The sequence below is a fragment of the Arvicola amphibius genome, chromosome 7, assembly GCF_903992535.2.
Source record: "Arvicola amphibius chromosome 7, mArvAmp1.2, whole genome shotgun sequence".
NCBI lineage: Eukaryota > Metazoa > Chordata > Mammalia > Rodentia > Cricetidae > Arvicola > Arvicola amphibius.
In genome coordinates, this window is record NC_052053.1 from 62,458,777 (window position 1) to 62,602,955 (window position 144,179).

General features: G+C 40.1%; 1 protein-coding gene across 2 annotated transcripts; it reads right to left on the bottom strand.

Moving 5' to 3' along the window:
• Positions 1 to 8,980: 8,980 nt before the first annotated feature.
• Esyt2 (extended synaptotagmin 2) lies at positions 8,981 to 119,640 on the bottom strand. 2 transcript variants are annotated; one of them, XM_038336074.2, is made up of 23 exons: positions 119,225 to 119,640; positions 65,720 to 65,761; positions 64,466 to 64,600; positions 61,141 to 61,217; positions 54,678 to 54,750; positions 54,382 to 54,471; positions 47,004 to 47,059; positions 43,774 to 43,894; positions 40,818 to 40,994; positions 39,560 to 39,642; positions 37,328 to 37,376; positions 35,723 to 35,812; positions 35,222 to 35,317; positions 29,866 to 29,928; positions 26,533 to 26,607; positions 25,741 to 25,827; positions 20,889 to 21,038; positions 19,004 to 19,377; positions 17,876 to 17,974; positions 17,003 to 17,134; positions 15,893 to 15,998; positions 14,244 to 14,293; positions 8,981 to 14,128 (listed from the first exon to the last, which is right to left on the bottom strand). In XM_038336074.2, exons 1-23 carry the CDS (start codon positions 119,552 to 119,554, stop codon positions 14,083 to 14,085), a joined length of 2,601 nt encoding a protein of 866 aa, XP_038192002.1. In that variant the 5' UTR covers positions 119,555 to 119,640; the 3' UTR covers positions 8,981 to 14,082. The 2 variants fall into 2 exon arrangements, with proteins under 2 accessions (XP_038192002.1, XP_038192003.1); XM_038336075.2 differs by lacking the exon at positions 29,866 to 29,928 and having other exon boundaries at positions 119,225 to 119,638.
• Between the last annotated feature and the right edge of the window lie 24,539 nt (positions 119,641 to 144,179).

The following is a 144,179-nucleotide window of genomic DNA, read 5'->3' on the forward strand; positions in this document are numbered from 1 at the left end:
GTGTTTACATTAGTAACAGTCCAATTTCTGGACTGTGGTGGTTTGAATAGGTATGGCCCCATAGACTTATGTGTTTGAATGCTTGGTACATAGGGAGTGGCACTGTTAGGAGGTGTGGCCTTGTTGGAGGAAGTGTGTCACTGTGGGGGTGGGCTGGGCTTGAGATCTTATATATGCTCAAGATATGCCAAATGTGGGAGAGTTCACTTCTTATTCCCTGCGGATGAAGGTGTAGGACTCTTAGCTCCTTCTCCAGGATCATGTCTGCTTGCATGCCACCATGTCCTGCCATGATGATAATGGACTAAAATTCTGAATTATAAGCCAGCTCCAATGAAATGTTTTCCTTTAGAAGAGTTGCTGTGGTCATGGTGTCTCTTTACAGAAATAGAGAACCAAACTAGGGCATGGACCATCAAGGAAAGTGGCCTAGGCAGAAAATACTCTAGGGTTACTTACAATGTATTAAGGTTTCTGATAGCAACATGTCTGGTTGTGCTTTCAGGTGCCAGAGTTGTACTTTGGCAACAAGCAGATGTGGTAGCAGTGTAGCTTCCTCTAGGTGTCAAAGAAACCTGGTACTAGGTATACCCCCAGGAATCCACAAGGATGACGCCAGCCAAGACTCCTAGCAATGGTGAAGAGGGTGCCTGAACTGGACTTCCCCTGTAATCAAATTTGTGAATATCTCAATTATCATCATAGAGCCTTCATCCAGATGGAACCAGATGCAGAGATCCACAACCAAGCATCAAGCCTAGCTCCAGGAAACCAATCAAAGTGAGGGAGGAGGGAATATATGACCAAGGGATATCAAGATCATAATGGAGAAATCTACAGAGACAGCTGAACCAAGCTCACGGAAACTCATGAACTCTAGACTGTGGAGTCTCCATGGAACTCAACAAGGCCCTCCATATGTGGGAGACAGTGGTGAAACTTGAACTATCTGTGAGCATCTGGCAGTGGGACCAGAATCTAATTCTGGGGCATGAGCTAGCTTGCTGGAACCCATTCCCTGGGGTGGGATGCAATGCTCAACCTTAATGTAGGGGAGAGGGGCTTGGTCCTGCCCTAAATCAACGTGCCAGACTTTGTTGACTCCCCATTATCTGTTAGGAAGAGTAGATGAGGGGTGGACTGGGGGGGGGGAGGCAAGGGGAGGCAGGAGGAGGAATGGGAGGGTAAACAGTGGTTGGAATGTAAAATGAAATAAAAATAAATAAATAAAAATAAAGTGTTAAAAGCAATTAGTATTTACAAGAGAGTAGTGTATCTAGTTTCTTGGCTAGGCAGCCAGGGCACCAAGGGTGGATGTAACAGCTGTTAACTAGGGAGTCAGACTATTCTGCCACCAACATCTTAGGTTATTTAGAGGAAAACAAATATCAAAAGGGATAATGAGGTTTACTGCTAACATTAACAGTGATGCAACAGTATTTGACAATGTTTGACTCCTATCTTACCCACAGGTTCCAGGGAGAGGTAGGACCTTCTAATCACAAGTAACAGAAAATGATCTTAGAAAATGTGGAAGGGAGGAACTTTAAAGTTGTTCTACTGATGCACCAATGTCACCTGAACCTGTATGGGGAATGGAACTGTCTGGTGTGGTGTTATACCAGCATCTGTCCAATACACACTTGATTATGAGCCTTTCAGGTCCAGTATAGTGCTATGTTGTTTGTGTTTTAATAAATAAACCTTGCCTGAAGATCAAAGAGCAAAGCCATACTAGCCAGTCATACAGAACGAGTGGTGGCACACACCTTTAATCCCAGGACTCAGGAGACAGAGGCAGAAGGATCTGTTAGTTCAAGGCCACCCTGGGCTACACAAGATTGAATCTATCTAAAAGAGAAACAGGTCGCTCACACAAAGGTAATCCCAGAATTTGGGATCATAGGAATCATTAATCCCAGCACTAGGAAGGTGGAGACTGTAATGATATGGCTGGGCAGAGAAAGGAATATAAGGGGGAAGAGACAGGAACTCAGTGGAGTGTGGAGTGTGGGTTGGGGAGTTTGAGGGTTTGTGGACACAGGATCTTGCCCCAATTTGGTCTGAGGTAGAAGTAAGAGCCAGTGGTTGGCTGCTTTGCTTCACTGAGTTTCAGGTTGAACCCCAGTATCTGTCTCTGGGTTTTTATTGTTCATGCCATAGTCCACCACATGTCCAAAAACGGGAAGTAACCCAAATGTCTATCAATTGGCAAATGCGCAAACAGAAGCATTCTGTCTATTCAGTGGAATGGTGTTCAGCCATAACAAAATACATGCTGACAAGTGCTTTACCAGTAATAAACTTGAAGCATGACGCTCAGTGAAAGAAGCCAGGCGCTAATAGCTATAGGGAGCAATGTTCTTGTAGAAAAGTTCCAACTATTCTACAGTCTGCAGAGACAGAAAGTCAGGATTTGCTGTAGTGGAAGGTGATGAATGGAGACTGCTAATGTTGGTGAGTTTTGGGGTAATGAACATTATTAGAAGTTTGGCACATCACTTGCATACTTTAAGAGAGAAAATTTCGTGGTCGAAATTATATCTCAGAGATCTTTTTAAAAAATATTTATTTATTCATTATGTATACAATATTCTGTGTGTATGTCTGCAGGCCAGAAGAGGGCACCAGACCCCATTACAGATGTTTGTGAGTCACCATGTGGTTGCTGTGAATTGAACTCAGGACCTTTGGAAGAGCAGGCAATGCTCTTAACCTCTGAGCCATCTCTCCAGCCCCTCTCAGAGATCTTATAAAGTATGAACATTAATACAGATGCTTAGAGCTGGGTTGACATCACAGTTTCTCTGAGCTGGCATTAGAAGCTTATCATAGGTCAGCAAAATAGCTATGATCACAACATCAAAATGCTACACCGGTGGAGGCTTGATTCACCAAAGTCCACCCAATCAGGAACCAAAGAATAACACAAAGTCACAGAACACAATAAATTTCAAACAAGGGTTATTAGGGCTGCCTCAGCTTGGGCAAGAAGCAGCAGGGAACTGAGCAGGAGGCAGGCTTTATAAAGGATTTCTTGGGGGAGAAGTTTTCCAGGGTGATTTCCAAGGTGGGCCGTGGTGAGATTTTCAAGGCAAGTTCAGGGATTGGTGGGTTTTGGTAGGTTTTCAAACCTGGAAGTGGACTTTAACTTTTTACCCTATAAACATAACTAGATAGCTCTTTCCAGCACTGAATGTCCTTTGTTTTTTAAATGGGTTTTTCTTTTTCTGCTTTGGTATAGATTCACTGAACATAGATTTCATTCATTCTGATATTTTCATACTTGTCTATTATATACTTTGATAATATTTACCTACCAATTTTGCTGTCTTGTCCCCCATTCCATCCTCTCTGGTTCTGTCTTCCTAAATAGTTCCCCTTCTATTTTATTTAAAAAAGATTTATTATTTATTATGTATACAGTATTCTGCCTGCATGTATTCCTAAATGCCAGAAAAGGACATCAGATCTCATTCTAGATGATTGTGAACCACCGTATGAATGCTTGGAATTGAACTCAGGCCCTCTGGAAGAGCAATCAATGTTCTTCACGTCTGAGCCATCTCTCCAGCCCTATCCACTTCTATTTTTATGTCTTACTTTTTAAAACTATAGCTTCTGCATATGAAAGAAAACATACTACTTTGTATGTACTTTGTATGTATTTCTAAGTCTGGCTTATTATACTTAACAGGACGATCTACTTTCCTGGGAAAGGCCTATTTCCATTCTTCTTTATAGTTGAATGATGACACTGTATTACTCTATGTACAGGGAAGTGAGTGAATTTAAGTTTGCTCTGGCTCCTGGTGCTGCCAACTCTAAGTGACCTGGCAGTAATTACAACACTTCCTGGGACATCAGGTCTTCTCAGAGAAGAAAAGGTTTCAGCTACCTACCTCAGAGGAGTGTGTCCAGGTAAGCACTTGGTCCTTATATGCATCATGTGTCAACATGTATGACAGGATGCTGGTCACCATGAGTGATGGAGATGTGCTTCCACTCATTTCTTTGTTTCCAAACAGCAAGAAAGATGAGACAGACAGAGAACCAGAAATGTATGGCTGGGCCCTATGGAGCACCAGTCGAACAGGGACATGGAGAGTAAGTTGGAGTCCTGTTCCATTTGGATAGAAATTTTGAGTAGGCAAAGGAGTATTGTGGTATTGGCAGTACCATGTCCTGATAAACTAAGGCATGTGGACTGGACTGAAAACCCCACAGGCATATGTATCGAAGTCTAAATGACCAAGAGTCCATTGTTCCAGGCTTTAGAACTAGAAACTTTAGGTCCTTGGGTTGGAGGCTTATTGCACTTTAACTACCAGTAGGCCGTAGCACTTTGCAGCAATTATATGCAGCAGATGGTGTTTGGTAGTGTTACAACCCAGAATAGGTCTTGGGGGATGTGATCTCTGGGCATGAACTACTGTCACAGTTGAGGGGCTTGGGTGAGGCCCTTGATGTTTTTCTGGTACTCAGCCAGAGACTAGGGCATGCAAATTTTCTTTTGTGGCTCTTCACCTCCTTCTATCTTTTGTCAGCTTTGGGTCTCCATCCCCTCTCACCTTCTCTACTTTATCCCTTATTGTGTCTATTGCTTCCGCTCCACTTTATCTGTCCTACGTCCTCTCTGGAACTCTTCAGGCATTTTGTGGCTAACATCTATTGACCCCACCACTGCTACTTCTTCACTTCAGACATCTCTTTGTGTTACTAGCTCAGCCCACACTACTGATAAAGAAGCTTAAATGTAGGCAAGAAAAGACAGTTCAAGAGAAGCCTGTTAATAGGCCTAAGTTATAACAATGAGAGATGGCATTAGAGGGTGTCTCCCCGCTGACTCAGAGAACCAAGTGAGCAGCCTGATTATAAAACCAGGAAAAAAGGTGTGGCAAATTCTCATAGAAAAGAACTGAGCCGGGCGGTGGTGGTGCATGCCTTTAATCCTAGCACTCAGGAGGCAGATGCAGGCAGATCACTGAGTTTGAGGCCAGCCTGGTCTACAAGAGCTAGTTCCATAACAGGCTCCAACACTACAAAGAAATCCTGTCCAAAAAAAAAAAAAAAAAAAAAAAAAAAAAGAAAAGAAAAGAAAACTGTGTATCACTCACAGAATTTCTGGGTGGGCATCTTTCTCCTTTGGTGGCTACATGGTGTCTCTCTGACTCCACCTTCTTTTTTCCTCTATCTGCTTGAAATTCTGCCCTGCCATAAGTGAAAGCAGCTTTATTCATTAACCAATAAAAGCAACACATATACAGAAGGACTTCTCACACCATCTCTGACCTGAGTTTCACTGAGACTTTTGATGGCCATAAAGTTGGTCCAGCAGAAGCCACAGACATGGCTGGGATAGTGTCTTCTAGAGCTGGAGTTGTACTTTGGCAGAAACAAGAGTTTCTTCATGGCATCTGATGAGTGAGACTGCTGGGCTGGCAGTCTCCTGCTCCAGAGAAGTGGAGTCCAGTAAAGGGTCTACCAGCTATCAAGAATTCAAGTCACCTTGACTCTCCAACATCTTAACTTATTTAAGTGAAAAATGAACATTAAAACTGGTGCTTAAAATAAAGGTCTATCATTAACATTCACAGTGATCTAAGAGTATTTTATATTACTTAACAGGACCTTACTTTTAATAAACATTGTTGGGGAGACTTGGGCCATTTTATCTATCTCATGGGTTCTAATGTCAAATGTGTGAAAAAATACCATTTGAATACTAAGTAAAAGTCAGGCACTATGGTTACAGTGGCACAAAACTAATACAGCCATTTACACCTAAGCATTAACACATACTAGAAGAACAGACAAGTGGACAGTTGTCACTGCACTTTCTTTTTTAACATACTTTAACCAGAAACTAAATGATGAAGTCATAAAAGATTGGTAAAATAAGCAAAAAAAATCAAGCAAAAGAATTATCTTGGTCTAGAAAAAAATTATAGACTTTATCCAGAATTACTGAGGAAAAGGCTAAGCATTACAAATATCAGAAGGAAAAAAGGAAAGAAATATCATTACTGATCTTAGGAACCTGAAAAAAAAAAACCCTCACGAAATATTGTGAGTACCTTTAGGTCTGTCAATGATAACCACATGACAATGACACAATAAGCCAAGTTCTTTAATGACACCACCCATCAAAAGTTTATATAGGAAGAGATATAAAATCTTAGTCAGTCTATAAGTACACCAAACTAACAATTCATAGGCCAGGTGTCAATGATATCTTACCATATGTTCAAAGAAGGACTTAGACCTATTTTTTTAGATACTCTTTTTTTTAAAAGAGTTATTTATTATGTATATACAGCATTCTGCTTCCATGTATGCCCACATACCAGAAGAGGGTGCCAGATCTTATTACAGATGGTTGTGACTTAACCTCTGAGCCATATCTCCAACCCTAGACCTATTCTTTAGTTTATTCCAGATGGCAGAAACAGACCATATATTTCCCAACTTATCCTATGACATATGCCAGAATACTAAAACAAGGTAACCATACAATTACACAATATCTCAAAAGAATACAGAAGCAAAATTTCCACCAAGATATCACCAGTTTGAATCCAACAAAATATGAAATTGGATCCAACAATAAAGAAAAAGAATTATACCTTTATAAAGGCAAGATCTTGACACCAAGCCTGATGACCTGAAGTTGATCCCAGGACCCAACAAAAGAGAAGTAGTGTTTCTAACACTGAGATGGAGTCACTCACAGAGAACAAAAAGCCAAGTGTGAAGCACATTTCACAAAAGTCGCCATAGTTGCTAGCCTTTGGCCAGCCTGTTATAGGACTTATGTCAAATTCACACAGAGCAAATAACACCTTTGCTGTTCTTGGATAAACAGCAAAATCACAAAAAAGCAAGAATCCTCTCTTGCACTTAGCATAATTGGTTTAGAAATCAGGAAGTGTGTTGTGTATCCATTTTAGGTGATGTGCATAATGTATTCTGCATGCTGTGTTGTCCACATGTGAATTATATTGTCATATATTACACATCTGTGGTACATACATGTCCTGTTGTATGCTGTATATACTGTTATATATGCTGTGTATATTGTGTTGTATTCCCATTAATGTGAGGCATACAGTATTTGTATTGTATGCTATGAATACTATACTTTTATATTTGTGTTGTGTGTGCCCAGTGTTGTCTATATGCTATGTATTATATTTATGGTATGCTGTGCATATGCTGAGTTGTAGTTATAGTGTTTCAAATATGCTGTGTGTTGTATTGTTTCTGGTGTGTACTAGCTATGCGTCATGCACAGTATGTGTTGTGTCTTGTGCATGTGTTTGACTAAAATGTATCTAGGCATGGTTCTCTCTTAAAATTTATCCCACTTACAGTTCAGTTAATATATATATTTTCTTCATTATACTTCGTTTTGCCAAATTTCCTTTTTTTTTGAGACAAGTTTCTATGTAGCCCAGGTTGCCCTGGAATTACATACCTGAGTTTAGCACTGAACTCCTCATCTTTCTGCCTCTATACCGCAAGTGCTAGAATTACAGGTGCACGCCATCACACCAACCTTATATTGCTCTTTTAAAAACATTTAAAAATAAAATTTACTTTTTATTGTGCGTGCATGTACTTGCCAACATACATGTGGAGTTCAGAGGACAACTTGGAGGAGTCAGTTCTCTCCTACAATATGGATTCTGGGTATGGAACATAAGTTATTTGGCTTAGTGGGAGGGGCCTTTATCTGCTGAGTCATCTCATTAGCCTACAGTGGTTCTTAAAACGTTTTTTAGGTGCTCCTCTCCATCCTTACAGTTCTTTATGTATCCATTCATTTCTCTTTATTCTGTATTACCTTTGTTCCTTGGATTGGGTAGTCCTTATTAACCCATCTTCATATGCCGATTCTTTTTCCATCTGCTCAAATCTGCTGAACTCTAGTGAACCTTGGGTTCCTTATATTCAATTCAAGAGTTTCTACTTGTTCTCCTGTCTCCCTAGTCTTTAGACATGTAGTCTCTCTTGTTTGTTTCAACATATGACAGTAGCTAACTTAAGGCCATCTGGACTTCCTTAGAGACAGTTTCTACTAGTTTGGTCCCTGCCTTTGGCATATGACCTACATTTCATTTCTTTGTGTACCTCATGATTTTGGGGTTAAAAACTTAATATAGTATGACAGTTATGCAAACAATCTTCTTCCTCTTTTCAGGCTTTGTTGCTGATTTCCTGGATTAACTATAATACCTAAAAGGCATATTCTTTGAAGTCTCTGCCTGGCTAGTGTATGCGATTACTTAGTAAGTGAATCAAGATTTTTTTTAGTACTTTGGATCAATTAATCCCCACTCTTTATGGCACCCAGAAACAAGACTAGGACTTTTGTAGATTATTTCCAGAAACGCATATGCCCCCTCCTCACACACACTTTTCTACATCCCCCAAACATTCTACAACCCTCCTTTTATTATTCCTGGCTTTCTTGTGTTGTTTTGTCAACTTCTGTCTCTAGAGGTAATAAAGGCTCAGGCAGCAACAATATTCTGTTTGACAAACACAATGGACAGATTTCCTAGGATCCAGACAAGTCACACAGTAGCAGTTTTCTGGGATAAGACATTTTCTAAATCCATTCTTTCCCCTTTGGAGATTGTAGGTTTTCACTGCTATTATAGTCCTAAGCCTGTTGTATGATTTTTTTAAAAAATATTTATTTATTTTATTATTATGTATACAACATTCTGTCTGTATGTCTGCAGGCCAGAAGAGGGCACCAGACCTCATTACAGATGGTTGTGAGCCACCATGTGGTTGCTGGGAATTGAACTCAGGGCCTTTGGAAGAGCAGGCAATGCTCTTAACCACTGAGCCATCTCTCCAGCCCTGTTGTATGATTTTTTAAAGACATTCATATTTTCTAATTGTTATTACTATTAGAATGTAAGAAATGGAGATTTATAGTCTCATGGTTAAACTCATCAAACATCTGTTTAATCCAAGGTATTTATTTATTAAGGCTATTCTTTTGTAGTTTCCAAGTAGACAACCATTTCTGAAGATACCTTTCCCTCTCAGTATATACATTAAAGACAATTTCTTTTTACAGTGAGATGTCCAGGAATTTCAGAATAAATCAAATAAATTAAGACTTCCTAAATTTCTCATTTTTGTGATGTTTTTAACTGAACATAAATTTATGTTCAGCCTATAATAAAACCGTCCAGAGGTAACTAAAATTCTTTGAGTGAGAACTCATCAAAACAGGAGTCTTATATGGTCAGTCAATGTTTATAGATCATTTATTCAACAGATTTGGATTATCATTTGCATGCTAAGGACAGCTATCAAAAATTAACACTCACACAGTCTCTACTTTTTGTGGTTTATAGTTCAGAGAGAAAAATTATAAGTAGTGCTCAAGCAAAACTTCCTAAGTAAGATGAAGAGGAGCAATACAGTGCCAAGGGTCTGTGCTGGGGAGGCTATTTATGGTTAGACTACTGATAACAGATACTGAGGCAGTCAACCTTAAATTGATGTGAAGGGAAGTGGACACTGTTCAGGTCAGTGTCCTGGGAAGAATGTCATGGTATGCAGAGGTGGGAAGAACCATGGTAATTAAACGAGTACAAGCAGACCCTGGAGGAAATTTGTGGCTGGCGAAGTCTCAGGGCATGGGAGCTATAGGCTCTTAGTGTTAAGTGCAAGGGCAAAGGAAAACAGTAGTGTTTGTTTTTTTGTAGCATGATTAATAAAAAAGCAAAGCAGCCAAGTCACTGGAGAGCTCTTACTTCTAAGAAACCCTCAGACTGAAAGCACAAGTTCCTGTCTCATCGTGGTTTATAGTCCCCTCTAGTGCTGGGATTAAAGGCGTGCACCACTACGCCTGGTTTCTATGGCGAACTAGTGTGGCTACTGGGATTAAAGTGTGTGCCACCACTGCCTGGTCTGGATGGCTGATCAGTGTAGATATTTTACTCTGTGATCTTTAGGCAAGTTTATTTATTAAAATACAAATGAAATAGCACTACGTTTTTTAAAAGATCCCTCTGGATGTTAATAAAAAACAAAGATGGGGGCAGCTGAAACCTGGGAGTTGACCAAGGCCAGCTTAAGGCTGTATCAAGTCAGGACTGAATGAAGATCAGTATATGTGTGTACAAGGGAGGCAGCCAGGGCATGATGCTGTTCAAAGCCCTAGCTCAGGTAACTAGACAGAGACAAAAAAGAGGGAACCCTACTAAGACCTCCTAGAACAGATGCTTTAGAGGGAACATGACACACTGGCCTTCAGTGCTGAAGGAAAGTCTGTTTGTGACACAGATGGTCAGTGGTATTAAGAATACAAATAAAAATGAAAAAGAGAAGGAAAAACGTGCACTTCAATACTTAGATCCTAGGTAAGAGAAACAAGAAAAAGGTCTTTTACAAATACCAACAGTGACGAGTGATACCCAAAGGGTCAAGTGTGACGCAGTGATAGAGTGCTTGTCCAGCATGCATGGTGTTCTGATTTTTTTTTTAATGGAGGGATGTAAAGTAAGGCATTATGAAGGACAAAGAAACTAAATTTGGAGCACACAGTTATAATCTCAGCATTTAGGAAGCTAAGGCAAGAGGACTGCTGGTTGGAAGCCAGTTTTGGCTACCCTGTCAACAAACAAACAAGGCCAAGCAAAGCTGGCATTTCGGCATATAAGCAAAGAAACTGATAGTGTTAGATGGGAAGATGCCTAAGAAAGACCACAGAGTGTTTCCTTAGGCCTGCTGAGACACTAGATACACAACTATTTCCTCATTGTTCAAACAGCACCTATCTCTGCAGGTTGTTTAAGGACTTACAAGTGTTTTAGTCTTATTTAGTCTGCTTTTACTATTCAACCACTGCCCTTCAAAGAGCTGCTTGCAAAACCCAGTCAGACTCTGGGAGCTACGCAGAGAAGAGTCAAATTGAGATGGGAATGAGTAATCTCAAACCTCTTGAACAATGAGAGAATGCACAAACAGCAAATATGCATGATGTAGCATGTGGACTTTCCAAATTATCTGTTTCTACACTAAAACTTTCATTTCAAGAGGCAAACAAAAAAACTTATTACAAGTGAGCTAACAAAAGTTTTATTGAATAAATACGTGTGCTGTTATGTAAAATTAATTAAGCAAAAGCACATTCTGTGATTAAAAAACAAAAACCAAAAACCAACCCTCTATGTTTCTCTTCTACAGTGGACAATCCAGGTGGGACCAGTCATTGCAGCAACCAGAGAATACATAGCCAGCACCTATGCTCTCTGCATCTGCCTGAGGATTTTGAAATAATTCTAAAATCTCTTAAGGCCTGGCCTGTGCATAGGGACTGTCTGTGGAGAAAAATCTAGAGCACAGGATACAAATGGTGGCACACAGAGTTTCAGGGCTGCTTCTGTTGTCATCTAAACTTGACAATCCCTTGGTACTTAAGGCACAAGATAAGCCACCACGTGAATAAGTTAGTGAGCTGCACTTCAAATCACCAATTTTCTCTCGTTGGTTTGGCTCAGAGTAGAAAACTTAAAAGTTCTTCTTTCCTAGATAAGTCATTAAAAACTAAAAGTTAATATTCTGAGAACCCAAAGTGTCTTCCATCTTCAGGACAGCGGAACGTGCCCTGAGGGGAACTCAGTTCCCCCCAGGCAGGACACAGGACGGCCTTCAGGCAGTGGGCTGGTATTACCAGAATCTCTCTCCTTTCCAAAGAGTGTGGAGACAGCTACTAGAGGATTCAGATGACGCAGGCAGGGAGACTGCACCTGAGCTCAGTGGTGCCAGCTTTTGTGACTGCAGCAGAGGGCATCATAGTGAGGTGTTACATTTACTTATTAGAGTATCGTATCCTTAATAATACTCAATTTGCCTAGTTGTTAAGAAAAGTATTATATTAAATAAAATCACACTGAACAGATTAAGCATATGGGCACAAAACCAAGATGTTTAGGTTGTTGGTGAAAAACCACTGACATGATAAAATTTCATCAAGAAAATCTCCTTATAGATTATGACAGTAGCCCTTCAGTGAACTTAATTAAAAAGATACTTTAAAAAATCTAATAGCATGGTCAAGCAACAAGTTTAATAAGTTATCACTTGTCTTTCTCCTGTGACTAAATGCCACCCTTAATGTTTAATGTGATATATGTTCATGTGACATACACATCAACTTTCTCCCACAAAAACCAATCCTGCACACTAATAGAAAAAGATTTATTAACAAGATTCAAAGGAAGGTGTCAACAGACAAGAGAGTGAGGTTACTCTGGCCCTATGACTACCTGGGATGTGCTGTGAAAAGCCACAGACTGTTACAAATGCACCCATGGTACATTACAAACTGAGGCACACTTTCATCTGCTAGACAGGAGGAGAGTGTAAAAGGAACACTCGGCATTCATCATAGGCACTTTGGTATGTTTGGTCACATAAGCTTCCCATAAGTTGTTTAGTTCCAGGAAGAATGTGAAAGGAATTATTCGAATTTTGATTACAAAGCTGTATTTTCCTGCTATAAGTGTACATAGTTTCAAAGGATTTCATAGCTGAGAAGCCCTTCTCATCCCACAGCTTAAAATGCATACTGAGAAAGTCTTCCTACATTTGTGTGTACTTTGTTTAGACATGCATAGCTTATAATACTGTGATATAGCCTCACCTTACAAGGGGTGCTAGGGGTCTCTTACGTATGTAAAACATGCTTTATATAATCTAAAAAGAAAAAAAAGATTCTAAATTAAAAATTGTATAATACTATCTCTATATTATGATCTGACATGGTACAAACTGAGGACATCCAGAAAATGGCAAGACTGACAGCTTCTGTTGCTGGCGCTGGGCAGGATCTCTCCTTTTGTCACATAATGTATCAGGGGAAGTACAGAAAACTCCGTTCAGAGGTGTGCATCCTGTATGATGGATATAGAGCCGGGTTCTCCCACCAAGAGCAGGTGCAGTGCCAGTCTTTAGCACAACACCCCTTGAACTCACCCAATCTGTTTTACCACTTTACACTAACAATGGGCCTATTTTTATAGGGCTAGAGACGTGGACAAAGAAACCAGGCTTGCATCCAATCTGGACAACACCTTATCTCCTAATATTGGCGGTTAGTTCCTATGCTTTGGGCAAAATATAAAGTATGAATTTCTTTTTTTCAAGATAGGGTCTTGCTGTGTAGCCCAGGCTGGTCCTCTAACTCTTGGTCTTCCTGCCTTGGCCTCCCATATCCTGGTATTACGGGTATGAGGTACTACACCTGGCATGTGTGTATCTCTGTACTATTTCATGAATCAGTTATAACAAACAATTATAAATAAACAGTGCACATTTCTTTCTCATGTAATAAATTTCAGATGAATATACTGTGATTCCTGAGCTTTGACAATAGTCTTGGTATTGTCTATTACTCAGTTATAAAACTTTTTAAATAAGTCATTTACTGTCTTCTCACTATATCTCCCTTCCTATTTACAATAATGTTAATTTGAACACTTTTTATCATTAATACTAGATATAAATATCCAATATTTAATAATCTTTCCATTTTTCCCTTAAAAAAGTTGTATCATACAACAGAGTTATGAGAACTTTTTGCTGTAAAGATGAAAATGATTATCTGTCCCAGAATCTAATAAATTTTAGAAGAAATATGTATTTCCTTGATACATTTTTTTCTTCTTCCAAACCAGCATGTAGATAGTATAAAAAAACAGAGTCTATTTACATGGTGTAGTGCACCTCTGGGATGCAAGACAAGGCAGAAATCAGGAATACAGGTGCCTGCTTTCCAGCAGCTGTGGCCGACAGAGCCCCACACAGCAGGAACACACTGCTGTTTACCACTGTACTCTGCAGTGCCCGGTGAAATACTGGAGGGAACTCAATGGGAAATTTATCAATAATATTGGCCAAATTTTTCTTACAACACCAACAGTTTTATAAAATTATTAAGGTATGTATAACTCAATACTTATAAAAATAGCATTGGTACATCTGCAAGAAGTTGAGTTCCATGTTGAGGTGGTGCGACACGTTGAGAAAAAGGCCTTATGTCCAGCATGGCTACGTTATCACCTGAGGCCTTGTTCCATCTTCTGTGAGGTCATACCTGAGAAACACAGAAAAAGTACAATAGGTTTGGGTCAGGCTTCAGAGTGCTGCTGGATGGACACACGGCTAAGTTTCTTTGAGAACTACCTGCTACCTAGGATAGGGGCACTCACCACTGGGTCCAGCCCTTGGCGAGTTCTTCAGATGCCATAGCAACCAGCACCTGTGGGTTAAAAGAAGGTATCGTGAAAATTGTTGAGACTAGCTACCACTCCTTCCGACCTCTCTAGCTACTGAATTTAACGATATGGAACTCTCCCATTCCTCAAAAATTAGGTTCTCATTTTCAAAAATCTTTTCAACCTTTCCATGGCTCAGTATGTCCAATAATTGATTCTTCTTGTATCTAATAGTATTAGGATTATTAGGAAACACAGGTGGAGGCAATTTATGAAGATACTGTCAAGTATGTCGTTAACAGAAGTGTGTAGTTTGGATGTGAAGTAACTCTAAAGGTTCACTGTTTTAAAAGCTTGGTTACCAAAAAACTGATTGGCTTCTGGAAGTGACTGGAACCTGAAGTCTCTGACCTAATCAATGGGTTAATCCCCTGGTGGATTCATACTATAATGGCAATTGGAAATGGTGGGTAGGTGTGGGGGTCCAGTTGAAGGAAATGGGATGTGTTTTGGAAATTTATACCGTCTCTTTGATATCCTCACATCGCTCTCTGCTTTCTGGCCGCTGTGAGGTGGGCAGTTTGGTTCTGCCTCATGTTCCTCACCATGATGTTTTCTGCCTTACAACTGGCCCAGAAATAATAGAGCCAAGTGCCCATGCACTGAAACTTCTGAGATCACGAGGCAAAAATGAACCTTCCCTCTTTTACACTGTCTCTCTTAGGCATCTATCATAGCCTAGCTGATATAGATTGGTCACTCCTGCTGCTGACCATGTGGCACCTCTACAATTCAAAGCCCCTTTCCCCATCTAAACCTCTGGATACTGTAAAAGAATATATACACCTACACCAAAGTTAAATGTGATGTGGAAAAGACAAAAGAAGATTTGGAGGAAGAAAATCAATGACATGCTAGAGGAAGAACTGATTAGTTAAGAGGTGGACTGGCAGGCCCTTTGAGAATATGTTCCTTCATGTTTTCTTCCAATGTAGTGGTGCGGGACAATTGTCTATATTCTGTCAGTTATGTTTTAAATAAACACTGATTGGCCAGTGGCCAGGCAGGAAGTATAGGCAGGATAACCAGACAAGAAGTAGAGGTGGGTCAATGAGAACAGGAGAATTCTGGGAAGAGGGAAGCTCCCTCTGCAGTCCTGTCCAGACACAGAAGAAGCAAGATGTGACTACATCACTGGAAAAGGTACTGAGCCATGTGGCTAACACAGGTAAGAATAATGAGCTAATGTAAGTTACAAGAGTTAATAAGAAGCCTGAGCTAATGGGCCAATCAGTTTATAACTAATGTAGACCTCTGTGTGATTTCTTTAGGACTTAACAACTGTGGGAACTGGGTAGGACAGAAACCCCGACAACAATGTAGTACTGAGTAGTTTTTAAAGCTTCAAAAAACATCAACTTTTTTTCAACTCTAAGTTCCTGATATCAGTAACAGTAATAAGCCAATAGTATGAATGTATGAAAACAGTTATGTAGTAATGTCTTAGCATAATTTGAGAAACAAGCATTCATCACAGGATGAGCTGCCCTCCTTTCCACTTATGCAAGCTATAATCTAAACTGCACTATAGGGAAATGTTTCATTTTACCATGTGTAGGATATAAGAACTTCTAAAAAATTACTTTGCCAAGAAGCCCTTTATCTTTGGACAGGAAGCCACCACTGTTCTTCACTGCTACGTCCAGTGTTCTCCTTTGTACCTCAGGCAGGGAAACACTGAAATCAAAGCTGCAATGGAAACAGATATCTTATGTCAATTCTCTATGATCCTGTTGTATTTTAACTAAAATAACTTTTTTTTTTGAGATCATTCCAACCACTGTCTGCTTTTTCTTGTAAAATTGAGTTTCCTTTTTGGTGCTCATCTAGCTGACCTTAGTTCAAAATAAAGTTATAGCACGAAAACAGTGAGGGAGAGGTACGTTTAAAGAAGAAACAGAACTGAGCCAACAAATACTGATGCTATTCAGCTGTATTAGTTTCTCAAAACTAGCAGATGCTAAATTGTCAGAGAACTATGAGGTGGGGCATATTTTACAGACTGGTAATGCACGGATCCAAGTATCCACCAGCAACTTGGTCCATTAGACTGGCTACTAACCACACAAAGGCAGCTTCTATTAAGGTGACCACTTATGATTTGCAAAATTATATTGTTTTAGAAAAACAGAGCTTTTCTCAAAAATGTGTATTTTATGTTATTATACTATAAAATAAAAATTTTAAATGTAAATTTAAATTGTTTGATTTGAAATTTAGTATCAATATATATTACCCACTAAATCAAAGTGCTTCAGAGTCGTCAATAATTTGACCTTTAGCTGGGAGGTGGTGGTGCATGCCTTTAACCCTAATACTCAGGAGACAGAGGCAGAGGCAGGAGGATCTCTGTGAGTTCTAGGCCTGCTTAGTCTACAGAGTGAGTTCCAGAACAGTCAGGGCCACACAGAGACACCCTGTCTAAAAAAGCAAAAAAATACCAAAAAAAAAAAAAAAACCCAAAAATTTGACGTTTAACCATCCATCTCCCTGTGCACCTTTATAACTCGGATATATTATGTTTAACACCTCTGCTTGAAGGTCAAAGGATTATTTAACAAGGACCATGTGCTTGGCTGTGCTAGAGTACCCTGTTTCTCAACAGTGCACTAGGTTCACAGGCCTTGTCACTCAGGACTGCCCTAACCGCCTGGCATTTCATCCAGGTAGCCTAAAAGAAGTATCTACTGTACCTCTGATCGAACACAGGGTTAAGTGTCTTCTTTGACACATGTGTTTTTCTTCTTCCTGATCTCCTCTTGTCTGGCAGTAAATACATACGGACATATGGATCAGAGCCATCTTCTGAGAAGGCAATGAGGTTTCTTAGAACACAAATCAGAGAAGACTAAATATTAGAATTTTTTAGAAAAAATTCTATAATATCTGAATTACTTTATCAAGCTTTTATTTCATATGATCTCAACTCCATGGAGCAACACACATCAGACTTCCCCTATGTGTGGTTCTATACCATCACTTTTAAATGTCTCTTTTAGCAGTTTTGCCAGAGTGACTTTTGGCTTGACTACCTAAGCCTAGAGTGTGGGAGGGCATTCACCGCCCTTGCTCTGCGCTTCTCACATACCTACCGTCTCACCTTCTCCCAGACTTCTCCGGTGTTACCCACAGGAAACATGAACAAAGGCCCTGTGGGGCAAACTTGGCCTCTGTCAATATGACCTTCAGTGGCCACACTGGTTACTTCTTTAGTACCTCCAACCAATAGCTTCTGCACAGGGTCAGCCTTCTCCATGATACTGTCCCCTACTCTTTCTATAGGATGATGAGCATGAGCCAAACATTCGTTCACTCACAGTTGCAGGCCCTCTGCAGTCATTATCTTGGGAGCCAGAAAACAGAAGGTTCCTAATAATCCTCTCTGAACTAAACTCTACCTTTCCAGAATCTTGTTTGTCAACGTCACCAATGCTATTTACCTATGTTTTAAAAAGACTTTTTATAAGCTAAAAATATTTATATTTTAAACTCCTATTGATACGGGGAGGGGGAAAATCACATAAGACAGAACATAACCAACCAGTGGCAGTAGCGGTCAGCCTCACCTGCAGGAGTGCACAACCACAATGAGCTTATTCCTCTGGGAGCTGTGCCGGATGGTCAGCTGGATCTGCCCCAGGGGAGATTGTCCCAGTGTTGTCCCGCTGTGGAAACAACAGAATGTCACCAGTTCTGCCCCAACACAAAAGAGGTTTGGTGTATTGATACCATCTATACAGGAATGTAATGTCCATTCATCTAGACAAAATGGGAATTAATTACCCAGGAATTTAAACATGATTTGAAACTTCTGAATATATACCAAATTTAAATTATTTCACTTGACGGTTCGGGATTCCTTAATTATTCAAAACTGACAGTTTTCCAGTGAGCACTCAAGGAACAAAGGAGACAGAGCTCTCCCCAGGACAAACTTCAATCCCGTAGCTAAAACTCAGCCTGCTGCTAGGCAAGTGTCCTATTACTGCACGACACCCCAACCTGAAGCTGACTCCCTGTATAAAAACAAAAGATGAGCACAGGTCAGAGGAGCCTCAGAGACACGGCAGATGCTGCGTCCTTCTGTACTTTTCTCACCACAGCCTCCTCTGCTTTGATTATTTCCTTCTAAGTGGATACACCTCTTAGGACACAAGAAAAGCAATAGTTTCAAAGGTTGATTTTTATGTTTACCACAGCAGACAGTAATGTCTGATGCTTATAGTAACTTTTTCTTCCTTATTTCTTCCTTATTCCTTTTTCTTCCTTATCCTTAATAAGGAAGTGCTACCTATAAATGGCAAACATCTAAAGAAGCCAGTGGGGACTTGGTGGCAATGAGGACCATATTTTGCAATGAAGAGAAGACAAGACTATGCCAAACCTTTGCAGGTGATACAATGTTTAGCACATTAGTGACTATCCATGCAGGAGTCTGTCCCTGGAGTGAACTGAGTAGATGGTGGCCACACAGCATAAGTCTCTTGCCTCTCCTACCTGCAAAACCTCTTATTCCACTTCTATTCTCCTAATGTATCCAACATCCTAAGCAGCAAGTTTTATTGTGAAAGTCAAAGACTAGTGAGCAAAATAGCACAATCAAATTTCTCCCAGATAACTTAAGACCCGATCTCCCTCCCTGTGGTGTGTGGGATGCAAATTCTACGATAAACAATGATGTGAGCATTAGTTACTTTTCAAGTTGACGTAGCCTCTGCCTCAGTTCCTGGGTGGCAATGGGCAATGATATGTCTGAGGCAATGCTTGGGGTGGGCTCCTTGGCTGAGATGTGGCTTGGAGAGGCCAAGAGGCTGGAGGAGCTCCTGCCTAGGTCACGCTGCCCTAGAGGGCTGGCCTCAGGGGGCTGGGGCTTCTCCTCCCTGACAGGCTTATCATCGATTCCCAGGACTGGTGTTGATGGAGCAGTGTTGCTTCCACCAGTGCTTGGAGACACAGACTTCTGAGATTTCACAGGCATTTTTCTCCCTTCTTTGGAGACAGAGGGCCGTTTCACTTGAGCTGAATGCTGGTAGTCTGGAGGCCTTTCTTGCTTCTCAAGATGGAGGACCTAGGGGGAAACCAGTGACGGTGGTGACATCTGGATACATGAGTGGCTTTAGATGTATTCATTTGCAAATGTTTAAGATTCAGCTAATCTATTCAGCTAGGCAGTTATTAAAATAGTGTATTATAGAGAATTACAAAAGCAAATTTTATGAGGCATGGTGGCACATGCCTTTAATCCCAGCACTTGCAAGGCAGAGGCAGAAGAGCTCTGACAGTTTGAAGCTATCCTGGTCTACACAGAGAATTCAAGGACAACCAGTGTTAACCTGTCTCCAAAATACAAAACAAACAATTTTTAAAATGATACATTTTGAGCAATTAAAACTACTCTACTTTTGCAATAAAAATACCTTTTCTGTATCTTCCAATCTCTTCCATTTGAACATATTCTAATTATAGCACAAGGCTTCCACTAGATCACCCAGCAAGCCATGTATCCTTGGCAAAAGATGAAATATCCCATTGTTTCAGGTGGTTTACACCAGACTCCCAGACAAAGAAAAAAATGCCAAGATACTGTGCTATCCAGAAGGATCTCTCAAGCAACCAAGCATAATACCATAGTAAAAGGACAGCCACATCATCCTGCACACTGGGAATGTAAAATGTGTAAGCCAGGGCTATACTCTACAGGACACTCTGGAGTTACTGACTTTCTCTGGTTGTATTAACCAAAGCTATCCAAACACTTTCATTTCACAGACTCCCCACAGTTTACACAGGAACCAGGAGCGCTAGAGGTGGCAGGCAGGTGATGCTGCAACTACTCTGCCACTATATGGTTGTGCTGTATCTTGATATGAGCGACACTGGGCCCTGAGCAGACTATTTTAATTAAAAAAAAAGCAAAAACTCATTCTTAGGGCTGGAGTATAGTTGAGTAAACGTTGGTCTAGAATATGTAAAACTATGGATTCAAACCCCAGCACTGAAACAGAAAGTTGGCTCTTTATTGTAATGTCTATATAATTTTGTTTGTTTTCCTGGCACGTACACCAAGGTCAGAGGACATTCCTGTGGATTCAGTGACTGCATTCAGGCTCTCAGGCTTGAGCAGCTCAGCTTTACCTGCTGAGATATCTCCTTGGCTCAGCTTGAATACTTTAATGACATTTCTTGTATGTTTAAGCATTTATTAGCAATATTTACTCAGATATTTTTATTTTGGACAAACCAGGCTTTTATTCTTGTAAATTCTACCTTTTATAGGAGTTTATCAAGCTGCCTTCTGAGCAACTTTGAATATTCAAGGTTAAGGAGCAAACTCCATTGGCATAAACATATTTTCTGGACTACCGTGGCCTGTCAATGAATCTGGAAATAAAGGTTTTTTTCGGAATGGATCTAGATTGGACTCCCATAACTCTATGACAGCTTCTGTCCCCCTCAAACTGTCAGCATGCTCTATCATGCCACCTGACCTATGCCTGTGGTAGCACTGCCACAATGGAACTGAGCTGAAGCTGCTGTCGCCCCTCCCACTATGGAGTCCTACTAAAAAGTACGCAGTACCCGGAGGGCAATCTTCATTTTTAAGGTGCTGTTTGGCCCCGAGTTGCTGAGCTGGAACCGCTGGTTTATGGTCATGTTGTCACTCATAAGCAGTTGACTGAGAGGGATCCTCAGGCTCCCCAGAGAACACTGATGCTGCTCATCTTTGACCTGAAAGATGCAGAGCAGAAAACACAGAGCTCCAAGGAAAACGACAGGAATCACAGGAGATATAGCAAGGTCCAAAGATTGACTTTAAAAACAAACCAGCACAAAACAAAATATAACACATTTCATCTATATTTTTAAAGCACTGTGTCTCAGGAAAATACAGGTATTTCTGTCAGATGTACCTGCCCGTTTTCATTACAAAACCATGAGCACAATAAAGGACATCTTATTTTATAAATCTACTGTGAGAGCTGGATGGTGGTGGCCCATACCTTTAATTCCAGCACTCAGGAAGGAGAGAAGCAGGTGGGTCTCTGCTGAGTTCTAGGCCACCCTGGTCTATATAGAGAGAGTTCTAGAACAGCCAGTGCTAAACAGAGAAACTCTATCTCAAAAAACAAAAACAAAAAACGAATCTACTGTGAGAAGCTATTCGGGATCAACCTACCCCAGGACCCAGCAATTCCACTCTTGGGAATATACCCAAGAGATGCCCAATCATATTACAAAAGCATTTGTTCAACTATGTTTATAGCAGCATTATTTGTAATAGCCAGAACCGGGAAACAACCTAGATGCCCTTCAGTGGAAGAATGGATGAAGAAACTGTGGAATATATACATATTAGAGTACTACTCAGCGGTAAAAAACAATGACATCTTGAATTTTGCATACAAATGGATGGAAATAGAAAACACCATCCTGAGTGAGGTAACCCAGGCCCAAAAAGATGAACATGGGATGTACTCACTCATAATTGGTTTCTAGCCATAAATAAAGGACATCGAGCCTATAATTTGTGATCCTAGAGAAGCTAAATAAGAAGGTGAATCCAAAGAAAAACATATAGTTATCCTCCTGGATATTGGAAGTAGACAAGATTGCCGGGAAAAAATTGGGAACTTGGGGGTGGGGTGGGGTGGGGGTAAGGGGAGATGGGGAGAGACAAGTGTGAGGTGGAGGATGGGGAGAGCTTGGGGGAATGGGATGGTTGGGATATAGGAAGGGTGGATGTGGGAACAGGGAATTATATATCTTAATTAAGGGAGCCATTCTAGGGTTGGCAGAGACTTGACTCTAGAGGGGTTCCCAGGTGTCCAGGAAGATGTCCCCAGCTAGTTCCTTGGGCAGCTGAGGAGAGGGAGCCAGAAATGGCCAGATCCTATTGCCATACTGATGAATATCTTGCATATCACCATAGAACCTTCATCTGGCGATGGATGGAGATGGAGACAGAGCCCCACATTGGAGCACCGGACTAAGTTCCCAAGGTCCAAATGAGGAACAAAAGGAGGGAGATCATGAGCAAGGAAGTCAGGACCATGATGGGTGCACCCACCCACTGAGATGATGGGGCTGATCTAATCGGAGCTCACCAAGGCCAGCTGGACTGGGACTGAAAAAACACGGGATATAACCGGACTCCCTGAATATGGAGGACATTGAGGGCAGCTGAGAAGCCAAAGACAATGGCACAGGATTTTGATACATATACTGGCTTTGGGGAGGCCTAGCCTGTTTGGATGCTCACCTTCCTAGACCTGGATGGAGGTGGGAGGACCTTGGACTTCCCACAGGGGAAGGGAACCCTTACTGCTCTTCGGACAGGAGAGGGAGGGGGAGTAGAGGTAGGGAGGGGGAGGTAAATGGGAGGCGGGGAAGAGGCAGAAATTAAAAAAAATAAAATTAAAAAAAAGAATTAGCAGTCTAGGGATGGAGAGATAGTCCAGCAGCTGAGCACTTGTTTTTGCAAAGGGCCCACATTTGATTCCCAGCACATCTATAATTCAGTTCCTGGGAAGTCAATGACCAGTTCTAACCTCCACAGGCACAAAGTACATAGACATTCATGCAAGCAAAACACTCATATACATAATAAGTCTCTTAAAAATACAAAAAGTAATACTCTATACAAGCCAGGCAGTGGAGACATATGACTTTAGTCCCAGCCCTTGGATCTCTGTGAGTTCGAGGCCAGCCTGGTCTAAAAGAGCTAGTTCCAGGACAGGCTCCAAAGCTACAGAGAAACCCTGTCTCGAAAAAAACCAACCCCCCCCCCCAAAAAAAAACAACAAACAAAAAATCAAAACCAAACAAAACCAAAGGAAGAACAAAATACAAATCTAAAGGTCAGAAGGAAATATCTTTTAAATACTGAAATCATACAGTATACACTGACAGAAAGGTGCAGTTTCTATGGGAAACACTTATTCATGGAGAAAATGCATTTTAAGTGTCTTTAACGCCTTCTCTGTTCAAAGTCTACGTGGCTGCTTTGAAAGCTTACAGCATCTCCTTTAAGTGCATGGTACTTCTTCCTCATGAATAATTAATCTTCAGCATCGCCTCTGTTATAAGAACTATTCCTATCATGTTGCTGTTCAAAATAGTTTGATCCAAGAAAGAACAAACTCTGGACAAAATGAACAAACTCCTTGAAAGACATCAATACCACAGTTTATAAAGAAGAAATAGCCGACCTAGACAGAACAACAGCTATTGACAGAATGAAGTTTGCGTGTAAATACCTTCTCCAAATGAAAACCCCAAACATTCTGTACAGACTCTTCCAGAATATTCCAGAGGAACACATGCTCCCTAACTTACTTAGGAGGCTATCATTATCTTGACATCAAAATAGGGAAAAAATATTAAAAGGAAGCAAAATTACAGATCAGAAACCTTTATGAGTAAGAATGCTTTTCTTTTTTTCTTACTTATTTACTTAATTTTTATGTGTGTGTACTTGAGTAAGTTTGTGTGCATTATGTGTGTGCAAGAGCTCTCAGAGTCCAAACGAGGGCTTCAGATCCCCTGGAACTCATATTACAGGCAGTTGTGAGCTGCCATGAGAGTGCTAGGAACAGAATTCACGTCTGCTACGAGAGATTCCAGCCAAATCTCCAGGCCCAAGAAGCAAGAATTAATACATGTAAAAATGATCATGACTAAGAGGGACTTATCCCCAGATAAAATATTGTGTTCAAGGTATCCAAGTATTACATGTGGAAAAACAAAAGTTTGCAATATTTAACATCTGAAAATCAACAATGTATCTCACTGTATTTCCAGTTGAAAAACTATGTTATCTCAACATATGTAGAAAAGCCTTCAGTGAAAGCCAACACCTACTCATGATGACGAAGCAAACTAGGAGGAGAAAAATCTCTGTATGGGAGACCAGACTCAGAGGATACTTCGGCAGAGTAAAGATGGCTGAACAGGGAGGCCAGCCAAAAAAAAAAAAAAGGCATCAGGATTGTTATGAAAAGTATCATTACTAGAAGATAACATGACTTCCATCCCACACATAAAATCCTAAGATATCTAGTGGAACAAGTAAGTCTGACATGGTGGCATACACCTATAATCTTAGCAATAAACTGGCCAAGTAGTAGAATCATAAATTCAAGGCCTTGTGATAAAATTCACTACAAATACAACAAAAAAGAGCAAGCCATTTTTAGTGGAGTCGTATGAGATCATATCCATATATAACAATCAACTATGCACTCTCATTCTCTGTCTTCCTCTGGAATGTGTCTCTCGGCCAGCTGGTCTTAAACTTGCCAAGGAGACCAGGCTAGCTGGCAGTGAGTTCCCAGGATCTACTGGTCTCCATCCTCCTAGAGCTGGGATTATAAATTAGTGTCAACATGCCTGGTTTTTATACATAGCTTCTGAGGATCAAATTCATATCCCAACCTTTCCCAACAAGCACTTTAATGATTGTTTTATTTCATTTATCTCCTACGGGTTGTCTTGTTTGTTTTGTTTTGAGGCAGGATCTTGCTACTAGGTAAGCCAGGCTAGTCTTGAATTTATGAATCTCCTGCCTTGGCTTCCTAAATGCTGGGATTACAGGAAGACACTACAATGTCTAGACACCTTTATATACATTAGTAAAAAAGTCAAAAATACAAGATTAGGAACCAAGGCTCTGTTTTCAATTACAAGTAGGGAAATAAAGTAAGATCACTTACAACACCATAAAGAATTACTAAATGTTTAGGGAAATGTCTGACATACATAAAAGAACTACACAAACACACAAAACTATAAAGCACTGCTGAGAGAAATTAAAGACTACCCAAGGGAAAAGAAAAAGCAATGCAGTGTTTCTATGGATTGGAACATTTCCTGTTGTGAAGACATCAGTGGAGTTCTTATCAAAATTAAAGGTTCTCTGTGTAAAGCTATGGTTGGTACTAAAATTCATGTGAAATGTAGATTCAGAATTAGTCAAAACAATTGTGAAAAATAGATTTGAGGGCTTACACAAGTTGTTTTTTACAATAGCAGTAACAGAGACAGCGAGGCTAGCATATTGTTAGAACAGAACCTAGGGTCAAAAGCACTCCATAAGCAGACTGCATACTGGCTCTGAAGTTTGAAAGTCACTGACCTCAATACATAGGAAAGAGTAATTTTTTCAACAATGTGCTGAACAGTTATATAGCTAAATATTAAGAAAAAAAGATTCATAACCTTTTCCTGATAGTACAGATGAAGATTAACGTGACATCGACGTAAACATAAAGACAGGTTTGGGAGAGTTGTGAGTCAGGGAGAACCAAAGAATTTCTTTATCTTGACTTTAGTGGTGGGTCCCAGGATACTATGTACTCAACTGGAAACTGTAAATAAGCATAATTTGTATCAATCATATTTCAAACTATAGGCAGAAAATGCAGTAAAATACCTCAACTTCAAGGTCCTGGCGCTTGGGGTTGTGAATGAAGAAAGTGAAGTTTTCCTCCCACACTGGCTCACTGGTTTTGTATCGAATCTGTAAGAAATGGTCTCACATCAACTCTTCAGTGTTTGCTATGGAGGACTACTGACTCACTGCTTACTTATTTAGTGTGTATACAAGCACAGGCTGATGGACTTAGGAAGCGTGGAAATGTTCAGAAACTAAAACAAGCTGTTTGCGGTGCACCGGAACAGGAGTTGACGCAGAACCCATGCCTGCTGTCCAGAGACCAAAGCCTCTTTTGCTCTACTGTCCTCAACTTCTGCATTCCTGGTGCCTGCCACTGTAACACAGAGCCCTACTTCTTAAAGGGTCAACAATTAAAATTTAACAGTGGCCTAAAACTGTAATTTCTGAACTTTTATTCCTGATCAGAAAAGAAGAACATACAATACCTACTTTGAACTCTTGAGCATCTGTTTGCTGAATCTGAAGTACAACGTGCTAACTAAATAATTACTAAGTACTTAAAAGAAGCTTGGGAAGTAATTTCTTAATTCTCCCCATAAACAAACATAATCAAACAAAAGCATATCTCTAGGGTGTTTTTTTACGTTATTTAAAAATAAACAATGTATCTGTCAATAACTTAAGCAGCTAGTATTTATGAAATGGCTATTTCATATGAAACAATGGTCTCATTTCGTACGCATCACACACCTGGACACCACCTCCCGGGGAGAATGACCAGTACAGCAGGCTATTTAGAGGCTCTCAGAGCCGTCAGACTCTTCTTACCTTACTCTCTTGAGCCTTGTGACCGACCGACATCTGGACAAGAGGATTTGGGTTGCTGTTTATTTTCTTCCCTGACTATCCAAAAAAAAAAAAAAAAAAAAGCAAAATAAAAAAAAAAACAGGTAAATTAAGTAAAATATTGGTCCCTTTAAGAATGAATTTACGCTTGATATGAGGAGTCATTTCTATTTTACCACTGATACTTTAGACACAGGAACATCGAAGAACAATTAAAGTAGAAAACAACTGCTAAGCAAACCTTGAGCCATCATTATTCATTGTTTCCACCATGAAACAAATTGAGAAAACTTCCATTCATATACGTTTTCCTGAGAGACAGGGTCTGGCAATACTGCTTGGCTAATATGGAACTCTGTGGCATGCGTGATTTTCCCACCGAAATCTTCAAAGTAGCTGTGACTATAGTATAAGTCCCTGTTTCGGACTGCACACAAGTTTGAAATGTCTAACTTTTTACTTTAAAAGTAAGTTACTTTGGGTAATGCAATCTTTTAAAATATAAAATTTTATTATTAACTACAGTTCTCAAAATTGACTTATTAGGATAATAAAATCTAAGTGCAATGAATATAAGTAAACAATAAAGAAAACAAATGTAAAGGCATATTCACTCAGAACACTTCTTCAGCTATAGTATAAAGCATTGGCTTCAGATGCATAGCTGCACACCTAGAACCTACCACCATCCTCTGTTAAAGTAAACACAGTTATCAGATATTGGACATTGCTTACCAGCTGTTAAGTAATTATCACCAGAAGAATAAATGTCAGTTTAGAATTGCATGGAATTAAGCAAATATAAATATGATTTAAATAATTCATAAGAAAAATGACAAAAAGCAAACTTTAGCAGACAGCTGATAGAAGAAAACACAGTAAAACACAACAGATCTGTGACATGAGGTTTATTTATAACTTAGCCCCACAAAAAGATGCATTAAATGTGTTAATGTAAATTAATTAGAGGGTCACAAAAAAGTATTTTAGTTAATAATTTTAGAGTCAATCCTCAATACTACAGCAATGACAGAAATAGGTGTCAAATCATTTGAGTATTCAAAAAATATGACTAACTCAAACCTACTGTGATAATTTATTTTCTGGTTCATCATTTTGATGTAAATGAATTCTGCAAAATGAAATAAATACCGTTAAAAATATCAAAGCCAAAAGATTTTTTCCTAAACTCATTTCCTTCTTAGATATTGGGATTCCTAAATCTGAGCTGAGCATAAACCCTCTGGGAATAGGATGCCACCTCCACCTCTCCCTCTGGCTAGCTAAGACACTGATGTTCAAGGAATGCATGTCTAGTTGTAGGTTAGTGCTAGTTGTAGGTCATGAAATCACACTGATTTAAGCCACATCTACTTTGAGGCTTTGATATAGGAGCTGAGTTTATTTCTGACTAATATTAAGTATGTATCTGTGAAAATAAAGCCATTGAGTTTTAAGGATTTAATGCATCTGTATTTTTAAGGTGTCTTCTTTCTTTCTTTCTTTTTTGGTTTTTTGAGACAGAGTTTCTCTGTGTCACTTTGTTGCCTGCCCTGGAACTGGCTCTTGTAGATCATGTTGGCCTTGAACTCAGAGATGCTCCTGCCTCTGCCTCCTGAGTGCTGGGATTAAAGGTGTGCACCATCACTGCCTGGCTTTTCTAATATTTTTAAAAATAGAGTGAAGTTTATAACTGATAACACTATAAGCATGCTTCTGAACAATTTCAGTTGTCACTGCCTTAATTAATTTATGCATTTATGTATGTATGTATGTGAATCACACCTAAAATCTATTTATTCTAAGTCTAAAATTTCAATAAATATAAAATAAAGCTTAGCTGGCACTTTTATAATTTTTTAGTGGTTTATAAAATAAGGGTGTGCCTTACACAGATATTTTAGATTACATAAATAAGGTTTTAAAATCATTCACTAAGTTTTCTATCATGACAGACATTTAAATTATAGCACCACACATCAAGGGTACAAACTATGATAAAATATAGTCTTTTAGGTCACACTATTGTGTGATAAAATATATGATAAAAAAATAGTCTTTTAGGTCACACTATTGAATTTAATGAACTATAGAAATGATGCCTAAAACATAATCTTACACTGATGAATTTAAATTTCATTCTCCTTAACTCTTGACTACTGAGACCATCAATATGAGCCTCAGGTTCCATGTCTATAAAAGAGGCACAATACCATTTTTAAAATTTGTTGTTAGGTTTAAATGAGCTAATGTGTTAATCAGATAATTATAGCAATCTATTTATCTATTGTGTATTTTTATATGTAATATTTTAACTTATTTACTACTCCAATGGAGAAGATATTACTTCCACCCTGTAAGCAGGATGGGTTAAACATCATCTTTGAATCACAATGATGAGCAACATGACCTCTGGCCACCAGGACAGCAGTAGATGGTGAGCAAAGAGTGTAGCTAGAGATCCTTTCATAAGCTGTTATGGCCCAGCTATGCTAGAAGGCAGAGTTGTTCCAGAGTGTCATGACCAGCATTCTCAGGGTGTGATGTCCTACTAACACTACACCACATCTCTTTAGTACAAGTCAGAGTAAAGTTTACAAATATGATATTAGACAAGTCACTGTCAATCTCCTCCATTTTCGAATTAACTTATTTTGCTAGATAAAACTGATTAAAATATCCCTATTTCTTTGGAATTTTCTTAATACTATTATATTTAAAAAGCCCCTGCTTCTCAATGTAATAAAAATTAGTTAAGAAACAAAATATAACAATTTAGCCACAAAACACAAGCTATTGTCATGGATAAGAAGTGGAGCTTAGTTTTCAATAGACCTCATTGATAAAATTTGAACCTTTTGGAAAGATCTGTCACCCAAACCCACAGCACCAAAGCCATGAGGTTGATTCAGTGAGGCCCTACTCAACATATTGGAAGAGGCAATTCCTTAAGTGTGCACTCATCAGTTTGCAAGGCACATCTTTAAATCACAATATGAAGTTCTGGCCAAGATTTTAAATAAAACTTTTAGATTGCCATTCACAAGTTCAAACAAAACACAATATTTCAATGACTGTTAAGAGAAAGAATGAAAATCTAAAACTTCATATTGGAACTTTTAAATTTAAGTTTGGTTGATGCAATTTCTTCTAAAAACAAATTCTTGGATAACAAAAGTCAGATCTCTTCTACTCGACAGTTAATTATTAACTAGGGTGGGAAGTAACCTGCCCACACACTTAGGAAAACCAAAGTGCCATCTCTTTCAATATGTCTTGATTAGCACTGCAGCCTCAAGGAGACACTTTGTTTACCTTTAAAGCTCTCTGAACTGCAGACTTCTTCAAAACACCGGGGTTAAAGTGTAATGGGTTATTCTTTCAGGTCAGAAGAAAATGAATACACCAAGGGTTAATAAAACATGCAATGAGGAATTTATGTAAGGTTAATGACACAAAAGTTCATGAGAATAAACAAATACTTAAATCAGACCAAAAATCATACAAACTGCCAAATTTGCCTTTATGCTCAAGATTTTACCTCAAAGTGACAGGTAATCTAAAATATCATGACACATTTCCTCATCTTTGGTAACCCTTCACTTCTTCACCTCTGACTTTCAGTGTTTGCAGAAATCAAGAGTGTGACTTAGGAAAGGCTCTGCTTACTACCCTTTGCCTGAAACCCTAGTGTCACCCCAAATCAGAGGTTTAATCTGAAGCACAGCAGTGACCATGGTCTTTCCGCATTGCTGGAGCTAGTCCCACCAGCAGCGGCCCACACCACTGCTATGCCTGCTGAGACATGCTTTCTTGCTATAGCATCATCCAGAGATGGAGCCTATTTCTTTACAAACTCCCTGGACTCCCCATCTTTCCAAGCTATAGAAGTACAGGCCAATAGGGCCATCTTAAGAGTTTCTCCTGGATTTAAATACATATTCTACTATTATAGGGTACGTGTCTTTCTGACTGAATTTTTTCAGTTAGTTGTTTGCTCATTCTCAAATAGACAATTTGTTTTTGGAAGCTCCCAGAATAAACACTTGAGGTTAAAAATTTTTGTCTTTTTAGTTTTAACTATTTTAAAATGGCATACTAAATTTGATTCTCAATTAAAAATTTTTCTTAATGTCTTATTAAACAGAAAATGTATGAAAGAAGGTGGAGAAATAGCTTCCAGGTCTCCTACAGTAGGAAGCAGATGAGATGGTAAAAGCTTCAACCCAGGCTCTTGCCAAACTACGTGGGTCTAAATTTAGACTATTCAAACAGCCTACAGGGCTCTCCAAAGACTCAGACCCTACTTCCTCTATCTTTGGAAGCATTCCCTAAGGAGTTCCAACAATGCATTTTGGTTCAGAGGGAGCCTGAATGACACTCTCTAGATGTAACAAGGGCCTTTCCTGAAGTGCACATTGGATGAACAGCTGAACCAATGCACTTGTTATTCTAACATCAATTATTGAGAAACAAAGAGAACAGTGGTAGTGTGAATCAGGAATGCAAGAACAGCGGTGTGATCACAAGCCTGCATAGCATGCAGGTGAGAAGACGAGTCACTGAAGTTCACGGGGCAGGTGTCCAGGTGTAAGGTTCCGCAGTCAAGCACCACATGCCATCTACTCCTGGGCCTCTCAACCACTGGAGACAGTGGCACCTGCCCTTTTTTCCTCTCACGACGAACCATGCACTAGGGATATAGGTCACTTGAGAGTGTTTGCCTAGCACTTAGGAAGCTCTGGGTTCAGACCCCAGCACCTCATAAACTTGGAACTGTGGTCCCTACCTATGATCCCAGCACTTGCAAGGGGAGGTGGGATGATCATAAATTCAGTGGTTATAATATAAAGTGTTTCAGGATAGACTGGAATATATGAGACCCTGTCTCAAACAAACAAAACTTAAAATTACCCGTAGAAAAGTACCTTTGTCCCTAAAGATCTGCACAGTGGTAGCTATTATATGGCTATGTTCACACATGTAAGGTAAGCACCATGGAATCACCACTCATCCCATATCATCTCTAGTTACCGAATTAACAGTCTGAGCAGTGAACACTGTACAGTGACGAGGTCTCAGATCTCTAGTCTTATGTCCTTTGTGCTACTTTTCTTTTCCAATCTGTGAAATGCATATATGGCTGCTGCAAAGTTCTCAACACACACGAGTTACCAAGTAAGGCTAACATTCTAATGCTGGGTGCGAAAGTCAGAGGACACAGCCACGCCAGAGAGGGTGAATTCTGGGTCTACTTTTAAAATAAATCATCTGCAATACAGAGGACAACAATGGAGTGGAAACTGAAGGTGCTCTGAACAGGTTAGAAGTGAAAAAGCTATAGGCTGCAGCCACTTATGAAAAAGCTTTTCCTGTAGGAAAAGACTGAGAAAGTGATTTCATTTTATACTGGAAATCAGTAAGTAAAAAGTAAGTGCATACATGTTCTGTAAAGAACATTTTCTGTGGTGTGCATATCCTAATCATAAAGCTCAACGTCACTTGGACAATGAAGAGAATGAATTCTGAGTCTGACCACTGATGTCAGAACTACAAGGCAACTCAAGAATCCGACTCCAAAATATTTTCTATGAAAGGAAGCAGTTGTAGATTGAGAAAAAAGACCTAGAAAAGTTACAGGAGATAGATTGACAGAATTATCCAGAAGGGTGGCCTTGTCACTTATGAGTTGGTGAGGACATTTTACCTAAGAAACAAATGCATAAAGCATTTTTCTAAACTGATAGTATACACCGGCATTGTCAATTCTAACTGCCTTCCTTTTGACTTCTGTTTTTGAGGTGGCACAGTACTAAAATAAGAAATGTTCCCGTCTTAACCTCTACAATGCAAGGGTGAAAGGGGACACCCCTCCACACTACAGGCTGAGTGCACAGTTGGGGGCATCAAGGTGCTGCTTATTTACTAGTGTATTAATTTTTCTTGTCTATCAAATAGGGCTAAACACCTATTTTAAAAGTATGGTACCCTAGAGTCCCTTCTTAGAAGTAAGAATAACTGGGCACACACGTGGAAAGCCTTTGTAAACAACCAGAAACTCAAAAGAGCAAAGACCGGTCACTATCAGATCAAAGGATAAGTGATCTTCAGAAATCTAACTAATTATAGAACAAACCAGAAAGGTGATTTTCTAACTAATTAGCAGACTAGAAGGTCTTAAGTGTAGTTTTCTATGACCCCAGAGGAGATGAACCCAACAGCCACCAGATTACCCTGAATAGCACTAGAAGTAGAAGCACCAGACAGGCTATAGGAGCAAATGTGATGAGATTAAAATAAAATCCTCAATTATGTACTCTTTTCAAATTCCTAGAAAGAAATAAACCATGAACCCACTCTCATTTTCTTCTTCTCCTCCAGAGGCTCTGGCTAGGCCATGTGGCAGAAGCAGGCTTTCACAGAGATGGGTGGACTTCTGACTTCATGTGACCATGAGCAGTAACAGAGAGAACTGGATGGAATGGACTGGAAGACAGCCCAAGCTCTAATGCTGCTCCCCTTGGTTGGAACGAAAAAAGCAGATTTAGGAGTGTTTTGTGAAAGTTAGAGCATGAACCCCAAAATCAACGTTAGCTTTTAGCGTTGTTTTTCCCTCAGGGGACTTATTCTAACACTTTATGGAGCATCAGCAGTAGAGTTAGTTCAGGTTAGTTCATCTCATGTCAGATGTACTCCCAACATCACAGCAGAGTCACATTTGACAAAACCAACATAAAATGAAGACACAGTAACTGAAGTCATGCAAAAAAATGAAAAGAGCATGCACATCATTCCAATGAGCAGACTGCACAGAAATTCCAGGCCACACTTGGGCAGTCTTCACTGAACACAGAAGAAGGAGCTGGAGGACTCACAAATAGTGTTCTATAGACTGAGGTAGTATTCTCACAAAACACTAGTCCCGACGCTCGCCTCTCTTTTAAGTAGCCACACCCAAAGTTTCCCTCGTAGATACTCTTAGGAAAGTGGAGACAGGAAGAGAAAGCAAAGAATGGTGGGTTGTGGTCAGTGGGTACACACCAGAAGCACAAAAAAACAGGGTGCAGAGAGTCAAAGGGCCCCAGGACAAACAGGGATGGCCAACAAAGCCTCCTGATTAACACAACAAAAAGCAGGGATGGCTCTGTGGACCCTTTGCCTCTGAGGAGCCACAGCACACTGTGAGTAAAGTACCCTTGGGATAGAAGAGCAGTGCGTTCCCTGTCTCTTGAGCTTATGACATCCGACATAGCTCTACAGAAAAGCCCAGGCCCTTCCCACTTAATCCACCACTATTTTCTATATCTAAACTTTGCAACAAACTCACTTTTTAATTTTTTTTTTTTACATTTATTTGGGGTATGGGAACTCCCAGGGCATACAAGTGGAAGTCAAATGACAACCCAAAGTTCTTGCCTCCCATCATGTGTGTTTTGGATATTGAACATAGGTGGCCAGGTTTGACAGCAAGTACCTTTTATACACTGAGTCATCTTGCCAGCCTGACAATCAGGCATTTTATAACAAACTTTATTGTGGTCAAAAGCAGAAACCTCTACTGTGTAAGGAATTCTATTGAAAGGCTAAATAATAATGAAGTAAATATTCCCAAACTGAAATAAAACTAGGTAAACTCACAGACTTTAGGTGGAAAGACTGGTCAAAAGATTAAGTTCTTCAATAGAAATGTAAGAACTTAAGTAGTAAAAATTAGACCAGGAAACTTCATTAAAAGAAAGGGTATGGTACTGGCAAAGAGACAGCTATATATTCCTATTACAAAATGCTCAAAACTACTTCAGTTGTTAGGCTGAAATAAAATATATTAATGTACAAAGAACATTTATTTCATTTTTGTTCTCAAGGCTCAAGAAAATATACAATTTTCAAAATATAAAAGGTGCTAAATTATGCAAATTCATAAGCCATCAAGATGAAAGTTCAGAGAAACTGCAGATGAGGGCAGCAAAGGGCTTCTTGGCTTTCGTTTGGAGTTTATTCACAAATGCACTCATGTGACCGAGCATCTGCTAGGAAGGGAGGATTATGCAATGGACAATCTCGGTGGGTAAAGCCCCTGTAACTGTTGACAATGAACATTCTTTCAACAACACTGGATATTGACACAATGACAAAGAGAATGCCCCAGTATGCAAGCACACTGGCACCCAAAAAGTTTTCTAACAATGTACCATTTATATGAGAACATTACTTTAACTAGTGGGGTTTACAGCAGGACAGTGTAAGATTTAGGACTATCCCTAAATGATCAGATTACTTTATACGTTCCCCCATGAAACCCAAACAAGCAAATAAATAGGTTTTTAGGCTAAACATTATTACTTGACACTGTGTCTTTGTTCAGTACCTACCTGGTAGCATCAGTCATGCTCCACCTTAAAGCCTGAGGACAGTCACAATTCAGCAGCTCATGACCTGCTGTTCTACAGCTAAAACACATTGTGGGTTTGTGAACAGAGCTGCTTCATTTAGTCACCTTGTGGTAACTAGGCAGTAATAATTAGATATAAATATACACATGTGCAAAGTAAATGCTACCTTGTGCCTCTCTGCTGCTGCCACACAAGATTAGGTGATATATCATGTCTGAACAAAGTAGTAGTTTCCAAGTAAGGAAAGCACTCACAGATGTTAGCTCTATACTACCTACCGGAAGGTTCCTTGCAGAATCCAAATACAAGATCAGCAGTGCAGATGAAAGACCATCATTGGCTTGATCCTTATCAGCTCTGATGTCTGCCAGCACCTGCAAGGTGAAAAAAAAGTATCAGTGGGTGTGTGTCTATAGGAATGCACACTGTTTTTGACTGTATTCAAGAAAATAAAAGAAATAATCTAATACACACAGAACAAGAATTGAACTGATGTCTTCCAAATGACAAGACTATCATTCCACATGATCAATTAAAATGAAGTACTAGGATGACATGTAGCCCCCAAATCCCTGTGCTACAGCAAGCACAAAATTTTAAGGTCTCAGAACAGGAATAATAACCTATAAATTACATATTCCTGTCCACTATTGTGATAACTTGTGGCATAATGATTAAAATTACTGGGAAAGAATTTTTAAACAAGTACCAACACAACCAAAGATACTGGTGCTAATAATCAAGAATAGGTGGTCATGAAGGAAGACACTGCACAGCACCTTATCCAGGTTTGCCGCATCTGACTTCAGTGTGAGCCACTCTAACTTCAAATGCAGCTTTCCTTTGGGAACCTCGTCCAGAGTGAACCACTGAAGAGAAAGTGATTAAGTTTAGCAAAAGTGTTCTGAATAAAAAATTCCAATTAAACCCAGTCTAAAAATGTTTCAAGGTGCTCACTGACATTGTGGCACTAACCAAGAGCCAGAGCTGGCTGGAGACCATGCTCAAAATATTCACCTGCTCTAACAAAACCCTTAAAATGTAATGAGTGTTATCATCATATACAAGTTCAAGTGTTCCAGTACTGCCCATCACTAACAAGGCTTCTGTATATGGACTCACATAGAATATACAGGCCAACAGAGTATAACACTAATTCCCAAATACTCAACAGCAGAATTGAACAAGTCAAGATATCTTGTTTTTAATCATTGCTATATATCAATCAACAAAACAGTGCATAGTTGTTTCAGCATAAAAGTCATAAAACAAAGACCACAAAACACTCAGTGTTAAAAAGGAACTGCCACATGTTCTATCCTGTCTATCCTCTTCACCACTGTGCTCAGTGACTAGCACCCAATAGCTGTACAAGAAACACTTAGGAGTGGAGAACAAGCACTCCTGGAGAGAAGAGTACTGCCGTGGAGCAGCAAGGTCCCAACACTGATTTGATTAGTTAGGCTTTTCTTACCAAAGTCTCACCCATCTCTGGATCTTTTGGAAGTTACTGTATGTTTCCCTTTTGATGGAGGAGTGTTTATGTGTTACTTTCATTATTAATAAAGAAAACTGCCTTGGCCCTTTAAGAGAAAATTAGGTAGGTGGAGTAGACAGAACAGAATTGTGGGAACAAGGAAGTAGAGTTGGGGAGACGCTTCAGCAATTCGCGATAGGAGGCTCCATGCTGCTCCTCTCCGAGATGGACGCAGGTTAAGATCTCTCCTGGTAAGGCACACCTCATGGTGCTACCCAGATTACTAAATATGGGTTAAAGGAAGATGTGAGAATTAACCAATAAGAGGCTGAAACTATGGGCCAGGCAGTGTTTTAAAAGAATACAGCTTCCGTGTAATTATTTTGGGTAAAGCTAGCCGGGTGGCGGGACACAGCCCGCCGCTTCACACTACACCCTTTATGTATTCATTTTATTTTACTTTTATGGCATTATGGATCACTCTTCTTGTTGGAAGCAATGCTTTCTTGCTGCAAATTATTAGTTCATTTACAGGTGCCTTTACATATTAACAGCACCATGCATCTCTGCTATTCACTCCACTACAGTGAAAATTCCCATACTGTGAGTTTCTTGCACAGCTCTGCCCTAATGCCTACAAGCTATCACAGTCTGTCTACAATAAAGCCAGTTTTACATTTTGTGCTTACCCATACTTCTTGACCCAGGGCTTTGAGCATGCTAAGCAAGCATACTACTACTAAGCAATACCCTATGTCAGATGTTTATGAAGCAAATATTGTCCCTATAGCAGTAGCTAGGATTCTCAGACTGGGTAGGTGGGCAATAGCAGTGGGTCACAGTGACTCTGGCACACAAGAGGTACCTACAGTGTTCACTAAGTGGGCCAAAATCAGAGAAAACTTACTTCATCTAAAAGGCGCTCCTTCTCAACTTCAATAAGATCAATCATAAGACTATAGGAATGAAACAACAAAAACATTTTAGAACACAGAAACATATTTCTTCCAGTTGAAATAACTTGAGTATCTATGGCAAAGAGCTCTAGAAATGCAAACTATGCTATACAATTTTCCAGGAAACAAGCTGCTTTCCTCAAAGCTTTCTATAATCTATGCCCAAAGAAATCAAAAGAAGGGTAAGAAAGAGAAAAGTCAAATTTTTGTGGTCAAAATATTGAGCACACACAAGAAGGCCAGAACTGACTATGTACGTGTGTGCATGTGTTTAGGCCTGAGGCTGACATCAGGGGTCTTCCTCAGTTACTCTTCACCCTATGCATCAAGAAAGTATCTCTCAAATGAACTCAGAGCCTGATATGACTGGTCAGTTTGTTCTGGGCACACCCAGTCTTCCAAGTGCTAGAAGGACAGACAGCTGCCATGCTTTTCTGGCATTTTTGTGGATTCTGGGTCTGAACTGATTCTCATGCTTACATGGCAAATGCTTTGCAGTAAACTCCCAGCTCTAGCTGATTTTTTTTATGTTTTTGAGAGACAGTCTCACTATTTAGACCAGGCTGGCTTTGAATTCACAAAGATCTACCTGCCTTTGCTTCCCAAGTACGGGGATTAAAGGTGTGCACCACCATACCTGGCTAGCTAATAGGTTTTTACATGTCATCCCTTGGTGCTACCAGTCATCACTGGGGATTCAGCTATTTGCATAATGAATTTTAAGTCCACACTATATCAAGTCCACTAGTAGGTCAGAGAGTAGGTTCTATTATCACCAAACAATCCTACTCTAATTCAACCATGGCACTATTTCCACAGGAATGGGGAAGAAGGGATTAATCTACACATACTTCTGTACATATCTCCTAATCTGTCCGCTCAGCCCTAGTCAATGACAGCATGCTCCTAGTTGCTTTAATGACCTCTCATCTACATGCTTACATAGCATATTTGATTTGATCATGGTCCAGGTCCTACTTAAGCTGTGTACACAGTCACAGACTCTGAATTTATAGCACAACACATGGGTCTTAGAGACACAACACACAAGGCAATACTTGGTAAGGCATAAACTTCTCCAATGTAATCTAATCCTCTACCATCCCCTCCCCCCAAATAAACTCATTTAAATAACCTTAAATAGACATGTATAGATGTTTGTATGCATATCCATTCATTATGTGTGCAGATGCAAATGCACAGATGTGAAGGCCAGGGGACAACCTCATTTATTTTTCTTACAGTAAAATGTATGGCCTTTTTTTTCTTTGTGGTTTTTTTGAGACAGGGTTTCTCTTATGCTTTGGAGCCTGTCCTGGAACTAGCTCTTGTAGACCAAGCTGGCCTCAAACTCACAGAGATCCACCTGCGTCTGCCTCCCAAGTGCTGGGATTAAAGGCATGTGCCACCACTGCCCGGCTTGGTATTGTGTTCTTGAGACCAGGTATCTCACAACCCATGGATGGAACTCATTAAGCAATTTTAGACTGGGCCTAATAATCCCCAAGGATACATTTGTCTTTGTTTCCTCTGTGCTTGAATTATAGGCATTATCAAGGCTCTTGAAGCTAGAGTTTTAGGCAGCTGTGAACCATCTGATGTGAGTCCCAAGCACTAAGTTTGGATCCTCTGGAAAAACAGCAAGTTGCATTCTTAACCACTAAGCCACCTCTCAGCCTCAGAAATGTATTTTGAAAGCTATATTAATTCTTCAACCGAAGCAAATAAATCAGTATTTACTATTCCAATATGTGGGTACAATGTAAATGACTATACCCTAGAAAACTGAAACAGCTTAAAATTAAGACCACATTTACAGCTTAGAAGGACGTATTTATAGACCTCCCTGCACAAAGAGGGGCTCTGCACAGTTGCTGGGGCCTCTAGTTTGCATGGTCTAATTGGCTGGTGGAATCAGGCCTAGTGCTATTGTTGCTATAATGGATTTTTTAGAAGTAAAATTGTTTTAGAAAAATATCTGGTAAAATAAATGCTACACATAAAAGCCATGGAAAACGTATATGTGTAAATAAATGGATTTTAGAGCTTGCATCAGTGAGAGAAAGAGAGAGAGAGAGAGAGGAGAGAGAGAGAGAGAGAGAGAGAGAGAGAGAGAGAGAGAGAGAGAGAGAGAGAGAGAGAGAGACTGCATCAGTGAGGATGTTGCCAAATTCTTTCTTCACCTTCCTAAGAAGTCATCCTTATCTGGATCTTCATCAAAGAGTTCAATCTCCAGTTCTTGTCCAGGGTGTTCATAGACTAAAGCCTGAAAATCAAGGGTTTGTCGTTACTGCAGGTTTACTGCCACAGTCAAGTACCAAGTATGCTGATTATAACGAATATCACCATGTACTTTCCTCTAGCAGTCAGCAGTTCTAAAGGTGTACTTTCTTACTGTCAGACCACACACACTTCTTGATGACTGGGCCATTCTAAAATACCTGCCCACAGCAAGTCGGCTGGGCATGTTTCTTGGTTACCTGAATTCCCTATCAATGGGCCCTGAAACAGGGTGGCAGTATGCAATTACTGCAGGCCTATCTAAGGCCTAAGGTCAAGTGAAGATGCAGGAAATAGCTCTAATATCTGAAGTAGCTCCATCCAAATGCTTACCTTGAAAAACCACTAGCCACTTAGCCACTCAAAGAATATGGAACTGACAAGGGGACAGAAAGCACAGCGTGACAAAAAAGGAACATATGCACTACTATTCTCAAGAACAACTCTGTTCTTTAAAACCTCAATTTTGGATCCAGCAATTTAAGGCTACATTTGACGCTGCACTTGAAGAACATTGACCACAGTACTGTACTTAGTAGCCCAGGCCTCTGCAGGTAAAGAAATTCAGTGGAATGGGTATGAAAAGTAAGGCCGAACCTGGCTGGGTGTGGTGGTACACGCCTCTAATCATAGCTCTTGGGAGGCAGAAGCAGGAGGATCATGAGTTGCAGGACATCCTGAAATACATGCATATAACATCTCAAGGAAAGGAAATAAAATGTAGAGAAAAAAAATGAACATAAAATAAAACAAAGCAAAAGGAAACTAATTAACAAAAACAAAAAGCCAATAACCATGAAGTTATCTATCCACTGAGATGTAAAAATGTCTAGATATTTAATGAAAAAATGTATAAAACAGCATATTTTAATGCTTGTATTTTAGCCATATGTAATATTCTATAGCCAGAAAAATGTATTTATATTAAGAAAATATATTGCCATTAATCATTGTGGCAGCCTTACATTACTAATGCTTAAAAATCCCTTGTGTTCACATTACATGTTTTTTTTATAATTAAAAAAGTACAAAATTTACTCAAAATGGGAAATTAAAAAAACTTAAAACAATGGTCCAAGTTAGCTACACTTCTGTGTGACAGATCTGGAATCAGACTTCTAGTGCCCTCACTCAGTTACTATATATGGCCCCACTGCTTACCTCATATACCTCATTCCACTTTGGATTAAGGTTCTCTTTGATAATCTTACTCTGGAAGATTTGGTTGCCCACTCGGATAATTCCGTAGGGGTCTGATTTTCCTTTGACGAGGCCTTTAAGGTAGGTGTCTTTTCCCTGAAGATCCTGAGCTTCAATAAAATGAATTCTTAGGACACCCTGAAAAGAGCAGCAAACTACTTAGACTATTTGCTATGAAGAATGGAAGACACACAGTGCATACCCAAGCAGGGACTGTGACGGTTCAATGGGAGACACACAGTGCATACCCCAGCAGGGACTGTGACGGTTCAATGGGAGACACACAGTGCATACCCCAGCAGGGACTGTGACGGTTCAATGGGAGACACACAGTGCATACCCCAGCAGGGACTGTGACGGTTCAATGGGAGACACACAGTGCATACCCCAGCAGGGACTGTGACAGTTCAGCTGGGACAAGTACTCAGAAAAAGTATTAAGGGAAAACAGTATATCATCCCACTAGAAAGTAGAAGTGTTTATGGGTGAGGACTCCCCAGTAGGAATGCAGTGAGCCACACAGCTGCTTTCAGAGAGCCTTGAGCATTCTTGGTCAAGGGAACACTGACTGCAGAGGTCCCAGTGCAGCAAAATACTTATGCCCAGGAAGTCAATAACAACAGGGCCCCAAGGCTCACCAAAAATCCTTACATTCTGGGACTAAGTAGGTACTAACTAACATGTAGGGTATATCAGACCTGCTACTAAGCACTTCTTTTTAGCAACCATGCCATTCAATTTTTAGACCAATTCTATGAAACACTATCATTAGGCCTACTTTGTAGAGAAGACACGGAAACTTTGAAAATATGCAGTACTCATCAAAAATAAAAAGTTCTTCTCAAAAGTTGTCTTATTTGTAGGAGAAAAATATATACTCATTTCATTTATGACAAATAAAAGTTTGGTGGGGTAATAATAATAATACTCTTTCTCCAAATGCTTAAAAAATTACAGGCTAACATTTCTGGTTTGTCAGGACAAGACAAACTTCTCTGAAGATGAATATACTTCAGAAAGCACTAAAAGATTCTTGTCTGTAGTTTCATATGGCTATAGCTAAGATGATGTGGCCACATCTTTTCCCAACATTGGTTTTAAGTTCAGAAAACAAAGGGAGTTGGATCTAAGCTGGCTCGAGTGCTTACTATACTTAATACACAAAAGAGACTCCTGTATCTTAGAAGAGTTCCCCTTTTTATATGTAGAGTATCAAATCTGTTAAATGTGAACAATATAAGCTTATCATCAAATTAAATGAAGTGTGCTTTCTTAAAAAAATAAAAGGAATAGGCTAGGACATAGGTTTAAGCCTCAACATCAAAGAAAGGTTCAAAAAAAGAGAACATATATATATATATATATATATATATATATACACACACAGTGTGTGTGTATGTGTGTGTGTCTATATGCATGTATGGTCATGCGTGTTTGCCAATTTTTGTATTATTGAAATCTAAGTGAGAAAAAATGGCACTGAGGCAACGCTATTTCCATTTCAGAAATAAAAATGGAAACAACACAGCCATTAAAATGGCACCACCTTACTTCCTGTTTTAGTACAACTAGAATGTATACATTCTAGGATAGAGTGTATTGTCAGAAAGCATAGAGTGTATCAGTACTATTCTTTATTGTAGACAATCCACAATACTACTACTTTCTTGACCTCTGTGGATCCACAACAAACGGCTGACAGTTAGAACTGAATCTCTAATGACAGGAGACAGGTCTCACTTTTGCCTACAGTGGTTCTGTCTACTCAAGGTGACTCCATAGACATATGACCCAGTTCTATGCTCTACATTTCATAGAAGCTGAAACTGAGGTCCAGCCATAAATACCTTCAAGTTCAAGAGTTCTGCTCTTTCTTTTTCGTTCAGTACAGTTGTTACACAAGTGCCTCTTCTGTCACTGTGTAATCACACTTATTTGTCACTTATTTGAATAAGAATGGCTCCCATAGGTTGGCACTATTTGAGAATTAAGAGGTGTGGCCTTGTTGGAGGAAATGTGTCACTAGGGGTGGGCTGTGGGGTTTTAGAAGTCCAAACTAGCCTCAGTGGTTCTCTCTTCCTGCTGCCTACTGACCCAGATGTAGAACTCTTGGCTCCTCCTCCAGCACCATGTCTGTCTGTGTGCCACCAAGCTCCCTGACATGCTGATAATGGACTAAACCTCTGACCTTAAGCAAGCCCCAAATGAAGTGCTCTCCTTTATAACAGTTGCTATGGTCACAGTGTCTCTATAGAGCAGTACTAACTTCAATGACTAAGACAGTCACCTTATACACTAAGAATTCTAGAAATAATCACATTCCAATGTCATATCAGAATTTTTATTGCATCAGCACTCTCATTTCACTTGTTGAGAATGATTATATCTCCATAAAGACACATATAGCATATACCTTTTGAGATGATTTTTGCCAGCTGTTCACTGCTATCCTTATGACTTGTGATTACATTTGTAGAACTGAGCCCCAGTGATACCCTGAACTGAAGGGGGTGACTGAAGCATAAGAACTCCTGAAGTCTCTGGATGGCCTTAGGGTCAGAGGCTCCCTAATACATCTCTGAGGGAATGCAGGGCAGCTACCAATGTATTAACACAAATGGCAACACAGGTGTTCAGAAAGACAAAAAGAGTCTAAAGATTAACACACTGACTGTGGTTAGGCCAGGCGGTGGTGGAACACTTTCAACCCCAGAACTTCGGAGGCAGAGGCAAGAGGATCTCTGTGAGTTTGAGGCTAACTGGTCTACAAAGTGAGTTCCAGGATACCCAGGGCGACACAGAGAAACCCTGTCTAAAAACAAAACAAAAAAATAAAAAATAACCAAACAAAAACTCCTTGTGCTTAAAAGGTCCGTGGTAAGTATTAAATTACTAGTGAATACAAATGCATGCTTACCTTTGGTATGGGAAACCGCAACTGCGCTATTTGAACTTCACTGACAAGAGGAACAGTGATTCGATTGGGAAGCACCAGATAGTTTGATATTATATCCAAAATGATAGTATCAGATAAACCACTGTTAGTTGAGAGACAAAGAACAATCATATATATGTATTTAAATATGTACAACCTTGATCCTACAGCCATGTAGGGGCTGGGAGTTCCCTAACTTTCCCAGAATAGTACTTAGAGGCAATATTTTAATATTTCAGCTACACTACTGTTGTAATTATGAAGCAGAATTTTTTTTTGTAATACAACATAAAATTGTAGCTCCATTTCAAAATTTAATGAACAATCTTTCAAATATCCCTATATGACTTAAACATAGTTATGTTTCTTTACATTTGTTTTTTAACATAAACATTTCAAATACCTGTAAAAGCATAGAGAATAACACAGTGAACATTCACAAACCCATTTCATGTTTATGCATATATTATTTTACTGTTGTATACTGTTTCAAATGAAGTAAAATAATTTAGTTATTTTTCTTCATTCTGATACTTCAATAATTCTGATCTACTATAACAGTGCATAACAAACTCAGTAATACAATTAAAAGACTACAGGAAAGCATTGTATATCTATCTTTACCTGTTTTTAAGGTAGGTGTGAGAATTAAACAATGCATATACGACAATACTTTTGGAGACATATCCATGCAAACTTCCTTACTCTAAAAATTTTTACTAGAACCCTGAGTTTTAAAAAGAATGATGATTATTGCCAGTACTGTCTGGTGTTAAGTTACTAGCAAATATATACAATTACATATGCAAACATGTCCTTTGTGTGATTTCCTCTTACACAGTCCAATTTTATATTTTATTACATAAAATATGCATCATAAATACTATATTCATAAAATATATACAATTACACATAAATTACATATAGAATATCTAAATGTCATCTTATTTTAGAAGGATATTTCTATATATTGCCACTATGCCATAGATAGCTTACTTTTAACAATGTTTGCATATTATCTCTGTATGTGTCATATATATATGTATTTGTGTGTGTGTGTGTGCGCGCGCATCAAGGTATGTGTGCATATTTGTGCATATGCCTTCATGTGGTGAAAAGAGGTCAACATCTGGTACTGTTTTTCAGATGCCTTCTATCTTGTTTTCTAAAGTGAGCCCAATCACTAGGACCTAGGGTTGGAAGATTTAGACTAAGATAGTTGGCTAGAGAGCCCCAGTAATTCACCAGCATCATATCCCTGTGCTAAAATTATAAGTACATGCGATCACACCTAGCTTTTTATACAGATGCTGGAGATCAAACTAAGGTTCTAATGCACAGCATGCACTTTGTCAACTCAACTATTTTCCCAAGTCCTTTAAGTATGTATTTTCATGATATAATTCGATATATACTATAATATAGTTTATACTTACATATAAGATTTACACATTAATAGAAGATATTATAAAAAAGAAATCTGCTTATATTACAACTAAGATGAAACTAGTTATGTGTGCAAATGGAATGTGCATATCCATGTGCACTGAATGTGTCTACTGTGATTGTGTATAGACCCTTGGTAAATAAAGTGGTTTCAGACTGGCTGCAGTCTTGTGAGGGGCAGGGCATATCCTACTATGCCACATTGCCATTTACAGAGGTCATACTATGTTATATGCAGAGCAGAGAGATGATCAATTAGCCTTCTTATTTAAGTTCTCCTATGACGCTGAAGAAAGACAAGGTACAAGAAGTGTTCCTACATTAACCTCTGCAGATACCTGTTGCTTATAGCGACCTAACAAAATCCAGCAGGCACTACTATTTCCAGATAAAGTTCTCCCTTTATGTGGGATACAGCTACACCACTCATGAATTGGGGGCCATGGTATCCACGTAATTGAACATTCCTTGGCTTCTTCTGGCTGTTAAAATCACAGGGCCCACCCCGTCCAATCTGTCTGAAGACAAGGTCAAGGACGCACCTGCAGACTGTATGAACAGTGTGCATTATTTGGCATCAACACCTACCTGAGCCTAACATCCCACAAAGAATGCTCTGGGAGCTGCAAAGGCAGCTGCAGGTTAAGCCTTCTGAGAAAACCTGTGGGACAGCTATTCCCATCTGTGTCCAAGTGCTAAGAACAGTGGTCGGGTTAGAATAGGAGTGTAGTACCCACATCTCAGTTGAGTGACAGCACTGAATTTTAAAGGTGTATTTACAGACTGAATTATTATTATTTTGAAAATTATCATTTGGAGATCTGGGTATATAGATAGAGGTATAATGTAGTTTAGCAAATACAAAATCCTGAGTTTCAGCTGGGTAGTGGTGGCACATGCCTTTAATCCCAGCACTCAGGAAACAGAGGTAGGTGGATCTCTGTGAGTTTGAGGCTAGCCTGGTCCACAAGAGCTAGTTTCAGTTACAGAGCTAGGGCAGTTACAGAGAAACCCTGTCTCAAAACCAGTCCCAGCCTCGAAAAAAAGTCCTGAGTTTAATCCCCAGCAAAAGATTTAAAAGTGCCAACTTAAATCATTATTTTGTTTGTAATCAAGATTCTAATGAACTTATCAAGAAACCTTTCAAGGTTGCACTTTCTTATCCATAGAGAACAGTACTTTTATTAACCTGGCAAACCATGGACATTTTACTTGTGACTTGTCTCAGATTATTAAAGCTGCTGTCTTTTTTAACTGAGAATGAAACAAAACTTGGTTTTAGCAGTCATTTCAGAGGCATAAACAAGTATACGAAAATAGAAAAAAGTAGTCTCAAATCAAAGTTTTGGAATTGAATTTGTAAGCTATTTAAGGATAAAAACCCACAGATTAGCAAAATAGCCACTAGAAATAAATGTAACTAATATGTCATGCATTTTAAACTTCAAACAAAATAATCAAAAGAACAAAAAGGAAGCTTTGTAGGACAGATTGCACTCTGTCCTAATCTACCATTTCAGGCACATGGACAGTGACTCATCTAACCCTCCCACAGGGGAATGTACACTTGGTGACTCAGGTGCCTGTTACAGGACAATTTCCTTGTTTATTATTCATTAAGTTGTTACTGAATAGAAAAGAGCTTCCACTGCTTTGGTTTAGAAACTTCACATCTAGGTTCCAATGTGACCCACTCTCTCAAGAACAAACGTGAGGAGAGGCAGACTTTCCTCAGCAGCTACTGCAGTCAAACCGACAAGACTTACTTCAGTCCAGGGATGTCCAGGAGATTAGTCAATCCTGTCCAGTTAATCTCTAAAAGCTGTTTTTTAAAAAGGAGGAAAAGAATTAAACATCTGAAATATTTCCAGGCATCACAGCAAATACAAATAGGTTTGTGTAAATGAAGTAAGTATGATACACATCATTTCCCAAGGTAATACATCAAAGACAGCTTTCTTTCACTGTACATGAAGACCTGCCTCAGTTTTTACTTTCTGATAATGCCATAATTTTCTCTACTAAAACATATATAATTTGTTTGCCCTTCCCCCTATGGATGGATCCCGAAAATATTTTCCAATTTCTTCTTTATGATAAGTTAACATTCAGTGAATATCCTATGTTTTGCTAGTTTGTCTTTGTTATTTGTTGGTTTGTTTGAGACAGAATTCACTACATAGCCTTGGCTGACTTAGAACTTACCATGAAAACCAGGCTGGCCTTAGACTCACAGAGACTGGCTTGTCTCTGTGACATGCACCACCAAGCCCAGCATGAATACATATGCTCACTTAAAGGGAGAAAGATCTCCCTACCCCAGCAAAATATTCTGATCTTACTAGAAAACCTAGAACACTAGGCATGGTGGCACATGCCTTTAATCCCGGCACTGGGATGATGGGAGGCAGGTGGGTCTTTGATTCAAGGCCAACCTGGTCTACAGAGTGAGTTCCAGGAGTCAGGACTCTCCATCCAGTTCTGATCTTCAAACCCCTTCCTTACATTACACATTATTCCATGCAGTAATCTGAAAACCACTCCCATTATCAGCTTTGACATCCTACTTATTTTACCAAAATAATAACTCAAAACAAAAAATGTCCCTGCCTAGTTGCAATGATTCATCAATTCTTCAGCTTTTCCCCTCAAGCACTGCTATTCCTCAGCAAGATTGGCAAGAGTATAAGACATGTCCACGGCTTGTTCAAGAGATCTATTATAAGCCGGGCGGTGGTGGCGCACACCTTTAATTCCAGCACTCGGGAGGCAGAGGCAGGTAGATATTTGTGAGTGCAAGGCCAGCTTGGTCTACAGATCAAGTTTCAGGGAAGGCTCCAAAGCTGTTACACAGAGAAACCTTGTCTTGAAAAACAAACAAAACAAAACAAAAAAGAAATCTATTACAACATACATGTGCTATATAAAAACACTTTCAGTGCAATGTGCTTCGAATCTCAGTTACTTGTGAGGTTGAAGCAGGAGACTTGCTTGAGACTAAAAGTTCAGAACCAGTCTAGGCAACAAAGGAACACTGTCTCTCTCTTACTAGTTTTATAAATAAAATATCATTATAAATTATCTAATAGATGACTTGTTTAGAAGTGAAGCTCAATGGTAGAGCATGCATGAAGACCTAGATGGGATCCCTAGCACCTGGAAGCTAAGGACTGTCAACTTAAGACAAGCCTGGCCTACAGAGTGAGTTTGATTCCAGTTTCAACTACACAGAGACCCTGTCTTCCCCTCCAAAAATGTATGCTTCTGTTTGAACAAACATATGTGAATGTTACCAGCTTATATTAGGCAGCTATGACTTAAGACTGTAAAGGCCCTAACATGGCACTAAAACACCAACCTGTTGTTAGTACTTAAGTGATATAAACATAAATAGAAAATACATCTCCACAAAAGAACATTTTAAATGCTATGTTTATCAAAACAACTCTGAGATTCCATCTTACACCTGTAAGAATGGCCAAGATCAAAAACACTGATGACAACTTATGCTGGAGAGGTTGTGGGGAAAAGGGAACACTCTTGCATAGCTTGTAGGAGTGCAAGCTGGTACATCCCCTTTGGATGTCAGCGTGGTGATTTCTCAGAAAATTAGGAAACAACCTTCCTCAAGACCCAGTAATACCACTTTTGGGTATATATCCAAAGGATGCCCAATCGTGCCACAAGGCCATGTGCTCAACTATGTTCATAGCAGCATTGTTTGTCATAGCCAGAACCTGGAAACAACCTAAATGCCCTTCAACCGAAGAATGGATAAGGAAAATGTGGTAGATTTACACAATGGAGTACTACACAGCCGAAAAAATAACGACATCTTGAATTTTGCAGGCAAATGGATGGAGCTAGAAAACATCATTTTGAGTGAGGTAACCCACACACAGAAAGACAATTATCACATGTACTCACTCATAAGAGGTTTTTAAACATAAAGCAAAGAAAAGCAGCCCACAAATCACAATCCCAGAGAACCTAGACCACAATGAGGACCCTAAGAGAGACATACATAGATCTAATCTACATGGGTAGTAGAAAAAGACAAGATCTCCTGAGTAAATTGGGAGCATGGGGACCTTGGGAGAGGCTTGAATGAGAGGGGAGGAGAGAAAAATGTAGAGCTCAATAAAAATAAAAAAAGAGAAGTCAAATAAGGAATGGCTAAACAGATATCACAATTTGAGTCATAGCACCATGAAAGCTATGCTATAGATCTGCCAATCCATTTATTTCTTGCTACTCACAATACAAAATGTATATACATTGAAGTAATAAGTGCATCTGCAAAACTTTCTACTAAACCAAGAGCCCATAGCAAATCTTGTATTACTCATATACTTCTTATTACAATATTAAGTTTAGTGACAGGAGCAGTTAGAGTCAAGGGGCAGTTATTGTGAAGAAATTTTAATACCTATACCACACATCTACAAGGAACAGAAAGTCAAACCCTGAGAATTCAATGTGGAAATCTTTTATTTGTTATTCTTCCTTTACTATGTATACCACATATTATTCTTGATACAAGCCTATGAGCATAGAAATATGGGAAAATGCAGCATACCTATCTCTAAGAACAACTAGAAAATAAGCAGTAGTCTCCATGTTGAGTATACTTGATTATATTTGCTTAAACTATATAAATAACTGGTTTTCTACCATCACTGTTAATACATAAACAAACTCACACTGCAAAAAAGCCACACAATTTCTAGAACTATGCAAATACTTCTCATTGTCCTAGTTCACTTAGCAAATGTATGATTCACAATATAGGAAAATTTACGAATGCAATAAAGTTGGTAATGTTCTGAGTTTAAACCAAAAAATAAATTTAAAAAATGCTATGCTTATAGGCACCTAGAGAAAAGGAAATCTCTGAAGACAAACTACTAATCGTCTTAAAGAAGCCTTCCTACTTCCAAAAGATTAGCTGGCATCAAAAGTCTCTGTCTTGCACAGTTCAGGACCGTCATGGCAGGTAGCATGCAGCAGGCAGACAGGCATGGAGCACGCTCGAGTAGTAGCTCAGAGTTCACCCTGAACTACAGAGAAAGCTAAATGGGAATGGTGCGAGCTTTTGGAACCTCAAAGTCCATCCTCAAATGGCACACCTCCTCCAACAAAGTCACACCTCCTAATCCTTCCTAAACAGTTCTACCAATCTGAGGAATCATTCAAATATATGAGCCTATGAGGGTCATTCTCACTCAAATTACCAAAGTATGTAATAACGATCAGTTGTGAAAGTGCCAGTGTTTGTGGGGATGAGTGAGACAAGTGTGAAATAAACAGGTCTAAATAACAGTGTGAGTAAGTATGTGAGAACATGAGTGCATAAGGACACAGGGAAAACTGCAGGAGGAATGCAGTTATGGAAGCCCCCTGGAAAGCATTCTTGGAAAGGCAACTAAAATGATTTGGTCCCTCCTGACCCCCCTAAAGACTGGTGTTAGGATAAGAGAACCAGGGCCTCTGGATGACCAAGACCTCAATTTCAGGAGACTAAGGCGTAATGGAATGTTTCTAAACACAGGAAGCCATCTCTGAGCTGTGGCAGAAGCACAACAGACAATGTGGTTCATGGTTATGAAAGAAAGACATATTTTACCTGGAACAACAAAATGTGCACAATTTTATTAAAGCCATAGAGATGAGTCATCAAGGTGGCTCAGAGTGTAAAGGCACTAGCTGCCAAGCACCATGGCCTTAGTTCAATTCTTGGAACCTATGCAGGAGACAATAAGTTGCCCTCTGATTTTGACATGTGTGCCATTGTGTACTCATGTGCAGGGCACACACACAGAAACACACACACACCAAATACCTGAAAAGTGCTTTGATTTAGTATTTTGTTATCATTTTGTTTTCAAACTGCTACCACATGTGGAACATGGACTCTGGGGTAAACTAAATCTGTGTTCCCAGGCCAAGGCCATTCACAGCTGACTCCAAAACAGAACTAGCTTTTATCCCCTTTGATTTAAGAGTTGTATTTTTTTGCATTGGCACAAACCGTACAGGATGTATGCTTTCAACATATCCAAAAACTACCTAGTGTGATTGAGTGCCCTGTACACGTCCAATAACAGAAAGGAGTCCTCTGGTTCCTCTAAATTATTATTTGGGATGCACTTTTATAAATGCATGAGCACATGTGCCTATGTGTGTAGGAGAGAGGTCAACATTATGTGCATTCCTGTATTGCTCTTCACTTTTAAGACAAGGTCTCTAACTAACACAGAGGTTACCAACTTTCTAGACCAGCTGGCCAGTAAGCTCTGGAAAAATTCCTGTCAGTGCCCCCCCCCCCAACTCCCAGCCCTGGGTTTTTAACACTGGTTCTGGGCATCTGGGATCAGGTCCTTACCTCAGTGAAGTACACAGCAAGCCCTACTAAGCCATCTTCCTAGCCCTTCCTTTGGTTATCAGAACTTTTTTATTTTTTCACTCCGAGAGATTCAAATCTATGGCCTGACACATGGTAGGCAAGGAACTGTAGCCCTGAGCTTCATCCCTACTGGTTATCAGAACACTTATCCACACTTTCCTCCTTACTCTAGCATCACTGTAGTGTCAGAACTTCACTAAAATGCTAGGCCTATATTTAACATTTTACTGCGCGCCAGGCATTGTAATACATTTTATTTATTTATTTATTTATTTATTTATTTATTTATTTATTTATTTTTAAGGATTTCTTTATTTATTATGTATACAGTATTCTCAGTGCTCTGCCTGCAGGCCAGAAGAGGGCACAAGATCTCATTACAGATGGTTGTGAGCCACCATGTGGTTGCTGGGAATTGAACTCAGGACCTTTGGAAGAGCAGCCAGTGCTCTTAACCTCTGAGCCATCTCTCCAGCCCCTTGTAATACGTTTTTAACAGCATGGATATCGTGACCTAGACTTTAGTGTCACTCACGTTACAGACAAGGAACTGGGACTCAGAGAAATGGAATGGGCTGCTGTCATGGCAAGAAGTCAAGGACACCAGGCAAAGCCACCAACTGGCGCCCACACTGCACTGTTCCCTGTCCCCACAGCATCCCACCACTATTCCACATGGACTGTTCCCTTGACTTCAAACTTCATCGTGTCAAGGATGTTTAGGGTTCCCTCCTCAGTAAGAACCACATTATCAAAACGAATTAAACAGTCAGCAAGCAGAAAAACATGTAAGTGTTTTATACGAATCTTTGGCATTAGTCTCTGAATCATTAGGGCAGTTAAAAAAAAAGTAAAACAAAAAAGCCCTTTCGGTTATATTTTCACCAGGCTCACGGAGAATGATTTGGCAGCAAACAGTAGTAAGTTCTCATATTTTCCAGTTGAAAGTAACTGAAAAAATTCCCTTCCCTCTAAAGCATGTTCAGTGGTTTTATTCACCATATATGGAAAAGGGTGATTCTGATATTTCATCCTTCTGTTCTAGGCATTCAAATGCTCTGGGAGTTAATACTGTAAGCTTTTTAAAAAAGTGATTTCACTGGTGGAAGAACTATGAGAGACCACTGCTACGCTGTGAGGAAGACATAGACCTTGGTTTTGTTACTCTAGGGGAGAGGATCTTTATATTAAGAATATTTCCAAAGACAGAAATATTAAACTTTTTAGCAGTTTATTAAAGAACTTTAAAAATAGCCATAAATGAAATCAGTTCTTACATAAACTGGCTTTTAAAAAAAACTGGTAGGAGAAAAAAGGATGTATTTTAAATCTGTGAACTTATTTCTCAAAAATTCAATAAAGTAAAAATGAACAGATTCCTTGATAGCTTTTTGAATTTTAATGCAAATGGCCTACTTAAACACATGAAAAATCAGAAATTGAGAACAACAGTGTTAGGGGCAACAGAAGCATTTCCATGCAGAAGAAGCAGTGTCCATGTTACACTTGATTTGATCTAGCTAAACCCACGTTTTCAAAATCAAGTAATAATTTTCATTAAGTCTTTTTAGCCAAATTATACACAATGACCCTTCCATCTTAAATTATGCATGATGGCCAGAAGACTTGCCAAGGATCATAGGCAGTGTCCCTCTTAGGAGGCAGCTCACTGAGCCTCCCTGAACTGTGCAGACACATGTGCCCTTCATGTAGCACTAACTGCTCCTGCCATACAATTTTCAATACTACAGTGGCAACTTGTCTTGGAAGATAGACAGAAATCTTCTCGAAATAAATTAAGTAAAGCAGCTTAAGATAGCCAGAGAAAAGGATAAGAATTAAAAAGTAAAAGACATGGTTAATATTTTCCCTCATTAGACATTCCATCTCCATAGTTGGTGCAGAGTGGGCAGTAGTGAGAAATGTGGTTAGGATTGGGGAGTTTGGGCTTCAAATGCAGGCCGAATGCTTACTCAGCACACATAAAGCTCTGGGTTCAATTCCTAGCATTAAAAAAAAAAAGCACTAAATACAGCACTAATCATAGGCTGCAGGAGCTTGGGTAAGGAGAAAGAAGCCTGTCTGATAAAAGTAAGAAATAGCATCTTTTTTGTTTTAGAGCATTTACAATAATAACAAAAGAAATACAATTTAAAAATATGAAGTGACAGCATCATCCTTAGGCAAGGGCTAGAAGACCAATCAAAATTCCATTTGCAAGCAGAACATACAAAGCTGCACCTCTAGTTCATCAAATACAGCCCACCAAAAGAAGAAAACACATTTGAAAGAAGGAACACTTATCTCAGGAGGGGAGTCAGAGAGAGAAGCCTGTTTGGACTAACTGGGGTCTAAGTCAGAGCTCCAGTACCTAATCTCTGGGTGACTCATACAGATAGACCTCTTAAGTTCAGTTCCAGGTCAGTAAAAGGAAACAGTATCTAGCTTTACAAGTAGGAGGATTAAATAAGCAAATGCTATAAAATTGTCCTTAGTGACAGGTCAAAGGTAGCTTCAACTTATTTAGTTAAAAATTTCTTTCCTCAACTCCACAAACAGACATTTCTATATTCAGGGAAGACTATAAAGAGATCACACCCTTACTTAAGGCACAAAGAAGTGAAACACTCAGGGAAGAGTTAAGGACAGAATCTTGTTCTTTCACTTTATCCTTCTGTATATGCATGTTACTGCCAAGAGAGGGGAGAGAAACATGACATCATGAAATAACTACTTACTGGTTTCCTAAGGAAGAAGATGGACAAAGCTCCAACTAGAGGCATGTCTCCAATCAGGGGCTCCAGGATCACCCGCATGGTCCCATGAATCTGAACTCACATAGGAAATCACAAGTCAGGAAACATAATTCATCAAGGGCACTTGGTGACCGTTTAGCACATGGCTTGACACTTTACTCAGCTATAAGCACAAATACAAACTTACTTCAAAAACTTTGTACTTAATAACAAACTCCATAGCTTTTTTTCTGAATATATCCTTAGAAACTCTAAAAATGAAAATTTGAAAAACTTACCTGAATACTTTTCACACCAGCTCTACAGAAGTATCGTTTAATCTCCAAGTCAATCTCACAATTCCCTACAAAACTAGCACAGAAAAATCCTTCATTACACACAGTGAGTGAAATTAATTATCCTCTTTGCTATCTATTAAGATTAGGCATTGCAAAGCACATAACCAAACAGAATGGGTAAAGTAGCCATACTCATACTGTAGGCAAAACTGATTGAAAGATGTAGCCTGTACTACAAGACTACTCCGGCTCTCCAGGTTGAATGGATATATTGCTGTCAGGTTTCAACACTGCTATATCACCTGAGAGGAATACTGTCCATATGCTCTTGGTTTTGCTACACATAAAAATCTTAGTTAAATTTAGATATCCAACAAATGGGAGGCTGAAGCTGGAAGACTACTGTGTAAGACCCTGTCTCAAAAAAAACCACACAAAACAAGGTAGATAAGGATATGCTTCAGTTGGTAGACTGATTGTCTAGCATGCAAAAGGCTGTGGCTTTTAATATCCAGCCTTACATAAATCAGGTATAAATATATGTTGGATTCTTAGCACTCAAGGTATAAGCAGAATGACATCATTCTCAGCTATACAGAGAGCTCAAATCCTATCTCAGAAAACAAAAATTTTAAAAGCATGCAAACATCCAGTTTCAAAGGAAAACATAAATAACAATGTGCAATCTCTGGAGTGCTCCTCCCCCCCATAATTTTTGTATTGATTCTTTGTGAATTTCACACCATGTACCCCAACCCCATTCATTTCCCAGTCCTTCCATATCCGCGCTCCACCCTTGAAACCTCCTCCCAAAAGAAGATAATAAATGTTGAAGCTGTGGTATGTCAGGGTGTGTCACACCATATATCCTTCTGTCCAAACAGCTTTACTTGTAGCATTCACTGTCTGCTTCAAAGCCTCTGGCTTCTGCTATACTATCAATATTGGATCCTTGCTGGGCCTCCTCTCAGATAGCCTGCTGTTGTTCTGAGTTATGGAGATCCTGCAACTTTGGTTCCTAAGGACTGACCCCTTCAGGAGCTCCAGCAGCACACAGATGGTACGTGGCCAGTTCAAAGCCCTAGATGTGGGCCTGGGTGGCAGCTGTCCTGGTCAGCCTGCCAGTTCTCCCGCCCTGCCCAGGCTAGGACAGGACCAGTTCTCCAGCCCCCACTCCACCAAGGTCAGCTCTCCTGAAACTGCCCACGTGCGGGGTGGGGCCGGTAGAGCACTCCTTTGATGGAAGATGTTTTTATTTGTATAATAATATCTCCATTTAATGATGAAGGACTCTCATTGGCTAACAAAGAAACTGCCTGATCCATTTGATTGGCCGGCCCTTAGGTGGGTGGAGTAGACAGAACAGTAAGAAGGAAGTGAGGTAGATGGCTCAGGCAGACTGCCGTGCCTCTCCTCAGGGAGACAGACGCGATGGAGCCAGCTACCAGGTCAGACATGCTGAATTTTTCCCGGTAAGACACCATTCGTGAAGTTACACAGATTATTAGATATGGGTTAGTCAAGATGCTAGTAAGAGGCTGAAAATAATGGGCCAGGCAGTGTTTAAAAGAATACAGTTTCCGTGTAATTATTTCAGATAAAGCTAGCCGGTGGCTGGGAGCCGGGTGGCGGGAAGCCGGCCCACAGCTAATCACTACAATTTAAAACCCAAAAAAGGTTAGACTTTATTTTGCCAGCAGTAGATCTCACCAGCTTTCTTCTTGGTCACAAAAATCCTCACTCAGATGCTAAACGGGCTTTATGACGTTAAAGGTTAGAAACAGCTTGTTAACATTTCGCTTTTCTCGGTGATTAGTTTCAAACATAAATATAAAACAAATGGTTCTATACAATGACAGTGCAAAGCAGGCATTTATTGCCAACATAAGCATGAAATATTGAATATATTCCACACGGGATGGTGTGGGATTTGATCTGTCTTAGCTGGGGATACTATTGTTATGATGAAACACGATGACCAAAAGCAAGTTGGGGAGGAAAGGATTTAGTTCACTCACAATTTTATATAACAGTTCATTCAAGGAATTGAGGGCAGGAACCTGGGGGCAGGAGCCAATGCAGAGGCCATGGAGCGGTGCTGCTTACCAGCAGGCTTGCTTATAATGTTTTCTTATAGAACCCAGAACCACCAGTCCAGGAATGGTCCCACCCATAATGGGCCCTCCCAGACTAATTAAGAAAATTACCTACAGGTTGCCTACAGCCTGATCTTATGGCGGTGGTTTCTCAATTGCAGTTCTCTCCTTACACATTACCCTAGCCTGTGTCAAGTTGACATAAAACCATCCAGGACAACCTGTATCCTTGGTTCTTAAAAGTGCAGTTGGTGTTAGCTGGGTGTTGGTGTAGCATACCTTTTATCCCAGCATTCAGGAGGCAGAGGCAGGAGGATCTCTGTGAGTTCTAGGTTAGTCTGATCTACAGAGTGGGATCCAGGACAGCCAAGGCTACACAACACAGTGTAGCCCTGTCTCAAAAAACCAAACAAACAAACAAATAAAATAAGAAGTATGGTATCACAAACCTGGGGAATTTGATGAATCAAATCAGGAAGGGTCTTAGCCCGTAGTCTCAGCCTTCCTAATGCTGTGACAACACACTTCCAACCATAAAATTATTTTTGTTGCTATTTTATAACTTAATGTTGCTACTCAGCAGTATCTCTCAGTTCCTAAGTCCATGGGACACATGTTTTCCACTGGCAGCACACCAGAGGTTGAGAACCACTGCTCTAATCACTTGAGCAAAATCCTTCCAATATACATTGTATACAGATTCCTCACTCCAAGGAATAGTCTCTACTTGTTGCCAAATTTACGGGTAACCTGCCTTAAAACTATCAAATTTCCCTTTTAAACCAACAGAAAAAAAAATAAATAAACCAACAGAAAACCTAGCACATGTTCTCTTTATTTCCCGATTCTTTTCAGCTTCCCCTCTCTCCTGCTGCCAATGTAGCTAAGGTCTTTACCTAGAACATACAAAATGGCAGAGTACATAAGCTGCTAAAGCTGTATTTCATTCAAAGAACCACTAAAATAATCTGTTTAATGCTAGAACAACGAATGAGCAAAAGGTTTCTGTCCCATGAAGCTTAGCATTGTCTCCAGCCTAACCTCAAACACAGGTGGACGACCATAGAGCTTATACCCAGGCCTGTTGGCCATGCCAACTCTTTTATTCCACTGATGATGATGGTATTTGCACAGCATCAAATATTTTAAAGATGAAGATTTTCCTGTATCAAAGACATTCATTGCTCCTTTTTTAAAAAAAGATAATTATCGCGGTATATTTTGGGGTTAAGCCCATTAAACCTCTCAGGGTGCAGAGCAGGACGTCTATAGCAAGCAAAAACTGGCTGGGGCAAGGAAGGTATCTGAGAGTAGAACAAACAGACTCAAGCACGTTCGTCCTGCTTGTTTCTTTATTCTTTGGTGAAGAAGAAATGGGGCTGTTCTCTACAAGGCTTTCAGTTTATATAAACACAGACAAATTTAGCAATTCCATAGGCGGTAACAATAGCATTAAACAATCAAACACGAATTTCATAGAATCACAAAAACTGGTGGATCTGCAAGGAGGTGCCTTGTGTCTCAGAGGGGGCATGGCTGTGGAGCTCCCTGAAAGATATCAGGAGGATTAAGAATGGGACTTTATGCCACAAGTAAATCCAGCGTGAGTTTTGCATATTTTATTTTCTAGAGTATCTGAAGTTAAATTTTTGCAGTACAAGTTTCTATAAAAGTACATGGAATGTCAAAATTTACTATATTTTAACAAAAATGTATTATTTGGGGATAAATCTTTAGAGTGCTCTTCTAGAAGTTGGAGCAACTTTGAGGACACCAGACAGATCACTATTCTCCATATTTATGTTTATTGGCCATTGCCAACAGGAAAAGCTATTTTTAATGTGTCATCGGGCTACATGGGAGTTCTAGGAAAGGAATGTACCAATTCAGAACCTTGTTTTTCCCTTTTCTTAAAATGAGAGGTTTACAATTTTATTCATCTCATAAAACAAAATAAAAAAGCAGAACATAGTCTAGAAAAAAAAAGAATGGGACTTTAAATCACTACAGAATTGTAAGAAGTTTTCGTGCACTAACTATATATCTTAAGTGTAGAAATTTATGATTAATTGTAGAAAAATGCAGCAGTGCTGTTGCATTTTCTGAACATTTCCGCTTTCTTCCCTGGTGGCTGGGAACACAGCCTTGGTAGCCATAGTAACACTAGGGCTTGTGAGGAAGGCAAGGTGCTTGATTTGTTTTAGCACCTAGCTGGGTGAGGTAAAAAAGAGTTTCTTTGGAGGCTTTGCTTTTGACTCTAGCAGGGTGCCCAAGTGATAACTGAGGCTAGTTTTAGAGACTTGTTTGTTTTTTCCTATATCTCTAGGGGTAAGGGTATAAAGAGTTTATTTCCTGGGCTATGATCTTATGTTAATTGAAATAAAGGTGAAGGGTAAGTATAGAATATTAGCAGTTTGCCAGGTTAGAACAATTACACTTTGCTGCATCTGCTGTTAGAGCAGACAGACCTCTCTACTCAATGCCTCCTGTTTGGGGCTCCTTTCTTGTCAATGAGCCCTGTCAGTAAAGTTGTGGGGGACTAGTTTTATGTAGATTTGTCTAATAGATCTGTCAGTTATATATTTACTGTATAATATAGATAACTGATACAAGGTCTATACAATTATTAATATACTCTGGAAACTCGCAAACTATTAAAAATTATCCTTAGTCTAGGCTCAAAAAAAGGGATTCAACTGCTAATAATAATTTGCCTTGTTTATTCTGAGAATCTTTCACTGACACCCAGGGCTTACTGATTAAGGCTAGAGTGGCTGGCCACAGCATAAGAGATCCTCTTGTCTCTGTTTCCTTGATCCTGGGATTACAAATGAACCACCATGCTTGTTTCTTTAGTGGGTTTTAGGGACTGAAAAAAGCAACCATTTGGTCAATGGAGCTGTCTATCGAATCTATTACAAGTGAAATTGTCATTTCCATTTAGTATTTTTTTCATTATTAATGTACAGAAATGTAACTAATTTAACTGCATTTTGCTACCTGGCTAAATTCATTTTAGCTTTAAGGGATTATATTTTAAATTTTATTTGTTGAGACAGGGTCTCTGTGGTAGTTTGAATGTAACTGGTACCATATTCTCATAGGGAATAGCACTATTAGGAAGTGTTGCTTTGTTGGAGTAGGCATGGCTCTATTAGAGGAAGTGTGCCACTGTGGGGCAGGATTTAAGGTTTCCTATGATTACGATACCACCCAGTGTCTTGGTCTACTTTCTGTTGCCTGCAAGATACACAATTATTAGCTACTACTCCATCATCATGACTGCCTGCATGCCTCCATGTTCTGCGTCATGATGATCATGGACTAAACCTCGGAACTCTTAGCCACACCAATGAAATGCTTTTCTTTATAAGAGTTGCTGCTGCTGGTCATGGGTCTCGTCACAGCAATGAAGAAAGTCTCACTATGCAGCCTGGCTGGCTAAGAAAGTGAATGTAGGCCAGTCTGCTCCCAGAGAGCTGGGACTGAATGCGTATGCCATCACAACTGATTTTAAAACTTTTTATGGGATTTTTTTCTGTAAGATCTCATCATTTGTAAATACTGCTTTTCAATTTGGATGCTTTTTATTTCACTGTATTGTCTAATTCTCTAGGTTGATTTTTTTTTAATCATGAAAAAATACTGAATTTTGTTAAATCCATCTTCTGTTATCAACTGGGATAACTATGAAATTGTCTCACCACACCAGTTCCTTCTTAAAATCAAGCACTGTTTTACAGATTGGTTTTCATATCCTGAATCACATTTGCATTCTGGGAATAAATTCTGCTTGTTGATGGTATATAACCTATGCTACTAGATTCAATTTGCTAGTATTTTGTTGAGGATTTTTATATTAAGGTTCATAAGGATTATTTTTTAGGTTATAGTTTCATGTAGAGCATATGATTTATTTTATTTAGTACATTTTTTAGAAATTTCTTTTATGTGCATGGGGTGTTTTGCCTGCATGTATGTCTGTGTACCATGGTGTGTGCCTGGTGCCCATGAAGGCCAAGAGAGGGCACTGGATTCCCTGGAACTGGAATTACAGATGTGAGCTGCTAAGTGGGTGCTGGGAATCAAACCCAGGCTGTCTGGAAGAGTACCAAGTGCTCTTAATTACTGAGACATCTTTTCAGACCCGTTATATTTAATATATTTAATGAATGACAGTTATCTAGATTATGAGGAATTCAAAGATTGTTAACATTTAGAAGAATTTGGTCAAATTCCAATGAAAAACAGACAAGAAATTCATATTATACCCTCCATCTTACAAATATAGTTAAATCTTATAAATACAGTAAATGAACACTATGTGTCAGTAGCCATGACAAAATATAACACAAATAAAAACTTACCTAATCTGAAGGTCCAGAATAATTTGTCTTTTGTCTACATTTTCAGTATAAACCTTAACACCATTGACTCTAAGGGGCTGAAAAAATAAAAATTTAATTTAAAAACCAGAAAGGTTTAAAAGCAAACGAACTTACAATACAGCATAGATATGAGAAGAACAAGTTTAGCATCAGACTACAAGTATAATTCTAGTTTACAGCACACTGTTTAACTTTGACAATTTATTTAACTTGTATTCCTCAGTTTTCTCATCTGTAAGATGTAAATAACATGACAACCATGTGAGATTACTGTGAAGTTAGATGGCATAATGAACAGAAGCACACTGCAAGGCATATAGTAGTCAGTATCCAACAAACACAGGTATTACTGTTGTTAGCACGTGTAGTCAATACATTTGCTTTTACTTTGAAGCCCTTTTAGCCTCATCACTTTCAATTTAATCTGATCCTCTTCTACTCTATCTTTATTAATACTTCCCATTACTTTTACTTTATGTTTTATAAGTTTTCACTTTAAAATTTCACAAAAATTGGGCTTTTCAGTAGATTAAAAAAAAAGAATATAGTTGAGTGTGGTAGTGCAGGCCACAACATTTAAGAAGCTAAAACATGGCATTGCCAGTTCAAGGCACTCTGAAAAATAATAGAATGAGAAAATAAAAATGGATAATACTTAATAAATGATACAGATAATTGACTATGCAATCACAAAAGACAAATCACTTCCTTTTTGTGTTGTTGTTATTTTCTTTTGTTTGAGACAGGGTTTCTTTGTGTAGCTTTGGAGCCTGTTCTGGAACTCCCTCTGTAGACCAAGTGGGCCTTAACCTCACAGAGATCTACCTGCCTCTACCTCCCGAGTGCTGGGATAAAGCTGTGCACCACACTGTCTGGCTGTATTTCTTTTCTTTTAAGACTTATTTCTACTTATGTGTATACTGAGGCCAAAAGAAAGTGTCAAATCTCCTGAGCTGAAGTCATAAGTGAGGATTTGTGGATGATAGGAATCAAACTTAGATTTGATTTGATTTGGTTTAGAGATCTGAACCACCGAAACATCTTCCTGGCCTACAGTTTGTATTTAATGGCCAGCCTGTGCTTCATAGTAAGACTGTCTCAAAAAGCCAAAATATAGACCTACCCCTCACAGAGGGGGTGTAGGGAGTGGAGGAGTGAGAGAAACATAAAAGGAGGAGAGGACTAGTTGGGAAGAAGGGGATGAACAGTAGTGGGAAGAAGATAAGGGAAGGTGATGGGGGTATGACTATGATACGATATACTGCATAAAATATAATACAAACATGAAATTGTCGTATATATAAATGCAAAAATCCTCAGTATTTTCTCAAAATAATTGTTAGAATTTATTACTTAATCACAAATTTTCTACAATAAATATTCATCAAGAAATGATTTCTCATCTAATTTTTAGAAAATGCTGAAAATTTTAAAAATCTGGATGAAATCAAATTCATGATTTATATAGAAAAATATTTGTTATGGAAGCATGGGGTTCATGGTGAGGATGGAGGAAGAGAGGGAGCGGAGAGAAATATATAGTTAATAAAAACAAAAAAAGAGAAAAAAGAAAAGTGGATTCTAGCCATAAACAAAGGACATTAAGCCTATAGTTGGCTATCCTAGAGAAGCTAAATAATAAGGTGAACCCAAAGAAAAACATATATAGATCCTCCTAAAATTGGAAGCAGATAAGATCGTCAGGCAAAAGTTGGGAGCAGAGGGGTGGGAGTGGGGTGGGGGGCAGGAGAGAGGGGGAGAGAGAAGGGAGAAGGGGAGGATTGAGGAGAGCTTGGGGGGAGTGGGATGGAGGAAGGGCAGATATGGGAGCAGGGAAGAAGATATCTTAATTAAGGGAGCCATTTTAGGGTTTGCAAGAGACTTGGCTCTAGAGGGGATCCCAGGTGTCCACGGGGATGTCCCCAGCTAGGTCCTTGGGCAGTAGAGAAGAGGGTGTCTGAACTGGCCTTGTCTCATAGTCACACTGATGAATATCTTGAGTATCACCATAGAACCTTCGTCCAGTGATGGATGGAGATAGAGACAGTGATCCACACTGGAGCACTGGACTGAGCTCCCAAGGTTCATTTGAAGAGCAGAAGGAGGGAGAAGATAAGCAAGGAAGTCAGGACCGTGAGGGGTTGGTGCATCCACTGAGACAGTGTGCCTGATCTAATGGGAGCTCACCAAAGCTAGCTGGACTGGGACTGAAGAAGCACGTGATCAAACAGGACTCTCTGAATGTGACTGACAATGAGAAGCCAATGATAATGACACCAGGTTTTGATTTTACTGCATGTACTGGCTTTTTGGGAGCCTAGTCTGGATGTACACCTTCTTATGCCTGGATGAAGGGGGAAGGGCCTTGGAATTCCCATGGGGCAGGGTACCCTGCCCTCTATTAGGACTGGAGGGCGAGGGGGAAGGGTGAGTGGGGAAGCGGGAGGGAAATAGGAGGAGGGGAGGAAGTGGAAATTTTGAATGGTATCATTTATAAAGCAATAAAAATTAAAAAAAAAGAAAAAAGAAAAAGAAAAATATTTATTAAATAATATACAAATAAAACTGTACAAATATTAATGATACAATACATATGAAATCTGGAGAGGCAAAAATCACTGTTAAGCAAATTGATATTTTTTTCCTGTGTATAGAGGTTTTGCCTGCATGTGTGTCTCTGTACTGCTGGCTGTCCTGGAATTTGCTCTGTAGACCAGGCTGGCTTTGAACTCACAGAGATCCACCTGTCTCTGCCTTCTAAGTGCTGGGATTAAAGGTGTGTGCCCCCAACTTTATCAATATTTAGATTGATATTTATTAAAGCTAGTACCCCTTATTTGTCAGAAAAAAAGTCAAAAACCGGGCTGGAGAAATGACTCAGGGGATAAGAGCACTTGTTGATCTTCCAGAGGGCTTGAATTTGGTTCCCAACACCCACATCACGCAGCTGTACAAATGCCTGTACCTCCATCTCCAGAGGCTCTGATACATCTTCTGGCCTCCATGAATACATGTATGGCATATTCTCACACAGGTACACAAATACACACATAAACAAAAATAAAAATTAATTTAAAAAGTAAAACAAAAACAACAAAATATAAAGAGCAGCACAGTGAGGGCAAGGCAACAAGTGGGAAAAGCCAGAACCTGCCACTGGGAAGAACCTAGGGCCTTGCAGACCTCACAGTCCTCTTCAGGAACAGTCTCCCCAGGGCCTGCACAGTGCTCACACTGCTGCTATGCTTTCACAGCAGCCCCACTGTGTGCTTGAGAAAGGGCACTAAAGCACGGAGGAACTGACCTGTTGACCCACGTCCACCTTTGTGAAGCTGAAGGTGCTGAGGTGGGCATTTGCTCCCCGCACAGCTGGTTCTATGGTTTCTCGAAAGAGCTTCTCTATAAATTGACAAATAAAGGGCCACATGTGCTTTACAGTCTAGAAGGAAAAGAAACTCATGTTAAATAATTGCTATGACGTATGGTACATAATTTATTTGAGTCACTAAGGAAATTATACTCATGTCGTCTATCAGAAACTGGCTTTGAAAACGAGAACAAAAGGGAGAGGCAGTCCTGTCAAATGTGTTCTCAGTGTTAAGCATTTATTTCAACAATAAACTACTGATTAGACAATATACTACTGGAATTAGTTCTTTTAGTTGGCTATTCTGTTTAAACATACCTACATATCTAGTAATCACTAAAAGTCCCATGACTTCAACTGACTGTAGGAAGACTTAGGCTATGGCCGGGTGGTGGTGGCACAAGCCTTTAATCCCCAACACTCAGAAGGCAGAAGTATACTGATCTCTGAGTATAAGGCCAGCCTGGTCTACAGAGTGAGTTCCAGGACTGCCAGGGCTACACAGAGAAACTCTGTCTCAAAAACAAACTAATACCAAAATCAAAACCAGAAACTTAACTCATAGTTCTTAGGCTGGGAGGGTAGTTCAGTGGCTCATTTGTTTCTTTTGGGTGAGGCCCTAGGTTTGATCTCAACACCATAACAAAACCAAACCAAAGCCAACAAAAAACTGTGTGTGGACCTCAGTAACCACTCCTGCATTTTATAACCACAAATTAACTTGTACTATAGGTGATTCCTGTCTAGACTAATGTCACTATATTGCCTTAGAGATGCTCAAACTACTAGGCAACAGAGACTCAGCCTAAAGCTTACCGAAACAAAAACATCCATTAAAAGGTATTACAGATGGGTAGTTTCTTGGGAGTTATTTTTTCTCTTTATAATATTTCTAGAATGTGTGCTTGTGATTTCTATAGAGCAGATGTTAGCAGCCTCTATTTAAGAACGCAGACACAAAGCCAGATGGCAATGTCATACAAGTACATGCATAAATCTTCTTAGGTCAGTTACACAGCTCTTGCTTTCCCCAAGGGAAAGTCACATACTACTGCAACAGTCCTCTGGGGAGCAGAAGCCTGCACACTGCAATCTGAACTTTGATACTACCAACATTGAAATTCCCAAACATGGGAAGATAGTCTCTGGCCCTCTAATTCCCAATGAATATTTGGAGTACACTAATCTTACCTTATTTAGCCATTCTGCTCTTTCGGTGTCTGGAAAATGAACCTGAGAGAGAAAAACACACACATGACTTAATGACTCCTGACAATCACACATACACACAAAATCCATAGGTTATGTAGAAATCTTACAGTCCTATGTTTATATAATGCCTCTTTAAAACACTTTGCTCTAATGCTTTCTAACACGGCCTCAGAAAAAAAAGGAAAGTTGATATGCATGGTACCTTACTTGCCACATTCTAAGAGGGAAATTCTGGAGGGAAAGGGTTTGGGACCCACAAATACCATAAGAGCCTTCATTGCCTCCCACCACCCAAGTGAGTATTCCCTGGCATATGAAACATCCAAGTAAAAAAAAAAAAAAAAGCCCTCTTGCCTTTTAAAAACAATATTATCATTGCCACCATTCTGCTAGAAATCTAGACTCAGACTTCAAAATTCATCTCTTCTTGTTGCATTCACTTTTGAGCCCTAGCCAGATGACTTCTATATGCAAGGGCCCCATCTGCACCAGTTTCTTGCCCTCTCCCCGAGTGCAAACTGCGGTCATAGCTCTCCACAGGTAGGGCCTACATACTGGAAAAGAGATTGAAAATGCAAAGAGAAACCTACTTAAAAAGTAAGTGAAGAATGTATTGTTGCAGCTAAAATAAAACATATTTGCAAAGGAAGCTAGTGCTGTTTTTGGCCACAAGGGAGCTTTCAAAAGAAAAGCACACAGGCCACACATAGTTTTGATTTGGTGGTATAGTGGATTATAGGAGACTTTGTACTGGTGACTGAGAAGATCTGATGCACAGAACATTTCTGAGTCACAAAGAATCAAGTCCACTCATGCTGTCCTCTGGCTGAAAGAAGTGGAACCAATGGAGCTAATTAGGATGTAGTCTCAAGGAGGGTGGGGGAAGGGTATATGGTTTCCAAGGTTTCTAGACCCCACTCTACTTTTCAAGTTTGATTATGAGAACAAACAACAGAGATGGGGCCTAGCAGGAGCCAATCCCTGGACAGAGCATAGGTCATTATCAAGCCATGGACCACACAGACTGCTTATATTGGCTTTCAGAAGTCCCGAGTGACTGCAAGCATAACCAACAGATTATAAGAGATGGAAGAGAGGATCTCAGGCATTGAAGAAATAATAGAGGACATAAATTCATAGGTCAAAGAATACATTAAATCCAACAAATTCTTACCACAAAATATCCAGGAAATCTGGGACACCATGAAAAGATCAAACCTAAGAATAATAGGGACAGAAGAAGAAGAACTCCATCTCAAAGGCGAGAAAATATATTCAATAAACTCAGAAAAACTTTCCCAGCCTAAAGAAAGACATGACTATGAAAGTAAAGAAGCTTAAAGAACACTAAACAGACTGGAGAAGAGGGAGGAAAAAAAAAAAGTCCCCTCGCCAAAACATTAAACATACAGAATAAACAAAAAAATATTAAAAGCTGTAAAGGAAAAAGGCCAAGTAACATATGAAGATGGAAATCACAAAATAATCCCACACCAATTCAGAATTATGAATAATAAAAGGGTTATTTAAGGGAAAAACCTACAGATCACTGTCCTAGACAACAGCCCTCTGCACGAACAGGAACAGAGTCTAGTAGCCGGAAGTGGAAGCCAGAAGCAAAGAGCGAGAGTACGGCCTACCGCTGCTTTTTAAAGCAAAAGAGACCCTGCCAAGTGCGCTGGTATCTTAAAGGTTATTGGCTGAAGGAGCAGAATGTGCTCCCACAGCACCTCCCCCTTTTGTTTAAATAAGAGGGTTCCAAACCCAATACAAAACTATCACACTAGGAATAGATATCAAATATAATTAGAATTATAACCAGCATAAGCAATATTAAGCAAGGAACGTATGCTAAATGCTTTAATAAACATCCTATCCTAAGGAGTCCAAGTCTTGTATTGGAAATGGCTTGGCTAGGTCCTAAGAGGACAGTAACTATGACTATCTAATCTTCAACCCCATCAAAGGCCTGAGAAGGGAGATAATATTACTTGAGCAGGCAGGAAGTACAATCAAGCAACTTCCAAAGCAAGCAATATATGATGGAGACAATTAGCTACCCATCACGCAAATCACCCAAAGTCTCATTTTGCAAAGTTGAAGCAACCAACTTTGGCTAAGGCCTAGCACAACTGATAGACCATTTTTAAAGGCAGGAAAATTTTCAGAACTGTCTAACCCTGTCTTGGCAAGATTTGACAGTCTTTTTCCTTGTGCCCTGCTTATCCATTTCTGGATATCATGTACTTAATCAGTGGTTGAGGTATGGGTAGTTCTTTGACATAAGGCCAATGGTGCCAAGAAAAAAAACAAACTCTGAGTGGAGTGTCTTCAGTGCTCAACATTCTCTTGGGAATAGATTGATGCATGTCAACAGAATCCTAAATTATTTAAATGCCATGTTCTACAGATCCTTGAAGTGGTTGAAGATTACCTATCTGGACAGAATACAATCTCTGTGTATATAAAGAACCTAACAGATCTGACTGTATGTACAACAAACATGAACAACTATCGATCTATAATATTTAATACCTGTATTACTTAAAGACTAAAACTTCATGTCAGAATATTCAACGTGAAACAAATGAGGACAATGAACTTAAAATGTAAACAATGTATAAGTATCTTGATCAGAGATAGGAATAATATATAATACAATATGAAAATATATCCTAAAAGTTGTATCAATATACAAAATGTCTTAAACAGAGGTAGAAACATGCATGTATGCAATCTGACAGAATAACTTTGCATAAGTGTACAAATAATGTAAACAAAAAACAAATATAATTCAAACTTGTATCAATATACAAAAACTATACCGATGTAAATTATCCATAAATAATAGCTCACAAGTATTCACTCTGTTACCCACTATTATTATCCCCTTTTTTGAACATAGTTTTCACCCCAATCCTCTCTCTAGTTCAAGCAATAATCAACAACCCCTAAACAGTTTTACCATCCCATCCCCCCCTTTTTTTGAACAAACATAGTTTTTACCCCAACCCTCTCTCTAGTACAAGCAATAATCAACAAGCCCTAAACAGTGTTTCCAATCCTAAGAACAAACTTTTTTGAGATGGGGACATCGTCCTCTAGAACTGCTTCCTGCTGTCACGGGGGCAATGTTCTCTTAATGAGTTGGTGTTAACAACACAACCCATGGCTGGGAAGCTGCTGTTTTGAAACCTTGCAGCTGCTACCGCTGAATCAGTAAGACCTCTCTCAAAGGAGTTATGGCACGCTGCTGGCAAACAGCAAGAAGCTGTGTTAAACTCTGTTTTTGGGGGGTTTTTTTGGTCTAGAATTCCTTTTCGAGCTCTCTCAGGTTATATGTGGATTAGTTGGCCACATAGGTACCAAATGAAGATAGAAATCACAAAATAATCTCACGCCAGTTTAGAATTATGAATGATAAAAGGGTTATTTATTTAAGGGAAAAACTTACAGACCACTGTCCTAGATAACAAACAGGAACAGAGTCTAGCAGCCGAAAGCAAGAGCCGGAAGCAAGAGAGCAGGTACACGTTTACAGCTGCTTTTACAGTATAAGAGAAACGTCCAAGTGGGCTGGTATCTTAAAGGCTGTTGTTGAAGGAGCAGAATGTGCTCCCACAGCAAACATAAAAAGGCAGAACTAACAGAATCACAACCAATCTCTCAACTTCTCTATGGAAACCTGGAAAGCAAAACGGTCCTGGACAGATGGGCTGCAGACACTGAGAGACCATGGGTGCAAGCCCAGACTAGTAAACCCAGCAAAGCTCTCAAGCTGTCACCACTAACAGAGAAAACAAGATATTCTATGACAAAACCAGATTTAAACAGATTTACCTATCTACAAACCCAGCCCTACAGAAAGTACTAGAAGTAAACTCCAATCCAAAGAAGCTAGCTGCACCCCTCCCCTCCCAAAAACACCCACAAGCAACAGATAATCTCATACCAGCAAACCCCAACTAATGGAAACACACAAACGCTATCGCCAAAAAATAACAGGAATTAACAATCACTGGTCATTACTATCTGTTAGTATCAGATACTATCTGTAAGGACTCAATTTACTCATACAAAGACACAAGCTAACATAATGAATACAAAAACAGGATCCATCCTTCTGCTGCATAAAAGAAACACACCTCAACCTCAAAGACAAACATTAACTCAGAGTAAAGGGTTGGGAAAATATTTTCCAATCAAATGGACCTAAGAGGATGTAGCTATCCTAATATCGAACAAAATAGACTTCAAACTAAAATCAATGAAAAGAGATGGAGAAGGTCACTTCATACTCATCACAGGAAAAGTTCATCAAGATGAAGTCTCAATCCTGAACATCGATGCCCCAAATACAAGAGCACCCACATATGTAAAAGCAACATTACTAAAGCTTAAATTGCACATCAAATACCACACACTAATAGTGGGAGAATTCAACACCCTACTCTCACCAATGGAAAGACAGCCAGACAGAAATTTAACAAAGAAATAAGAGAACAGATGTCATGACCCAAATGGACTTAACAGACATTTATAGAAAATTTCACCCGAACACAAAACTATATATTTTCTTCCCAGCACCTCACAGAAACTTCTCTAAAACTGACCACATACTCAGTAACAAAGCAAATCTCAACAGATAAAAAATACTGAAATAACCACTGTATCTTATCATACTTTAAACAAGGCTTAAAGTCAGAATCCAACAACACCACTAACTGCAGAAAACCTACAAACTCACGGAAATTGAATGATGCTCAACTGAATTACCCTAGTCAAGGAAGAAATAAAGAAATTAAGACTTCCTAGAATTCGACGAAAATGAAGGCACAACATACCCAAACCAATGAGACACTATGAAAGCAGTATTAAGAGAAAAGTTCATATCATTAAGTGCCTACATAAAGGAAGTGGAGAAGTCTCACACTGGTAACTTAACAGTGCACCTGAAAGTTCTTGAACAAAAAGAAACAGACTCACCCGGGAGTAGACAACAGGAAATAATCAAACTGAGAGTTGAAATCAATAAAACAGAAACAAAGAAATACAAAGAATCAATGAAACAAAGACCTGGTTCTTTGAGAAAATCAATAAATAGACAAATCTTTATCCAAATTCATCAAAAGGCAGAGAGAGAACATCCAAATTAAAAAAAATCAGAAATTAAAAGGAGAATATAATAACAGACACCAAGGAAATCCAGAAAATCATTCGGTCATATTTTAAGAATCTGTACTCCAGACACTTCCTGGTCTTCCTGCAGGGGTTATTCGCCCCAATACTGACTCTCTCTTCCTGCCCCTTCCCAGCTTGCACCCAGAACCCCCCTCCTCTGCTTCATCCTCCTGTCTTCGGGGCCACAAAATCCCACAGCTCAGCCTGTTTGGGCGCCGGGACAGGGAATTGAGTGCACCCAGGCAGGTGGGATGTCCTCTATTTCAATAGCCTGCCTGCAGCAAGGTAAGACTTTTGCCTGTGAGCTGCCTGGCCAGCAAGGAGAATTGAACTTCTAAAAGAAGACCCATAGGGGATTATTCAGAGGAAGAAATGGGCAGGCGCCAATGCAAGAATTCCTCCAACAATTTGAAAAACAACATGAAAGCACCAGAACCCAGCGAACTTACAACAGGAGTACTTGAACACACTAATCAAGAAGAAGTAGAAAAAATTGACTTTATGAAAGTAATAGAGTCCCTTAAACATGAGGTGAAAAACGCTCTTAAAGAAATGGGCGAGAAGAATAACAAAAAGTTTGAAGAATTGAGTAAATCCGTAAACGATATCCCAGGAAACCAAGAAAAAATAATCAAACAGATAATGGAAACAGTGCAAGACTTGAAAACTGAAATGGAGGTAAGGAAGAAAACACAAACCGAGAGCCAGCTGGATATGGAAAATCTACGTGAACGAACAGAGACTACAGAAACAAGCATAACCAACAGAATACAAGAGATAGAAGAAAAAATCTCAGATTCTGAAGATACCATGGAGAAAATAAACACACTGATCAAAGAAAACAGCAAATCCAACAAATTCTCATCACAAAACATTCAGGAAATCTGGGACACAATAAAAGACCAAACCTAAGAATAATAGGCTTAGAAGAAGGAGAAGAATTACAGCTCAACGGTCCAGAAAATATGTTTAATAAAATTAGAGAAGAAAACTTCCCCAACCTAAAGAAAGATATTCCTATTAAGGTTCAAGAAGCTTACAGAACACCAAATAGACTGGATCAAAAAAAAAAAATCCCCTTGCCATATTATACTCAAAACACAAAACATACAGAATAAAGAACAGATATTAAGAGCTGCAAAGGAAAAAGGTCAAGTAACTTATAAAGGTAAACATATCAAACTTCCTGACTTCTCTATGGAAACCATGAAAGCCAGAAGGTCCTAGATAAATGTTTTGCAGAAACTAAGAGACCATGGATGCAAGCCCAGATTACTATACCCAGCCAAGCTTTCGTTCACTATAAATGGAGAAAACAAAATATTCCCAGAAAAAAACAAATTTAAACAATACGTAGCCACAAATCCAGCCTTACAGAAAGTAATAGAAGGAAAATCACAAACCAAGGAGTCCAGCATTGCCCAAAATAACTCAGACATCTAGCAACCCTTCACCAGCATATCTCAAAGAAAGGAAACACAATCTCTACTACCAAAAAAAAAAAAAATGATAAAAATGATGACCGGAGTTAACAACCACTGGTCATTAATATCACTTAATATCAATGGACTCAATTCACCTATAAAAAGGCACAGGCTAAGAGATTGGATATGAAAACAGGATCCAACATTCTGCTGTTTACAAGAAACACACCTCAACCACAAGGACAGACATCTACTCAGAGTAAAGGGTTGGGAAAAGGTTTATCAAGCAAATGGACCTAAGAAACAAGCCGGTGTGGCCATACTAATTTCTAACAAAGCTGATTTCAAACTAAAATCAATCAGAAGAGATGGAAAGGGACACTTTATACTCATAACAGGAAAAATCCTTCAGAATGTAGTCTCAATCCTGAATATCTATGCCCCTAACATAAAAGCACCCACTTATGTAAAAGAAACATTACTAGAACTCAAGGCAGCAATCAAACCACACACACTGATAGTGGGAGACTTCAATACTCCTCTCTCACCAATGGACAGGTCAATCAGACAGAAACCTAACAAAGAATTAAGAGACTTAATGGAGGTAATGAACCAAATGGACTTAACAGACATCTATAGAACATTCCACCGAAATTGGAAAGAATATACCTTCTTCTCTGCGGCTCATGGAACCTTCTTGAAAATTGACCACATACTCAGTAACAAAGCAAAGTTCCACAGTTACAAAAACATATTAGTAACCACCTGCATCTTATCGGATCACCATGGATTAAAATTAGAATTCAACAACAATGCTATCCCCAGAAAGCCTACAAACTCATGGAAACTGAACAGTCAACTACTGAACCACACCTGGGTCAAGGAAGAAATAAAGAAAGAAATTAAAGTCTTCCTTGAAATTAATGAAAATAAAGACACAACATACTCAAACATATGGAACACTATGACAGCAGTGCTAAGAGGAAAGTTCATAGCACTAAGTGCCCACATAAAAAAAACAGAGAAAGCACACATTGGAGACTTAACAGCACACCTGAAAGCGCTAGAAAAGAATGAAGCAGACACACCTAGAAGGAGTAGAAGACTGGAAATAATCAAACTGAGGGCTGAAATCAACAAAATAGAAACACAGAAAACAATCCAAATAATCAATGAAAAAAAAAAGCTGGTTCTTGGAGAAAATCAACAAGATTGACAAACCCTTAGCCAAACTAATCAAACGGCAGAGAGAGAACACACAAATTAATAAGATTAGAAATGAAAAGGGGGACATAACCACAGACACAGAGGAAATTCAGAGAATCATTAGATCTTACTTCAAAAGCCTGTATGCCACAAAATTGGAAAATGTAAAAGAAATGGACAATTTTTTAGATAAATACCATATACCAAAGTTAAACCAGGACCAGGTAAATGCTCTAAATAGTCCTGTTAGTCGCGAAGAATTAGAAACTGTTATCAGAAACCTCCCTACCAAAAAGAGCCCAGGACCAGATGGTTTCAATGCGGAGTTCTACTAGAACTTCCAAGAAGACCTAATACCTATACTCCTCAATGTGTTTCATAATATAGAAACAGAACAGACATTGCCAAATTCCTTTTATGAAGCTACAGTTACCCTGATACCTAAACCACACAAAGACTCAACCAAGAAAGAGAATTACAGGCCAATCTCACTCATGAACATCGACGTAAAAATTCTCAATAAAATACTGGCAAACCGAATCCAAGAACACATTAGAAAAATTATCCACTATGATCAAGTAGGCTTCATCCCAGAGATGCAGGGCTGGTTCAACATACGAAAATCTATCAATGAAAAAGCATTTGACAAAATTCAACACCCCTTTCTGATAAAGGTCTTGGAAAGATTAGGGATACAAGGGTCATTCCTAAATATAATAAAGGCTATTTACAGCAAGCCGACAGCTAACATCAAATTAAACAGAGAGAAACTCAAGGCCATCCCCCTAAATTCAGGAACACGACAAGGCTGTCCACTCTCTCCTTATCTCTTCAATATAGTGCTTGAAGTTCTAGCAATAGCAATAAGACAACACAAGGGGATCAAGGGGATTCGATTTGGAAAGGAAGAAGTTAAACTTTCGTTATTTGCAGATGATATGATAGTGTACATAAGCGACCCGAAAAACTCCACCAAAGAACTCCTACAGCTGATAAACACCTTTAGTAATGTGACCGGATACAAGATCAACTCCAAAAAATCAGTTGCCCTCCTATATTCAAAGGATAAGGAAGCAGAGAAGGAAATCAGAGAAGCGTCACCTTTCACGATAGCCACAAATAGCATAAAATATCTTGGGGAAACTCTAACCAAGGAAGTGAAAGATCTATTTGACAAGAACTTTAAGTCTTTGAAGAAAGAAATTGAAGAGGATACCAGAAAATGGAAAGATCTCCCTTGCTCTTGGGCTGGGAGGATCAACATAGTAAAAATGGCAATTCTACCAAAGGCAATCTATAGATTCAATGCAATCCCTTTAAAGGTCCCATCAAAATTCTTCACAAATCTTGAGAGGACAATAATCAACTTTACATGGAAGAACAAGAAACCCAGGATAGTCAAAACAATCTTATACAATAAAGGAACTTCTGGAGGCATTACCATCCCTGACTTCAAATTCTATTACAGAGCTACAGTATTGAAAACAGCTTGGTATTGGCATAAAAACAGAGAAGTCGACCAATGGAATCGAATAGAAGACCCAGATCTTAACCCACAAACCTATGAACACATGATTTTCGATAAAGGAGCTGAAAGTACACAATGGAAGAAAGAAAGCATCTTCAACAAATGGTGCTGGCATAACTGGATGTCAACGTGTAGAAGAATGAAAGTAGATCCATATCTATCACCATGCACAAAACTCAAGTCCAAATGGATTAAAGACCTCAATATCAATCTGAACACACTGAACCTGGTAGAGGAGAAAGTGGGAAGTACTCTACAACATTTGGGCACAGGAGACCGCTTCCTACGTATAGCCCCAGCAGCACAGACTTTAAGGGAAACATTGAATAAATGGGACCTCCTGAAGCTGAGCAGCTTCTGTAAAGCAAAGGACACTGTCACTAAGACACAAAGGCAGCCCACTGACTGGGAAAAGATCTTCACCAACCCTGCAACTGACAAAGGTCTGATCTCCAAAATATATAAGGAACTCAAGGGACTAGACTTTAAAATGCTAATTAACCCAATTAAAAAAATGGGGCACTGAACTGAACAGAGAATTCTCAACAGAAGAAGTTCGAATGGCCAAAAGACACTTAAGGGCATGTTCAACCTCCTTAGCAATCAGGGAAATGCAAATCAAAACAACTTTGAGATACCATCTTACACCTGTCAGAGTGGCTAAAATAAAAAAAAAAAAAAACTAATGATAGCCTTTGCTGCAGAGGATGTGGAGTAAGGGGTACACTCATCCATTTCTGGTGGGATTGCAAACTTGTGCAACCACTTTGGAAAGCAGTGTGGCGGTTTCTCAGGAAATTCGGCATCAACCTACTCCAGGATCCAGCAATCCCACTCTTGGGAATATACCCAAGAGATGCCCTATCATACTACAAAAGTATTTGTTCAACTATGTTCATAGTAGCAGTAATTTTAATAGCCAGAACCTGCAAACAACCTAGATGTCCTTCAGTGGAAGAATGGATACAGAAAGTGTGGAATATATACACATTAGAGTACTACTCAGCGGTAAAAAACAATGACATCTTGAAATTTGCATGCAAATGGATGGAAATAGAAAACACCATCCTGAGTGAGGTAACCCAGGCCCAAAAAGATGAACATGGGATGTACTCACTCATAATTGGTTTCTAGCCATAAATAAAGGACACCGAACCTATAATTCATGATCCTAGAGAAGCTAAATAAGAAGGTTAATCCAAAGAAAAACATATAGTTATCCTCCTGGATATTGGAAGTAGACAAGATTGCCGGGAAAAAACTGGGAACTTGGGGGTGGGGTGGGATAGGGGTATGGGAGGATGGGGAGAGAAAAGTGTGAAATGGAGGATGGGGAGAGCTTGGGGGAATGGGATGGTTGGGATATAGGAAGGGTGGATGTGGGAACAGGGCATTATATATCTTAATTAAGGGAGCCATTCTAGGGTTGGCAGAGACTTGACTCTAGAGGGGTTCCCAGGTGTCCAGGAAGATGTCCCCAGCTAGTTCCTTGGGCAGCTGAGGAGAGGGAGCCAGAAATGTCCAGATCCTATTGCCATACTCGTGAATATCTTGCATATCACCATAGAACCTTCACCTGGTGATGGATGGAGATAAAGACAGAGCCCCACATTGGAGCACCAGACTGAGCTCCCAAGGTCCTGATGAGGTGCAAAAGGAGGGAGATCATGAGCAAGGAAGTCAGGACCCTGAGGGGTGCGTTCACTCATTGAGACGGTGGGACAGAACTAATGGGAGATCACCAACTCCAGTTGGAATGGGACTGATGGAACATGCGACCAAACCGGACTCTCTGAATGTGGCTGACGGTGGAGGAGAACTGAGAAACCAACGACCATGGCGATGGGCTTGGACTCTACAGCCTTGACGGGCTCTCTGTGAGCCTTATCAGTTTGGTTGTTTACCTTCCTGGACTTAGGGGGAGTTGGGAGGACCTTGGACTTAACATAGTGAAGGGAATCCTGAAGGCTCTTTGGCTTGGAGAGGGAGGGAGTGGGGGTATGTGTGGGAGGGAGGAGAAGGGGATGAGATGGAAATTTTTAATACATTAAAGTCAAAAAAAAAGAATCTGTACTCCATAAAAAAGAAAAATCTAGAGAAATGGATAATTTTCTAGATAGGTACCACATAACAAAATTAAATCAAGACCAGGCAAACAATTTAAATAGAATGATAACTTTTAAGGAAATAGAAGCTGTCATCAAAAGTCTTCCAACCCCAAGAAGCCCAGGACCCGATGTTTCAGCACAGAATTCTACTGCAAAATAAAAGAGCTAATATCTATATTCCTCAAACTGTTCCACACAACAGAGACAAAGGGAACATTACCAAACTCTTTTTTTATGAGACTACAGTTACCCTGGTACAATCTCCCTCATGAACATAGATGCAAAAATACTCAATAAAATACTGGCAAACCGAACTGAAAAACACATCAAGAAATTCATCCACCATGATCAAGTTAGATTCATCCCAGAGATGCATGGGTGGTTCAACATATGAAAATCTATCAATGTGATCCATCATATAAATAAACTGAAAGAAAAAACCATATGATTATCTCATTAGATGCTGAAAAAGCATTTGACAAAATCCAATACCCCTTCATGATAAAGGTCTTGGAGAGATCAGGGATACAAGTAACATACCTAAACATAATAAAGGCAATAAACAGCAAGCTGAGAGTCATCATCAAATTAAATGGAGAGACATTCAAAGCAATTCAACAAAAATCAGAAACAAGACAAGGCTGTCCACTATCTCTGAATCTATTCAACATAGTAATTGAAGTTTTAACTAGAGTAATAAGACAACAAAAGGAGATCAAGGGGATACAAATTGTAAAGTAATAAGTCAAACTTTCCCTATCTGCAGATGATAAGATAGTATATATAAGTGACACAAAAATTTATACCAGGAAATCCCTACAGCTGATAAACACCTTCAGTAATGTGACAGGATACAGGATCAAATGAAAAAAATCAGTAGTCCTCCTGATTCAGAAAGTGAAGAAGATATCAGAAAATGGAGAGACCTCCCATGCTCTTGGATAGGTAGGATCAACATAATAAAAAAAAATCAATTTACAGCCTAAATGTCTAAATGTCCATCCCCATCAAAATCCCAACAAAATTCTTCACAGATCACGGAAGAACAAAACTTAATTTCATATAGAAAAACAAAAAGCCAAAGATAGCCAAAACAATCGTGTACAGGAAAGGGACTTCTGGAGGCATCAGCATCCCTGACATCAAGCTCAATTATAGAGCTACAGTAATGAAAACACCTTTGTATTAGCATAAAAATGAGACAGATGGATCAATGGAATCGAACTGAAGACCCTGATATAAATCCACACAGCTATAAATACCTGATTTTTGACAAAGACGCTAAAATTATATAATGGAAAAAGAAAGCATCTTCAACAAATGGTGCTGGCATAACTGAATGTCAACATGTAGAATGCAAATAGATCCATATCTATCTCCATGCATAAAATTCAAGTCAAAATGAATCAAAGACCTCAACATAAATCCAGTCACACTGAATCTGCTAGAAGGGAGAGTGGATAGTAACCTTGAGCACATGAACACAGGAGACCACTTTCTATATATAACACCAGTAGCACTGACTCTGAGAGCAAAAATAAATAAATGGGACCTTCTGAAACTGAGAAGCTTCCATAAGACAAATGACACAGTCAATAAAAGAAAAATGTATAAACAGAAGCTTTACTTTCTTTTCTCAGCTGCTTAGACCCAAATAATCACACAGAAACTATATTAATTGCAACACTGTTTGGCCAATGGTTCAGGCATATTCCTAACTAGCTCTTACATCTTAAATTAATCCATTCCTAATAATCTATGTATTGCCATGTGGCCATAGCATTACCTCGTTTTCTACATGTCAGGTTTCCTAGGCAGCTGGCCAGTATCTCCCTGACTCTGCCTTCTTTCTTCCTCTATCTCTTCTTGGATTTTCCACCTTGTTATATTCTGCCCTTCCATAGGCCAAAGCAGGTTCTTTATTAACCAACAGTAATAAAATATATTCACAGCACACATAGGAGCATACCACATGAAAAAAGAGCCTACTGAATGGGAAAAGCTCTCCACCACATCAGACAGAGGACTCATCTCCAAAATATATAAAGAACTCAAGAAACTAGACATCAAAAACCAAACAATCCAATTAAAAATGGGGTACAGAGCTAAACAGAAAATTCTCAAATGGCTGAAAGATACTTAAAAACTGTTCAACATCCTTAGTTATCAGGGAAATGAAAATCAAAACAACTCTGAGATACCATCTCATACCAGTTAGAATGACAAAGATCAAAACTACCAATAATAGCTTATGCTAGAGGGGATGTGGAGTAAGGCGAACACTCCTCCATTGCTGGTTAGAGTGCAAACTTATACAGCAATTTTGGAAATCAGTATGTCAGTTTCTCAAAAAATTGGGAATCAACCCCTTAATACTCAACAATACCTGATGTCGGATTCTTCTCTGTATGCTATGAATATATTTTATTACCTTTGGTTAATAAAGGAGCTGTTTTGGCCAATGGCTTAGGAGTGTAAAGCCAGGAAGAAAATCCGAACAGAGAGATATATAGACAGTAGGTAGAGTCAGGGAGATGCCATGTAGCTGCTGAAGGAAACAGATGCCAGAACTTACTGGTAGGCCACTGCCTCGTGGTGATACATTGAATAGAAATGGGTTAATTTAAGATGTAATAGCTAGTTAGAAATATGTCTAAGCTATTGGCCAAAAAGTATTATAATTAATGTAGTTTCTGTGTGATTATTTGGGTCTGGAAGGCTGGGAAATAAGGGCAGTCTCTGTTTACAAAATGGCATTCCAACCATGGGTCAACTATGTTCACATAAAAAACTCAGAGAGCTTGGGAAGGAATTCTAGACACAAAAGAACAGACTTAAGCTTCTTGGGAGCCACATTTCTTTTCAGTTAGGCTGTTTGCTGGCATAAAGCAGAGGTACAGTTTCTCTAAGAGAAGGCTTCCTGACTTAGCACTAGCAGCACAAACTATTCAGCTTCTTAAAAAATGGCAGCTTCCTGGTTTGTGCTAGCAGCACAAACTCTGGCTCTTTGGGGAGGTCCTGCACTTAAATGGGGTTTGTAAGCAGCATTCTACAAATATGTTAATGGCGACATAGATCCACTGCATCCCTGGAGCTGGGGCAGTGAACATAGCTTACAGAGGTGGTGAACAAACCTCTGCCATACTAAAAGGCCATGAGAGGTGGATGCAGCATCCAGTACTGCCCCTGACCACATTGCTTACCATTTTAAGATGCTCAGATACACAATAGGACAGATTCAGACTTAAAAGGTCTCTAAACAAGACACAGTGTGTTGCGGGAGCTCCTTCTGCTCCTTCAGCCAATAGCTGCTGAGATACCAGCCCATTGGGGCGTGGTCTCTCTTTTTAAAAATGCAGCCACTTCCCTCCGCTCACTCTCTGGCTTCTGGCTCCGCTTCTGACGACTAGGCTTCCTTCCTGATTGCGCAGAGAGCTGTTGCCTGGGACGGTGATCTGTAAGTTTTTCCCCTTTAAATAACCATTCTATTAATCATAATTCCAAACTGGTGTGGGATTGTTTGTGATTTACACCATCATCTGGCGCCCAACGTTTGGTTTTAGGACCCCTCCTTTCCCCGCTCGGCTGCCAGCGGGGCTTGGCGCGAGCCCTCCCTCCCTCAGCGGCGGCCTGTGCCTTGTGCGTGGAGACAGCATTTAATATAAATTATCACACAGTGGCTTTTCTTGCTGAAATTCTTTATATTTTCTCTTTACACGCCTCAGATTGACTCCAAGTCCCCACGCACCCTATCGTTTGCCTCCCCATGTGGATTTAAACTCCACAGGCCCGCACAGTCTCTGCCCGCCTGGCCTACTCTTTTCTGAGACACTTTTAAATCTCCCTTGCAAACCAGCGTGCAGGCGGTTGCCGAAAAACTGCAACCCCTCAGGGCGACTCTGTCAAGTGGAGGCCATACACAGCTGCGGCTTTCAGGTTGCTCTTCTTTTCCCTTGGATTCTGGGTTTCTAGTTCTGTGTATGGAATTGATTTAATTACATTTTCTATGTTGAGCAACTCACATTTCCCAATTTTTAACAAATACTAAGGCGGACACTGAAACAGGACCCCGTTTTAGTCAACTTTGCAGTGGTTCTAGTCGCGACTCTGCAACAGCACCACCAGCTGGATAATAGGTAATATGGCAGTTTTCGTTTCCAACACAAATTTTACTGTTTTGTTTATTAATACAATGGACTATATCATGCAAGGTTTATATGATTATGGGGATACCTTAATTTGTTTGTTACTAGGTTTCAGTTTTATTTTCCATATTCTATCATTAAGGAAGAATAAGGCACTCGTAAGAACGATACAATCTCTACAGACTAATAATGAACAACTAGTAGAAAGGATTGAAATTACTGAAAATCAGAGGTTATCTGAACAAGTGAATACTATGATAGACAAAATTGACTCCATATACAAGGGTACTAGGAAGTTACCTGAAAGGGTTCAGGCTGTTGAATTTGATGTTCAGACGTTATCACAAAGTTTTGATAAGGTAACAGAATGTACCTCCAAGATGGGAATCTACATGATATACAAGAAAAGTTTAAAGAGGACATATTATCTTTGAAGGAAAAAATTAAAACTTTGGAAACACAGGTACAGAATGGGGACCAAAAATCTGATACCTTAGTGAAATCACTAGAAACACATACAGGTCAGGAGATTCAGGATTTAAGAGAGATGATGATAAAAAGATTTGAAAAGATTGAAGAACTTATTGGAGCTGGTGAACAGAGTAAGGAGGCACAAGGACAGGATACAATGCCACCACCAGCTATTAGAACCGGCTTACCCAGGGTTTTAGCGACATACCCTGTAATTAATTCTGACAAAGCATCAACTTCCAAAGGCTCGAAGGGAGTCAAAGATGCTAGATGGAAGCCAATAGAACTGAATGATCAAAAAGAAATTAAGCAAGCTGTTGTTAATTATGGCTTGCACTCTGCATTTGTTAAGGAAATGATAAAGACTTGGGCCTCTAATGTCAGAGCTACCCCCATGATTTCTCTCAGTTAGTGTTTGCAGTTTTAGATGATGGACCTTCCTTGATGTTTGAAATTTATTTCAGAGAAGAATCCAAACATATGGAACAGCAAGGAAGAGCAAAAGGTGTGGAGGTTTCCCAAGATCAAATTCTTGGTGTAGGAGCATATGCTGATCCACAGGTCCAAGCTCTTTACAACGAAGAAGTATTATGTCTATGTCACCAAGCAGCCTTAAATGCTTAGAATAGGATATAAGATACAGCGAAAAGGGTCGAATCATATACCAGGATTAGGCAGGGACAGAGAGAACCCTTTATTGACTTTTTGCAAAGATTAATTAAGGCTCTGAACATAGGGGTAACAGACCCAGAAGCTAGAAGAATACTTCTTGAATCTCTAGCTTTTGAAAATGCAAATATAGATTGCAAAAAGATAATTGGGCCTTTAAAGTCTAGATCAGCACCTATGGATGAATGGATTCAGCATACGAAGAATGTTGAGATGTTTAGCTATAATGATGAATCTTGGGTAGGGGAAGCGATTTCCAAAGCAATAAGGAGACATCAAACTGCCAGGTGTTTTAATTGTGGTAAATTAGGGCATCTGAAAAGGGATTGCAGACAAAGAACTTCTAGGAATAATATCTCCTCTGGGAATGACGAAAATAGGAGACCTCGGCTTTCAGGTATATGTAGGAGATGCGGTAAAGGCCGACATTGGTCCAACAAATGCAGGTCAACAACAGACAGACAAGGAAACCTGATACCATAGGGAAACCCCTTGAGGGGCCTTTCGCAGGCCCCCAAGCCAACAGTGGCCGTCATTCCCAGTCACAGTGGAGAACGTGCCTCACCAAGAAAACTAAAAGCTCCAATTTCTGCTGTAAAAAGTAATACTGGTCTAAATGATGAATTACATGTGGGGGATGAGTCAAAAAATCCAGTAGGACAGAGTAAACGTGTATTTTGGCAGACTTCTATTAATGATCAAAGACCAAAGCTTAGAATCTATATAAATGGCATTTTTATTGAAGGCTTATTAGACACAGGTGCGTATGTAAGCATCATTACTCCAGAATCTTGGCATCCGAATTGGCCTCTTCAAGAGGAAGATGTTTAGTTCCTGGGAATTGGAACCCTATCTCGTGTAAAACAAAGCACAAGATGGGTCGAATGCATAGGGCCTGAAGGGCAAATAGGAAGACTAAAGCCATATATAGCCAATATTGCAATAAATTTATGGGGCCGTGACCTGCTACAACAATGGAATACCCAGATTAACATTCCTGCAGTCTCAGGAACTCATAATTCTGGGAAGGATGTAATAAAGTACCATGCACAAAGGTCACCAGCCATTCAGGCTGTACAAGAACATAAAGCAACTAACAAACCTTTAGAGGTACCAACAGCCCTACCTTTGAAATGGCTAACTGAGAAGCTAATATGGGTTAAACAATGGCCTTTAGCTGAAGATAAATTACAGGCATTGGAACAGCTGGTACAAGAGCAACTAGATGCTCACCATATTGAGGAATCAACCAGCCCTTGGAATTCTCTTGTGTTTGTTGTAAAAAAGAAATCTGGTAAATGGAGAATGGTGACAGATCTAAGAGCTGTCAACAAGGTAATTCAACCTATGGGCCCACTACTATCTGGAATTCCTTTGCCTTCTCTATTACCAAAAGGATGGCCTCTTATAGTTATTGATTTGAAAGATTGTTTTTTCACTATACCCTTACAAGAAAAGGATAGAGAAAAATTTGCCTTCACCGTGCCTACTTATAATAATTCTCAGCCTACTAGGAGATATCAATGGACTGTCCTCTCACAGGGGATGCTCAATAGTCCCACATTGTGCCAATATTTTGTAAGTAAGCCATTGGAAATAATTCGTAAACAATTTCCCAAGTCAATAATTTATCATTACATGGATGATTTTGCTATCTGATTCAAATAAAGATACTTTAGAAAGGATGTTTGAAGAAGTAAAGAAAGTCTTGCCTAAATGGGGATTACAAATTGCCCCTGAAAAAATTCAAAGTTCTATTAATTACCTAGGTTACAGAATAGGGTTAGAGAAAATTAAAACGCAAAAGGCACAAATTAGGAGAGACCAGTTACAGACTCTTAATGACTTCCAAAGATTGTTAGGAGACATTTCCAGTCTACGACCAGCTGTTGGGATAACACCTGATCTAATAGTTCATCTAAACAAAACCTTAGATGGTGATGAAGATTTGAATAGTCCCAGAAAACTGACAGCTGAAGCAGAAAAGGAACTGACAATGACTGAGGAAAAATTACAGGAGGCACATGTGGATAGGGTGGACCCAAATCTTAGCTGCATCCTAGTCATATTGCCTTCCAGAATTTCTCCTACAGGAATTTTAATGCAGAGGGAAGATACTATTTTAAAGTGGATATTTATGCCTAATAAACCAAGTAAAAAATTAAAAACTTATGTGGAAAAAGTCTCTGAATTAATTATAAAAGGTAAGCTGAGACTTCGTCAACTAGCAGGTATAGATTCAGCAGAAATTATAGTGCCTTTTACAACTGAGGAAATAAAAAAGTTATGGGAAGACAATGAACCATGGCAAAGAGCTCGTGCTAATTTTTTGGGAGAAATTAATAGCAACTATCCCAAAAGTGATAGACTTAACCTCATAAAGAGAACTTCTTGGATTCTTCCTAGAATTGTACGTGATGCTCCAATAACTGGAGCCCATACGTTTTATACTGATGCAAATAAAGCAGGGAAAGCTGGTTACAAGTCAGATGAATTGAGTAAGGTGGAACAAAGCCCTTATAATTCTGTCCAGAAGGCAGAATTATATGCCATTCTTATGGTGCTAAGGGACTTTAAAGAACCTCTTAATATAGTTACAGATTCACAATATGCAGAAAGAGTTATCTTGCATATTGAAACTGCTGACTTTATTCCAGATGACACAGAGTTGACTTCATTGTTTATCCAGGTACAAGATATAATTTAGGAATAGGCTTTGTCCAATGTACATAACACACATCTGGTCCCATACGGGTCTGCCTGGTCCTCTAGCACAAGGTAATGCTGAGATTGATCAATTATTAATTGGAAGTGTGTTGAAGACCTCAGAATTTCATAAAAAGCATCATGTCAATAGTAAAGGCCTAAAAAAAGAATTTTCCATTACATGGCAACAAGCTAATGACATTATAAAGAGATGTCCTACTTGTTCTTTCTATAATCAAACACCGTTGCCTGCAGGGAGTAACCTAAAGGGTACTCAAAGGAATGAAATCTGGCAGATGGATGTGTTTCACTTTATGGAATTTGGTAAATTAAAATATGTACACCACACCATAGACATATTCAGGTTTTCAATGGGCTACTGCCCTGAGCTCAGAAAAGGCTGATTCAGCAATCACACATTTATTAGAAGTTATGGCCATCATGGGTATACCTGCACAAATAAAGACAGACAATGGTCCAGCATATGTATCTAAGAAAATGAAACGCTTTTTTGATTATCATAATATAAAACACATTACAGGTATACCAAATAATCCTACAGATCAGGCAGTTATAGAAAGATCAAATCATACTATAAAGGATATGCTGAACAAACAAAAAGGGACGGAAAATACCCCCAGAAATAGATTGCATAATGCTTTATTAACCTTGAATTTTCTTAACGCTAATGAGAAAGGAACAACAGCTGCAGAAAGACATTGGATAATGGAAAAGTCTGCTGAACTAAATCAACCAATCTATTTCAAAGATGTGCTGACCTCTCAATGGAAGCCAGGAGATGTGCTACGTTGGGGAAGGGGTTTTGCTCTTGTTTCCACAGGAGAAGAAAAATTGTGGATACTATCAAAATTAATAAAGGTTTGATTTGAAGAGGAAAAACCTCTTGGAAAGGTGAAATGACAGCTCATCCACAATGATGATATTCATACAGGTGGTAAGAAAAACATAGAATGGGGGCAGGGTTCTGTTCTTATCTCCACAGGTTAACATTCATCTTTGAAAAATTCAAGGGACCCTGGATGTCTGAATACTGACAGATGGAAAAATAACTGCCCAATAGGGATTATCAAGAAAACTGAATGGATTCTGTAAGTAGAAAATACTAAATCATATTTCTAAATTTATAGAGCTGGTTTTGGAGTTGGACTCTGGCTCAGTCCCTCTCTAATTCCAAGCCTGTTGTTAAGAGGAAAACCCAGAATTTCTGGAGTTTCTGTCTCATGTCAAGAGCCATGATATGGGACAGAAAGAAATGTGAGTTTAGAAAACATCTTTGCTTTTCTTCATACCTCTCATACTTTTCATTGAACATATCATGTCTTTCACTGAATATATGTATGTCTGTATATGTCTATATGATTAATGTTTGGGCTTTTCACAATGAACAATGAGTTTTTCCTGCAGTGACATTTGAAGTTTCCAGGAAGAAGATGGGGTCCCATAACAACAACTCCACCTGGTTGATATGACGTCATGATACTGATAGCACTGATACAAGACTACAAGACCTGTTTTGGGAACCAGCTGCATAAGACAGTTCCAACTTGGTTATCTGAAATGGTGCACATCTTGTACAACATTCTGGCCAGACCTACACAAAATACTCAGAGACTATTTGCAATTTTAAAAGATATTGTTCTTGGAATTTAACCATCATTTTACTTTCACAGGATCCCCCAGAAAGACGTTGCCCCCATGACAGCTGGAAGTAATTCTAGAGGACGACGTCCCCTCTCCCCGTAAAGTTTGTCCTTTGGTTTAGGGACATTATTTAAGGGTTGATTATAATTAGTATATGGTTGAGGGTTTGGGGGTTGGGGGAGGAATTTTATAAGCTCAGGGATCTTTTTGAAAAAAAAAAGAGGGATAACTGGATGATGGGATAATAGATTTGTAATTGTGAGTTACTGTTTTTAGACAAATAATTTGGTATCAATTCTTGTATACTGATACAAAGTTAAATTATATTGACTATTGTATGCATGCATGTTTCTACCTCGGTTTAAAATATTTATGTATTGATATATATTGTATTGATATATATATATATATATATATAGTATGTATTTGCCATATTGCATTGTATATTTGTACATTGTTTATATTTGGAGGTCATATTGTCCTCATTTATTGCACAGTTGTTTATTGTCTTAGTCTTTAAGTTAGATAGGTATTGAGAATTATATAGATCAGTAGTCATCTATGTTTGTCATTTATAATTAGACTAATCAGGTTCGTTAGATAGAGATTATACTCAGAATAGATAGATAATCTTCAACCTCTTCAAAGAGCTGTAGAAAATGGCCTTTAATTTAACTCAGAGTTCCATGGTAGACAAATAATTTGGTAGTGAGACACAATTGCTCCTGGCAACACCTATCTATTCCCGAGAGAATGTTGAGCACCAAAGACACTCCACGTGGAGCCTTTCTTCTTGGCAGAACTGGCCTTTGGGCAAAGAAATGCCCATACCTCAACCACTGACAGATACAGAGCATCCATAAATGGATAAAACAGGACTATCATATCCTGCCAAGACAGGGTAAGATAGTTCTGAAAAGTTTCTTGCCTTTGAAAATGGTATGTCAGTTACGTTAGGCCTTAGCCAAAGTTGGTTGCTTCAACGCTGTAAACGTGACTTTGGGTGATTGTCCAGGTAGCTAGTTGTCTCTGATTTGTTGCATGTTTTAGAAGTTGTTTGAATGCACTTCCTAATTACTCAGGTAACATTATTTTCCTTCTCAGATCTTCGATGGGGTTGAAGACTATATAAATGTAGTTACTTTCGTCTCATGACTTGGCCAAGTTATTTATTATACAAGACTTAAGCTAGTTGGAATAGGATATTTGTGCTTATTGTATATAATTTCATAGTAGGTTTAGAACTCTCTTACTTAAACAAAAGGGGGAGGTGTTGCGGGAGCTCCTTCTGCTCCTTCAGCCAATAGCCGCTGAGATACCAGCCCATTGGGGCGTGGTCTCTCTTTTTAAAAATGCGGCCACTTCCCTCCGCTTGCTCTCCAGCTTCCGGCTCCGCTTCTGACGACTAGGCTCCCTACCTGATTGCGCAGAGGGCTGTTGTCTGGGATGGTGATCTGTAAGTTTTTCCCCTTTAAATAAATAACCATTCTATTAATCATAATTCCAAACTGGTGTGGGATTGTTTGTGATTTACGCCATCAACAGTGTGCTTGAAAAATGTATGTAAGCTTGGGAGAGAGAGAGGAAAATGTACAGACAGTTATAAACAGAAATAAGTAGGAGAATCCCAATTTTCTGAGAAACCGCCATACTGAGTTCCAAAGTGATTGCACAACTTTGCATTCCTACCAGATAGACAAGATTGCCTGACAAAATTGGACCATGGGGGTGGGGTGAGAAGGGCAGAAGAAGAGGGGTGAAGTAGAGGGGGGAGGAGAACTTGAGGGAACGGGATAGTCAAGATGAAGAAAGGACAAAGATGAGAGCAAGGAGAGTGATACCCCAGATAAGACCCTAAGCAATAGAAGAGAGGGCGCCCAAACTGACCTTGCTCAGTAGTCAGACTGATGAATATCTTAAATATCACCATAGAGCCTTCATCCAGCAACTGATGGAAATAGAGGTGGAGACCACATTGGAGCACTGGACTGAGCTCCCAAATTCTGGTTTAAGAGTGGGAGGAGTGAGAATACGAGCTGAGAGGTCAAGACCATGATGGGTACACCCACTCAAACAGTCGACCTGAGCTAATGAGAGCTCACCAACATCAGCCATCCTGGGAAGGAACAAGCATGGGACCAGGATGGTCCCTCTGAGTGTGGTTAACAGTTGCATAGCTAGGGTAGACTGAGGGGCCACTAGCAGTGGCACCAGGATTTATCTGCTGCTTGTACTAGATTTTTGAGAGCCTATTCTCTTTGGATGGGTACTGTGCTAAGCCTAGATATAGTAGGGAGGGTCCTGGACCTTCCCCAGAGCAATGTGCCCTGCCCTCTTTGGGGAGTGGATAGGGGATCGGACAGGAAGGTGGAGGGAGGGAGTGGGAACTTGGATTGGTATGTATGGTGAAGGAAGATAATTTGTTAACTTGTTTTTTTTTTTTAAAAAAAAATAAAAACAAAATCATTGAAAAAAGAAATAGTTTTAAAAAGTAAACAAAGTCTTTAAAGAGATTAAAGGATAAAGAAAAAAAGCCAGATAAAGATGGAAAATACACAGAGTCTGGATTATGTATATGATAGTGTTTTCTTTGAATTTTTTGACTGTGAATGAGCTAAGTACAGAGAGACATTTCATTATATGGGCTGCTAAGTTAAATCAACATAAAGGTATGTTGACTTCAAAATTTGAGTCTAAGGCTATGTTGCTTTGGAAAGGAGGTTCTGTTTTTGTTTCCACAGGAGATGAGAACCAATGGATTCCTTCCAGACTAATGTGTTTTGTTTGGAACAAGACCCCCGAAAGGTCTCTATGAACCCTAAAAATACTTTGCCCAACAAACAGTAAGAAGCAGTTCGGAGAAAACTATGCCCAAATTCCCAAAATGATTGTTTATAAATGTTTGTTTTCATTTAAAGGGGGGGGGTATGATATAGAAATGAATACTTTGAATTAGTATGGATCTTAGTCTATTGATAGAAATTTAATGTTGATTTTGCTACACTGTGTATATGTATTTCTAGTCTTGTTTAAGGTATTGTGTTTATGCAGCTCATTTAAAAATGTAATACAAATAGAGCTGGGCGGTGGTGGCGCACGCCTTTAATCCCAGCACTCGGGAGGCAGAGGCAGGCGGATCTCTGTGAGTTCGAGGCCAGCCTGGTCTACAAGAGCTAGTTCCAGGACAGGCTCTAAAAAAGCTGCAGAGAAACCCTGTCTCGAAAAACCAAAAAAAAAAAAAAAAAAAAAAAAAAAAGAAAGAAAAAAAATGTAATACAAATTAATAGATAGTCATCTATAACAGTCAAACTCTAGTCATGTCAGTTAGGTTTTCTAGACATACAGAGATATATTTCAGTGAGGAAGATAATCTTCAGCACTTCAAAGACCTACAGAATATGGCATTTAAAATGCTTTAAGAACTTAGATTTTTCTCGACAGTGAGACATGTCTGCTTCTGGCAGCATCAATCTACTTCAAAAGAATGATGGGCATCAAAGAGGCTCCTTATAAAGTTTGCTAGCCATTTGGGCAAGAAACTATTCTTCCCTGGACTGCTTGATGGTATGCTGTATGAACTGGACATACATAACCCACAGAAAAGTGACTGTTGAACTTTCCAAAGGACAGAATGGATCCTTCAGTGTTCCTGCTTCACAGAAGAAACTGCTACACATTCTGCAGGACACAAAAAAAGTGACTGACAAATGGCCAATATAAGAAAGACAGTCTTTCAAATTTCCTGCTTCATGGACAAGTCTAGCAGATACTATGGGCCTGTAGGCTGAAGATGAATGCCCCAATGTTACAGAAGAACTTTGGGTGACTGACTATCCAATCAGTGAGATGTCTCTTGTCATTCTAGAACTTTAGAAGTTGCTTACAATGCACTTCCTGTTTACTTAGGTAATATTATATCCTTCTGGGGTCTTTGAAGAGTTAAAGACAGATAGTTATAGTTTTCCTTAGTTATGATAAAAGATAACTTAGATATGAAACTTTAGACTCACAAAGATAGGTGGAGAGAATGGGAGGAGAGGAAGGAATGGAAACTGGGATCAGTATGTAAAATGAGAAAAAAATTGTTTTTAAAAATAATTAAAAAATCATGTATTATCATATAAAAAAGTCTGATTAGGAGTGGGATAGTTAGTGGCAGGCAGAACATTAAAACAGGTATTTATACTGGATCCTTCTAATTTATTGTGAGGTTCTCTCCCATTCTACCTTTTCCTTCTAAACCAACCAATTACTAGAGGCAACAGAAAGATCAAAAGGCAAATATTAAGCACCTTCTGTTTGCTAACATGGGAACTTGTGCAGTATAGATGTACTCTGACTTCTGGAATTTCAGAGTGAATGCCAAATTAACACTTCTGTAGGGCCTAACTTCTGAATATACTTGCCATTTGATGTCTGATCAACCTCACCTGTTTCCCCCATGGTCTCTCTTGCCTGGCCTCCCAACTACTAAATTTAGCTAACAGAACAATATTCTACAAAACAGGAACTTCCTTTTCAATTCACCTCACTGAAGACTTTGAATGCCTACATGTTTATCAAACAGTTTAACTTCCTCAGCTTGAGCTTCAAAGGCAGTGCAGTTAAATATTTTTTGGATCACAACTTAAAGCCTTCCCCTGCCCATTTTCATCATACCCTATTAAGTACAGCCAGAAGAGCCATGGTTGTCGACATGGAATGATGCTCTTCCTCACTTTCTTTTCCTGTCAGCTCTACCCTAAGAGCCAGCTCACTTCAGTGTGGCTAGCTTCCCACCTAACAATTTATCATCTAAACACCAATCAGTCCTCCTCTCACAGTGCTGCAATTCTCCATAAGTCAGCATTTGTCACATGACTTGCAACACTCGTCAATAGACTCAGGGTTAGAACTTCCTCTTACCTCAGAGACTATCCCTTAAACTCAATGGACCATATGAACAGACCTTCTACTGAACATCAGAGAATTCCTATTCATAGGTACTCTGTAACTCAGTTTACCAGTTAAGAAAGGAAGTATTAGTCTCTGTATTTTTCAGTCAGTACACTATACTAAAACATATTTGTAAATACCATCAAATGAATCTCTGGCCTTCCAATAATATCATCAAAAAGTTTAAGGAAGGACTGTGTTCAGTAATACAAGCTACAGTCAGATTTCCAACCAATAAAAAACATTTAATAGGGGTCATACAATCATAAATCAGTTTGTAAAGACGTGTGTATATTTATATGTCTATGTTGCATATATTTCCATATTTATACATATACATATATATAAAGTATTTTTAATGCATACAACACAAAAAGACATATCAAACCAGTAAAAAATAAAATGAAGCTCTGTTCTCACAGTTTTGAATTCTTCATGAGAACCAAAAATTAATTGGCTAATCATTACTGTAATTTAAGATCAAGAAATGTTGCAGGCTAGTATGTTGGAATACATCGGCAATCCTTGCACTAAAGGAGGCAGGAAAAGGTGAGGCTGAGTCTCAAATCAAGAAGGAAAGAAAGAGAAAATGAAAGGAAAGAAAACTTTTCTAACATACAAGTGCTATTTTAATAAAACATTCAAAATTATGTACAATATAATTTTATTGTTTATTAAGAAAACTTTTTTTCATTTTACATACCAATCCCAGTTCCCACTCCCTTCCACCCTCCCACTCCCTCCACCATGCCCCCCCCCCAATCCATTCTCCAGAGAGGGTAAGGCACATAGCTTTGGGGAAGGTCCAAGTCTTCCCTACTATATCTAGGCTGAACAAGGTATCCATCTAGAGAACGGGTTCCCAAAATGCCAGTATAAGGAATATGAATAAATCCTGGAGCCACTGCCAGTGACCCTGCAGTCTGCCCCAGCCATACAACTGTCGCCCACATTCAGAGGGTCTAGTTTGGTCTTATGTTGGTTCCTTCCCTGTCCAGTTGGAGTTGGTGAGCTCCCATTAGCTCAGGTAGACTGTTTCAGTGGGTGTACCATCATGGCCTTAACCTCTTTGCTCATATTCTCACTCTTCCTACTCTTCAACTGGACTTTGGGAGCTCAGCCCAGTGCTTTACTGCAGGTCTCTGCCTCTGTTTTCATCAGTTGCTGGATGAAGGTTCTATGGTGACACTTAAGATATTCATCAGTCGGACTACAGGGCAAGGCCAGTTTGAGCATCCTCTCTTCTACTGCTTAGGGTCTTATCTGGGGTCATCCTTGTGGATTCCTGGGAATTTCTCTAGTGTCAGGGTTCTTGCTAGCTCCATAATGGTTCCCTCAACCAAGATATCTCTTTCCTTGCTCTCATCTCTGTCCTTCTCCTATCTCGACTATCCCGTTCCCTCAAGTTCTCCTCCCGTGCCCCCTTCTCTTTTCATTCAGCCCTTCTCACCCCACCCCCACAGTCCAATTTTTTCAGGCAATCTTGTCTATTTCCCCTTCCCAGGTAGATTTATATATATTTTTCTTAGGGTTCACCTTGTTACTTAGCTTCTCTTCAGTCATGAACTATAGCCTGGTTATACTTTACTTCACAGCTAGTATCCACTTATGAGTGAGTACATATCATGTTTACCTTTCTGGGTCTGGGTTACCTCACTCAGGATGTTTTTTTTTTCTAGTTCTACCCATTTGCATGCACATTTCAAGATGTCATTGGTTTTTTTTTTGTTGTTGTTGTTTTGTTTTGTTTTGTTTTACCACTGAGTAATACTCCATTGTATAGATGTACCACATTTTCTTTATCCATTCTTCGGTTGAGGGGCATATAGGTTGTTTCCAGGCTCCGGTTATTACAAATAATGCTGCTATGAATATAGTTGAACAAATGTTCTTATAGTATGGTTGAGCATCTTTTGGGTATATGCCCAAGAGAGGTATTCGCTGGGTCCTGAGGTATGTTGATTCCCAATTTTCTGAGAAAACACCATACTGATTTCCAGAGTGGCTGTATAAGTTTGCATTCAAACCAGCAATGGAGGAGTGTTCCCCTTACTCCACATCCTCTCCAGCATAAGCTATCATTGGTGTTTTTTATCTTAGCCATTCTGACAGGTATAAGATGGTATCTCAGAGTCGTTTTGATTTTCATTTCCCTGATGGCTATGGATGTCGAACATTTTGTTTAAGTGTCTTTTGGCCATTTGAGATTTTTCTGTTGAGAATTATGTTTAGTTTTTTTACCCCATCTTTAACTGTATTATTTGGTATTTTGATGTCTAGTTTCTTGAGTTCTTTATATATTTTGGAAATCAGTCCTCTGTCTGATGTGGGGTTGGTGAAGATCTCATCCAATAGGTTGCCTTTTTGCCTTACTGACTGTGTCTTATTGATTTGCTGTCCTCGAACGCACAGAGATCAACCTGTTTCTGCCTTCCACATACTGTGATTAAAGGCATATACCACTTTACCCTCCCTACAAACCTTTTGCCTTAAATTTGATCTTTGACCCTGAATTTCAAATATAAAACTTCTCAATACTCTGGAATTTTCTGGTTGACAGGGACATCTCTTCTTCCAATCAGGTGACTCTTGATGGGCTCCAAGTTTCAGGACGTGACTAGATGTGATGAAGGAAGAACTTCTAGCTCCCATACCTTTACTGTATTGGGGGTAGAGGGTAGAGGTTGAGCCAATCAACAACAAACAATGATTTACTCAATCACTGCTCCTTAAAGAAACCCAAAAGGACAGGGTTGCAATGATTACAAACTGTTGAACATGTCAAGTTGCCTGGAGAGGACACTGAAGTTCTGTATCCCTTTCCAGACCATTCCCCATGTATCTCTTTATCTGAGTGGTTGTCTATAACTATGGTATCTTTTGTAATAGCATTATATATAATAAACCAGTAAGCAAATTTCTGAGTTCTGTAAGCTATCAGCAAATTAATAGAATTCAAGGTAAGAATCGTAGGAAGCCAAGGTATAACAGGTCAAAACAACACATGACAAATTAGTATTTGCAACTGGCTCCTAAATGGGGAAAAAAGAATTGTGGGACTAAGTTCTTAGCTTGTAGGATCTGACACTAACTCTATGTAGACAATGTCAGAAACAAACTGAAATATAGGGTACCTAGCCAGGGCCTGCTAGAGAACTGCTTGGCTATGGGAAATCCTTTCACCCACATTTGATGACCCAAGGTAAATTATACTGAATGTGAGAGTAAGAAAAGAGTTTTATTTTCATTTCTACCAGACCTACCAGAGAGGGGAAAGATAGAGGGGGAGAATGAGTGAAAACGAGAATTCTAAGTCACATGTAATTCTCTGTGGCTGGTGTGGAGAAGGAAAGAAGAGTATGGACAAATCTGAAAATATGTTCTGGCCACCATAACCAGGGCTGCCTTCACTTTACAGGTCACAGTGCTATATCCAAGTGTCTAACAGGGAAATATGTGAAGTCACTATGGAAAAGTCCCTGCTGCGTCCATCTTCCTGGGGTAACAGAACCACCAGCTCAAAGGAGCCTGTAGCAGTGAGCTGACCTACAAAGCAGTATTTATTGGGATTATACAAAGGCACTCATTCTGAGTTTTAATTTATAAACTAGTACCTTCAAATTGTCAAAGAATTAAGAATGAGATTATATCAAATTTAAAGAAAGCAAATCTGATACCAAATTTTAAATTTTGTTCACTAACTTTAAAAATCTGTTTCTAACTAATACATATTCATAAACATTTGTTTGTACTGCACAAAACAGAATTTAAAAGAGCAAAAAAAAAAAACCAGAAAAACTCACTAAGATCCAGAGATAACAGAAAGCATGTTCCCAAGGCATAAAAAAATCAAACAACACAGAACATAGCTTCAAAATCACAAATGTCCAATTATAACTTTTCAATTATAAAACTTTTATATTATCTATGAAGCATAAACAATTGCTGTGACATTATCTATGTTTCTATTATATCTAAGAGTAAACACTGTCAAAAAAATCTTTTAATATTATGCTTAAAAAGAACAAAAGTTTATTTGGATTCTAATATGCTATTGATATTACCAAGTTGTTTTACATTAAAAAAAAAAAACTCGACCAAATACACAAAAACTGATCATGGTAACTGCAGCCAGGAATTCTACATAGAACACCTAATTTAATAGTCACAAAGGCCTTTACAAAGACCAATAATTCTAACAAGATAACACAAATGACTAGAGACACAAGAAAAGAATACAGATCTGAGGATTCGGAGGTCATTCCTGTTACACCTTGCCATAAAAGAAAAGATCAAATAAATTTATAAAATGGTCGATTTTTCCTAACTGAATATTTTCTCCTTTTTTGAGTATTAACAATTTTAAATAGTATTTAGAACCAAAGTAAAATAAAATGAATGACTTTGTTCAAGCACTCCCCTTGGAGACCAGCATTAATACTGAGTACTTACATAGGATGACATACAAATTCCATTCCTTCCACACAGAGAGAAGAAATTATAGCTGCAATAGCCCAGCAGGCACTTTCCTGGGAAAGCAAGGTATGCTTTCAGACCCATCAGTATCAGTGGTGCTAAAACATACAGTATAAATTCATCCTGTTCATTTATACTCACTCCTTTAAAAAAAAAGAATCTGGACTAAGATCCAAGGGATAATATGAAAAATATACAGTATTTAATTCAGCTATAGCTTGAAACTACTTAGATTTGGTACCTATAAATAAATAAAAAGATACCCAAATACAATGATCATTTTACTACCAAATGCCATTAATCAATGGTAAACTGACCAATCAGGTTATTTTATTCCTATTCTTGTTCATTTCAAGGAATGTTAGAGGTGAGAGAAAAGGGCTGCCAAGAGTCTGGCACAGCAGTTGGGGTTGGGGAGGTATCAGGAATTTGCCAGACTATGAGAGGACCCTTTAGTCACAGCCTGACTGCCCTATACCTTCAGCCTTAGCTCACAGTTGGGTGACAAGGTCAAGCACCATCTGTGCTAGCTAGCTTTGAGGCCAACTTGACACAATTTAGAGTCATTTAATGAGAAGAGAATGACAATTGAAAAAAAAAACTGCCTCCAAAAGATAGGGCTATAGCCAAGCCTATAGGACATTTATTTAAATAATGATTGGTCTGTGAGGATGTAGCCCCATGTGGGTAGTGCCACCCCGGGCTGGTAGTCCTGAATGTTATAAAAAAGCGGGCTGAGCAAACCATGAAGAGCAAGCCAGTAAGCAGCTCTCCTCCATGGCCTTTACAACAGTTCCTGCCCTGCACTTATGGTGCAGATATATAAGCAGACAAACTGCCCGTATACACAAAATAATAAACTTATTTTTTTAAAGTCCATGGGTTAGAACTTTTTCAGGGGCTTGTGTCAATGTACTTAGACTTTGGTCACTACATCACATAACCAGACACACTAAACACACGTCTCAGGCTGCTTCCAAACCAGAATTCTCTCCTAGGTACGCTAAGCAGAAATTTCACTAAGGAACGTGAGATAGCAGTAACATCCTTCATGTCTTTACCTGAGACCATAGGCAACCAGAATCACTATTATACTCTCAGAACGGAGACCTAGCAGAGTTAGGGTAAATTTTTTACTTTCCTATGTTATTGAAATCTGCAAAGGTCTGAAACAAGGACTGGCTGTTCATAAAGGATAGCATGCTGAGCTTGGGAGGAAGGTATAGCTTTGACTCCTGATAGCTGAAGTAGGAACAGGGGGTAACAGAGAGGACAGGTCTGCTCTATACCAGTGTAAACAAAGCTTTTGCTTAAGAAGTATTTATCTTTGATAATTTACTGTTTCTTTGTTATAGGGATGACAGATATCTATTTTAAGGAAGCTGAGAAGAAGATAATTTTAAACTAAGTGACTCCTAATATACTATCTATTACAAGATGTCTAAATTATTTGAAAACCAATTCTATTGGTGGAGGAGGGGAATCTCACTATATAGTCCAGGCTGGTCTCAAACTCTGGATCCAATTGCCTTAGCTTCTAGGTGTTGGGATTATAAATTTGTGCCAACATAGTTGGGTTGAAAGCCAATTCTTCTATTTCAGTAATAGATGATATACTGAATTTCATATGTACATCTAGCATATATAATTCATACATCTGCTTAAGATGTATAAATTATATTCATTCATCTTTAATTTATTCATATACTTTAAACTAGCATTTTATGTTTCACCATATGTGCAACGTGACAGCAAAATCTAAGCCAGGACTGATGATAGTCAATGGAAGAATCAAAAGAGCTTATAGCTTATAGCCAAGAGTACCAAGTCAACCATTTGATGATATATCTAATGCCTCACATGTAAATGTATGTCCAAGGGTGACATTTTAAGTTGAAGCATACTTGAACAAAATTTTAAACAAAAGTTTAAGTTGAACAAAATTTTCAAAATCTTTAGGCATCCTTTGTTACTATTAACAGAAAGTCACACAGTTATCTGATAATCTTGATTTAAACTGGGGCTTTGGTATAAACTACATCGATTCCACAAATTAAAATGAGTCCAAAAGGAGGAAGACTGTCTTCAACACAGCAGACAATCTGGTGGGGTTTTAAAATTCCAAATCCAATACTTCTAGGCAAATAGATACACTTACGTTTTGACAAAAATGAATCAGAAGATGGTTATGCAACTGTGGCCCCTTATATACTTTGCTTGCATGGGAATGGCAAGTCATAAGGCCAGCGCAGCTGCTTGGCAAAGATCCAGCAGAGCTGAGCCACATGATGGCAGCCGTGTCACCTCTGGTTTTCATCTCCAGCTGTTGCATACTTGGGTGACTTTTAATATTTGTACAATGGTGACATTGGATTGATAAGACATTTTGTATGAATCAATTCTACCTTCTTCCAGGAATACTGTTTCTAAGATTCCCCAGCAAAGTCCTGAGCATACTACCCCCCCCCCCAACTTTTAGGGAGATATCCTTATCTACTTGAAGGTCTTCCTTATTATGCCTTGGACATGTCTTAAGTTGTGGCACACTTAAGACAGAGGTCAGCCGGGCAGTGGTGGCACAAGGCTTTAATTCCAGCACTCAGGTAGGCAGAGGCAAGAGGATCTCTTATAGTTCAAGGCCAGCCTGGTCTACAGAGTGAGTTCCTGGACAGCTGGAGATACACAGAGAAACCCTGTCTCAAAAAAACCATTAATCCTAGCACTCAGGAGGCAGAGGCAGGCAGATCTCTGAGAGTTCAAGTCCAGCCTTACATAGTGAGTTCCAGGATGGCTGGGGATGTAGAGAGACCCTGTCTAACAGACTTTAAAAAAAGAAATGATGACAACTTCAAGGGGAAAATGATAAAAGTTTGTATATCTCTTGATTAATTTCTTGATTTTCTTGAGTCTCTTCAATTTTTACTGAAAATTTGGTAGTTTATTTATTATGTATGTATAATACATATGGAAATCAGAATTAGATTGTAAGGTCACTACAATAAAATTGAAAAACAGATATTTGGCTTTTGTCTCTAGACCCTGACAGCTCTTAAATCCCTTGGATGTTCTGAGTGGTATTTCAACAAGAGAAGGAAGCATCTTCTGTTCTAATCTGGTGATGTGGTAACTTAAATGAGAATGACCCCCACAGGCTCATATATTTGATTACTTGGCCACCAGAAGTGGTAGAACTGTTTGTGAAGGATTAGGAGATATGGCCTTGCTGGAGGTAGTGTGGGCTTTGAGGTTTCAAAACCTCACACCATTCTCAATTAACTCTCCCCTCTCCTGCACTCTCTCCCTGCCTTGTGGCTGTGGATCAGATATAAGTTCTCGGGTACTGCTCCAGCTCCATGCCTGCCTGCTGCCATGCTCCCTTGCCATGATGTTCATAGACTAACCCTCTGAAACTCTTACATAAGCCCCAGTTAAATGCTTTCTTTTATAAGTTGCCTTGGTCACGGTGTTTTGTTATAACAATAAAAAAATAACTAAGACAGGTTACCTTTGGTAGCCTTCCCAACAGCCCCAGGAAGAAGGCTGGCCACTAAAATAACCAAACAGTGGAGGCTTCCACCTCCACTCCCAACCTCTGGGATCAGAGGGTTGAGGTCAAAATAATAACCAAGGACCAGTGATGAAGTCAGTCCTGCCGATGTACTAGTGCATGCATGGAAAGCCTAAATGATGGGGTCCAGAAAGTCTCGGTTTGGTAAATGCACAGGAATGCTGAGAGAGTGGTATGCCCAGAGAGAGTAAAGAGACTCCATGCCATAGCTCAAACCTATCTCAAATGTGTCTTTTCTGCTTGGCTGTTCCTGCCTCTGTGAGAAACCAGTGAGAAGTAACATATACATTCCTACGTTTTAGGAGCCATTTTAGAAAACTACCAAACCGGAAGAGGGTTTTTTCCTTTATTATTATTATTACTACAGATTTTCACGTCCTCCCCTCCTCCCATTTCCTTCCCTCTTCCCCCATTCCCCCTCCTCCTCCCTCTGCAGTCCAAAGAGCAGTCAGGATTCCCTGTGCTGTGGGAAGTCCAAGGTCCTCCCGTTCCATCCTGGTCTAAGAAGTTGAGGATCCAAACAGATTAGGTTTCCACACAGCCAGTATATGGAGTAGAATCATAACCCAGTGCCTTTGTCCTTGATATTTTCCACCCAAGCATGTCTCTGTAGGTAGTGACTGGATGTTCTACAATCATTTCTACAATTTTATTTCTTGGGGTTAGTGTCAGACCTGATATATTCAAGACTCTGTTTCACGGAATTAACCAACTTCAGATACCAGTTCCCCTTGGGTACCCAGGCAGAGAGAGACTGGCCTGGTGCAGGCTTTTGAAACCTGAAAGTCTACCCCCAGTGTCATACCTCCCACAACAAGGCCACACCTCCTGTGATGCTATTCTCACTTGTCAACTTAAAAGTATATCTAGAATTAAAACCCAAGCATCCTGGGCACACCTGTGAGGGATCTTTTCTTAATTAAATCATTTGAAGTGAGATGATTCACTTTTAATCTGAATCTTTTGATGTGGGAAGATCCACCTCTAATCTGGGCTACCAACCTTCTGCTGACAATCTATATATATATAGGAGGTTCTCTTTCTTTGCCTGCTTGCGTTCACTCACACTGGCAAATCCATTCCTTCATTGGCATTAGAGCCTACTTCTCTGAGATTCCCATGTATACTGAAGATCAGCTGGAATATCCAACCTCGCGGACTGAACAACTTCTGCATCCTTGAACTTTCTGTTGGTAGACTGTCATTGTTGGGTAAGCTGGACCACAGCTGGTAAGCCACTCTAATAAATCCCCTTTCTATATCTACAGATAGATTTATTCTATAAATTGTGTGCCTCTAGAAAAACTTAATTAATATACCTCCTAACCTCCTATCACGTCTGGTGATTAAACATTTAATTAATTAACTAATTTTTAAGCCTACGGGGACCATTTTCATTCAAACCACTTTTTTATTTTGGTTATTACAGGAATATAGTTGTCTTTAAAAATATTGTAGCAAAGTATGTGTAAGAAAAATGATCATTTTAACTGTATTACTGACATCAAATACACCCTACTTGTTAACTCTCAAACTCTGAGACAAACGGTTGAGGTGCCTATTTAACATCAAAATGGACCTGGTCACCAGGTTTTCCCTGCATTCCTCAGTTCTTACCTGTTACAGGTTATGGCTGGCATATCCAGCCCTCTACCCTGAACTCTCCAGCTCAGGGACTAGGCTGTTCTTCCCCCAGCTGCTCTTGCTTATATAATCCAGCCATTTTGGTTACCTGGCCTTTTTATCTACCTTTTACCTTCTTGTTCTCTTGGTTTGGCTTTCCCCTTTCTCCTCCCCACTCTCCTCACACAGCCTAGCTCTGTCTGGTCATGTTCACTCTGGACTCTCCCAGATGTCCCTGCCTCCGGCTATGATCTTCCTTCTATCTACAGTAAACTTTCTCCTCCATCATACCTAGGACCAGTCATGTCCTTTCTTCTTTTATTTTTTTTTCATTCATCTGGTGTTGAGACTGGGGATTAAACCAGGTCTTTTTCATTCACTACTATTTTGCAGTTCCTACCACAATCCATCTATAAGTCCTTTTCACCTTATCATTGCTCATTAATTTCAATCAAGTATTTCCTAAAACACAACAGAACCAAGAAAGTATTGCTAGAAGCCAAGAAATAGGTTATTGGTCTAATTCAGAACTCATCAGAAGAGCAACCAACAGACATCTAGTTCTCTATTTGGTCCTTAAAGAGTACCTACATGAGTCTTAATGGTGGAAGAGACCACCACCACTATAAATCCCAAATTATCTTTCATGTTGATTATATGTCACAAGTGAGTATGTAGTGAGACAATATATTCACAAAATTGTATACATACATGTGTACACACACACACACACACACACACACACACACACACACACCTCTGAAAACACTATTACGGGCTGTCCAAACAAGAAGGACTTGAGGTGCTAACTTCAGAGAAGGGGTTGTTGGAATGGTGATTCAGTATTCTGTGGCTACTCTCCACAGGTGTATGGTAAAAGGTTGAGATTTCTGGATAAATGAGGCTGAAACAGATAAGCTAAGAAAGGGACATCACAAAGACCAGAAGACAGGAACTTAAAAGTCTGGGGCTGCTGGGTCCAAATTCGTGGAGAGAGGAATAGAGAAGAAAGCTACCTTTCTAAAAAATAGAACTTTTGCAAGGTCTTGTATGGAGAAAGTGCAAAACAGAATCAGTGATGGAGGGGGGGATTAAGAACTTGTTGCTGACTCAGAGACCTCCAGCAGTGGCAACCTGGTGGAGGGGACACTTCCCTCGCAGTAGCAGGGCCTCCCAGTCACAGTCTGTGAGTTCATATGCACATCAGTCCCATAGAAGACACTGTTTTCTTGGAGTCATCCATCACCTCTGGCTTTTACAATCTTTCAGCACACTGTTTAAAGACCAAACCTATATTATCATAGGAACAGAAGAAGAAACCCAGTTTAAAGGCACACAAACTATTTTTTGACAAAGAGAAGAAAATTAGCCAAATATAAGGATAGAGATGCATTGAGGCATATAGAACATCAAATAGAAATGATCAGAAAAGAACTTCCCACATTATAAAATAGTCAAAATACTACATACAGAACAAAGAAAGGACCTTGAAAGCTGCAAGAGAGAAAGACCATGTCATATATAAGAAGCAGGTCCACAACATGAGCTCTACATTTTTCTCTGCTCCTCTCCCCTCTCCTTCAACCCTTTCCCAAGGTCTCCATGCTCCCAATTTACTCAGAAGATTTTGTCTTTTTCTACTACCCATGTAGATTAGATCTAAGTAAGTCTCTATTAGGGTCCTCATTGTGGTCTAGGTTCTCTGGGATTGTGAATTGTGGGCTGGTTTTCTTTGCTTTATGTTTATAAACCACCTATGAGTGAGTACATGTGATAATTGTCTTTCTGGGTCTAGAAGACACTCAAAATGTTGTCTTCTAGTTCCATCCATTTCCTGCAAATTTCAAGATGTTTTTTTTTTCTGCTGTGTACTACTCCATTGTGTAAATGTACCACATTTTCCTTATCCATTCTTCGGTTGAAGGACATTTAGATTGTTTCCAGGTTCTGGCTATGACAAACAATGCTGCTATGAACACAGTTGAGCACATGGCCTTGTGGCGCGATTGAGCATCCTTTCGATACATACCCAAAAGTGATATTACTGGTTCTTGAGGAAAGTTGTTTCCTATTTTTCTGAGAAATCGCCACACTGACTTCCAAAGAAGCTGTACCAGCTTGCATTCCGACCAGCAATACAGCAGTGTTCTCTTTTCCCCACAACCTCTCCAGCATAAGTTGTCATCAGTGTTTTTGATCTTGGTCATTCTTATAGGTGTAAGATGGAATCTCGGAGTTGTTTTGATTTGTGTTTTTCTGATGACTACAGATGTTGAACATTTCCTTAAGTGTCTTTTAGCCATTTTAGATTCCTCTGTTGAGAGTTCTCTGTTTAGATCTGTACTCTTTTTTTAAAAAAATTGGATTATGTGATCTTTTGGTGACCAAGTTCTTGAGTTCTCTGTATATTTTGGCAATCAGACATCTGTCTGATGTGGGGTTAGTAAAGATCTTTTCCCTTCATTTTGTCTTGTTGTCATTTTGTCTCGTTGACCATGTCCTTTGCTTTACAGAAACTTTTCGGTTTCAGGAGGTTCCAGTTATTAATCGTTTCTCTCAGTGTCTGTGCTACTGGGGTTATATTTAGGAAGTAGTCTCCTGTGCCAATGTGTTCAAGTGTACTTCCCACTTTCTCTTCTATGAGGTTCAGTGTGGTTGGTTTCATGTTGAGGTCTTTGATCACTTTGGCCCTGAGTTTTGTGCTTGATGAGAGATGTGGATCTATTTTCATTCTTCTTCATGTTGATATCCAGTTATGCCAGCACCATTTGCTGAATATGCTTTCCTTTTTCCATTTTATATTTTTAGCTTGTTGATCAAAAATCAGGTGTTTCTTAGGTGTGTGGATTATCAGGTTCTTATCAGTTTCTTTTGTCCTCTTGTCTGTTTTTATGCCAATTCCAGGCTGTTTTCATTACTGTAGCTCTGGTGTGGGAAGTACTTCTGTATATGTGTTACTTTTATTGGTTAATGGATAAAGAAGCCGCTTTGGCCTGCGATAGGGTAGAATAGAGCTAGGTGGGAAAACTAAGGTGAATATTGGGAGAAAGTAAGCAGAGTCAGAGAGAAACCATGAAGCTGCCACAGGAGACAAATGCTGGATGCCGAATGGAACCTTACTGGTAGCCCACAACCACGTGGCAATACACTGACTAATTGAAATGGGTTAATTTAAGATATGAGTTAATCATAAATATGCCTAAGTTACTAGGCCAAGCAGTGTTTTAATTAATACAGTCTCAGTGTGATTATTTCGGGTTTGGGTGGCTGGGAAACAAACGAGCAGCCTCAGTCTACAGTAGCTCTACTGTAGAGATTGAAGTCAGGGATAGTGATGTCTCCAGAAATTCCTTTATTGTACAGGATTGTGTTTGTTATCCTGTTTTTTTTTTTTTTACAATATGAAGTTGAGCATTGTTCTAATTATTCTTTATAATAAAAACTCAGAGTCAGATATTAGGGGGTGAAAGCTGAAGGGGCTATCCTGTCTCTACCAATCCTCAAACTGCTGCCTCAGACTATAGTGAGCTCCTATCTCCTCCCGCCTTATATTCCTCTCTCCACACAGCCATATCACTCCTGACTCCACCTCCCTAGTGGTGAAATTAAAGGCAAATGATCCCAACTGCTGGGATCACCTTTGTGTGAGCTCTGTTTCTTTTTTAGACTGGATCAATTTCGTGTAGCCCAAGGTAGCCTTGAACTAGAAGAGATCTGTCTGCCTGTCTCCTGAGTCCTGGTGTTAAAGGACTGTGCCACCAATGCCTGGCCCTAGTGGTTTACTAACGTGACTAGCTATACACTCTGATCTGCAGGCAAGCTTTGTTAGATCATTAACAAAATATTACTACACAAACCTACTAAAGTGAAAAGAAAAACAAACACCAAGTCCAGTTGGAATGGGACTGATGGAACAGGGGACCAAACCGGACTCTCTGAATGTGGCTGACGGTGGAGGAGGACTGAGAAACCAAGAACAACGGCGATGAGCATGAACTCTACAGCATGGATGGGCTCACTGTGAGCCTCGTCAGTTGGGTTGCTCACCTTCCTGGACTTAGGGGGAGCGGGGAGGACCTTGGACTTAACATAGTGAAGGGAACCCTGATGGCTCTTTGGCGTGGAGAGGGGCGGAGTGGGGGTATGGGTGGAAGGGAGGGGAGGGAAGGGGGAGGAGGAGGGGAGGAGATGAAAATTTTTAATAAAAAAATGAGGAAAAAAATAAAAATAGACAAAATATGTTTAGAAAAAAAGAACCCAAAAACTTCAGGGCTCCTAGGTTTCACTCTAGTTGAAGCGGGGAAGGAAGTAGCAAAGGGTATCTCTGTAATGAGAGAAGTGGCTCAGGCCACAGTCAAAGCTGTGACTGTCTGTGACTCAGGTGGTGGCCCCGAAACACATCTGCTTGCCTGTGCCTAGCATTTCAGCGAACTTTGCCTTATTCCAGCCTCACAGGGTATAGTCAGGCTCATTGAAATTCAGTATTCCTGTTGATAAACAAGTTATCCAAAAGCATAAAATTAGGAGGGGTGGATCTCTTTGAGGTATGGTTCACAAGGACCAGATCCAGAGTCTGAGCTCTTGGTCTATGCTGGCTGCTTCCAACAATTAGCAATGCATCCAAGGACACGGAACCAGCCATGTGGGCTAATACTTATAGAGAAAGACAAGACAATCCAGCAAGTCTCAGAAACCCTAAATCCACTATCATTTTATTGTGCTACATGGAACCACTATTTGATATGAGAACATTCTTGTTTTAAAAAAGTTTGATATCCTCATAAGTGGGTATTAGATGTAAAGCAAAGGATAACCACAATCCAGAGCCTCCAAAAAGCTAGGTAACAAGGAGGACCCTAAGAGGGACACAAGAATTGCCCTGGGAAGGGGAAATAGATGAGAACTCCTGGGTAAACTGGGGGCAGGGGAAAGGGGACAAACGGTGTGGGGTAGGGGTGAGAACATGAAGCATCAGGATGGCTTGGAGGAAGGATGGAGAGGGAGATCAATGAAAGAGATATCTTGATAGAGTGGGCCATTATAGGGCTAGGGAAAAACCTGGTGCCAGGGAAACTCCCAGGTAATGAAAAGGATGACCCCAACTAAGATTCCTAGCAATAGTCTTATTGGAGAAGGTGCCTGAACTGGCCTTTTGCAATCAGACTGATGACTTACCCTTGATGCGAAATGCATCAAATGGGGAGCACGCAATTCAAATAATCCCAAACTAACTCCAAATAGAGTATTCTAAGGCTTTTTTGGTTTGTTTTTTTGATTTTCGTTTTTGTTTTTTTGGTTTTTTTGTTTTTGTTATTATTAAAGGGAAACCTACAGATCGCAGTGTGGAGACAGGAATGGGGTCTGACATCCAGGTGTGGCTTGCAAGGAGAAGAGATAATGGTACCATTAGGGTTCCATGGCTTTTTGATACCCTAAGCCATGCCCCAACCTGGTTCAGCCTTTTAAAGGCCATTGGCTGAAGGAGGTTCCCCATCACCTCCCCCTTTTGTCTGTATAAGAGAGTTCCAAATCCAATACAAAACTATATACACTAAGAACAGATATTCATATAAAAATTACAATTACAACCACCATAAACAATATTAAGCAAAGAACATATACTAAATGTTTTAATAATCATTTTATCCTAAGGAGCCTAAGTCTCGTATTAGAAATGGCTTGGCTAGATCATAAGAGGAAGGTAACTATGACTATCTAATCTTCAACCCCATCGAAGGACTGAGACGGGAGATAATATTACTTGGGTAGGCAGAAAGTGCAACCAAGCAGCTTCTAAAATGTGCAGTAGATGACAGAGACAACTGACTACCTGGGCAATTACCCAAAGTCTCATTTGTAATGTTGAAGCAACCAACTTTAGCTAAGGCCTAGAAACCATTTGGGGGGGGGGCAGAAATTTTTTTTAAAACCATCTTACCCTGTCTGGCACCATGCACTTTGTCAGTGGTCAGGTATGGGCAGTTCCTTGCCTAATAGGTCCTTGCCATGGCTTTTTGGTACCCTAAGTCATGCCCCAACCTGGTTCAGCCTTTTAAAGGCCATTGGCTAAAGGAAGTTTCTCCATTAAACCCTAATTGTCATCATAGAACCTTCACCCCATAACTGATGGAAGCAGATGCAGAGATCCACAGCCAAGCACTGAGCCAAGCTCCAGAAGTCCAATTGAAGAGAGGGGGGAGGAATTATATGAGCAAGTGGGCTCAAGATCATGATGAGGAAACATAGAAACACAGCTGACCCGAGTTCATGGATGCTAACTGGCTCTAGACCAACAGCTAGGGAGTCTGTATGGGATTGACCTAGGCCCTGTACATGTGGGTGACCATTGTGTAGCTTAGTTTGTGTGTGGGGCCCCTAGTAGTGGGACCAGGATATGTCCATGGCACACGGGCTGACTTTTTGGAACTTATTTCCTATGGTGGGATGCCTTGCTCAGCCTTAATAATCTTGTTTTTCAAATGTCTTTATCAAACACTTAAACAGATGACAGTATTTTCATAAAACAGACAATATTCCAACAATAGCAGTCATAGTTCTGAAGATTAAAAAGATAATACCCACAAAATCATGTCCAATAGAGAAAGGAAGATACAGTGAAATGATGTCCTTTGTAAAACAAAGCACATACTTGCGTTGACAATTCTGCAGATTGATTAGCTAATCCTTACTTCCTGAATGTGGAATATTGCACACTAAGGACCCAAATTACCTACATGCATCTTTAGTCTCCTTAGGAACCATTAATTATCCATCTCTCTATCTCCAACAGCCTCTTGACTATTTTGGTTACTTTGTTATAACCTGTTTACTATATGTGTTTGATAATATAATTTAAGATCATATTTACTTCAAGGGTAGAAAACTTCATGTAATCACTATGTAACAGAGAGGATAAGAATGTCCTAAGTCTCTGTGGGTATTACAAGGAATTTTCAACAATTTGAATGAACATCCTCATGCAAATTCCTAGTAGAGATGGAGTCTGGAAGAATCTAGCCCTTTGTGAAGTGAGTTTCAAAGGTGGAAACTAGTTCTTCATTAGCAGGTGCCAAAATGTTTTTTAACTTATAAAAGTAGATGACAATTTAGGTTAGCAATTAATGCTCAGATACAGTAACCAACCAGTTATTCAAACTGGAAGCATCCAAACAGTACAAACACCTCTACCTCCATGTCCCAGATATTTCTTCATTACTTTGCTGCTTATGTTCCAGGTCAATTTAGGTGAGATTTTAGGTATCTACAGGCAGCTCATGTCCTTGCACCTGTAGCCTCTGAAGAAGTCAGGCATGATGGAACACACTGTAATCCGAGGTTCTCCAGAGGATGAAATAAAAGGATCACCTCAGCCAGGAGCTGAAGATTGGTAGGTACAACAAAATAAAACCCACCAAGAATGGGAGAGAGAGAGAGAGTAATGGATGAAAATAAAGGGAAGAGAGGAAAACAGCAGAGGAGAGGCAAGAGGATTGAAACTATGCAAAGCTCTCCCAAGAGACGTGGGTAGTTTTGAAATAAGTTATGAAAACATTTTTTTTTTGTAATTTTGAATCCAAAGGAAGATGCTACAGCTTTTGTTATTTATTAAAAACAACATAAGGGGGAAAAGGTTCATATAAGCACTTATACAGTGGAACATGCTATTCAGGATAACCTGAATGTGTTTCTTTCTGGGCCATGTTCACTTACGCCTGGTTCAAAGTAAACTATCTCTTACTTACTTTAGAACAACAGCTATTTTGTGTCAAAAATATATATACACACATATCACACACCCAAACATAGCAAGACTAAGAAGTGCCAGCCAAACACAGTAGCATACATCTATAATTCCAGACAGACAGAAGGCTGAAGCAGGACAATCACAAGTTCAAGGCCAGCCTGAGTTATACAGTGAGTTTAATGTCAGCATCTTAGCTCAAAAGAAAAACATCAATTTTAAAAGTGCTTGGTAAATACCTCAATGTAGGGAACTTAACTAATCTATAGGCAAGGTCCTGGGTTCAATCACTGTTACTACTAAAAATTGTGTTATCTGTACCTGTATATATAAATGGTTACCACTAATTAGGATTCTTTTCTCCCCTTGTTTATTTTTCTTGAAAGCTTGGAATGTTCTAGAATGAGGGTACATTCCTCTTACATCAGAAAAAATATGTTTTAAATACCTGTTTATCCATTAATGAATGTAATAAATAAAATACAAATGAACATTCGTTACAAATAATTTTGTTGCTCTATGATTAAACAACAACCACCACCCTTCAAGCTCAGTTTCAATTACACCATTACAAACATGTGAAGAAGCATGATGAATGCTACAGTGAAGCACAATTAATAAAAACTCAGACAGAGAAATTGGGGTTCAACCTGAAAGTCAGAAAAGCAAAGCCACTGCTCTTATATCGACCTCAGTCCAAAATGGTGGTCCCACCTTCAGGAATCTCAGAATGAGGTGTGTCTGAGAATTGTCTTCTCCCATTTTAATCCTCTCTAGTTCTGGGATTAAAGGCATGTACCACTACTGGCTGGTTTCTAAGGCAAACTAGTGTGGCTACTGGGATTAAAGGTCTGTGTGACCACTGCCTGGTTGTAGGCTGGCTAGTGTGGCTGTTTTACTCTCTGAACTTCAAGCAAGCTTTATTTATTAAAATAAAAATGAAATATTACTACATTTCCCCTTTTGTCTAAAATAAAAAGGCTGTAACCAATATAAGAAAAACTATATATAAGTACAATAACTATATATCATATATACAGGCAATAAATATATCAACAACATCTAGTCCATTTGCATTTGATAAATTCAGAGAAAATACTCCATATCTCTGTTGTATTCCTGTCTCACTTCAGCACTGCTAGGCCACACTAGTCCTGGAGTTCAGTAGCCAGGTACAAAATCACTTGAAGAGAGTACCTGTGAGAGGCGCACCTATAAGAGAATTTCACTTTGCACTGACACTTTCGCCTGCTGAACTAGATACTCAGAAGCACCCTAAACAAGAGTGTTTATAAAACACCCATAAGCATCCATAAGGAAAGACAATTAACAATAACATAGCATAAAATTAGACCAACCTGCACAGATCAATAAACATCAATACACCCTAGAATTTTAATTCTTGTCAAGAAAATATCTGTTTTGATGGGCAAACACGTTGGTTAATATCTGTAATCCTAACACTTGGTAGACTTAGGTGGAAGGTCTACTGTGAGTTCAAAGCCAACCTGGGTTACACAATGAGCTCCAGGCAGCCTGAACTACAAAGTAAGATCATCTCAAAAAGGAAATTAAAACAATTTGTTTTAAATCAGATTGATTTTAAGAGTACTGCTATTGCCTTAGTGAATGTACAAAATACCTTAAATAGCATTTTTTAAAAAGCATATACTTTATAAACTACCAGTTAATAAAAGGACTAGAAAAATCAGTAGTTCAAAGCCCAGAAAAATTGAACTTCTAAACCAGATTTTTTCCCCAAACAAATGATCTTTCATATACTTATCAACACAAATAGTAAAATACACAGCAATCTCACTCAGTTTATAATGTCAACTACCAATAAGGATAGTTAATTATGGACTATATTTCGCTATTTTTTAGATTTATTCTTTTTTATCTTTTGTGTGTTTTGTCTGAATGTATGTATGGGCATCTCTTTGAATGCCTGATGCCTAAGGAGGTCAGAAGGAGGCCTAGTGTCCAGCAGAACTGGAGTTACGGATAACTGTGAGACCATGTGGGTACTGGTCATCAAACCCAGACCCTCTGAAAGAACAAGTGCTCTTAATGTCTGAATCATCTTTCCAAGTTCTGAGCCGGGCGGTGGTGGCGCACGCCTTTAATCCCAGCACTCGGGAGGCAGAGGCAGGCGATCTCTGTGAGTTCGAGACCAGCCTGGTCTACAAGAGCTAGTTCCAGGACAGACTCCAAAGCCACAGAGAAACCCTGTCTCGAAAAACAAAACAAAAAACAAAACATCTTTCAAGTTCTGGATTATATATTTAATGTCTTTTCCCTGAATTAAAACATTAACTGTTTTAGGGCCAGAAATGTAAATCAGTGCTTGCCTAGGATCTATGACATCCTGGGCTTGAACCCTAGAACAACATAAGCCAGCATGGTGTTAAAACACCTGTAACATCAGTACACTGAGGGAGGAGGAAGATCCTCAGCTACACAGGGAATTTGATGCTAGTCTGATATACACAAAATCAGTCTCAAAACAAATAAGGAAACTAAGTAAATAAACCTTAATACTTTCACAACTGTTTTTAACTTTTACAAGACAAGAAAACCACAAAGGAGTTAAGGGAAAAACACTGATCAAAGGCTATAAAATTTCAGTTAGGAGAAATAAGTTCAAGAGATCTATTGTAGACCATGTTCACTACAGTTATTACAATTTTATGCATTCTTGTGCTAAAAGATTTTCTCACTATAAAGAAAACTTTGGTAAGATGAGAAGTAATACACAAAATAACTCAATGTAGCCACTGATCAGTGTATGCATATTTGAAAGCAGCATGCTGTGCATCATAAATGTATGCAGTTTTCATCAATTAAAAAAAACATACTGAGCATAGTGACTGTAACCACAGCACTTTTGAGTATGAGGCAGGATGATCATGAGTTTGAGGCCAGCCTGGGCTAAAAAGTCTGTTTCTTAACAAGAAGAAAAAAAAATGAATGAATAAACTAGGGCTGGCTTGGGAAACAAAAGTACCAATGCATAGTATGGCTTTTTAAAGCTCTGTCAGGTAATATTTCCTAGTTTAAGGCCTTGTCATATTCACTTTTGTATTACGAGGACCTAGCATATTTGGAGCACAGAACATCTCTCATAAGGTTAGTGTGATTGATGATTTGAATAATAATGACTAATATGTTTATTTGAATGCTTAATTCCCAGCTTAGTCCCCAGTTTGTGAAAGTGGGAAGAATTAGGAGGTGTGGCCGCAGTGAAGGAAATGTGTCACTGAAGGTGGACTTTGAGGTTTCAAAAATAGTCTATGTCATTCTGAGTTAATCCACCCCCATCCCCTCCCCACCTCATTTGCTCTCTCCCTCCCTCTCTCCATGCATCTTGTTTGTGGATCAGGATGTAAGCTCCCAGCTACTGCCTAATACCATACCTGCTTGCCTGCTGATACGCTCACTCTCTGCCATGATGGTCATGGACTCACCTTCTCAAATGATAAGCCCCCAATAAACTCTGTCTTCTGTCGTGCCTTGCTCATGATGTTTTATCCCAGCAATCGAAAAATATCTAAGACAGTTTGGTAAGTATGCTGGTTAGTTTTATGTCAACTTGACACAAGCTAGAGTTAACTGAAAGAAGGAAACCTCAACTGAGAAAACGCCTCCATAAAATCAAGCTGTAGGGCACTTTCTTAATTAGTGATGGATGAGAGAGAGCCAAGCCTATTGTGGGTAGCTCCAATCTGGGCTGTGGTCCTGGGTTCAGTAAGTAAGTAGACTGAGCAAGACATGATAAACTGTTGTGACTCTCCTCCATCAATAAAGAGGCAGTAAGCAGCATTTCTCCATGGCCTTTGCTTTAGCTCTTGAGTCCAGGTACCTGCCTCAACTGTTTTGATGATAAACTGCTATATTGATCTGTGAGTGAAAAAAAAACCTTTTTCTTCCCCAAGTTGCTTTTGGCCATGTTTTATTACAGCAATAGTTACCCTAAGTAAGACAGTAATAAATGAATCCAAAGGCAACAGTTTTAAAGGCAAGCCCTACCCATAAACTGAGCTAGTTCCTTCGAATGTAAGCTATTCTAGAAAAATAAATGGCCTAATTTTAAAAATTATAGAACTTGGTGCTGGGGAAACAGCTCAGTAGTTAACAATATTCATTAACTGTTCTTCCAGATGACCCATGTTTTATTCCTAACATTCATATGGAAGTTCAAAATCAACTCCAGTTCTGGGGGATCTGATACCCTCTTCTGTCTTCTGCAGGCATCAAAAACACACGTTGTACATGCATTACCATCATAGATATAAAATTAAAATTAATTATAGGACTTTAAAGTAAATAAATAGGGACTAGGGATAAAGCTGGGCAGTTAAGAGCACTTGCTGCCTTTGCAAAGGACCTGGGTTTGGTTCCCAGCACCCATATGGCAACTGACAAACATCTGTAACTAGAGTGTCTATAAAACCCTCTCTGGAACACTGTACATAAATGTACTTACATATGTGCAGACAAAACATTCTAACACATTTAACTAAAAATAAATCCTTTTCAAACGCTTCTAAGAAATAAAATAAAGTATAAGTAAGTAAAGAAAAATCAAATGATAGCAAAATCAGGAAAAAATATCTGTAAATAAAATTGAGGGGGAAAAAAGACCTTTGGCAAAGACCATTACAGAGACAGAAGCACTTTCTTAAGAACTATATTGCTTGGACTGAGGATATGGCTCAGCATTTAAGAGCACTGACAGCTTTTCCAGACAACCTGGGTTTGATTCCCAGCATCCACATACTGGCTAATGACCTTCTGCAACTCCAGTTCCAAAGGAATCCATTGGCTTCTTAGGTCATTGCCAGTGGGTGATACAGACATACATGTTAGCAAAACACCATACACATAAAATTAAATAAATATCAAAAAAAAGAACACAAGGTTACTAACAGACAGTAAGCTCACAGAAGTAAATGGGAACTGTGTAACTGAAAAGAGCAGGATGTGTACTTCTGGCTATACAATGTACAGGACACAACAATCCAAGTATTACTTTGCCTGGAAGCTTTCTAGACTCTAAAGCAGCATATGAAATGAGCCTGAAGCATGCTATAATTTTCCTTTTCTGACTTCACAAGCTTACATCTGAGCACACTACCATTTCTCCTGCCATGCCCAAGTTCTGCATGTCTACGGAATGTGGGATTATTTTTGATCAGGTATCTGCAAATTGCCAGAAATGTCTGGGAAAACTCAAGAAAGGAACATTTCTCCTCTTCAGTTTTTAGAGCCTACGTGGAGTTGAGTGGAAGCACGTCTGCTCCTACTACTAAAGTCTGAGCAGGTCCACTGGAGGCCTTCTTCTCCTCATTCCGAAGAGTGTGGGAGAGTCTAGTAGGAGCACTGTGTTCCGCAGTTTTTAGGGCCTGAGCAGGGTCAATGCGAGTACTGCTGGCTGTCATTACTTGGTCTACTGACCACTTTCTATCACAGGAAGAACTTAATAGATCTGTTGTGGGATATTTGTACATAATGTTCAAAATGTATTACTGTGATTGGTGTGATAAAAAGCTGAACAGCCAATAGCTAAGCAGGAGGTATATGTGGGATTTCCAGGGAGAGAAAGGAAGAAGAAGAGGAATCTAGGTGCACAGGATCTGCTAAGAAGACATGGAGGGAGTTGGACATATGAAATGAAAAAAGGGCAAAAAGCCACATGGTAAAACATAGATTAATAAAAATGGGTTAAATTAAGTTATAAGAACTAATTAGAAAGAAGCCTAAACTATAGGCCAAAATTTCATAATTAATTAATAAGTCTCTGTCATTATTTGTTGGCTGATGGCCGAGAAACTACCACTACATAGATCTCAGCACAGGTACCCCAAAGAAGGGGGCCCAAAAATACAACTTATAATTGTTTTCCATCACTGCCTTCCTTGACACGTGGGGCTTCTGTCTCACAGAACATGCCGTGATTTCTATCGTTCACATCCAATCCCATGTTCACACAGTCTTAGACCCACTCCCCTTACTTTGCAAAAAACCTTCCCTGGTCCTTTTTCAAATCGTATGCCTACCTACTAGCTTGTCAGTGACATGCACCTGGAAGGAATATAAATGTGAAGACAGGTTGATTTTTACACCAAATCATAACATTTTGGCAAAGTTCCTCTGGGACAGAATTATGGAAATTAAGAGAGATGCTTTAATAAACTGTTAACCAAATGCAAAAGGCCACACACAGTACATCATAAAATTACAGGTACACATTTCAACCTCCAGGCTAGATTTATAGATATGTTTCATAAAGTATGTTACTCATAACTATAAATAAAGTACTCATATGATCTAAGTCCCATCTTTAAACTGAGCATAATATTAATCTGAAATACAAACACAACTGAAGCCTGAACATACAGGTTGATGGATACATACTGGTAAATTTAAATTTATTGTAGTTAAACAATAATCAAGGCATTTACCAATTACTTTTAAGAAACCTCAGGATACTATGTTCTAAGTTACTAGAACATTTAGAAAACATGGTAATGCAATGCAATTGTCACAGCCTGTACTACTTAGACATAACCAGGTGTGAATATAAAGAAGAAACTCAGGATGAGTACCTGTATCTCATCCTCAGTGCTAAGGAGTGCTCAGATTACACACGCCTTTAATCTCACACTCAGGAGGCAGAGGCAGGTGGATCTCTGTGAATTCAAGGCCAACCTGGTCTACAGAGCAACTTCCAGGATAGACTCCAAAGCTATACAGAGAAACCCTGTCTCGAAAAAACAAAAACAAAATGTAAATTCTACACCAGTCTGATACAAGTATCATAAAACTTTTTGAAAGTACCAAGAAAGCCTTTGTTCTTTCTTTACATGAGACTACCATGCATTTTAAAATTTATTTTAATCTAGCATGCCAGAGAGGGTTTTAGATACATAGGAACACTAGTTACAGATGTTTGTCAGTTGCCATATGGGTGCTGGGAACCAAACCCAGGTCCTTTGCAGTGCTCTTAACTGCCCAGCCATATCCCTAGTCCCTATTTACTTATTTTAAAGTCCTATAATTAATGTTATGTCTATGAGTGTAATGCATGTACGACATGTGTTTTTGATGCCTGCAGCAGACATAAAGACTATAAGTATTATATGTTTGGCTAGAGTTACCTTCTCCTAAACTTCCAGAACAACACTGGGAAGAAAGTTGTCTCCCTTTGAAGTTGTACACAATAGCACAGAAGAACATATCTAATGAAACAGACTGTTTCAAGTCCCAATTGTCCAAATATCTGAGTAGTAAAAGAACAACTTTCTTTACAGGTTAAGCAGCACTGTACAGAACAGGTTGATGTTTCTATATACTTGCAGCCATAATGTCAGTTATCTACTGGCAGGAGGAAAAGCAGCAAAGAATTACACTTTACCAAGCTGTGAGTTTTCATATAAAAATACAAGTGCAGCCCTGCCCAATTCCTATGCCCAGCTTACATTGTCAGTTTGCTAAATAAAATGCTGTGGGTGAACGAGACTAGAAGTTGATAGCATATTAGCTAATGTTTTCTCACGTTTCCACTCCATGAGGAATCATAGTCATCATGTACAGTTCTTGGCATGTACAACTTGTTCAAGATAAAATATCACCCCAATATCCAGAACCCCCAGAAACCAGATAAGCATGATAGCACATACTTGATATCCCACCACTTCGTGGCTGAGGCAGGATGATCAACCTTGGCCACAGAGTAAGACCTTGTCTCCAAACAACCAAGCAAAAAACAAAAATATGCAATATGCAGGGTGTTGTCAATATAGGTCTGTGGTAGACCGCTACTATCAGGCAGGAAGCTGTAAATCTGTCTCCAACACAGCAAGAAGAAAACAATTTTAAAAAACTGGCCAAATACAATTTTTCCATTAAAAATTTAGTTCATTATGGCAGCAACTGTATTTTATTTTCCTTGTAAAAATACTTGCAGTATTTAAAAGCTAGTTTTAAAAGCTAGTTTATGTCAGTTGCTCAATAATCAAGTATTTCTGAAATTCGGCACCACCCTGCTCCTAAAGATTTCAGTCTTATTTGTGCTGTTTGGTCATTCAACTACTACGGTTTTTACAAGCTTTCTGACAGCACTTAAATCAGTGTAGCAGAGACAAGATACCCAACAGCATTCCAAAGGGCACCGTTTCTTGTTTTTTCTCACCTTCGCCATTCTAACTTCCTGTTTTTCATGCATTGCTTTACTGCCAGCTAGATGTTGTGCCATACCAGTAACTTTCATTTCCCAAGCACTGCTGGCCTACACATCTACCGCGCAACCGAGTTTTCAGTTCGGAGGGTACCTCACTATCAGAGTGTTCTGACAGGGTACCTCACTATCGGAGTGTTCTGACAGGGTACCTCACTATCGGAGTGTTCTGACAGGGTACCTCACTATCGGAGTGTTCTGACAGGGTACCTCACTATCGGAGTGTTCTGACAGGGTACCTCACTATCGGAGTGTTCTGACAGGGTACCTCACTATCGGAGTGTTCTGACAGGGTACCTCACTATCGGAGTATTGGCTCCAATTGCTATCTATCATCACCAAATATTACCTATTGTGTTCCTCTTGATTTTTGGAAACCCCTGCTTTTTAATTATTATTTTTGGATAGTTGTACCATATATTCCATATGTCTCCTAGCTGAAAAGAGGGAACATTTTCCAGGCACTCTCTCCACTAAAACCTCCTCTTTCTTCCCTCTAAAACTCACATTGTCTACTTCCACAAAAGACGTAGACATTAAGCCTAATGGATGCATCATTTATCTCTGAATACGCACTATTTCCTTTTATCTGAAACCGTGACACTAGCTCCTTGCTAAGAATGACAGTGGTGGAAAAAAGATACAGCCAGCTCCAATAGGTTCAAATACTCAATAAGTAAGTAGAAAGTTACTTTAGGAAAAAAAATAAAACTAATAATGTCCCCCTACATATGTTCACACTGGATCTAGAAAGATCATAGCAAAGTACTAAGTCTTACATCTGGTGTTTTTAAAAATGAAACAGATTTCAGTTATTCTAACATAAGCTTTCCAGGAACACTTCAGCCGTGTCAGGCACAACTAAGAAATGAAGGAATCTTCTTGAATTTAGGATTAACTTCTTCCCACATTGGATTTCACTACTTTTTTTTTTTTTTTTTTTTTTTTTTTTTTTTTTTTTTTTTTTTTTGGTTTTTCGAGACAGTTTCTCTGTGGCTTTGGAGCCTGTCCTGGAACTAGCTCTTGTAGACCAGGCTGGCCTCGAACTCACAGAGATCCGTCTGCCTCTGCCTCCCGAGTGCTGGGATTAAAGGCGTGCGCCACCACCGCCCGGCGGATTTCACTACTTTTTAAATCAGAAACGAGAATCTGGACGTTTCCAGGCCTGTAGCGCCGCGCTGGCAAAAGGTTTGCAGAAACACTTGGCTAGGGAAAACAGATTAGCATCGCTCATGGCCCCTTAAGGTAGGGTTCAGGGCGGTAGTCACTGCCAGCGGGAGGGGAGGAAAAGGCCGAGCAAATGGCAATGACTAATACGGCCAAGTTAGGAAGTATTCACTACCTGCGCACTTCTGCTAGCGACGGAGTTAGGGGGAAGCCTGGAAGAGGACTGAGAGCAGATGACCAGGACAGCTCGCCCTCGATGAGGGTGGGTGGGGATAGCGGCGAAGATACCTGACTTAGGCCGGGGAGGTGGGTGCGCTGACACGAAGTGGGACCCAGACGCAGGCCCTTCGCTGAGGACCAGGGTAGGCCACGGCAGTCAGGAGCCCCGAGGAAAGCAGCTGGCGGAGAGGGCTGCCAGGGCGTGGACACCCACTTTAGGTAGACAGACAGCAGGAAAGGAGGCGGACTGCTAAGCTCACACACCTGACTTTGGTCCGGGTCCAGGTTGTGCGGACCCCGGATGGGGCCGAGATTTGGGGCAAATGGTGCGGACACCTCACTTGGGCTGAAGCCCGAGTCCCCACCCATCACCGAGGAGGGAAAATAGGTGGTGCGGACCTGGGGGCAACACTCACCCAGGCGGGCAGATCGCAGGCGCGCACCCCCAGGCGCACGGCTCGCTCCTCGTCCTCCAACAGCTCCAGCGCCCGGCACAGGCGGCTGGCCTTGAGGCCGCGGCTCCGGCGGCACCAGGCGAGAAGCCCGAGGGCCAGCAGCACCCAGCTGAAGCTCAGCCCCAGGTAGCCGAGGGCGTACACCGGCAGCAGCAGCGCAAAGCTGCGCGCGAGCTGCCCCAGCAGCCCCGGCAAGTCCACGCTCAGCGCGCTGCCCGGGGCCTCGGACTCAGAGCGGCCCCCCGCCCGGCCGGCCCCGGCCTCCGGGCCCTCGTCCCCCAAGCCGCTCATCGCCAGCCGGGCAGCTCACTCCTCCCTGCGGAGGCGAAGGAGGCACTCCCACAGACCGCAGGTCGCCCCACCCCGCGCGCCAGCGCCCCTCTGGGGGGGGCGGGGGGGGACAGCGGGCGCCAGCGCTCCAGTCCGCCGAAGGGCGGGACTGATGTCATCACCGTGCGCAAGGCCCTCCTCCACCAGAGTCCTCTCCCGAGGGGTGGTCTCGTTCAGGCGGAGCTTGCGTTGGGTGACATCATCACCGTGCGCCTGACCCTTTCGCGCCGGGATCCGGGGACAGTTTGTACCGAGAGAGGACGGGACGGGCGTGGTGCCACACGCCCTAACCCCGCCCACTCGCCAGGGACCTCGGAAAAGAACCGCGGGCAGCGAGTGGACCGTGCGTGTGTCACGCGCGGCGGCCCCGCCCTCGCTCTAGTGGCCACGCGAAGGCAGCTGCGCTGCAGCTCTGCGTCCGGGGTGGGTCGCGGGCGGCTCCACCTCGCCAGACGGGCTCCTCCCCCTAACCTGTGGGGCGCGTCCCTCTGCGCTCGGAGAGGGGGGGCTACACGCTGCGACCTGGCTGGGTGGGAGCTCGGGGCGCCAGGCGTGGCCTTACGGGAGGGATGCTTGAAAAATGCATTGTTCCCGGCGGGCTGGAAAGCGAGCGGGCGCAGTTGGCCTCGTAGCGGAGTACTGGGCATTTCCGGACTCTAGCCAACAACTCCTTGCTGCTCCTGGCTCCTTGGCAGACAACTTAAACTTATAAATGCCTAGGGTAAGGAGGAGGACGAGAACTTTGTGCCTCCAGGAATAAAATTTGCCCTGCGGCCTTACAGTGTGCTGACGCCTCAGGTCTGAGGTTCCCAAACCCTGGCCCCAGTGAGCTTAGGAAAACAGTTCTCCCGCAGATTTAAAAACAACAGCCGGGATCCCAGCTCTCGGGAGGGAGAGGCAGGCCTGGTCTACAAGAGCGAGTTCCAGGACAGACACCAAAAACTACAGAGAAACCTTGTCTCAAATAATAATAATGATAAGCAGCCAGAGACAAAGTTATATTTGTTGTGTGACATCCCCGCGCCTCGTTATTTAAGACCAAACTCTTAGGAAACATATGTGAAGCAGCTTTTGGTCGGGGGAAAGCCGTCTCCGTTAAAGTTTGCTGAAGAGGAGCTGGAGAGAAGGCCCAGAAGTAAGATTGCACAGTTCCATTCCCAGCATCCATACCTGGCTTCTCACAGTGCCCTTATCTCCAACTCCATGGGATCTAACAGCTCTGGTCCCAGCAAGCGCTGTATTCATGTGCACAGACACACATAGGCATAATTTTTAAGAAAAATTTCCAGAAGGATAACTTATAACTGTGATTGAGAAATGTTGCAGATCCAGAGTCAAGTTATCTTAGGCTGTATTTCTTACCTCAATAGCCTTTCTTTGCCTATCTCATGTGTCTGATCTAACATCCTTGTGATTAAGGTTAAAAAAAAAAAAAAAACTTTTTGCAACGTATTAAAAACCACCCGCTTCCACATACACAAAAGCTATCAATGTCATTAGATAGTATCTAACGCCTACAGAAATTTTTTTAAAAATCCACTTTTCTGTAACCTGATGTTTTTGATTCAGCAATGTATTTGAAAAATGATTTATGTGATAGGTACTGAATGAATAAACAAATGCAAAGTCACCTGTGAAAGACTCTCCCCTGCATATGTGTGGATATGTATTATAGCATTTCAGAGGCATGCCATATTCTAGAGGTGACAGTAGTCTGATGAGCAAAGGGCAAAGGGCAATAACCAAGCAAGGTGTCTTGGAGTACTGTTGCTGTGAACAGACACCATGACCACCACAATAACTCTTAAAAAGGAAAGCATGTAATTTGAGCTGGCTTACAGGTTCAGAGGTTTAGTACATTGTCATCGTGGTGGGGACCATTGCAGGATACAGGCAGATGTGGTGCTAGAGAAGTAGCTGAGAGTTCTACATCTGGATCTACAGAGAGCAGGAAGAGAGAGACTCTGGGCTTGTAATGGGCTTTTCAAAACCTCAAAGACCACCCCCAATAACACACTTCCTCCAGCAAACCCAACCTTCTAATCTTTTCAAATACTGCCACTCCCTGGTGATCAAGGATTCAAATCAATGAACCTATGGGGACCATTCTTATTCAAACCAACACACAAGTTAAGGAATTTTTTCTTCTCTTTCCACTTTATTTTGTTTGTCTTCACATGAAATTACATCATATAAACTACAAATATGCAAAATAGCGAATGGCAACCCATTTCCTCTACATAGAAAATTAGTGCTCTTCATGCTGCTAAGTTTTAATAACATCAAAATAAGTGATATCCCAGAATGGAGAAATGGCTCAGTGGTTAAGAGTGCTTGCTACTCAGAACTGAGTTCCCAGCACCCATATTAAACAGCATACAGCAGCCTGTATGTAACTCCAGCTCCAAGGAATCCTGAAGGAGTATGCTCTACTCCCAAACCAGCACCCTAAAATAGACCCAAGGCTCCAGGAAGGTTAATGCAGCTACCCTTTACATATTCTGGAGTCCAGAGGTTACAAAAACAGGCTATTTGATTTATCTCCCCTCACAGTTTTGAAAATCTGTTTATCTAGAAAAACAGTTTCTGGGTCCAGAGAAGCCATGCTCTTACCCTGTCCCTACTCTCAAAGGCAAACCCCCCTCAGACTCTGAGCTGTGCTCTCTCTTGCACCCTGGTTGTGGTGCCACTTGGTCTTGAGGTATACCCCTCAGAGCAATAAGTTTTTTCTTGCCACTCAGTTCAATATGAGTGATATTTTTGTTTTGTTTGGCTTTTCTGAGACAGGTTTTTTGTTTTATTTTTTGGGTTATTTTTGTTAGTGTGTGTGTGTGTGTGTGTGTGTGTGTGTGTGTAGTTCTGGCATTATAGGAAACCGCTTACTGGTTTCTGACTGCTCAGCCCTGCAATAATCACACAGAAACTGGATTATTTAAATCACTGCTTGGCCCATTAGCTCTAGCTTCTCATTGGCTAACTCTTACATATTAATTTAACCCATTTCTATTAATCTGTGTATCGCCACAAGGCTTTGGCTTACCCGCTACAGTTCTGGCGTCTGTCTCTGGCAGGGTACATGGCTTCTCTCTGACTCTGTCTCATTTCTCCCAGCATTCTGTTTAGTGTCCCCACCCCACCTCTATTCCACTATAGCTCTGCTATAGGCCCAAAGCAGTTTCTTTACTCATTAACCAATAAAAGCAACACATAGAAGAACCTCTCACACCACTCTGGCTGTTCTGGAACTCGCTCTGTAGATCAGACTGGCCTTGATCTCAGAAGTTCACCTGCCTCTGCCTCCTGAGAGCTGAAATTATAGCCATGCACCACCACTGCTTAACTGAGTGTTCGTTCTTTCATTATGTTATACTCATTTAATTTTTTTCTTCTTTGAAGTAATTAGTTTTTGAAATTATAATTACATCACTCCTTCCCTTTCCTCCAATCCCTCCTGTGCTTCCTTCTGTGCCTTCTCTAAAATTCATAGCTTCTTCTGTAATTGTTGTTCCACACACAAGGATCATATATATGATATATGTGTATACAAGACATATATTGAATTTATCCATATAATGTATGTATATGTATATTGTATGTATATGATTTTAGAGTTAACATCTTGGTACTGGTTAGCCAAATGGGGACCAACAGATCTTCTGACATCTGGGCATACCCCCACACACAGTGCATATACTTACTTAGACACATATGCACACATTTTTTTTTTAAAGTAATTCCCTTGGTAACACAAGAAGGAGCAGAAAGGAACCTATTTAAATTTTATGGTCTTTGACCTAAAGGCACATGTTTGGACTTTGTATAAAGACTTCTGTGAACATGCCAGAACCATAAAATAATTCACAGTGGGGATTGGAGAGATGACTCAGAGGTTAAGAACACTGGCTCCTCCTCCAGAGGTCCTGAGTTCAATTCCCAGCAACCACATGGTGGCTTAAACCATCTATAAAGATATCTGGAACCCTCTGGTGTGCAGTCATACATGCAGACAAAACACTGTATGCAAAATAAATAAATAAAATAAATAAATATATCTTTAAAAAATGTACGGTATGCTCTCTATATGAAAAATTTCTCTCATCTGCTTCCTTCTGCTTTTCTTTCTCCGTACAAACGAAGTCATAGAAACTAGAATTTCCATTTTCTAAGGCAAATCATAAGAATTAGAACGTCTTTTCCTCAAAGCAAGGCATGAAGTCTAGAAAGTTACACTGACTTGCATGTCTGATTAGATATTACAAAGTACAATGTCAGAAGGTATCCTACCCCATACGTGAATGGAGGACACGCTACATAGGGATGCTAAAACTAATCTGAATAGGGCTTGCTGTGGCTCAACTTAGTCTGTTCCTACTGGAGAATAACCGTTTTGTCCAATCATAATGGTAAATAGTTGTCCATGCTGCATTGAGCTCAAGTTTAAAAAAAAAGAATGATAGTTCACTCTCCATATTTCAGTTTTTTGTTTTGAAGGCTCTGTGATGTGTAAAACTATGATCATGTATATGTGATTATCTTTTCTACTGTTGCTTGCTTGGGGTATAAGGTTGCTGCTAGCCTTGACCCTTGCTGATGGGGAAGAAACAGATCATTCCCCCCCCCCTTTTTAAAATCTCTACAGCCCAGAACCACAAACACTATTATTATTCCTCTGATTCTGTGATTTTCTTCTTTCTTCCTTCCTTCTTTTCTTCATCCCTTTTTTTTTTGCTTGCTTGCTTGCTTTTTTAATACAGCCAAGCCTTCTTAAACATCCTACCTGCCTTCTTAAATTGGTTTATGTGGTTTGTAGCCAGAATATTAAAAAAGGGGGGCCACGTTCGTTCTTACTGTGATTGTTAAAAACACACATTGATCTATTGCTATCTTATTTACTTCTGTGTTGTTGTAAAGAGACACCACAACTAAGGCAACTTATAAATTAGTTTCAGAGAGTGAGTCCGTGATCATCATGGCAGTGAGCATGGCAGCAGGCTGGCAGGCACACATGATGCTGGAACAGTAGCTGAGAACTCAAACCTATTCACAGGCACAAGGCAGAGAGAGAGCACACTAACTAGGATTGGCAAGGGCTTTGGAATTGCAGAGCTTACCCCGAGTGGCACACCTCCTCCAACAATGCAGTACCTCCCATTCTATCCAAAACAGTTCCACCAACTAGGGACCACGTATTCAAACGTAGCAGCCTATGGGCCAACCTCATTCAGACACTACAGTTGATGTCCCTCTAATGCTCTATTCTTTTTTTTCCAATATTTATTTATTTATTGTGTATACAGTGTTCTGTCTGCGTGTGTGCCCAGAAGAGGGCAGCAGACCCCATTACAGATGGCTGTGAGCCACCACGTGGTTGCTGGGAATTGAACTCAGGACCTTTGGAAGAGCAGGCAATGCTCTTAACCGCTGAGCCATCTCTCCAGCCCCTAATGCTCTATTCTTTTTTTTTTTTTTTTTTTTTTTTTTTTTTTGGTTTTTCGAGACAGGGTTTCTCTGCAGCTTTTTTAGAGCCTGTCCTGGACTCTATTCTTTAAAAGTTACTTAGAGTCAAGGTGTGGTAGCACATGACTATAATCCCAGCACTCAGGAAGTAGAGGCAGCGTAATCTCTGTAAATTGTGGTCTACAAAGCAAGCTCTAAAACCAGTGAGGCTGCATATTGGGACCTTGTCCCAAAACAAAACAAGAGAATTTCCCTTTCCTTGCTCCCAGGAGGCAGAGGCAAAGACTGAGTCTTGAAAGATGAAATGGCAAGAAAGCTGACAAAAGGGACAGTAAACCTGTTTAAAACCCTAAAAATACACTTGAAAGGCCTCAGATACAGGTTCAGGAGGAGGCACTGAAATGGATTATTAAAGGAAAGCAGTTTATTAGAAGAGATCTTAATATCATAGATAAATAACACCATGTTGGGGCTCTGAAGAGAGGAGTCAGGGTCCATGTGACAAAAGTAAGGGATTTTTACACCTTTCTGATTACACAAAAACCACAGCTCTCATCTTAAATGGAATACGAGACAGGTTATTCTGGAGCGATTTTGAGTGACCATTGCTATCATTTTGCTGATCTGCTCTGTCATCTGGGTACCCTGTCCCTTTAAATGACAAGCCCCACCTACCCCAATCTCCCCTCTCCTGCCCAGGCAAGCTGATCTAGAGCCTTCTCTCCATCCTTGGTGGTAGAAAGAAGGTGCTGACATTGATAGTAATAGCTGATATTTCTGAAACAGTACTATCTGGAAAGTAATGATCTATAATCTGAAAATTATCAAATCATACTACAAGATTAAGTAGCGGTATTAGATACTTTTCAATTGCTGTGCCACATCATTGCCAAGGAAACTTCTAAAATAAATCAATTAATTGAGCTTATGGTTTCAGTAGATTAAATTCCATGATAGCAAAGGAAAGGCACAGCAGTAGCAACAGCTGAGAGCTCACTTCTTGATCCACAAGCAGGAAGCAAAGAGAGAGAGAAAGCCCAGGTCTTTTGTTTTTGTTTTTTGGGTTTTTTTTTGTTTGTTTGTTTTTTCGAGACAGAGTTTCTCTGTGGCTTTGGAGCCTGTCCTGGAACTAGCTCTTGTAGACCAGGCTGTTCTCGAACTCACAGAGATCAGCCTGCCTCTGCCTCCCGAGTGCTGGGATTAAAGGCATGCGCCACCATCGCCCGGCTAAGCCCAGGTCTTTTGAAACCTGAAAGTCTATTCTTAGTGGCACACTTCCTTCAACAAAGGCACATCTCCTAATCCTTACCAAACAGTTCTATCAACTGGGAAGCAAATATTCAGACATATGAGCCTATTGGGGAGCAGTCTCATTCAAACCAGCATATGCCACTTCCTGTCTCCCATAGTCTTGTGGCCACATCATAATTGTAAAATGTATTTAATTCAACTTCCAAAGTCTCCATAGTCCTCCAGTATCATGTTTAAAAGTCCACAAAGTTAATTCTGAGACTCAAGGTATGCTGGCTTGTTTTATGTCAACTCAATTCAAGTAGTATCATCAGAGTGGAGGGCACCTCAGTTGAGAAAATGCCTCCATAAGTTTGGGATGTAGGCAAACCTAGAGTGCATTTTCTTAATTAGTGATTGATGGTGGAGGGCCCAGCCCATTTTTGTTGGTGCTATCCCTGGGCTGGTAGTCCTTAGTACTGTAAGAAAGCAGGCTAAACAAGCCATAAAAACCAAACCAGTAAATAGCATTCCCCCATGACTTCTGTGCCAGTTCTTACCTCCAGATTCCTGCCTTGTTTGAATTCCTGCCCAATGATGATGATGACAGTTGCTGGCAGAGGCTGTTCATTCATTCCCAGCTGTCCATACCCAAAATAATAACTCAGAAACTATAGTATTTGCAATAACGTTTGGCCAATAGCTTAAGCGTATTTCTAGCTAGTTCTTACATCTTAAGTTAACCCATTTCTATTATTTCATATTTCACCATGCGGTTTATGGCCAACCAGCAAAGTTCTGACTGGTGGCTTGCATCTTTCTCCTCTGGCGGCTACATGGCATCTCACTAACTCTGCCCACTTTCTCCCAGCATTCAATTTAGTTTTTCTGCTTAGCTCTATTTTGCCCTATTGCAGGCCAAAGCAGCTTCTTTATACATTAACCAATAAAAACAACACCTATACAGAAGGACTTACCACACCATGTCCCTTTTTCTGTTCAAATAAAAAGGAAGGTTTTAATTTTAACATAGTAAAATTACATATAACAACAACAAAAAAGGTATCAAGCAAAAATTACAGTTACAATATTTATATCTACTTTATCTTTTATCATAACTAAGGAAAATGATAATTATAACTATCTATTCTTCAACTCTATCAAAGACCCCAGAAGGATATAATATTACCTAAGGTAACAGGAAGTGTATTGTAAGCAACTTCCATAATTCTAGAAATGACAGAGACAGTCACCCAAAGTCCTTCTGTACCATTGTGGTATCCATCTTCAGCCTATAGGCCCATAGTATCTGGTAGATTTTTCCATGAAGCAGGAAATTTCAAAGACAGTTCTGCCTTTATTGGCAATTTGTTAGTCATTTTTTTTTAGTGTCCTGCAGAATGTCTTATAGATTCTTTCATGAAGCAGGAACCTTGAAGGATTGCCTCACCTTTAGGCAAGTTCAGCAGTCATTTTTCTGTGGGTCCTGCATGTCCAGTTCATATAGCATAATATCAAGCAGTCCAGGCAAGAGCAGTTTTTTGTCCAAATGGCTAGCAAACTTCATAAGGAGCCTCTTCGATGCCCATCTTCCTCTTGATGTGATTGCTGCTGCCAGGAGCAGATGTTTCTCATTGTCATGAAAAGTCCTAAGTTTTTAAAACATTTTAAATGCTATCTTCTGAAGGTCTCTGAAGGATTTGAAGAATACCCATCTAGCTGAAATATATCTCTATATACCTAGAAAACCTAAATAACATGACTACAAGTTTGACTATTATAGATGATTACCTATTAACCTGTATTTCTTAATTATACATTACATTTTTAAATGAGTTGCACAAACACAATACCTTAATCAAGAGCAGATATATATATATAGAACAAAATTGGCCTTAAATTTGTATCAATTAACCAAGATCCATACCAATGCAAAGTATTCATCTTTATAGCATATCCCCTTTTAAATGTAAACAAACATTTATAAACAATCATTTAGGGAATTTGGGAGTAGTTCTTTTCAAACTGCTTCCTTTTTGTTGCGTGAAGTAATTGGGGGGGGGCGCTACAAAGACCTTTCCAAGGGGTCTTGTTCCATCAAACCACATTAGCCTTGAAGGAATGCACAGGTTCTCTACCTCTGTGGAAACAAAAGCAGAACCTCTTTTCCAAAGCAGCACATCTTTAGACCCAAATTTTGAAGTCAAGATACCTTTAAAATTTATATGTTGGTTTAGCTTAGAAGTCTGTACAATGAAATATTTCTCTGTACTTATCTCATTCACAGTCAAAAAATTCAAAGAAAATATAATAATATACATAATCCAGACTCTGTGTTTTTTCATTTTATGTGGCTTATTTTTCTTCTTTAATCTGTTTAATTTAATTTCTTCTCTCTCCCAATCCATGTAAATTTATCCAATACCAAGGTTCATTTAGAGGTCTTTTCCATCTGGATTTGTCTTTATTGCATGTGTATCTGTAATGTTTTTGACCAAGACCACTTTTTTAAAAAAATGCTTAGTGGGCACGGCTAGGACTAACTCTACAGTCTTGCCTGTTGGTTCTGCCCAGTCCAACATGTTGGAAGCATGTTTGCTGCCTCTGAGAGCCATGAACATTGTCCCATTTTTAGGCACACAGCAGGTCTATGTTGCCATTAAGCAAATTGTAGCACTCTGCAAACCCCATTCAAATGCTCCATAGCCTGACCTCCCAAAAGAGTTAGAGCCATTTGTGCTGGCAAATCAGGAAGCCACTGTTTGTAATGAAGTCGTGTAGTTTTTATTGCATCTTTCTCAAAGTAGTCGTGGTTCCCCTGCTCACTGTGAGCCCATCTGGAAAAGAAATTTGTAGCTACCAAGAAGCTGCACTAGACTCTGTTTATTTTGTGTCTAGAATTCCTTCCTAAACGCTCTCAGATTTTACATGGATATAGGCAGCCACTTTGGCATGCCAATGAGGCTGCTCATTTGTTCCTGGCTGCCCAGACCCGAAATAATCACTCAGAAATTAAATTATATGTGGAAGTTTAAGCCGAGTAGACACTTTCCTCCCCAAACTGCCTTGGGTAATAGTGTTTCATTACAGTAATAGAAGCCCTAACTAGGACAGAAGATGATACCAGGGACGGGAGTATTGCTATGATAGGCCTGACCATGCTGTTTGTTGGAGGAATATGGAAGACTTTGGGACTTTGGGCTAGTAAAAGGACTGGACACTTTAACTGGGGTTTAATGGGCCATCCTAGTAGGATCATAGAGCACAGTGCTGTGGCTGATTTGAAGTATGAGGCCCCATCACAAGAAATTCTGGAGATAAAGATTATTAGTAAATGGCCTAAAGGCCATTCTTGTGGTATTTTGGCAAAGAATGTGTCTTCTTTTTCCCCTTGTCCTAAAAATCTGCCTGGGGCTAAATTGAAGAGTTTTGATTAGTGATATTTGCAGAGGAAATTTCAAGATAGTCTAGTACTGACTACATTGTGTGGTTTTAGTAATCACTCTATGTACATCTATAATGAAAAGGAGAAAGCCTGAAAAAGAGAAATGCAAAACGTACTGTTTGCACGAAGAGTTGTACCAGGAAGTGTAATGGAGATAGTACTAACTCTACAGTCTTGCCTGTTGGTTCTGCCCAGTCCAACATGTTGGAAGCATGTTTGCTGCCTCTGAGAGCCATGAACATTGTCCCATTTTTAGGCACACAGCAGGTACTCAAGGAGATGAAGAGTTTAAAGAAAATCCTGATGTTAAATGGAATAAAGAGAGTGGTGACAAAGGGTGAGACCCCACCTAGCCAAACTTTCAACTTGTGAAAGGGAACTAAAGAAAAACTTAGCACCAGAAACCTTATTAAAATATAATAGAAGGAGGGGGTCAAGTTCCAGCCCCATCAGGCAGCAGAAGTTAGCAGTTTCAGCCACCTGGTTCTGGCTTTAGAATCAAGAACATATGTAAGGAGTTGTGGATCTTCCTCTATGGATAAGGAAAGCTACTAAGTCCCAGCATGTGTCAGGGCTGTCCCTGAAAGGAGACCTAAAGATGCCATTGTGTGAAACTGTGAAGTTAAAGCCTGAGTTGCCTTGGAGACACCAAGATGTTGGTGATGCCAGAGCTGTTGGATACCTACCAAGGAGAGCTGCTAATGGGGAGTGGAACCAACCCAAGAGAGAGAAGTGTGTTCCAGTCAACAAAGCTGAAAGGAGTTGGAGATGAAAACATTTGATACCAGACAAGGAGATGAAGACTTTGGAGTTCGCCCTGATGGTTTTCAGCCTTGTTTTGGTTCAGTATTTCCTCACTATACTCCTTTCCTCCCTTTTGAAACAGTAATGTATGTTCTGTGCCATTGTATGTTGGAAGTACGTGATCTGCCTTTGATCTTGGTTTTACAGGTGGTTACAGTTAAGAAATTGCCATCAGTTTCAGAGGCTTTAAACTTTGGACTTTTAATCATTGTTAAGATTGTGACAGACTATGAGGACTTTTGAGGTTGACTTTTATGTGAGTGTTACAGGAAAAAAAGACAGATCTCCAAGAATACACCACATGGTTGTCTGGAGTTGACCAGTCTCTGGGCGTGAGCCTATAAGGATAGGCCTATAATGTGACTTTAGTTGGAGATGTGAATAGGATTGAAAGGTGTGGTCCCAATAGCTTCAAATGGTGTTTTATTCTGTGAGTGAGTTTTAAGGTAGATCCAGTCCTTGCCGGGTAGTAGTGACACTTACCTTTAATCCCAGTATTTAAGAGCAGAGGCAGGCAGATCTCTATGAGTTCAAGGCCAGCCCAGTCTACAGAGCTCGTTCTGGGATAGGCTCCACAGAGAAACCCTGTCTCAAAAAACTAAAAAAGAAAGAAAGAAAAAAAAAGGAAAAAAGGAAGGGAGGAAGGGTAAGGCCTCCCACGGGGAGTCAACAAAGCCTGGCACATGAAATTGAGGCAGGATCAAGCCCCCACCTCCCCAGTCAAGGCTGAGCAAGGCTTCCCACCATGGAGAATGAAGCCTGGCCATTTTAAATCTTTATGGACTAGAGACGCACACAGCAGGAAGTAGCATGTTCTATAAAGCAGTGGTTACCTCTGAGGCCCTTTCCATTTTAGTGGGGAATTCTCTAGTCACTGGGCAAAAGTCTACTAGAACTAGCAAATGTTTGTGTCCCTTACATAGGGATATGGAGTGAAATCTTTTAGTTTATCTTCCCCCAGCAAGTTGCTGTATGCTGGAAGTGGTGTGTGGGAGACACCTCAGGACTGGCCTGATGATAAGTAGGATACATGTTAGAAATGAACCACAAAGTCTACAGAACGTTTATGCCCACGGAGAACAACTCTACAGAATTTGGAGGACTATGCGTGGCCTGACAAAAATTACAAATCTTTCATTGAAAGGACCTAGGGAACAACAGCTTGTTGTCGGGAGTTGGGGCACTTCTGAAGCCCTCATCTGAACCCTTTTGGGTGACCTGGGGGTGTATTATGGACATAGGCAGGAGATTAAGAATTAAGCCTGGAGTGAAGGCTGAGCTCCTTGTCTGCCCTGATGATCTGCCCACTTGTTCCTTTGAAAGATGTTACAATAGTATTTGATGGGCTGTTCAGTCTGTGATGGTTATCTATGTCGGAATTCGGGTAGCTTCCAATAGTGTCAGAATCTCAGAAGCATGTTTAATTAGACTATTGTGGGCAGTAAGGAGGCTCATATCTCCAGATGGCTGCAGAGAAAAGCATAAGCTAAATCTGCGTAAATGTTAAGTTTCATTCCTGCTTCTAGATGGAGAGCTCTATTGAGAGCGGGACTGACATGAAATCATCCAGAAGAGCCTATATCCTGTGACCTCTGTAAAGCTCACTATTGCATACCCTGAAGTCTGTGTACTGCCTCTGTAAACTATCACCATCCGTGAGCTAATTAACTTCTGATTGAGAAAGTGTGGAATCTTGTAGATCTGGTCTACACTGCAGGCCAAGTGTCTCCACACAGGAATGCTGTAGAAAGGCCACTGGGCTATATCTGGCAGTAAGGTAGCAGAATTTGAAGTCTGGCCAGGTTCTACAGTCTAATAGTTCTTTCTTATACTTAATTTACTAACCAAGAGGGTCACAGCTCTCTGTGCCTTGAGTCAAGGGTGCTGTCCCATGCCCCATGGAAGGATAATAAATAGTTATGAGAGGGTCCCTAACTTTGGGTTAATTTCAGTGCTAATTACTATCACTCGTACACACGAAGAGAAGGGAAATCCAACTCTTCTGCAGAAGTAAATGTTTATTTTAGGAAGCCCAGTAGCTGTATTATTTCAAGGGTCTGATCTCACAGGCCTTCCTCTAATCCCTTTAAGGTCTGATAGAGGGGACTGGCTATGAAGCTTAACAGTAGAATCCTAATTCTACAAAATGCTGCCCTGTCCAAGAAGTCCCTGAGTTGTTATTTTTGTGCCTGGTTCTTTGTAATTAAATTGATATTCTTGTAGTAACTGGAAAGAGTCTTTGTGCCTGGGGTTAGTATAAATCCAGGGTCCTGAGACACTGATATGAGACAGTCCTATTAAGCTTCTGAGTAACCCCAATGGAGTGAGGTCCTGTAATTCAGAAGCACCAATATGATAAACTTTGAATTCACAGTTATTGGAAATCTGTCACTGCTGATGTTATAAGTCAGTCAAACCAAATTATTAAATCCAGGTTTAATGAGCAGAGCAAAGCAATTCCTGGGTGACCCTCAGGAGGGCAGGAGAGGAATCTCATGGCAAATATGGCTACCAGGTTTTAAGTAGCATATAGGTGTGGTCTTGAGCAGCCCCAAGGAGGGACTGACTTTTGGATGACTTTCTCAGGGGAGGAGCCACAACTTGGTGCACTGAGCATGAAGTGGGTCCCCAAGTGTAGTGGTATTTCATTTGTATTTTAATAAATAAAGCTTGCCTTAAGTTCAGAGAGTAAAATAGCTTCACTAGTCAGCCTTACAGTCCAGGCAGTAGTGACACACATCTTTAATCTAAATTAGTAGCTATACTAGTTTGCCATAGAAACTGGGCAGTAGTGGTGCACACCTTTAATCCCAGTGCTAGAGAGGAGCAAAAGATGGAAGTAGCCCACTCTCAGGCACAGTCTCATTCTGAGATCCCTGGAGGCAGGATCACCATTTCAGACTGAGGTAGAAGTAAAGCCAGTGGCTGGCTATTTTGCTTTTCTGAACTTAAGATTGAACTCCAATTTCTGTCTCTGGGTTTTTATTAATCATGCTACACCCAAGATGGAGATCCCAAATATTATCTATGATGGTTAATCTTGATTGTCAGCTTGATGATTTTTGAATCACCATGGAAATAAATCTCTGAACATATCTGTGAGCAATTTATCAAGATTACCTTAATTAAGTGAAGAACAAAAGTTCCTCCATTTTCTCCTCTGCCTCTATCTTTTGTCTTGTTTAAGCTATTTCCCATAAAACATTCCAGTCCTCAGAAATGGCTAGGGGCAAAAGTAACAGGGTAACCATCTGGAATGTATAGAAAACCGTAGAATGTCCCCACCCAAAGGTCAGTCGATAAGAAAACATGACAAGCAATAGGTGAGGTTCGAAAATAAAATTTGTGAAAAGTCCTTAGACATGAGCCAATCAGGATTGAACCCATCACCCCCCACTCTGCTAATGTAACTTTTCTGGTTTTTGCATTTAAATAGTGCTCTCTAGAAGGGTGGGGTACCTCCTCTTGCTACTGTGCTGACGGGGTCCTGATGGTTTGAACACGTGTACACAATAAACCTTGCTTTTGCATTTCAGTGAATTGGTCTCCCTGGTGGTCTTTTGGGGTCCCCACGGACTGGGTATAACATTGAGTTCAGAAGGTCCACCCTAAATGTGGGTGGTACCATTGTATAGATTGGGATCTCAGGCTGCAGAGAAAGCAAGCTAAGAACAAGTGTCCATCACACGTACTAGATGAAATGTGATCAACTGCCTCAAGTTCTGCCCTCAAAGTCTTAGTCAAGAAACCCCTCCTTCCTTAAGTGCTTTGCTCAGGCATTTTCATAGCAACAAGAAAAAAATAATGACTATGTGACTTCTTTATTGCCAAGACAGGATTGTTTTGTGGAGAGCTACAAGTAGACTTGTAACCAGTTTCTCATTGAAAGGCTGTGAATCATTCTGTGTTTCCTGATTTAAATGAATATGGGGCCTTTGAGGAAATTTGTTAGTGTCCTTAAGGGCAACTGTGACAGGAGGGGCTGTGAGCTTCCAGGAATGTAGGTATCCCAGACTATGAGTGAAAACTTGTTGACCTATAGTAGAGCCCCCATGGATGAACACTAAGGCCCTAGTGTAATGGTTTGTCCTGTCCCTTTAAGAGACAAGCCCCACCCAATCTCTTCCCCATCCACTGAAGCAAGCAGATCTTCCTTCCTCTTTCAGCCTGCAAGCACCCTTCCTTTTTGTCTGACATTCATCTCTGGTTGCTTCCCATAGCTAAAAACATGACTGGACTAAACAGGTTAGTCCTCCCGCATTAGCACTGCACATGCTGTGTGGTGCATTCGATTTGGGACCTGGGGTCCCTTGGATTTTTCTTTCTCCTTTCTTTTTTTTTTTTTTTCTTTTGGACACTCATAAGTGGTCGCTGCCATGAGACCTCTAACCTCTGGCTTCCGAGTTGCCTGAGCCTGGAGCTAGTCAGGCTTCATCCACACCCGGCCTATAGAGAAAAGACGTTTTCCAATAGGCTTTGAGGTGTCCCTGTTTTATTAACACCCTGCCTGTGGAGAGGAAATGTCCTCCTATAGACCATGTGGTGTTTTTGCAGGTTTTCATGTTTTCAGCTATGGTATAAACCCTCAAACTATCAGCCACCCACCTGTGAATGCTCTGCTGGTGTCCCATGGGCTCCACTTTTCCTCAAACTATCCCTGCTACCACCAGCGCTGGTCCCGTGGAAACCAACAAGATTAGTCAGATCTGTGAGGCAGCTGTTTCCAATTCAAGCCTTTGCTCCCCACTTCAGCTTGTGGCGCAGTGGCTGGGCAACAAGGCGGATTATACCACTCGGGCAAATTTAAAACTCCCACAGCTCACCCTGGGGCAACCTGCCCTGGAAGAGAGCACAGACCCCCTACCCCCACTTCCCTCTGCAGGCTTGTGTCAGTTTCTCGGCGTCCCTGTGTCTCCCAAGCTTTCCCTAGTGTTCTCAGGTGTCCTGCTCCTGTTCTAAGGCCATCCACCCAGAGGGGTGAGACTCTGGCCTCCAGGCAGGTCTGAGGATTCCTGTGGAGGGATGCGGGCTCCTTCAGATTGTGCTGCCAGGTTCGCTGTGTGGTATTCCATCCCGCCCTGCCCCCACCTTGGCCCTTTTGTCTGGGCTGCGACCCTGGGCTGCCTGGAATCCCTGATCCTGTGCCCTGACATTCCATCTGAACTGGTGAGTGAATGCGGACCCTGGGGCAACCTGCCCTGGAAGAGAGCACAGACCCCCTACCCCCACTTCCCTCTGCAGGCTTGTGTCGGTTTCTTGGCGTCCCTGTGTCTCCCAAGCTTTCCCTAGTGTTCTCAGGTGTCCTGCTCCTGTTCTAAGGCCATCCACCCAGAGGAGTCAGACTCTGGCCTCCAGGCAGGTCTGAGGATTCCTGCGGAGGGGTGCGGGCTCCTTCAGATTGTGACGCAAGGAATAGGTCCTCCTCTGGCACTGGGGAGATCCAACCAGTTTCAGTCACAGCAAAGATTGGTCTAGGACGCCAAACGCCTCCGGGCTCCTTTTGAAGGAAGAGATGGGCAGGCGCCAATGCAGGAGCTCCTCCAACAACATGAAAGGCAACATGACATCACCACAAGCCAGACATCCCGAAACAACAAGAACTGAACACCCTACCCCAGAAGATATAGAAGGAACTGACCTTAAACAGTACTTTATGAAAATAATAGAGGACCTTAAACAGGAGGTAAAAAACTGCCATAAAGAAATGGAGATGACAAACAAAAAGGTAGACGAAATAAATAAATCTCTCAAAGATACCCAAGAAAAACAAGAAAAACAAGAAAAAGCAATCAGACAGGTAAGGGAAACAGTACAAGACCTGATAAATGAAATGGAGGTATTGAAGAAAACACAATCTGAGGGACGACAGGAAATGGAAACTCTGAGTAAACGAACAGAAACTTCAGAGACAAGTATTTCCAACCGAATACAAGAGATGGAAGAAAGAATCTCGGACTCTGAAGATACTATAGAGGAAATAAACTCACAGATTAAAGAACTAAACAAATCTAACAAATTCTTATCACAAAACATTCAGGAAATCTGGGACACCATGAAAAGACCAAACCTAAGAATAATTGGGGTAGAAGAAGGAGAAGAATTACAACTCAAAGGCCCAGAAAACATATTCAACAAAATTATAGAAGAAAACTTCCCCAACCTAAAGAAGGATGTTCCTATGAAGGTACAAGAAGCCTACAGAACACCAAATAGACTGGATCAAAAGAAAGCATCCCCATGCCATATAATAATCAAAACACAAAACATACAGAATAAAGAACAGATATTAAGAGCTGCAAAGGAAAAAGGTCAAGTAACATATAAAGGGAAACCTATCAGAATTACACCTGATTTCTCAATGGAAACCATGAAAGCCAGAAGAACTTGGATAGATGTGCTACAGACACTAAGGGAACATGGATGCAAGCCAAGACTATTATACCCAGCAAAGCTTGCATTCACCATTGATGGAGAAAACAAGATATTCCAGGACAAAAACAGATTTAAACAATACGCAGCCACAAATCCAGCCTTGCAGAAAGTAATAGAAGGAAAATCACAAACCAAGGAGTCCAACAACGCCCACAATAACTCAGGCATCTAGCGACCCTCCACCAGCACAACTAGAAGAAGGGAAACACACAAACTCTACTACTAAAAATGACTGAAGTTAACAACCACTGGTCATTAATATCACTTAATATCAATGGACTCAATTCACCTATAAAAAGGCACAGGCTAAGAGACTGGATACGAAAACAGAATCCAACATTTTGCTGTTTACAAGAAACACACCTCAACCACAAAGACAGACACCTACTCAGAGTAAAGGGTTGGGAAAAGGTTTATCAAGCAAATGGCCCTAAGAAACAAGCGGGTGTGGCCATACTAATTTCCAACAAAGTTGACTTCAAACTAAAATCAATCAGAAGAGACGGAAAGGGACACTTTATACTCATAACAGGAAAAATCCATCAGAATGAAGTCTCAATCCTGAATATCTATGCCCCTAATATAAAAGCTCCCACTTATGTAAAAGAAACACTTCTAGAACTCAAGGCAGCCATCAAACCACACACACTAATAGTTGGAGACTTCAACACTCCTCTCTCACCAATGGACAGGTCAATCAGACAGAAACCTAACAGAGAATTGAAAGACTTAACGGAGGTAATGAACCAAATGGACTTAACAGACATCTATAGAACATTCCACCCAAATAGGAAAGAATATACCTTCTTCTCTGCGGCTCATGGAACCTTTTCGAAAATTGACCATATACATGGTAACAAAGCAAACTTCCACAGTTACAAAAAAATATTAGTAACCACGTGTGTCTTATCGGATCACCATGGATTAAAATTAGAATTCAACAACAATGCTACCCCCAGAAAGCCCACAAAATTATGGAAACAGAACAGTCAACTACTGACCCACACCTGGGTCAAGGAAGAAATAAAGAAAGAAATTAAAGTCTTTCTTGAATTTAATGAAAACAAAGACACAACATACTCAAACCTATGGGACACAATGAAAGCAGTGCTAAGAGGAAAGTTCATAGCACTAAGTGCCCACTTAAAGAAAACGGAGAAAGCACTCATTGGTGACTTAACAGCACACCTGAAAGCTCTGGAAAAAAAAAGAAGCAGACTCACCTAGGAGAAGTAGAAGACTGGAAATAATCAAACTGAGGGCAGAAATCAACAAAATAGAAACACAGAAAACAATCCAAAGAATCAATGAAACAAGAAGCTGGTTCTTGGAGAAAATCAACAAGATTGACAAACCCTTAGCCAAACTAATGAAACGGCAGAGGGAGAACACGCATATTAATAAGATCAGAAATGAAAAGGGGGACATAACCACAGACACAGAGGAAATTCAGAAAATCATTAGATCTTACTACAAAAGCCTGTATGCCACAAAATTGGAAAATGTAAAAGAAATGGACAGTTTTTTAGATAAATACCATATACCAAAGTTAAACCAGGACCAGGTAAATGCTCTAAATCGTCCTGTTAGTCGCGAAGAATTAGAAACTGTTATCAGAAACCTCCCTACCAAAAAGAGCCCAGGACCAGATGGTTTCAATGCGGAGTTCTACTAGAACTTCCAAGAAGACCTAATACCTATACTCCTTAAGGTATTTCATAATATAGAAACACAAGAGTCACTGCCAAATTCCTTCTATGAAGCTACAGTTACCCTGATACCTAAACCACACAAAGACTCAACCAAGAAAGAGAATTACAGGCCAATCTCACTCATGAACATTGACGCAAAAATTCTCAATAAAATACTGGCAAACCGAATCCAAGAACACATTAGAAAAATTATCCATTACGATCAAGTAGGCTTCATCCCAGAGATGCAGGGCTGGTTCAACATACGAAAATCTATCAATGTAATCCATCATATAAATAAACTGAAGGAAAAAAACCATATGGTCATCTCATTAGATGCTGAAAAAGCATTTGACAAAATTCAGCACCCTTTTATGATAAAGGTCTTGGAGAGATTAGAGATACGGGGGTCATTCCTAAATATAATAAAAGCTATTTACAGCAAGCCGACAGCTAACATCAAATTAAACGGAGAGAAACTCAAGGCTATCCCACTAAATTCAGGAACACGACAAGGCTGTCCACTCTCTCCTAATCTCTTCAATATAGTGCTTGAAGTTCTAGCAATAGCAATAAGACAACATAAGGGAATCAAGGGGATTCAATTTGGAAAGGAAGAAGTTAAACTTTCATTATTTGCAGATGATATGGTAGTATACATAAGCGACCCCAAAAACTCCACCAAAGAACTCCTACAGCTGATAAACTCCTTCAGTAACGTGGCAGGTTACAAGATCAACTCCAAAAAATCAGTCGCCCTCCTATACACAAAGGATAAGGAAGCAGAGAGGGAAATCAGAGAAGTATCACCTTTCACAATAGCCACAAATAGCATAAGATATCTGGGAGTATCTCTAACCAAGGAAGTGAAGGATTTATTTGACAAGAACTTTAAGTCTTTGAAGAAAGAAATTGAAGAGGATACCAGAAAATGGAAGGATCTCCCCTGCTCGTGGATTGGGAGGATCAACATAGTAAAAATGGCAATTCTACCAAAAGCAATCTATAGATTCAATGCAATCCCAATCAAGGTCCCATTAAAATTCTTCACAGAGATTGAGAGGACAATAATCAACTTTATATGGAAAAAAAAAAGAAACCCAGGATAGCCAAAAAAGTCTTATACAATAAAGGTTCTTCTGGAGGCATTACCATCCCTGACTTCAAACTCTATTACAAAGCTACAGTATTGAAAACAGCTTGGTATTGGCATAAAAACAGAGAAGTTGACCAATGGAATCGAATAGAAGACCTGGATCTTAAACCACAAACCTATGAACACCTGATTTTTGATAAAGGAGCCAAAAGTACACAATAGAAGAAAGAGGGCATCTTCAACAAATGGTGCTGGCATAACTGGATGTCAACCTGTAGAAGAATGAAAGTAGATCCATATCTATCACCATGCACAAAACTCAAGTCCAAATGGATTAAAGACCTCAATATTAATTCGAACACATTGAGCTTGATAGAGGAGAAAGTGGGAAGTACTCTACAACAAATGCGCACAGGGAACCGTTTCCTACGCATAACCCCAGCTGCACAGACCTTAAGGGCAACATTGAATAAATGGGACCTCCTGAAGTTGAGCAGCTTCTGTAAGGCAAAGGACATTGTCACTAAGACACAAAGGCAGTCTACTGTCTGGGAAAAGATCTTCACCAACCCTGCAACTGACAAAGGTCTGATCTCTAAAATATATAAGGAACTCAAGAGACTAGACGGTAAAATGCCAATTAACCCAATTAAAAAATGGGGCGCTGAACTGAACAGAGAATTCTCAACAGAAGAAGTTCGAATGGCCAAAAGACACTTAAGGTCATGCTCAACCTCCCTAGCTATCAGGGAAATGCAAATCAAAACAACTTTGAGATATCATCTTACACCTGTCAGATTGGCTAAAATCCAAAACACCAATAATAACCTTTGCTGGAGAGGTTGTGGGGTAAGGGGTACACTCATCCATTGCTGGTGGGAATGCAAACTTGTGCAACCACTTTGGAAAGCAGTGTGGCGGTTTCTCAGGAAATTCGGGATCAACCTACCCCAGGACCCAGCAATTCCACTATTGGGAATCTACCCAAGAGATGCCCAATCATACAACAAAAGCATATGCTCATCTATGTTCATAGCAGCATTATTTGTAATAGCCAGATCCTGGAAACAACCTAGATGCCCTTCAGTGGAAGAATGGATGAAGAAACTGTGGAATATATACATGCTAGAATACTACTCTGCGGTAAAAAACAATGACATCTTGAATTTTGCAGGCAAATGGATGGAAATAGAAAACACTATTCTGAGTGAGGTAACCCAGACCCAAAAAGATGAATATGGGATGTACTCACTCATAATCGGTTTCTAGCCATAATTAAAGGACATCGAGCCTATAAATTTGGGATCCTTGAGAAGATAATAAGAAGGTGAACTCCCAAAAAAAGATATAGTAATCCTCCTGGATATTGGAAGTAGACACGATCGCCAGGCAAAATTGGGAACTTGAGGGTTGGGCAAGACTGGGCCAAGGGAAGATGGGGAGAGAAAAGTGTGAAGGGGAGAACGGGGGAACTCGGAGGAATGGGGTGCTTGGGATATAGGAAGGGTGGATATGGGAGCAGGGAAGCATATATCTTAATTTAAGGAGCTACCTGAGGGTTGTCAAGAGACTTGACCCTAGCGGGGTTCCCAGGTTTCCAGGGAGACGCCCCCAGTTAGTTCCTTGGGCAGCTGAGGAGAGGGAGCCTGAAAAGGCCAGTTCCTATAGCCATACTGATGAATTTCTTGCATATCACCATAGAACCTCCACCTGACAATAGATGAAGAAAATGACAGAGCCCCACATTGGAGCACCGGCCTGAGCTCCCAAGGTCCTGATGAGGAGCAGAAGGAGAGAGAACATGAGAAAGAAAGTCAGGACCGTGAGGGAACCTCCAGCTGGCGATGGATGGGGAAGGTGACTGAGCCCCACACTGGAGCACTGGACTGAGCTCCCAAGGTCCTGATGAGGAGCAGAAGGAGCGAGAACATGAGGGAGAAAGTCAGGAACGTGAGGGGTGCATTCACTCATGGAGACGGTGGGACAGAACTAATGGGAGATCACCAACTCCAGTTGGAATGGGACTGATGGATCATGCGACCAAACCCGTCTCTCTGAATGTGGCCAACAGCGGGGGCTGACTGAGAAGCAAAGGACAATGGCTCTGGGCTCTGATTCTTCTGCATGGACGGGCTCTCTGGGAGCCTTCTCAGCTTGGTCGATAACCTTCCTGGACCTGGGGGGAGTTGGGAGGACCTTGGTCTTAGCATAGAGTGGGGAACCCTGATGGCTCCTTGGCCTTGAGAGGGAGGGAGGGGAGGTATGGGTGGAGGGGAGGGGAGGGAAGGGGGAGAAGGAGGGGAGGGAAGGGGGAGGAGGAGGGAAGGGAGGGGGGAGGAGGAGGGAAGGAGATGGAAATTTTTAAATATAAAAAAAATAAACCATGAGAAAAAGAAAAAAAGAAAAAAAAATAAAACTCCCACAGCTCAAAAAACATGGCTTCTCCATACAACATGTGAATACCGCCATCTTAACTGAGATCAGGTGGCCTCACCACCATCTTAACTAAGGTCAAGTGACCTCATTGCAATCTTACCTGACAGCCAGGTCTGCTGACCAAGTCCCGCTATCTACTGAGGTATACCCTGTCTTATGTTTTTAAATTATATTATGAGTTATGAGGTATATTAATTTACTTATGTTTTTGTCTCTAAATTCTTTTTGCTGACTCTGTTACATGTATGTTCTGTGCAGTGGCATAGATTTGGTAGGGCCCACCAACAGCATCCACTTCGCCCAATTTCTGTTCACTCTGTGTGTGTGCATACATGTAACTTAAATGCACCTATGTTTACTGTTAAATGTTATAATTGTTTGTTTATCTCATTCCAGAGTATAAAGTGACAAGTCTCATGTTTTAAATTGCTATGCACTTTTAAGTCTCTTACAAAAACACAGTATAAAATATATTAAACTGTTCTCTACTATTGTCAATTCTCCCGTTAACAGTTTTTTTCTTCCTGTCTTTTACAAGTGTAAATTGAGAGCCAGTACAATCAAGCATGGACCCCACTCTCCAGGAATATTCTATACTATAGTTATAACTCATCTATACCCAGTAAACAGCCCTCAACTGCTCAGAGATCTGGGGAATATGGCATTTAAATATTTAATTATTAAAAGACTTTTCATAACAAAAGAGATAGGTTGGCTCCTAGCAGCAGCACTTTGGAGGTTTCCTCCAAAGAAGACAGAAGACAAATGGGCACAGAACAACGTCCATCTGCAATTCGCTTCAACTGCCAAGTGCTGACCTCTGGGAAAAACTGCCTTTCATCTAAACTGAAGAGCTCCAGACAGTGGACAGAATCACTGGAATCAACAGGCTAGCTGCTCAGATCAAAGTAGGCTTATCTTCCTACAGATTTCTTAGCCCACAGGATCTTTTGGAGCCTGGCAGGCACTATGGTAAACAGCAAAAGACAAATACAACCCTCAGAGATCATGGAGAATCATGAGGAGTAGCTCTGGGTGCCAACCAAGTAAGTTCTCTGTCGTTTTTTTAAATCAATAACTCAAGTAAAATTTTATCTTTCTCAAAGATCTCTGAGATGCAGTTTGACAGCTGAGAGGTTTTGTCATTTAAAAAGACAGCTTCACCAAACAAATTTCAGCAAGATATTCTCTCTTAAACTGCCCTTCATAGTCTTAAAGATACTTTTCATTATGCAAAAATTTGAATTAAGCAGTCATTTGGCTGCTGTTTAAAACTTATGTTTTCACAAACCCAAAGAATTCTTGTTAGTTCCAGGGAGCTGAATTAAAGGATCCACCTTAAACTGGTCAGATACAACCCTCTCAATTCCCCGGTCCTAAAAAATTTCCCCTAAACTTAACTTTGTCCTTTCTTCTGTCAATACCTTAAATAAGTGTAAGAGACACCAGACATCTCCATACCATAAACACTAGCCAGGAGCAAAGAGATCAGCTACCCCAGAATGTGACCAGCACCCAGCTTTCCCAGGTTCCCCCCGCAAGACAACATCCACAAATACGCAGGAAGCAGTCTTGTGAATCTGCCATCCTAATTCCTTCAACCTGTTGTGCCTAACCTCCTGCCTTTTTATTATAAAAAAGAGATGGGAATGTAATGGTCTGTCCTGTCCCTTTAAGAGACAAGCCCTGCCCACTCCCTTCCCCATTTGCTGAGGCAAGCAGCGCTTCCTTCCACTTCTAGCCTGAGTTCCTTCCTTTCTGTCTCTCTCCCGAAGAGGCAGCTTCTGTCTCTCTCCCTTCTCCCTATTTCTCCCTTCCCACTCTGTTTCTCTTTCTCTTTCTGCTTCTCTCTCTGCTCTTCTCCCTTCTCCCTTTTCCCTTTCACTTCCCCTCCATAACCCACTAAATAAACACCCACTTTCTCTGTATGTTGTGCCTAAAAGGTCTCTGTCTCTCAATTGCTGCATGACTCCCTGCCTGGGAATGGCTACCTCT

Excerpts from the sequence above, each read along its gene's own strand:
- Esyt2 (XM_038336074.2), bottom strand. The coding sequence starts at position 119,554 with ATGAGCGGCTTGGGGGACGAGGGCCCGGAGGCCGGGGCCGGCCGGGCG. Across the intron at positions 25,828-26,532 it reads ACAAGGCTCAAGAGAGTAAG|ATTCGATACAAAACCAGTGA; the intron begins GTAAGAAGAGTC and ends CATTTCTTACAG. Across the intron at positions 14,294-15,892 it reads ATAAAGGGCTTCTTGGCAAA|GTGCTGGTTGCTATGGCATC; the intron begins GTAATTTTTTAG and ends TTTAACCCACAG.